Consider the following 144,179-nt stretch of genomic DNA (forward strand, 5'->3'; position numbering starts at 1 on the left):
AGGGTTGGAGAAGGTTTCAGAGATAGGAGGCTGCGAGGCCACAGAGGGAATTGAACAGGAGGGTGAGAATTTTTAAATCGAGGCATTGGATGGGCAGGGATCCAGTGTAGGTCAGCGCGTCTGCTCCTCCCGGATCCACATTCAGGTAAGTATGGAGGGGCCTTCCTGCTGGTTAGTGATATGTTGTGCAATGTGAGTTCAGCAGATGACGAGTAAAGCTCTGGAGTAATCGAAAATTGGAAGCAGGTCCTGCAATGTCCCTAATTCAATAAATTATTTCCCCATTTAAAGATGGCCGGTGTACACACCATCTGACAGCACAACCGCCTATCCCAATAGGCCATGATCATAATGAATGGCGGAGCAGGCTTGAAAGGCCGAATGGCCTACTCCTGTTCCTATTTTCGATATTTCTATGGGGGGGTGGCATAGTTCCAGCCCTCCAATATTGGGGGATTAGTAGGCTGGTTAGCACTTGGAAAAAAGGCACTGTGCAGATGAATTTATATGACTATAGCTCGTATTTTCTAATCAGTGTTTTGTTAATGCCCATGGGTTACCACAAACATTAAAATAATTGCAATAGGAAAATCTATGCTCACAGAAGGAAGCAGACCTCTTTGAACAAACGTGACAATTGCTCCAGACAGTTGTCTGAGAGTTTTTGTTCAAATACATGGCACATCTTTAAAGGCGCTACCCTGAGTTGGAAGGTCTGCTGTGGTAGGCGCTGTTGTAGTCGAGATCAGAGAGGACAAGTCATTGTCTTGGAGACGAGCACACTGTCTCAGATGACCCTTAGTCCACTCTTGCAATATGGCGTAGAAATGTGCCAAGCCTTTGCTTAGATACAAAAATAGACAGTGAAACTCTCGTCACAAGAACATTCACTTTCCAGCTGCTCTCCATCAAGTTGGTGCAGCTTTACACTATGGAGGCGAAAAACAAACTGAGGCTTTGTGGTTCTTTTTTCCCGAACATATGTGTTCACTTTTAATCTTTTCAAAGACAGTTTTTGGTAATAATGAAAAAAGCCAGAGTTGTAGTCATTTAAATTTCAATCTGTGATTTCCCAACTTCCTTTCTAAAGTATCGGCTGACCCAGTCACATTGGGGTGCCATTTCTCCGTGTGTTCCCTGCCTGTGGGTGGCTTTGGTGTTGTTACTGTTGGCCCGATTTCTGACAAAGACATAAATGCTTTTGTCCTTTCCATTTCTTTCAGTTCCTTTAATGTTTCCTCTTTGCTGGGTGTGGGGGATAAACCAACCTCTGGGAGTAGGACCGCTTCCTTCGTGCTGGCAGTTTTTTTGTTGATGACACTACTTGTACCTTCCTTATCTCTTGGTCTGTAGGTCAGCCCTCTGCCTGTTCGTTTAAGCTGGGTATCTCCACCATTAGTTGTCAATTCTGGCAAGACTGGTCCTATGGGAGGGGCTGGGCCTGGTGGGGAAATAAATAAATATTAGTGTATTTTCACAGGTATCTTGTTGGATTTCAGCCGACAAGTGGGAGAGCCCAGAACAGAGGGGCATCTCCTTAAAATTAGAGCCAAGTCATTCAGGAGAGATGCTGGAAAGCACTTCTTCAAACAAAGTGGTAGGGGAAATCTGGAACTCTCTCCCCAAAAAGCTGCTGATGCTGCGGGTAAATTGAAAATTTCAAAACTGAGATTGCTAGGTTTTTTTCACACAAGGGTATTAAGAGTTGCAGACCCAAAGCTGGTAGATGGAGTTAAGACACAGATCAGCGATGACCTAATAGAATGGCGGAACAGGCAGAAGGGGCTGAATGGCCTTCTCCTGTTGCTATGTCTGAGGGTGAGGGTGACTGAGGCAATGTACCCCAGTGTCTGAGGGTGAGTGTGAACTGTATCCCAGTGTCTGAGGGTGAGGCTGAGTGAGGCACTGTACCCCAGTGTCTGAGGGTGAGGGGATGGTTGGCACTGCAGTCCAGTGTCTGAGGGTGAGGGTGAGTGTGGCACTGTACTCCAGTGTCTGAGGGTGAGGGGATGGTTGGCACTGTAGTCCAGTGTCTGAGGGTGAGGGGATAGTTGGCACTGTACTCCAGTGTCTGAGGGTGAGGGCGACTGAGACACTGTACCCCAGTCAATGAGGGTGAGGGTGAGGTTGGCACTGTACCCGAGTGTCTGAGGTTGAGGGTGACTGAGGCACTGTGCCCCAGTCAAAGAGGGTGAGGTTGAGTTTGGCACTGTACTGCAGTGTCAGAGGGTGAGGGTGAGTGTGGCACTGTACCCCAGTGTCTGAGGGTGAGGGTGACTGTGGCACTGTACCCCAGTGTCTGCGGGTGAGGGTGAAGTTGGCACTGTATCCCAGTGTCTGAGGGTGAGGGTGACTGAGGCACTGTACCCCAGTCACTGATGGTGAGGGTGAGGTTGGCACTGTACCCTAGTGTCTGAGGGTGAGGGTGAGGTTGGCAATGTACCCCAGTGTCTGAGGGTGAGGGTGACTGAGGCACTGTACCCCAGTTTCTGAGGGTGAGGGTGAGGTTGGCACTATACCCCAGTGTCTGAGGGTGAGGGTGAGTGAGGCACTATACCCCAGTGTCTGAGGGCGAGGGTGAGTGAGGCACTGTACCCCAGTGTCTGAGGGTGAGGGTGAGTGAGGCACTGTACCCCAGTGTCTGAGGGTGAGGGTGAGTGAGGCACTATACCCCAGTGTCTGAGGGCGAGGGTGAGTGAGGCACTGTACCCCAGTGTCTGAGGGTGAGGGTGAGTGAGGCACTGTACCCCAGTGTCTGAGGGTGAGGGTAAGGGTGAGTGTGGCACTGTATCCCAGTGTCTGATGGTGAGGGTGAGGGTGATGTGGCACTGTACCCCAGTGTCTGAGGGTGAGGGTGAGAGTGATGTGGCTCTGTACCCCAGTGTCTGAGGGTGAGGTTGGCACTGTACCCCAGTGTCTTAGGGTGAGGGTGAGGTTGGCACTGTATCCCAGTGTCTGAGGGTGAGGGTGAGGGTGATGTGGCTCTGTACCCCAGTGTCTGAGGGTGAGGGTGAGGTTGGCACTGCACCCCAGTTTCTGAGGGTGAAGGTGAGGTGGGCACTGCACCCCAGTGTCTGAGTGTGAGGATGAGGGTGATGTGGCACTGTACCCCAGTGTCTGAGGGTGAGGGTGAGGATGGCACTGTACCCCAGTGTCTGAGGGTGAGGGTGACTGAGGCACTGCACCCCAGTTTCTGAGGGTGAGGGTGAGTGTGGCACTATACCCCAGTGTCTGAGGGTGAGGGCGAGTGAGGCACTGTACCCCAGTGTCTAAGGGTGAGGGTGAGTGAGGCACTGTACCCAAGTGTCTGAGGGTGAGGGTGACTGTGGCACTGTACCCCAGTGTCTGAGGGTGAGGGTGAGTGTGGCACTATACCCCAGTGTCTGAGGGTGAGTGTGAGTGAGGCACTGTACCCCAGTGTCTGAGGATGAGGGTGAGTGAGGCACTGTACCTCAGTGTCTGAGGGTGAGGGTGAGGCACTGTACCCCAGTGTCGGAAGGTGAGGGGAAGGTTGGCACTGTAGTCCAGTGTCTGAGGGTGAGGGGATGGTTGGCACTGTAGTCCAGTGTCTGAGGGTGAGGGTGAGTGTGGCACTGTACTCCAGTGTCTGAGGGTGAGGGGGTGGTTGGCACTGTAGTCCAGTGTCTCAGGGTGAGGGGATGGATGGCAATGTAGTCCAGTGTCTGAGGTTGAGGGGATGGTTGGCACTGTACTCCAGTGTCTGAGGGTGAGGGTGAGTGTGGCACTGTTCCTCAGTGTCTGAGGGTGAGGGTGAGGGTGACTGAGGCACTGTATCCCAGTGTCTGATGTTAAGGGTGACTGTGGCACTGTACCCAAGTGTCTGAAGGTGAGGGTGAGGGTGAGTGTGGCACCGTATCCCAGTGTCTGAGGGTGAGGGTGAGTGTGGCACTGTATCCCAGTGTCTGAAGGTGAGGGTGAGTGTGGCACTGTACCCCAGTGTCTGAGGGTGAGGGCTTGGTTGGCACTGTATCCCAGTGTCTGAGGGTGAGGGTGAGTGTTGCACTGTACCACAGTGTCTGAGTGTGAGGGGATGGTTGGCACTGTATCCCAGTGTCTGAGGGTGAGGGTGAGTGTGGCACTGTATCCCAGTGTCTGAGGGTGAGGGTGAGTGTGGCACTGTACCCCAGTGTCTGAGGGTGAGGGGATGGTTGGCACTGTATCCTAGTGTCTGAGGTTGAGGGTGACTGAGGCACTGTACCCCAGTCAAAGAGGGTGAAGTTGAGGTTGGCACTGTTCCTCAGTGTCTGAGGGTGAGGGTGAGTGAGGCACTGCATCCCAGTGTCTGAGGGTGAGGGTGAGTGAGGCACTGCATCCCAGTGTCTGAGGGTGAGGGTGAGGTTGGCACTGCATCCCAGTGACTGAGGGTGTGTGAGGTTGGCACTCCATCCCAGTGTCTGAGGGTGAGGGTGAGGTTGGCACTGCATCCCAGTGACTGAGGGTGAGGGTGAGGTTGGCACTCCATCCCAGTGTTTGAGAGTGAGGGCGGGTGTGGCACTGTATCCCTATCTCTGAGGGTGAGTGTGGCACTGTACACCAGTGTCTGAGGGTGAGGGTGAGGGTGAGTGTGGCACTGTATCCCAGTGTCTGAGGGTGAGGGTGAGTGTGGCACTGCATCCCAGTGTCTGATGGTGAGGGTGACTGTGGCACTGTACCCCAATCTCTGAGGGTGAGTGAGGCACTGTACCCCAGTGTCTGAGGGCGAGGGTGAGTGAGGCACTGTACCCCAGTGTCTGAGGGTGAGGGTGAGTGAGGCACTATACCCCAGTGTCTGAGGGCGAGGGTGAGTGAGGCACTATACCCCAGTGTCTGAGGGTGAGGGTGAGTGAGGCACTGTACCCCAGTGTCTGAGGGTGAGGGTGAGTGAGGCACTGTATCCCAGTGTCTGATGGTGAGGGTGAGGGTGATGTGGCACTGTACCCCAGTGTCTGAGGGTGAGGGTGAGAGTGATGTGGCTCTGTACCCCAGTGTCTGAGGGTGAGGGTGAGGTTGGCACTGTAGTGTCTGAGGGTGAGGGTGACTGAGGCACTGTACCCCAGTGTCAGGGTTGAGGGTGAGTGTGGCACTGTTTCCCCGAGGGTGAGGGTGAGGTTGGCACTGTATCCCAGTGTCTGAGGGTGAGGTTGGCATTGTCGTGTCTGAGGGTGAGTTTGGCACTGTAGTGTCTGAGGGTGAGGGTGACTGAGGCACTGTACCCCAGTGTCTGAGGTTGAGGGTGAGTGTGGCACTGTATCCCAGTGTCTGAGGTTGAGGGTGAGTTTGGCACTGTATCCTAATGTCTGAGGGTGTGGGTGAGGTTGGCACTGTACTCCAGTGTCTGAGGGTGAGGGTGAGGTTGGCACTGTAGTGTCTGAGGGTGAGGGTGACTGAGGCACTGTACCCCAGTGTCAGGGTTGAGGGTGAGTGTGAGGTTGGCACTGTATCCCAGTGTCTGAGGGTGAGGTTGGCATTGTCGTGTCTGAGGGTGAGTTTGGCACTGTAGTGTCTGAGGGTGAGGGTGACTGTGGCACTGTACCCCAGTGTCTGAGGTTGAGGGTGAGTGTGGCACTGTATCCCAGTGTCTGAGGTTGAGGGTGAGTTTGGCACTGTATCCCAATGTCTGAGGGTGTGGGTGAGGTTGGCACTGTAGTGTCTGAGGGTGAGGGTGAGGTTGGCACTGTAGTGTCTGAGGGTGAGGGTGAGTGAGGCACTGTACCCCTGTGTCTGAGGGTGAGGTTGGCACTGTAGTGTCTGAGGGTGAGGGTGAGTGAGGCACTGTACCCCTGTGTCTGAGGGTGAGGTTGGCACTGTAGTGTCTGAGGGTGAGGGTGACTGAGGCACTGTACCCCTGTGTCTGAGGGTGAGGTTGGCACTGTAGTGTCTGAGGGTGAGGGTGAGTGTGGCACAGTACCCCTGTGTCTGAGGGTGAGGGTGAGCTTGGCACTGTAGTGTCTGAGGGTGAAGGTGAGTGAGGCACTGTACCCCAGTGTCTGTGGGTGATGGTGAGGTTGGCACTGTAGTGTCTGAGGGTGAGGGTGAGTGTGGCACAGTACCCCTGTGTCTGAGGGTGAGGGTGAGGTTGGCACTGTACCCCTGTGTCTGAGGGTGAGGGTGCGGGGGAGGCTGGCACCGTAGCCTAGTACGTGTCACTAAAGTCCTGCTCGGGTATGCAATTGAAACCCGACCTAGGCCCGACCCGACCACATCTAACCCGAACTGGACCCGGGCCCCGAGTCCTTTTGTTTTGTTTCCCGCGCCCGACCTGACTCGACTACTGGAAATTAATGATGCTTACTCTTACTTCCTTTTCCCTCCCTGACCAAAAGGCAGCACTGCCACTGTGTCCGATCTGGCCCGTCCCGACCCGAGCCCGAATGCTGGACTCAGAAGAGTGACCCAACCCGACCCGAACCCGTAACATGTTGTCGGGTCCCGTCGTGCTCTGGTCGGGTAGCCTTACTCTACTGGTCGCTGCATTCAGGAGAGGAGGCATGAAAATTAAACTGAGAATATCTCCAGAAACAAACCCTTTGAAAAATGATTGATTGTGATTGTTTTCTGATGAAGTGGATTGAAGGTAAACTTGCATCTTGGGAGGGTGTCACAATGAAGGGAATAGTAGCAGAATGTACAGTATGATTGGCCCAGCCTGCACACTCCATTTAGAAATACATGACCTGCCTTGCAGACGTCTAAGTACATTTAAATTATTAAAGCTAGGTGGCATGGCAGGAAGTCAGGCATAAAGAGCAAATAAAGATTATTACAATTTCATGGCCATATTCCAACAATCTACCTCAAACTGAATAAACATGTGGATGGATGACTGTTTATGTCTATGGCTCCTTTAGATCTTGATAATTCTTGAGCAACCACGATAAAGGTGAATGAGGTTTCTGCCAAGGCTTCAAAGAATATTAAGGACGGGGTAAATAAAGAAGTGTTGACTAAGTGACACCAGGTTGAGTGATTAGAAAGGATTTGAAAAGTACTTTGGAAAGGAACGAGCTGCTTATAGTACACAGGTTTCTAAGTACCTAGACAACCAGATCAGGAACTGCACAGATAAGTACACTCAGTGTAATGAAAGTTTTACATTCTCATCCGCAACCGTGACCTGGGCTTTCCTCAGAGCAGGCGGCAAATATGACTTCCCTCTACTCTTGCTATTCAAACAAACACATGCCACCCGATTGGGCTGAAAGCCGCACTTGCCCTTTGACCTTGTTTATGATTTAATCCAAATGGCATGAGCTACTCTCCGCTATTTGCCACTGTTTATGTATTGTGGTATAATCAAGAAGTTAAACTCTTGGAGAATAAACCTCCTCTGGAAAATGACTGTTAATGCACTAATGTACGAGATACAGCATTGTACTCCTTCAGTGAAAATCCTCCTGCATCTCAACACTGATGGTGTGTGAACAGGGCAACTCAATCCCAATAGCATATATCATCTATCATTTATCTGGCCTGGATGTTCTCCCACAACTGTTAAGACAAAGGCTGAATGTCCCACCTGGAAACATGAAATGAACACGGTAAATGAATCAACAAGGAAACTGCACCCACTCTATTAGATTGGGAAAGGCTGTGGGCACAGGAACATAGGAACAAGAGTAGGCCATTCAGCCCCTCGAACCTGTTCCAGCATTCAATTAGATCATGGCTGATCTGTAACTTAACTCCATTTACCTGCCTCAGTTCCATATTCTTTGATACCCTTTTCTAACATAAATCCAATGATCTCTAACTCGAAAGCTTCAAGTTTGTAATTGATATATATTGTGAATCTGATCCAATGTGATAGCATCTCACAAATATAATGTCCGTTCCAGTATTCTCTCGGGTTGTAATCTCTGGATTACTCTCAGTGCCACGTGCTAGCGAGTATAGAAATAGGAGAATAGCACAGATGAATGCGTGGCTGAAGAGTTGGTGCATGAGGGAGGGTTTTAGATTCCTGGACCACTGGGACCATTTCTGGGGAAGGTGGGACCTGTACAAGCGGGACGGTCTACATCTGAACCAGAGGGGAACTAATATCCTTGCTGGTGGGTTTGCTGGTGCTGTTGGGAGGAGTTTAAACTAATTTGGCAGGGGGAGGGGATGCAGACTCCTAGCAGGAAAGCAAACAAGTCAGAGGGAATACAGCGGAAGTAAGTTTCAAGTGAGTAAGACCAGGATAGATGGCCTCTACTTTAATGCCAGGAGTATTACAGGTAAAACGGATGAGTTAAGGGCAAGGATTGACACGTGGAATTGTGATTATAGTAGCCATCACGGAGACATGGTTGAGGGAGGGGCAGGATTGGCAGCTCAATATCCCAGGATATAGAATCTTCAGGCGAGACAGAGGAAGGGGTAAAAGAGGAGGGGGAATTGCAATATTAGTTAAGGAGTCAGTTACTGCAGTAAGGAGAGATGATATCTTGGAGGGGGCAACAAATGAAGCTTTATGGGTAGAGTTTAGGAATAAAAAAGGGACAGCCACATTGCTAGGTGTTTATTATAGACCCCCAGATAGTCAGTGGGAAATTGAGGAGCAAATATGTGTGCAATTTGCAGAGGTGTGTAAAAATAATAAGAGTAATTATATTGGGTGATTTCAACTTTCCCAACATTAATTGGGGATAGTCATCGTGTTAAGGGCTTAGATGGAGCGGAGTTCTTAAAATGTATACAGGAGAACTTTTTAACTCAATATGGAGAGGATCCAACAAGGGAGGGTACAGTGCTGGGTCTAATTCTGGGGAATGAAGCCGGACAGGTGGTTGATGTGTTGGTGGAGGAGCATTTTGGTGATAGTGACCACAACATGGTACAATTTAAGCTTGTTATCGAGAAAGAAATAGACAAGTTGCAAAAAAAGATTTTGGATTGGGGGAAGAGCGAATTTTAGTAAAATAAGGTAGGATCTGACCAAGGTAGACTGGAAAGAGTTACTTGTCGGGAAATCTACAGAAGAGCAGTGGGGGGCATTCAAAAAGGAAATAGGGAGGGTACAGGCCCAACATGTTCCCTCTAGGGTAACAGGTAGGAGCAACAAGCCCAGAGAACCATGGATGACCAGAAACATTCTGGGTACGATGAGAAGGAAAAGAGAGGCTTTTAGCAAATACAAGGAGAGCAAATCAACGGAAGCATTAGTGGAGTACAGAAAGTGTAGGATGGAGCTTAAGAAAGCAATTAGGAGAGGAAAGCGGGGATATGAGAAAGCTCTGGCTGGTAAAAGTAGGGAAAATCCCAAGATATTCTATAATTATATCAATGGGAAGAGGATAACCAGGGAAAGAGTAGGACCCATTAGGGACCAAGGGGGAAATCTGTGGGTGGAGCCAGAGACCATTGGGGGTGTTGAACGAATACTTCACATCTGTCTTCACCCAAGAGAATGAGGATGTAGATATGGATCTCAGAGAGAGAGACTGTGGGATTCTTGAGCAAATTGTCATAGGGAGTGACAAGGTATTGGAGGTTTTGGTAGGCTTAAAAGTGGACAGATCTCCAGGTCCGGATGATTTGTATCCCAGGATGCTGTGGGAGGCGAGGGTGGAGATTGCAGGGGCTCTGACCTAAATTTTTAATTCCTCTCTGGCCACGGGGGAGGTGCCAGAGGACTGGAGAACAGCTAATGTGGTCCCACTATTTAAGAAAGGTTGTAGAGATATGGCAGGGAACTACAGACCAGTGAGTCTCACGTCAGTGGTAGGGAAACTATTGGAGAAAATTCTGAAGGAGAGAATCTACCTCCACTTGGAGAGGCAGAATTTGATTAGGAATAGTCAGCATGGCTTTGTCAGAGGGAGGTCATGCCTAACAAATTTGATTGAATTTTTTGAGCATGTGACCAGGTGTGCAGATGAGGGTAGTGCAGTTGATGTAGTTTACATGGATTTCAGCAAAGCCTTTGACAAGGTCCCACATGGGAGACTTATCAAGAAAGCAAATGCACATGGGATACAGGGTAACTTGATAAGGCGGATTCAAAATTGGCTTAGCTGTAGGAGACAGAGAGTGATGACAGACGGCTGTTTTAGTGACTGGAAGCCAGTGTCCAGTGGCGTACCACAGGGATCTGTGCTGGGTCCCCTATTGTTTGTCATTTATATAAACGACATAGATGACTATGTGGGGGGGTAGGATCAGTAAGTTCGCAGATGACACAAAGATTGGTGGTTAAGAGTGGTTAACAGTGAGGTGGAGTGTCTTAGGTTACAGGAAGATATAGACGGTATGGTCAAATGGCAGATGGAATTTAACCCTGAAAAGTGTGAGGTGATACACTTTGGAAGGGGTAATGTGACAGGGAAGTATTCAATGAATGGCCTGACACTGGGAAGTTCCAAGGAATAAAGGGACCTTGGTGTGTTTGTCCATAGATCTCTGAAGGCAGAAGAGCAGGTTAATAAGGTGGTGAAAAAGGCATATGGGACACTTGCCTTTATCAATCGAGGCATAGATTACAAAAGCAGGGAGGTCATGTTGGAGTTGTATAGAACTTTGGGAAGGCCACAGCTGGAGTACTGTGTGCCATTCTGGTCGCCACATTATAGGAAGGATGTGATTGCACTGGAGCGGGTGCAGAGGCGATTCACCAGGATGTTGCCTGGGATAGAACATTTAAGCTATGAAGAGAGGTTGGATAGGCTTGGGTTGTTTTCGCTGGAGCAGAGAAGACTGAGGGGAGACCTGATTGAGGTGTACAAGATTATGAGGGGCATGGACAGGATGGATAGGGAGCAGCTGTTCCCCTTAGTTGAAGGGTCAGTTACGAGGGGACACAAGTTTAAGGTGAGGGGCAGGAGGTTTAAGGGGGATTTGCGGAAGACCTTTTTTACCGAAGAGGGTGGTGACGGTCTGGAATGCACTGCCTGGGAGGGTGGTAGATGCGGGTTACCTCACATCCTTTAAAAAGTACCTGGATGCGCACTAGGCACGTCATAACATTCAAGGCTAAGGGCCAAGTGCTGGCAAATGGAATTAGGTAGACAGGTCAGGTGTTTTAATGCATCGGTACAAACTCGATGGGCTGAAGGGCCTCTTCTGCACTGTATTATACTGTGATCCTGAAACATTGCTCTCTGTAAAAACGAGACCAGTTCAAATTTGCATTGATTGGGAACTCCAATAATAAACAATGATTCCTGCCTGACACCAGGAATGACCATGGATAGACAGTTTGTTACCATTCTTTGCCTGTGTCGGCAATTGTCCGTACACAGACATCAGTGTCCGTGACTGGTAATTTCGGGGATGAGAAATTTCCCATTGGCTTCTTCAGACCAGCTTTTAAAAAAATTGCAAGTGTCAATTTCACAGCTGACAGGTGCTGAAAGTGAGAACAGCGCTTCTGAACTTTGGACAGATTCGGGGTTTTCTGGCAGGCTCCGATTTTTTTTAAAAGCTCGCCGGAAAACCTGAATCCGTCCGAAGTTCAGAAACTGCTGTTCCTGCTCAGAGAGAGAGAGAAGTGGAGGGAGAGAGAGAAGTGGAGGGAGAGAGAGAAGTGGAGGGAGAGAGAGGGGAGGGAGAGAGAGAGAGGGGAGGGGGGGAGGGAGACAGAGGGGGAGAGGGGAGGGAGGGAGAGAGAGAGGGAAAGAGGGGGGAGGGAGATAGAGAGGGGAGGGAGAGAGAGGGGTCAAAACTTCCCAGCCCCGCGGAGGTGGGTGCAGAGGTGAGGGGAGGGCGGGGAAAATCAGATAGTTGGCATTGGGTCGGCTCCTCGATGTTCTTCCACCTCCTGATGAGTTTCCAGTGAGACATTGCCATGGGAATCGGCAACCTGCTCTAAGGAGGCAGGCTGCCAATTAGACCCACTTAGGGGCCATTTTTGGAACCCACTGGCACTTTTTTTTATTCTTTCATGGGACATCTGTATCGCTGGCAAAGTCAGCATTTGTTGCCCATCCCTAATTGCCCTTGACAACTGAGTGCTTGCTAGGCCATTTCAGGGGGCAGTTAAGAGTCAACCACATTGCTGTGGGTTTGGAGTCACATGTAGGCCAGACCAGGTAAGGACGGCAGATTTCCTTCCCTAAAGGACATTTTCCCAGCACCAAACAGGCCCCTGGCTGAGTCTGGACCCTGGCTGCTACTTGGAGGCCCCCTCCCAGCGACAAATTTTCCTCTCCACACTGATGGCCCTAACAGCTGTGGGCCTCCTTTATTTTTAAATTCTCTGCAGGCATCCAAGAGTGCCTCCATTTTGATGTGCCCTCGAGCTCCCCTGTCTGCCTCACTAGTTCCCACCTCTCCCTTTATAGCTGCTGGCCGTCCATTGCTGCAGGCCCGCTGATTGAGTCACCCACTTCACTGTTCTGCCCGCCGTCCTTAATTAGATGCTGAACGCGGAGGCCACCTCCTATAAGATTGCACTGGGGGGCGGGCGTCAGATACCAGCAGTGTCGGGTTCTGGAAATGGTCTCGAGATCAGGTTCCCCGATGTCTGCTGGAAAATTCAACCCATTATGCCATTCAGTGTCAGAATAATCAGCTAATGGGCAAAAGACTAATGATGGGAGATCGGACTGACTATATAGTGTTAAGACTCTATTTAAGCCGGCAACAGGAGTTTAGAGAGCCAATTTTCCTGACCGTTGCTCATGAGGAATGTTCACTTCAGGAAAAAGAGGCAGTGATTTGTCTCACCGGGTCACTGTACTTTTTTGGTTCGTTTAAATTTCTTGACTTTTCCTTTGGGGAGCAGAGCTCCCACCTGCGCCATTGGAGCAATCCAAAAAGAGTTGGGGGGAGATGTTCCCTGCTCTCCCGTCTCATTTTCTGGATTGTCTGCTCACTGGGTGCCCCTTCCCAGGGTTTTCCAAAGCACCTTGAACCTGCTTTGACTGGACAGCCTGTGAAGGTCCCAAGGGCTAGGCCCAAGACTTCAGTCCAATTGAGTCTTCCTGGTTGTGCCTCAGTGTCCGGCCCATACTACCAACAGTCAGCCCTATGAGGGGATGGCTTGTGTCAGGGCTGCCCCCAAGCCCTGAAGAGCACCTGGAATAGGAAATCCTGATGCTCCTGGGTCTGGACAGGGGCTGTCCCAGTGCCTGGGTACTATATCCCAGTGGTTATAGTACCGGACTAGTAACCAAGTGGATAGGAGTTCATAATCCACCAGAGCTAGATGTGAAATTTCAATTTTTTTTGGATCTGGTAATTAGCAGCAGGAAATTACCATGAAGGTTACCAGATTATGGTGAAACTCCAACTGGTTCTCCAATGTCCTTTAAGACAAGAATGTCGTCACTTCCAGGGATGAGGAATGAATACTGCCTTGCTAGTAATGCCCACATCCAAATTTTAAGTGGTCCTATTGTTCCAGTCAGTTTGGTTTATTGTCCACTGGGGCACTGATATTCCAATGAATCCACCAAAGTTTATTTCAACCATTTCTCTGCTGGTGCCCACCTTTCTACAAAACAGTGGGAAGAGATTCTTCATTTGGGGTTGGGCTCCCGATGCCGGGACCAAATCTAGTCTGACCCCACACCATGTCAGGAATAGTCACCCGATACGATATCCCAAGGAATGGCCAATTAATAGCCAGAGAATGCGCTTGCCGTCCAATTAAGGGTGGCGGGTGGGCGCCAGACGCTGGAGGGCCTATAGGGAACCCCTCCACAGGGTGTCCTTTGGCTGCAGCTGTGCCATCTTTTGACATTGGCATCTGGGGTGGGGGTTGGGGGCAGCGGGGAGGGTTTTAAATGTTTCTCGATATCTGGCCCCGCAGTCTGCCACTGGAAGGCTGCCTCCTTCCACTGGCCGTGTTGCGGCTACCAACTGGAAACTTCCAGGAGACGGGCCTATTAATTGTTTTTACTGGCTACCTGGTGCTTGTGGGATGGTCGCCATTTTGCACCCGACCCCGGCCTGTTCGAAAATGGCCCAGAGGCGGGAAGACGCCAGCAAACCCGCACGCCACTGTCCCACGGTGATTTTTCTGCCTGCTCGCCTCTTGTCCTGCCTCCACAGCCATTGGCAAATCCAGCCCCTGGACTTATTCAGACTAGCTGTTTAAACTCATGTTTCATGATTGATTTACAGCAACATCTCCATTACAGAATCTTCATTAAAAATTGAACAATTATCTTACCTTTTCTCCTATATGTTGGCTTTGCATTTCCCGATTCATCAAGCACTATGGATTTCCGGACTGGCTGTAAATGGAAGTCTCCTGCGTTTAAATCAGAGATACTCGATGCACGGATAAGCAGGAGGATGATTCCCACTCCCAGAAGGATCTGCAAGACCAGGTTTTAATTGAGACCCTTCCCATTGCATTGATATTGAACACAATACACAATTTAAAATGGAGCTCGGAATTCAGGGTTTCACTGGAGGATGAGACTTTTCTCAATCCTACTACATCTGAACATGTAGTGTGGAATTTTATGCTGGTGGCGTGGGTCTCGACGTCGGGGGAAACCAACGCCCAGATCCCCATGTCGCCTCAGCGGACCCCCCCCCCCCCACCCCACTTCCCGATGCTTCCTACTTAGTGCCTGAATGAGGGATCCCCCCCACCCCACTCCCTGCAGCCGGGAAGCAGACCGCAGTTTCTCATGCTGTGCTTCCTGTACGATGACCGGTCTGCCCACCGCGTGGCTAATTGCGGCTGCGGCAGGAACAGGCCCTTGATTAGGGATTAATTACCCAGGTAAGGCCTCAATTGATGGCATGGTGGGTAGGTCGTTCACAGGCTTTCCTGCCCCGGACTAAATTTCAGCAGAAGCGGGATACTGGCAGGGACCCCCACCACCCCCTGGCCCCATCCCACAACCTCCAAACCTGCCGCGGGGGAGAGGGTAAAATCCATCCATTGTTTCTTTCTACGGTGTCAAGTATTTAAAGATGCTGTGAGTTAAATAGATTATGTCATTGGTGAGACAAATGAAGAACTGTCTGCTGGATTTTAGGATTTTAAATGAGATGAGCCTACTTGGCTAGTTTCACCTTCAGCCCACCAGTCAACACCTTACCATTCTGTGCTCACTTGTGCTGTAGAACATCTTGGACCTTCTGTTACACAGAAACTGCCGAGTATGTACAGCACAGAAACAGGCCATATGGCCAAACTGGTCCGTGCTTGTGTTTTTCCTCCACACAAGCCTCCTCCACCCTATATTTCATCTCACCTTATCAACGTATAAATAGCAGTAGTAGTCTGCAATGAGTTCAAACTACAAAATTGTATATAATTAACTCCTTGAAGAGATGATATCATGGAACCATTTCCCTGCTGCACTGAGGGATGTTCCTGAGGTTGGGGCAGAGCAAAGAATGATTTCTTCTGTATTGCTCACATGCCGTAGCTGACCTGGAAGTGCTCGCTACTGTAAGCCTTTTCTGAGCATGTACTTCCATCGCCATTGAGCATGAACTTTCACCCACCTATTTATTACTAAGAAAGAGGCAGCACAGGAGTAGTCCTGCTTTCCCAGTAAAAATAGAGGTTAGAAATTCAGCTACAACAACTTAGTCCCCACTATCTTCCCCGCATACCTGGGAGCACAGGTTCAGTGAATCGTCCATATAGTTCCAGGCCCAGTTATTTTCACAAAACCCAAATCTAATCAGTAATTGTGAAAAAAAAATTGGAGCAAGTGTATCATATTTACTGTGATTATCACTGATCAATAGTTACTAGAGGTGGGACATAAATGATTGATGGAAAACCTCTTATTACTCCTTGAACAATGAACTCCATCCTCCCCGACGTAACTGCCAGCCACATCATTCTCCTCCAATGGTGCTCCTCCATTGTTCAGCTCAGTCGGTCACCCTCACTTGATTCCATTCTCATCGTCCGTTCAGTGCCACAGCATCTCCAGCAGTAGCTTCTGTTGCCATCCCTGTACCTTAACCTTGGGAGTGCTCCGAGAAGCTGTATTTGGCCTATTCCTCTTTCTCATTTGCCTATCATCTGTTGGCAATATCATCTTCACCCATGGGAACATTCAGCTCTACCTCTTTACCATCTTTCATGACCCCTCCACCGTCTCCATACTGTGAGACTGCTTTTCTAATATCTAATCTTGAATAAACTGTGATTTCCTCCAATTAAACATTGGGAAGAGCAAGGCTACTGTCATTGGCCCCCACCACAAACTCCATATCCTCATCACAGACTTCATCCCCCACTTTGGCCTCTGTCTCAGGCTGACCAACATTGTCTGCAACCTCAGCATTGTGTTTGTCCTGTACTGAGCTTCTGACCCCTTTTCCTTTCTAGCACAAAGACTGCTTACTTCCACCTCTGTAACATTGCCCACCTCCACCCCTACCCTTCTGCCATTGAATCCCTCTCCCATCTCTTTGTCACCTCCAGACCTGATAATCTCAATGCTTTCCCAGCCAGTCTCCCATTCCACCGACCTTCTGAACAGCGACTCATCCTAAATTCTGTTGCATGTATCCCTGTCCTCGCTGGCTCCCAATCTGCCAATGCCTCAGATTTAAAATTCTCATCCTTGAGCTGAATTTTTTGGCACCCCGAGGTCAGGAACGGGGGCTGGGGGCATGAAAATACTGGCGCTGGCCGACGTTTCAGTTTCACGATTCCATTCCCAGCACCAGCAATAATCACCAGCGCCGGGGGGAGGACGGGATTCCAATCCCATTCACCTCCAGATTGAGGCCAATTAAATTACTTAAACAGCTCATTACGAGCTTGTTAGAGGGGGTGGTTTGAATTTTGAAGAGGGTGTACAGGTTGTAGGAGCTGTCAATTGCTGACCAGCTGAAGGGAGGTGGGTACAGAATGGGGAGCCAGTCATGGCCATCCCAGGGAATTATCCTGGGCCCATAAGAGGATCAGTGGGGCAAAGGGGGATGCGGCCTTTGGAAAGGAGGTGCCCTTGGCACTGTGCAGGTGGTGGGGAGAGTGGGCACTCAATATTTGGGTATTGAATAGGGTTGTCACACCCCTGGCATTGCAGGATCAGAAGAGTGGGGAGGCAGGGCTGCCATTCACAACAGGACAGCCAAAAGGAAGGCTGCAGCTGGCAATGGGAGCAACATTGTCAGATTTTGGGCCCAGTGGCGATGAGGGGCAACACTGTTGGCAGAAGGGGCAGAACCCCAAGCAGCAGAAGGGCATAGGAGAGGAAAGAGGGGTAGGAAGGACAGGGAGGCCACCCCCTCACCAAAGGATCTACTGCCAAAGAATCTCCAGGCAGATGGTCATCAGCATCTCTGCCCTTGTCGCTGAAGACCTCTCTCCTCACATCAATGGTTGCCAAGCCCTGCCAGTCGCTGTCAAAGTAACTGTGGCCTTGAACTTCTCCTCTTCTAGCTCCTTCCAAGGACCAGTTCCAGACTTCAGTGGCATCTTGCAAACGATAACACAACATTGCATTTTGCAGGTCACTGATGCCCACTTTGCCAGAGCTTTGACAGTACATTCATTTCATGACAGAAGTAGCCTCGCAGGCACAGAGGGCATTGGTTTCGCCTTCATCGTTGGACTTTCCCCCAGGTGTAGGGCATCATTGATTGCAGCTATGTGGTCATCAATGCATCCAGTGACCCCCAATCAGATTCAAAACGGGAAGGGCTTCCACTCCCTCAACGTTCAACTGGTCTGTGACCACAGCAAGAGCTTCCTCAATGTGTGTGCTCGCTTTCCTGGTAGCTGCCATGACTCCTTCATCCTCTGCCAATCTAGGCTGGTCAGATCTTCACTCCACCCCCCAAAGTGTGTGGATGGATCCTAGGGGACAAGGGATATCCCTTGAAGACATGGATACTCACCCCTTTATGGGAGCCCCAGACAGAGGTGCAGAGGCGATACAACCAATGCAACCTACTCCCTAGGACAACCATTGAACAGATCATTGGGCTTCTCAAGATGACATTCCAATGCCTGGACTGGTCAGGTGGTGCCCTCTAATACCCTCCTGCAAGGACCTCAGTCATTGTGGTGGTCTGCTGCATTCTATATAACATGGCCCTCCAGAGAGGTGTGAACCTTAAGGACTGTCATGCAGACCCCCACCTGCCAAGAATGAGGCATATTAATTTTGTCATATGAACATTGATTTTAAACTGTTGCTGGAGTGAAGAAATGACTTGTTGACGATCACCAGACACTGGGCTGGAAGGACATTTGCATACTAAGAGATGCTGCTTCTGGAGACAAATGGCTATTCCCTGCTCCAATTAACCCAAATGGATTTTGATCACCAGACATTAACGGTGTAAGGAAGCGCATTACAGGCCCTGCTAAGATGACACAATCCACAGAGCCAGGACTGGTTAAACCAGCTGGTCACATGACTAACTGGCTGGTCCAGGTTTTTTGAACTAGCCACAGGACAATTTGAATTCAGAAGGCTGTGTGCAACTGAAGCTGAAACAAGCAAGTCTCTCGCCTGGCTGTCTTTCTCTCTCTCGCTTTCTCCCAAGCCACCGGACCCACGGAAGACACGTAAACCTCAAGACAGAAAAGATTCCTACATCGGACCAAGTTGAAGCGTGAACTGGGCCCCAATGAATTGCAAGACTTACTGGCAACCAAAGACTCCACATTGAACTTAAAGGACTGTAACTACCAGGTATTGCCTCAACCTTTTCCCCTTTTACCTTCTACTTTTTCTGTCTCTATCTGTGTGTGTGTTTATCGTGTATGCATGCTAGCGTGGTCGCTTCGCATATTCGTAGTCGTTAACCGGATTAGAGTTTAAGATGAATAATCTTCAGCCTTTTTTGTTTAAATCTAAGGAAACCTGCTTGACTTCTTTGCCTTACAATTGGAGCAGTGAACAAGGATTCACTAAGGAGGAGCTAAAAACACGATGTTTCTAAAATTAAACCCGGTTACGATTAAACCAGGCAACGGCTGAGAGGGAACACCTAGACACCTTCTCACCCAGTTGTAACAAGGACGGTGAGGCCCTTGAAAGACACAGCTCATGGGGGGGAGAAGCAGGAGCAGGAGGTGAGAAAGGAGGAGGAAATGGAGGCAGAGGGAGATGACCCTTAACAGAGAGATGGCCGGGTGTGGCTCAGGGCGTGAATGGTTTGTGAGGATGCCATGAATGTCAGGGATCTCCTGAACCAGGAACGCTTCAACTCAGCCCGTCTGAAGGGCATGGCATGGAGGTGAGTGTGAGATATCTGTGCTAACACACGCCTGGAAAATGATTTACCACCAATGAAGGAAGCACATCCGCCCAAAGGCTTTACCTTGACTGTGGAAGGTCCTGTTAGTTCTTTCACCACCATTTGGCATCAATAAAAGGAGTGCCAGATGTCTGGCTTAAAGCATCATCATTTATAAGGTGAAAATAGAGGAAAACAGTAGACAGGGACAGTAAGGGCACACCCCAGTGACCCAATAGTGCTCTGTGCAACATAGTGGCCGCCTTCTGCCACCCAAAGGGAAGAGGACCCCTTCTCTCCCTCACGGTTCCAACATTAGATCAAGGTTCTGCCTCAATGAACCGAGGGGCAGCCCTGCCCCAGGTGCCAGGTCTTTGGCTGCCCTGTGACATCTCACTTCCCTCTGTTGCAGCAGAAGGTTTTGGTACAATCCTTAGATCTATGCCTCAGGACAACCAGCAGCCTCAGTGATGGCTGCCATAGGGAGTCTAAATCAGTCCCACGCTTCATCTGACCCTCCTCCATTCCCACCCACAATGGCTCCAACTGAACAGGAAACCTGTCTCCATATCAACTAAGGACTCACTGAATGTTAATCAATTTCCCACCAGAAGTGGATTTCTGACCTGTAAATAGACCCCGTTTCTGTTTTCTCCCTCCATGGCTAAAATTCAGCCCCTTGTGTTTGAATCCCTTCATGGCGTCAGTCTACTCCTACCTCTGTAACTTCCACAAGACCTATATCCCTCCCTCCGAACTCTCCATTACTCTGACTTTGCCTTCTTGTGGAAAGCTCCGCTTTTTTCACACCATTTCACTACCTTCACTCTCGATCCCATTTTCTGCAATTCCCTCCCTAAACCCCTCTAATACTCTAGTTACTGGGGTCCCAAGAGCAAGCTGGAACAACCTGCGCAAGGCAGAATTGATACTTTTTAACATCCTCCATACTCCTAAGAAGTCTTGTGGTAATCAAGGCCTTTTTGCTACTGACCTTCATCAGCAGTCAGTCAGATCTCGGGTGCCCAATTACACCCTGTTTCTCAGCTGGACCTGCCCCAGGAGATCCCCCATGGTGTGCAAATAGTTGGAGGAGATACAATGCATGCACCCGATTCTACTTTGGTACAACACACCTCAGAACACTCACAGGGAGCTGGATATTCAACCCAGAGGCAGGGAGGAGAGTTTGGAGGGGTTGGTGGGGGAAGCTGTTTTGAGGTCAAGAAGCCCAGAAGGTGGCCTGAGGTCCTGCTGAATTTAATGGCGGGACCTGATTACCATTTTTTGTCTCTGTTTCCCGGCCATAGCCAGCCAGTTTGAGAGGCTGCTGACTGTGGGGCGGTAGGCCATCAGCACCAGGCCAGAGCTGGGGAGCAAAGAGGAGGCAGGGAAGATCAGGGGAGGCTGGAGTAGGGATGAAGATCAGAGTCAGGGGCGTTCGGGCCTCCTAGATCCAGCATCCTTGTCTCCCTTTAGCCACTGGGTTTCCAGAGGCCTGGAAATCTCAGCTGACCAGGACTAAATTTAAAATGGTGGTTAAATATGAGACATGCAGCCTCATTATAATATTTAAAATGCCAACCCACCTTCTGCAAGCTGGTTGGCTGCTGCCTTCCCCCTGTCCTTCTATTAAAACTGGAAATAGGTGGTTTGGAGGTAGAGGCCTGCTACTTGACCCGAACCTGACGCGACCCGACGATATGTGTCGGGTGCGGGTCGGGTCAGGTCGGGTCGTTCTTCCGGCTCCGGCTTTCGGGCTCGGGTCGGGTCGGCCCGGGTCTGGGTCAGACACACAGCAAGTATTACATTTTGCTCTGCTGGGAAGTTGAGTTTAGTATGTGTCAAATGTTGAAAAGCCTACCTGAGCTGGGAGTCCGGGACGTCAAGGAGGGAAGCTCTGAGTCTGCACAGTGAGCAAGTGATCGTCTCTATGACATCATCGTGCTCATGCTGCAGCTTCCTGCAGATTTGGAATCGGACGGTAGGTAAAGTGAACATTCCGGTGGTTGGCTCGGGCTCGGGTTGGGTCAGGCGCGGGAAAAAATGGAGGGACTCGGGCCGGGTCGGGCTCAGGTCTGATGTGGTTCTGTCGGGTTCGGGTTGGTTTTTTTTTTCCTGACCTGAGCAGGCCTTTAATTGGAGGTAGGTTGGTGTTGGAATTCAGATTTTTAATATTTTAACACTGCATCCGACCCAACTTTGCATCTCTTTGGGGTTAAAATCCCCCCCAGTGCCTGGAAAAGAAAATCTACCTGTTCAACCTCAAGCACCAGCTCTATAGAAATAAAGTCCATGGTTTGAGGTGTGAAGCTGGCAGCAGTGACTCTGCACTGCTGAATGTGTAATAATAAATGACTTACTTAAACTGCTAAAGTTTAGAACATAACTGATGGTAATAAGGTTCTACTCACTCTTCCTGTGAAAGTATCTTTCCGTAGTTTTGCGTGAATTGCAGACGGACAAATAAAGCAGATGACACTCCCCATGGTGGTTCCCATTATTCCTAGCACAGTCTCCACTGAAAGACCAAACACATATACATACCATAATCAGGGGATGATGAGAAACTGACTGCAGTGAGAAGGGTAAAGGTTGCACGTCCTAGATCTTCCTTTTATTTGTAGTACAGATCAAGTTTTAAATATGTGCACTTACAGGTATTGTCAGAATACAGCCCATTACAAGAAGGTAAAGAGATATTCATTATTACGTGTTTGGACTTTACTGGGATCACAGAGCACAGAAGGCGGACATTCGGCCCATCGTGCCTGTGCTAGAACTTTGAAAGAGCTATCTAATCAGTCCCACTCCCCTGTTCTTTTCACATAGCCCTACAAATTACCCCCTTCACGTATGCAGCCAATTCCCTTTTGAAAGTTACTATTGAAACTGTTTGCATCACCCTTTCAGACAATGCATTCTAAATCATAACAACTTGTTGCATTTAAAAAATTCTCTTCATCTCCAAAGGGTCCTTTTGCCATATTTCCCTTATGCTCAGGATCATGAACCCCTTCCACTAATGAGCCTTCACTCCTTATCGACCCAAATATAACATTACACTTGCAATATCTGGTATTGTAGTGTTGCCATAGAGTTGCACAGAAGCCCTTGTCTCTGTACTTAGTTTACTAAATATGACTCAAGCTATCTCGTGATCTCCCTCGCTTTGGAAAGCAATACAGCACACATCAGGAGATCATGACTTAAGCTATAAACTAGAGAACAGGTTTTATTTAAAAAGAACAGTTAAGCAGTAATCATAGATAATATTGGAGATTATCATAATTTACAGAACCAACTGCACATTCTCGATACAACAAACATCGTGACCCTTTTTTATTCTCTCAGTAATACTTGACTTGGATCAATACCCATGACATAATTTATATATTGGATTTTATCTGACCCAGTGTCTCTTGCCCATCAGAGCATAGGAACAGAAGTAAGCCATTCAACATCACCCCCCACCCTCCACCCTGAGCCTGTCCCCCCATTAAATTAATTCATAGCTGATTAGTATCCTAACTCCATTGACTTGCCTTTTCTCCATATCCCTTGATCTCCTTACCCAACAAAGTCAATCGATCTCAGGGACACAAATTTCAATTCCCTCAGTATCCACAGCCTTTTGGGAGAGAGAGTTCCAGGTTTTCACCATGTTTTGTGGAAAAAGTGTTTCTTGATTACAATGGGTGATCTTTAAGGGAAAGATGCTTCAGGTACAGGCAAGGTACATTCCAACAAGGTAAGGGAATCAAAGCCAGGGCTCCTTGGATGACAAGGGCGATAGAGATTATGATGAAACAAAAAAAGAGGGTGTATGATGCATGTCAGGTGAATTCTTCAAGTGAGAACCAGAGAACATGAGAATAGAAAGACAATCAACATTTCAGGTCAGTGACCCTTCTTCAGAACTGACAATTATTAGAAATGTAAAAGATTTTAAGCAAGTAAAGCAGGGAGTGGAGCAAGAGATAATAAAGGAGGTGTTGATAGGACAAGGTCACAGAGAATAACTGACCAGAAGATCATGGAGCAAAGGCAAATGGTATGTTAGTGGTGTGCTGGAAGACAAAGCATTAGTACAGAGAGGGTGTGAATAGACTGTAAAGCACAAAGCACTCCAAGCACAAACATTAAAATTTAAAACAACAGAAACAATGGGTCGGCAAAGTAAGACAAAGTGAGACTTGGTAAATGGTTGCTTTTCAGACTGGAGGATGGTAGACAGTGGTGTTCCCGAAGGGTCAGTGCTAGGACCACTGCTTTCTTTGCTATATCTAAATGACTTGGATCTTGGAATACAGAGTAGAATTTCAAAATTGGCTGATGACACCACACTTGGAGGTTTGGCAAACAGTGAGAATGATATGAACGGCCTGCAACAGGGCATAATGGGCAGACAGGTGATAGATGGAATTTAATACAAACAAGTGTGAGGTGATGCTTTTTGGCAGAAGGAATAGGGAGAGGTAATATATGCTTAATGGCACAATTCTAAAGAGCGTGCAGGAACAAAAGATCTAGGGGATGCATGTGCCTAGATCTTTGAAGGTGGCAGGACATAATGAGAGAGTGTTAGCAAAGCATTTGGGATTTTGGGCTTCATAAATAGAGGCATTGAGTACAAAAGCAGGGAAGTTATGCTGAACATTATAAAGCTCTAGTTATATTATAGGCCTCAACTGGAGTATTGCCTCCAGTTCTGGTCACCACACTTTAGGAAGGATGTGAGGATCCTTGAGAGGATGCAGAGGAGATTTACCAGAATGGTTCCAGGGATGGGAGATTTTATTTATTTAGAGCTACAGCACTGAAACAGGCCCTTCAGCCCACCAAGTCTGTGCTGACCAACAACCACCCATTTATACTAATCCTACATTAATCCCATATTCCCTACCACCTATCCACACATTTACAATGGCCAATTTACCTATCAACTGCAAGTCTTTGGGAGGAAACCAGAGCACCCGGCAGAAACCTGGGAGAACTTGCAAACTCTGCAGAGGCAGTACCCAGAACTGAACCCGGGTTGCTGGAGCCGTGAGGCTGCGGTGCTAACCACTGCACCACTGTGCCGTTACAAGGTTAGGTTGGAAAAGCTGGTGTTGTTCTCCTTGGAGCAAAGGAGATTGAGGGGAGATTTGATAGAGGTGTACAAGATTCTGACAGGCTTAGATAAGTTAGACAAGGAAAAACTGTTCCCATTAACTAATGGTGCAAGGACTAGGGGACACAGATTGAAGGTTTTGGACAAGAAATGCCAGGGGACTAGGAGGAGTAACACTTTTATGCAGCAGGTGATAATGACCTGGAACTCGCTGTCCACTAGGGTGGTGGAGGCGGAGGCAATGATTTCAAAAGGAAATTGGGTGGCCACTTGAAAAAAATAAACTTGCAGGGCTACGGACATAGAGCAATGGGGAGAAAATCATTCGCATTGCGTCATGCAAGTATAAGTTGGTCAATTCCCTGGTCATTAAAGAATGCTGCGTGAGCTGCACAGTGAGGAGCTCATGCACTGCCTGCCCCGGGAATCAACATAAGTCTGAGTAAGCAGCACTGCACAAACGAATTTCTCTCTCCAGGGCTGCGGATGGGATCTGACCAAGGCTGTATACAACTGATGTATAGCTGCCTCCATTTTAGAATTCCAATCTTCTTGAGATAAAGGTCAACATTCCATAAGATATTTTATTTTGTTGTTGTACTGTGCACTAGTTTTTAGTAACTTGTGTGCATGGAAATCTAAATTCTTTTGCTCATCCACAGCTCCTAGACTCTCACCATGCAGAAAATATTCTGATTTGTCTTTTTTAGGTCCAATGTGGATGAGCTCACACTTTCCCATATTGAACTCCATCTGCCACAGTTTTGTCCAGTTTAGTCTGTCTCTGTCCCTTTTGTAACTTTCTGCTTTCATCCACACAAATTATTGTGCCTCTTAACTTAGTGTCTCTTGCAAACGTGGCATATGGAACTCTCGGTTCTTTCATCCAAGTCATTCATATGTACGATGAAAAGCTGAGAACAAACCCCTTATCCTTACTCTCTATCTCCTACCTCCCAATCAATAATAGATTCAAGTTATCATTCTGTTTGCTCTCTAATATTCTTTTGTGAGGAACCTTATCAATACTTCACATTCCCTTCAAAGTTCAACAGGGAACAAAGGAAATCAGTCTTTCCCTAATTGCATACAGCTATCAAACATCAACCAGATGTTAAACACCAGATACTTGCTGGCTTACCTCTTCTTCCCTTTGAGATTCAAAGCTGGAATATAGAAAAGCTAAAATTGCCTTCCACCTCAAAGTCACTGCTGTCTCCTGGTTCTGCTCTTACCTGACTCAACACAGGCAGTACATTACTGCAATAGCTTTTGTCACTCTGCCTGCATAACCACCTCAGCATCTCGGCATTCTGCTCAAGCCCAAGTTCAGCTTCCCATATTCATTCCATTACCAAAAGCCCTTTCTTCCACCTCCAATACGTCTGCCTTCGCCTTGATCAACTCCAGCCTTGACCTGGCCAGTGCCCATCTGGACCTTCCTTCCCCTCAACAACCTTACAAATTTCAACATATCCAGCATGCCTTAGCCTAAGTCCATGCTGCACTAAGCCCCACTTTCCTATAGCACCCTGTTCCCTCAAGATACACTAGCACTTTAGATCCAGTATCAATTTTTCAAAATTCCTGTCTCTGCCTTTAGATCTCCATGGTCTTACCCTCCCTGCCTCACTGTTGTTGGGACAAGGATTCCGGAAAATAACGTAGAAGCAAAGAGCTTGCCTTAGTAAGGAAAAACAAATAATTTAACTCTTGTATGGTTGGTTCCAGCTCACACACTACAGTAATACTTACCATCTGGTACCAAGACACCCACGGTCATGGTGCAGTACACTATCAACACTGTTGCTGTTACATGCTGATGAAGGGGCATATCTCCACTTACTGAGAAGGTGCCATCTTCTTTCTGTAAAATATGTAAAGAATATATCAGTGCTTACTGAACAGCTTTTTACTTTTGTTGCCAAAGTGTTTACAATTTTTCAAACACATTCAGAAAATGAAGAAAACACAATACGTACAACCTGAGACATGGAATAATTTTTCCTCAGCATACACAATAGGAAATTCTTCCCATTTTATATGTTAGATGCAATCTGAAGGTAAGCAGATTTTACCATAACAATTTAACAGCTTAAACTCGAGGGTTACTCTAATCAGTCATCTCTTCCCAACAGGACAATATGGTACCTTTTTAAATACATGGTTTTATTTAACAGAGACCTTATATGTTCCAATGATGTCAACCATTTTATATTTTCAGTATTTATTTGGTCTACTCAGTTGCCATTTCAACTGGATATTTCTCATTAATTCCAATCCATCAATCTAAATTTGATTCTCTGTATCTATGACCTTGCTCATGACTGTTTCTACTGTTTATCCTTTCATTGTTGATCATGCATCAAATATTTCACTTCATTTTTGAGCTCCAATATATATTGGGTAGAAGTTGTGTATTGAGTTCATGCACCTGACGTTCTCAATTGTCATCTTCACTACCTGGAGTACTTTGCTTTAAGTAAAGGTTGAAATCCACATTCCTATATTTTCATCCCTGGCTCGATCCATCTCACGCCAAAGTTGATTTGGAGTCAGCCCACATCGGCTAATCCTCATAGTTCAGACAAATAACACAGGCCGTGAAGCACCAATCAATAAAATGTCAGTTGGCCTAGCTGGAAGTGAGACATTTAAGTCAGTACTCATTCTCATTCAAGTCAGGTTTACCACACATGTTAGCCTAGGTTTAACAGAAAGAGAAAGCAGGTAATGCTGGAAATATGTAACAAACCACACCTATCTGTAATGATAAAAGCATGTAACTTTTTAGGTATAACCCTTTATCAGAATTCTTGAGCCGAATTTGGTTCTCTTGTTGGAGGCGGAATCATTGGCGTGAGAATCTCGCGGAGCTATCCGCCATGAAACGCGGCGCTGTATCACTATTTGCTGATTTTGTCAGAGGTGGGGAAGTATCATAGCTGCACTGATGCCCCGAAACGACGGCATCCTCATTTAAATGTTTTAAATACTGCTTTAAATAAATTTGAATCTCATTCACAGCAATACAACAAAGGATTCTCATTTTTGTGGTTGACATGCAGCACTCACGTGCCTTCAGTTTCTCGCCTTTCAAAAGCTGGCACTAACGAGGTGAGGGTCCTCGGTGCTGCCAAAGGGAAGGTAACCTCACCGGGGTTTTATTAGGGGAAGTGGGGTTTACAGTGGCCATTGCTGCTATGTTGAGTCTGCAAGAGGCTTGTGTGTGAATGGGGGGAACTCTGCAAGGGGCTTGTGTGTGAATGGGGGTAACTCTGCAAGGGACTTGTGTGTGAATGGGGGTAACTCTGCAAGGGGAGTGTGTGTGAATGGGGGGAACTCTGCAAGGGGCCTGTGTGTGAATGGGGGTAACTCTGCAAGGGGAGTGTGTGTGAATGGGGGGAACTCTGCAAGGGGCCTGTGTGTGAATGGGGGTAACTCTGCAAGGGGAGTGTGTGTGAATGGGGGGAACTCTGCAAGGGGAGTGTGTGTGAATGGGGGTAACTCTGCAAGGGGCGTGTGTGTGAATGGGGGGAACTCTGCAAGGGGAGTGTGTGTGAATGGGGGGAACTCTGCAAGGGGAGTGTGTGTGAATGGGGGGAACTCTGCAAGGGGCCTGTGTGTGAATGGGGGTAACTCTGCAAGGGGAGTGTGTGTGAATGGGGGTAACTCTGCAAGGGGCGTGTGTGTGAATGGGGGGAACTCTTCAAGGGGCTTGTGTTTGAACAGGGGTAACTCTGCAAGGGGCGTGTGTGTGAATGGGGGGAACTCTGCAAGGGGCCTGTGTGTGAATGGGGGTAACTCTGCAAGGGGCTTGTGTGTGAATGGGGGGAACTCTGCAAGGGGCTTGTGTGTGAATGGGGGTAATTCCGCAAGGGGCTTGTGTGTTTGAACAGGGGTAACTCTGCAAGGGCTTGTGTGTAAATAAGGGGGCAACTCTGCAAGGGGCCTGTGTGTGAACGGGGGTAACTCTGCAAGGGGCCTGTGTGTGAACGGGGGGAGCTCTGCAAGGGGCTTGTGTGTGAATGGGGGGAACTCTGCAAGGGGCTTGTGTGTGAACGGGGGTAACTCTGCAAGGGGCTTGTGTGTGAATGGGGATAACTCTGCAAGGGGCTTGTGTGTGAATGGGGGTAACTCTGCAAGGGGCCTGTGTGTGAACAGGGGTAACTCTGCAAGGGGCGTGTGTGTGAATGGGGGGAGCTCTGCAAGGGGCTTGTGTGTGAATGGGGGTAATTCTGCAAGGGGCCTGTGTGTGAACGGGGGTAACTCTGCAAGGGGCTTGTGTGTGAATGGGGGGAACTCTGCAAGGGGCTTGTGTGTGAACGGGGGTAACTCTGCAAGGGGCTTGTGTGTGAATGGGAATAACTCTGCAAGGGGCGTGTGTGTGAACGGGGGTAACTCTGCAAGGGGCGTGTGTGTGAATGGGGGTAACTCTGCAAGGGGCGTGTGTGTGAATGGGGGTAACTCTGCAAGGGGCCTGTGTGTGAATGGGGGGAACTCTGCAAGGGGCCTGTGTGTGAATGGGGGGAACTCTGCAAGGGGCTTGTGTGTGAACGGGGGTAACTCTGCAAGGGGCCTAAATGTGAATGGGGGGAGCTCTGCAAGGGGCTTGTGTGTGAATGGGGGGAACTCTGCAAGGGGCCTGTGTGTGAATAGGAGGAACTCTGCAAGTGTATAGGTTGTGTGTTTCGGGGGGGGCCATTAGAGGGTACCCTAAATGATGTTGTTATGGATGTGAAAGCTCACATTTTTTGAAAAGATATTAGACCAACAGTAATTGTAGCTCTGGAGACACATCAAGCATCTGGAGGAGAAAAAATTGAAAAACATTTTTGGCCAGACAGGTTCATTTTTGCTTTGGAAGGAAGCCAAAGGTCACAGGGGAATAAGCATGGGTCTGATTTACCCTGTTTTACTGGATCCCCTTGGTGTGTAGAAGTGCCTCCACCAGAGGCCGGCACAAGAGGCAGTTGCGGTTCAAGCAGAAGCACCAGCTGGCAAGGCCAAGAAGAGACCAAGTACGCCAGCGAGTCTAGAGGACTTGGATAACCTACCTGCAGATGTCAGAACGACACTGTCAGTGAAGGCTACAGCTGTCCAGAGAGGCCGTCACAGACCTATGTAGCCTTCTGAACGATGAATTGTGACCAATGGAATTTGGTGGTCACACTATGCCTGTGGCCCTCAAGATTATCGTGTCCCTAAACATTTATGCATCAGGATCATTCCAGGGATCCACCATGTGTGGGGTTTCTCAAGCCACAGCACACCATTGCATCAAGGAGGTGACCAATGCCCTGTTCAAGAGGGCCAGCGACTATGTACGCTACCAGACCGACCCTGAGAGGCAAGCTGAGAGGTCCATCAGATTTGAGGCCATAGCGGGATTTCCATAGGTGCAAGGTGTAGTAGATTGTATGCATGTGGCCATCAAGGCTTCCACAGACCAACCAGCCGCCTATCAACAGGAAGGGGTTCCATTCAATTAATGTGCAACTGTTTGTGACTGTCGAAAGCATTTTCTACAACTATGTGTCCGCACATAGTTACAAACAATGAAGGCTGATGACTGGCACTAAGGAACATTTAATTAAAGTAAACATGACATAGTTGTGTCACCCGTGAATACTCGTGTGTGTAGGTGTTTTTTGTTAATATGTTTGCAGGTGCTCCTGTGCAATGTAACCCTTGCCCTAGCAGCTGGACTAGAGGCAGGATGCTGATCAGGCTGCCCCTTGGCCTGCGGACTTTGCCAGTCAGCCTCTGGGTGCCTGAGGCCTGGAGGGCCCCAGCTGCCCGAAGGTTCCTGCAGTGGTGCAGGACTGTCCTCAGGCACCACAGCTGCTGGAGCTGGACTCACTGGCAGAGGGGCTGAGGAGCCAGTGTCCACACTTGAATCACCCTGAGGGGAGACCCCAGATGTGGAGTGCATCGTCTCCTCCCACTCAAGGCTCATTGGAATTTCCCTGCTCACCAGAGAAGGACTGGGAGCGGAAAAACTCTCCAGGCTCCTACTCCTTCTCTTGCCCTGCCACTGTTGATCTGAACTGATGGCCAAGGCGAGGGTTTGCAGGTCTGTGCGTATCTATGGAATGTAGCTCTCCAAAAGGGTCATCAACCTTGACATGGTAGCAATCATGGCATGGATGGACTCCCCCACCATGCGTTCAAGGCTAGGCATGGCCGCTGGCATCTCTGCTAGATGTTGCCCCACATCTCTTCTGCAACTCCAGCATGCCCTGTGCTGTTAACACCAGAGGATTGTCATCAGCCAGGGGCTCAGCATGGGCCTGGCCACCCACAGTCCTCCGACAGTCAGTGGCCTCGGCTGTCACAGCCTCAGCCAGCTGCTCGGGTGGGTGTGTGGTGCTCTCACCAAGGTGACCCTGATTCTAAAGCCAAGCAGATTCCCACTGAGGTGAATGTATCTGCGCTGGTGGAACGTGCAGGAAAGTTATGGGACAATGCATCCTCTGAGTACTCCTTGTCCTCAGAGGTTTAGTTTAGTTTAGAGATACAGCACTGAAACAGGCCCTTCGGCCCACCCAGTCTGTGCCGACCATCAACCACCCATTTATACTAATCCTACACTAATTCCATATTCCTACCACATCCCCATCTGTCCCTAAATTTTCCCTACCACCTACACATACTAGGGGCAATTGCTAATGGCCAATTTACCTATCAACCTGCAAGTCTTTGGCATGTGGGAGGAAACTGGAGCACCCGGAGGAAACCCACGCAGACACAGGGAGAACTTGCAAACTCCACACAGGCAGTACCCAGAATTGAACCCGGGTTGCTGGAGCTGTGAGGCTGCGGTGCTAACCACTGCGCCACTGTGCCGTCTCTTGGGGTCTGCAGTCACCTGCGAACAGAGAACTGCGAAGCAACATACAAGTGTTGGTTAGGCCACACATTTCCCATTAAGGACAGCATTGCAGAGCTCATTCAACATGATTATTGCATTTTTCTCTGATCGGCTATAATCACTCTCAAGCTGTGACCCTGAGCTCCATGTCTGAGATGGCGCATCCACCTTGGCTACCAGTTAATTCCAACGCCTCCCCTTCGGCCTGACTTAAAGGCTGCGGGTCGGGCACCTCGCCAATGGTCCTGGCTGCCTCCCTCGTGTTATGGGTCCTCTTCTCCTGAAATAGCAAGCATGCAGATATTGAAAATTGCAAATTTCACAACATCATGGAAATACTAACATGGATCCCTCGTCAACATCTGGGGGATGTTTCGTCTCTCACACTGACTCAAACTGTCATGGATTTCACTTGGGCTGCGGTATAAAAGAGGGAGACCTGTTTCACATATGCAGTCAGTCATCTGCCGTCAGTCTGCTATGACCTTCCTGTCTTTGGAATGGCTCTGGCACCCATGTGGCATACCATGTAGTGACAACCAGATCACACCAAGCAATTTTGGAACGTGCCACTTAATGCAGGAGGTCATTGACTCTCTTCCTACACTGGAGCCAGTTTCATCAGGTGACCCCACTGCTACTGACCTCCGTTGCAATCACCGCCCAGACTTGCTTGGTCAGGCGGGAGGACCTCTTGCCATCGCTGGGGAAAAGGGCCTCCCGCCTTTCCTTTGCAGCCTGGAGGAGAATCAGCAGGGGGGCATCACTGAACCATGGGGCCACCCTTGCTTTGACCTCTGTCATGGTCAGAATGATGCCTGGGGGACTGCTTGCTGAGTGACAGATTTATTGCAAACTGCTGAAGTATAGCTTTATTAAGCTGCTGCTCAATGCTCAGAGACTAAATGCAGGGCATTTGGTATCAGCACCTGCTCCAACATCAGGTGACGTTGTGAATGGTGTCTCGATTGCCGTCCCCACCACGTGATAGTGGGGGGAGGGGGGTCAGCTGCCGCCATGATGCAAAATGGCCGCCCGCTGCATAATCGCAGTGGCGCAGCTGCTGACCTCACAGGTGGGACTGCCGCCCATTTCGAACACCCGCCGCCTCATACAATCCAGCCCCTTGTTTTCTTATGTGGTAACAACAACAACTTGAATTTATATAGCGCCTTTTCCATAGTAAAACGTCCCAAGACGCAGGAGCGCTATCAAACAAAATTTGACACGGAGCCACATACAGAGATACGGGGTCAGGTGACCAATAGCTTGATCAAAGGGATATCTTTTAAGGAGTGTCTGAAAGGAGGAGAAAGAGGCAGCAAGGGAAGTAACCAATCATTTCTCTTCTCAGATGTTGATTGGCCTGATGTTTTCTTTATTTCTCTGCCTGGATTTAAAGTTGATTTAGAGTGTAATCCATATCCACAACCTCAGTATAAATGTGGTTAAGAAGCATTAACTAGCTGGTCATTCAACTGAACATTCCTCTTTCTTTCTTTTTACCCTCCTCTCTTGAAGATTGCTTTAGCGAGGGTACAGTTCCACAGATACAGATGCCCGGCAGCACCTTGCTGAAATGGCCATTCTTGCTATATAAGCCTGGGCTAGAGTACTTCCAGGTTATTTGGCTTTGGCTGGGGGCAGGGGTGTGGGGGGGTGGCATCAGAGCAAGTCTTATCTCTCCTCATCCAACATCTACGCACACACACCAGGAGCAAGAACCATTGCTTCCCTCGCCTTCTCTTGGCCAGGGACACTGAGGCCAATTGCATCATTTCCACTGCTGTCCAGAAACTGGGGTGCATCCTAATCTGTCTGGCTCAGATCCAGATTTAAAAAGTGCTTTTACTCACTGAGCAATCAGGCAAGTTTAGATAAAAACTTTGGATAAGTTGGTCTACTACAGGATGGCTTGAACAGTCTTATTGCAGGAAATTATCCTGGTGGATTGCTTTTCAGAGTGGTGTGATTGAAATTCTGACACACAGTTCTGATTTGGGGAGCCTTAGGGTTAAAATCAGGTCTCTAATTTTTTTCTGCATAAAGGCCATAGCCATTCACCTTTCGTTCAGTTCTCAATATCTTTAGTTCAGTTTCAATCAGGTCTAAAGGGAGACGTGGGCTTTGTGCAGCAGATAGGAATTTTCAGCTTGCACACATAAAAAGTCATAGAATTAGAGTTTGCAGCACAGAAGCAGACCCTTTGGCCCCATTCTGCATGAACCTCTTCCCACCCCACTTCATCTCACTCTATCAACATATTCTTTTCCTTTCACCCTCATGTACTTGGCTGACAAGTGGCAAGTGACATTCGCGCCACACAAGTGCCAGGCAATGACCATTCCAACAAGAGAGACTCTAACCATCTCCCCTTGATGTTCAATGGCATTACCATCGCTGAATCCCTCAAAATCAACATCATCACTGACCAGAAACTTAACTGGACCAGCCATGTAAATACTATGGCTACAAGAGCAGGTCAGAGGCTAGGAATCCTGCAGCAAGTAACTCACCTCCTGACTCCCCAGTACCTGTCCACCATCTACAAAGCACATGTCAGCACTTGCCTGGATGGGTGCAGCTCCAACAACACTCAAGAAGCTCGACACCATCCAGGAAAAGCAGTCCGCTTGACTGGCACCCCATCCACAACCTTAAACATTCACTCCCTCCACGACCGGTGCACAGTGTGTACCATCTACAAAATGCAGTACAGCAACTCACCAAGCCTCCTTCCACAGCACCTTCCAAATCCACAACTTCTACCACCTAGAAGAACAAGGGCAGCAGATGCATGGGAACACCTTCACCTGCAAGTTCCGCTCCAAGTCACACACCATCCTGACTTGGAACTATATCGCCGTTCCTTCACTGTCGCTGGGTCAAAATCCTGGAACTCCCTCCCTAACAGCACTGTGGGTGTACCTACACCAGATGAACTGCAGCGGTTCAAGAAGGCAGCTCACCACCACCTTTTCAGGGCAATTAGGGATGGGCAATAAAATGCTGGCCTAGCCAGCGACGCCCACATCCCATGAATTAATAAAAAATACTTATCTAGTTTCCCCTTAAATAAACCACAAGTCATATTGAAGATTTGACAAGCGACTGTTTCCTCAAAGTCTCGAGTCCTGATAGTAAGCCTAAACAACCTGAGAAGAGCATGTGAGTTTGGCTTGCATGCCCAGTGTGTACCCTGCCCAACTGTACTTCAATGGAGCTGGAAATTGAGCGGGGTTTAAATTGGGCTTTGGCCCTGAACCTGTCCTCTTCTCGCGGGCAGATTAGGTAAAAAATGGAACTTTACTGATTATCTGATTCAGTCAGCAATACATTCAAAAAATATTGTAATTTCTTGTGGGTTGATTTTATCTTGATTGTTTTACTGCTATTGTGTAACAATCATACTTGTAGCCTGAGCACAATGGTCTCACAATATGATATTTGCTGCCTTTTGGAGTTGAGAGGAGATATGTTCGGCATCCCACACGGTTTCCACTGCAATATCCCATAATGCTGCAGTATTGTTCATCAGAGAATCCACTTACAGCTGTAGTAAATGCTACTACTATATGCTAATAACTCAGAGTCGGGTCCTGACTCTGGCTTGAGAATATGGTCTGGAGTTTCCGCTAGGGGTGCAATCAGCAAATTGCAGTAAGAATGCACCCAATATTGTGGTGGTTCTGCCAAAGTGAAGTCACGCCTAAGCAAAATCTCCCATGAATCAGTGCGATTGAGCAACATAATTGAACATAATTGACTTGTTACTAGAACAAGGCCAATGGGCCTCAAGGTGCTAGAATAAAAAGTAATGGAAAGATAATTCCACTTCTGGTTGAGGTTGAAGACCACAAGGTAACGAACACTTTGTTCTCCGTTTAAACAAGTTGATGATTTCTGAAGCAGCAGAGCAGACCTATGGCTTCATTTGACTGCTGGTCACTACAGATCAGGTGATTAATGCTGGATTTGTGTGACCAAGGGTGCCTGTGCACCCGGGATACTGGGCGCAATATGATGAACACTCCCGGACCCGCATAATCAGTGTAAATGTGCCTTTCTGACCTGGTTGGGGGGGCGTGGGGGGGGGGGTGTGGGTAGGTGTGATCAGTTTTGTAATCAGCCAAAAACCCCAGGCCTACAACTTTAGCATTGGTGTAAAGCAGGGTTGTCCAACATATGGCCCATGGACCAGCATCCAGCCCTCCAAAGGTTTCCAACTGGCCCGCGGCTGTTCCTCATCCTCGCCAGGGCTCCGTGAGTGGAGATGGGAAATTTCCCTTTGTCTTCCTGCAGAGCGGCCTTTCTAAAATGATTGCGCTGTCAGTTTCACAGATAACAGCTGCTGAAGCAGGAACACACTTCCCAACATCGGACAGATTCAGGGTTTTCCAACTTTTTTGAAAGCCCACTGGAAACCCCTGAATCCGTCCAATGTTGGGAAGTGTGTTACTGCTTCAGCAGCTGAGCCATGAAACTCAGCACCATGTTTTTAAACAAATTGACCGAGCACAAAGCTGCTACGCTTAGCGCTCCCGCTCAGTACAATTGTCCGGGGGGTGGGGGGAAACAGAGAGAGACAGGGAACAGAGATAAAGGGGAAAACAAAGAGCGGGGGGCAGAGAGAGTGGGGGGGCAGAGAGGGGGGGGGACAGAGAGAGGGGGGACAAAGAGAGAGAGGGGGGAGGATGGACAGAGAGAGGGGGTGAAGGACGGACAGAGAGAGGGTGGAGGACAGAGAGAGAGGTGGAGACTGAGAGAGGGGGGAACAGACAGAGAGGGAGGGGAGGACTGAGAGAGGGGGCAATAAGTGGGGGGAGGACAGAGAGAGAAGGGGGACAGAGAGGGGGGAAGACCGAGAGAGAGGGGGACGGACAGAGAGAGAAGGGCAGACAGAGAGAGAGGGGGAGACCAAGAGGGGGGACAGACGGAGAGAGAGGGGCGGACAGACGGCGAGAGAGGGGCGGACAGACGGAGAGGGTGGGGCGGACAGACAGAGAGAGAGAGGCGGACAGAGGGAGAGGGGGAGACCGAGAGGGAAGGGGGACAGAGAGGGGGGGACAGAGAGAGTGGGGGGGGACAGAAGGAGTGGGGGGGACAGAGAGAGAGAGGGGGGAAAGAGAGAGAGAGGCGGGAAACACAGAGCGAGGATGACACAGAGAGGGGGGAACCAACACAGAAATGGAGGAACACAGGGAGAGAGAGAGAGACAGAGACTGAATTTGATCAGTGCGCCACAAACCGCGGTGGCACGCTTTGAAGTCGGCAGCCTCCAGGCGTAGATGTGACGCTGCTGCGCACCGCCCCCCCACCCCCCAATATTTTGCGCAGGGGCTCATTTAAATGGAGGTGGCTGAACAGCCACCCCTGGTGACATAGAGGAGGCAGTTGCTCCCTCCCTGGCAGAAGCACCCAGCACGGGTGCAGGTGCCATTTTTAAAGGGCTTCAAGCCCTTAGGAACAAAGTGAATTTTTAAAGGTGAATTTCTGTGAATCATCTTCAAAAAAGTAATTAAAAGCTGGCGGCCCTTTCCCAACTCCCCCCCACCCCCCATGTATTTTTATTGGCCTATATTTGGAAAATTTATTTTATTCCCAGCCCTTACTTTCCCCCCTAATCTCGTCACATTTGCCCTTCAAAGCCTTCCCACCATCCCCACAGCCAATAAAAAGTGTTTTTCCCACTCCCCCACCCCCCCACCACCTTACCGCCCTGCTAATTTCACACCTCCCCCCTCCCCACCAGTGTCTTGCCTTGAATTCCCAAACGGGACTTCTGGCCACTGGCCACAATATCAGCATGGGACGGCCGTCTGGTCCAGGTAAATTAATTAACAATTTTTCGAATAAGTTTGAGTTGGCAAATGAAGGCCCCGCTGCTTGGTGGCAGAGTTGGGGCTGGGGGTTGGGGGGGGGCCACACTGAGGCCTTGCCGCCACCGGTAAAATGCGGCGGGGGTCGTGGCAGGCCTCTTTTGGAAGTATTTTACGGGCCCCCCCACCATGACCCCCGACGTCAGGGGGCTGGTAAAATTCAGCCCAAAGAGTCATAGAGTTATACAGCACAGAAACAGGCCCTTCGGCCCATTGTGTCTGTGCCGGCCATCAAGCACTTAACTATTCTAATCCCATTTTCCAGCCCTTGACCCGTAGCCTTGTATGCTATGGCATTTCAAGTGCCATATTAGCGAGACCAAGGCGGATCTGCGAGGAGACAGGCACCGGCATGCGTGAGTCCCAGCAGCTTAAAAGAGGCTGCAAGAGGTCAGGGAAAGAGCAAGACCAAGGCGGACCTGCGTGGAGACCAATGAATTCTGATAGATGGACGTCTATCCAGAATACTCTGCATTGTTACAACAAGTGTGCGGGCAGAGATTGACTACTTATGCAAGCAAAAACAATGCCCGGTATGTCACTACAACAGTTGTCAATATAGTGACGTGAAAGTAAGTCAAAATGGTCTTCTCATTTAAAGCTTCTTCACAAAAATGCACTTTTTATTAGTAGGATAAATTTTTAATGCATTTATCTTTTGAAATTTGCTCACCGCGCCCCCCACCACCACCCCACCCCCGGGCCGAGCAAAAATTGCAATGCGGCCCTCCACCCGAAAAGATTGGACAACCCTGGTGTAAAGTGAAACCTCTTTGAACCAAACCACTATAGTATAGTTGCAGTGAACTGCTTTGTTGCTGCAAACTGGGGTTGAAAGCATTGGTAGAAAACTGAAGCCAATGGGAGGAATAATTGGCTGTGTTGTATAATGGATATCCAATCCTCTACTTTGTTTGCACACCCCCTCGGAGATGTTGAAAGTTGTGTTCTTATAATCCATCATCAACTTATACAATCCTACACCATATGCAATAAATACACTGAACTTACAGCACATAGACAGGCCATTCAGCCCAACTGTTCTGTGATGGTGCTTATCACAGAATCACAGCCATGCAGGAGGAGGCCATTCAGTCCATTATGTCCACACTGGCTCTCTGAAAGAGCAATTCCCTCTGTTCCATTCCCCTGCCTTCTCCCCATAACCCTGCACATTCTTCCTTTTTTATTTTTTTTTATTTAGAGATACAGCACTGAAACAGGCCCTTCGGCCCACCAAGTCTGTGCCGACCACCCATTTATACTAACCCTACAGGAATCCCATATTCCCTATCACCTACCTACACTAGGGGCAATTTACAATGGCCAATTTACCTATCACCTACAAGTCTTTGGCTGTGGGAGGAAACCGGATCACCCGGCGAAAACCCACGCGGTCACAGGGAGAACTTGCAAACTCCTCACAGGCAGTACCCAGAATCGAACCCGGGTCCCTGGAGCTGTGAGGCTGTGGTGCTAACCACTGTGCCACATCCAACTGTCTAATTCCCTTTTGAATGCTTCAATTGAACCTGCTTCCACCACGTTCTCAAGCAACGCATTCCAGACCTTAACCACTTGCTGCATGAAAAAGTTTTTCCTCATGCCACTTTTGCTTCTCTTACCAAATACTTTAAATTTGTGCCCTGTCATTCTTGATCCTTTCATGAGTGGGAACAGTTTCTCTCTATCTACTCTGTCCAGGCCCCTCATGATTTTGAATACCTCTATCAAATCACCTCTCAGCTTTCTCTTCTCTAAGGAAAACAGTCCTAACTTCTCCAATCTATCTTCATAACTGAAATTCCTCATCCCTGGAACCATTCTCCTGACTCTTTTCTGTACTCCCTCCAATTCCGTCACATCTTTCTTAAAGTGTGGCACTCAGAATTGAATGCAATACTCCAGCTGAGGCTGAACTAGTGTCTGATACAAGTTCAACATAACTCCTTTGCTCTTGTACTCTATGCCCCTATTAATAAAACTCAGGATACTGTTTGCTTTATTAACTGTGCTCTCAACCTGTCCTGCCACCTTCAATGGCGTATACACATATACACCCAGGTCCCTCTGCTCCTGCACTCACTTTAGAATTGTACCCTTTATTCTATATTGTCTCTCCATGTTCTTCCTACCAAAATGAATCACTTCACATTTCTCGGCATTGAACTTCATATGCCACCTGTCTGCCCATTCCACCAACTTGTCTATGTCCTTTTTGAAGTTCTACACTATCCTCCTCACAGTTCACAATGCTTCCAAGTTTCATATCATCTGCAAACTCTGAAATTGTGCCCTGTACAACCAAGGTCTAGGTCATTAATATATATCAGGAAAAGCAAGGGTCCCGACACTTATCCCTGGGGAACTCCACTACAAACCTTCCTTCAGCCCCAAAAATATCCAATAACCACTACTCTTTGTTTCCTGTCACTCAGCCAATTTCGTATCCATGTTGCTACCGTCCCTTTTATTCCATGAGCTACAAGTTGACTCACAAGTCTGTTGTGTGGCATTGTATCAAGTGCCTTTTGAAAGTCCATGTACACCACATTGCCCTCATCAACCCTCTCTGCTTATTGCGAGTTATATCATGTCACCCTATCAGCATAACCTTCTATTATTTTCTCCCTCATGTACTTATCTATCTTCCCTTTAAATGCATCGATGCTAATCGCTTCAACCACTCAATGTGGTAACAAGATCCACATTCTAACCATTCTCTGGATAATGAAATTTCTCCTGAATTCTTCATTGGATTTATTAATGATTATCTTATATTAAGGCCTCCTGGTTTTGGTCTCCCAAGTGGAAACATCTTCTCCCCGTCATAAATTTAAAGATCTCGATTAAAGAACCCTTCAGCCTTCTCCTTTCTTGTAGTTAGATGTTCAGCTGTTAATGGCAATCATTGTTCTTCTGATTGATCAATAAACTAACCTGTTGTTCGAAAAGGAGCGTATTAATGGCTTGTCGACAGGGTAAAATAATCAGCGGGAAGCTCGATGTGAGGGAGATTAAAAATATTGCACGTATACCATGTGTTACAAAACTTGGGGGTAAAGCAGCAAGGATGTCTCCTGGTACAGCTTCAGTAAGAGGCAAGTAGCCGCATAATCCAATCTGAAATGTTTTAAAAAAAGAAAACAACACATTATGAAAAGCTGGTCTCGGTGTGTTTTGTTTTTTGAATGTTTTCTAAAGTGTATACTCTGAGAATAAAGTTTAAGGAATAATTCACGGTATTATAATCTAAACATTTCAAATCCAAATGTATGGAAAATATCAATATTATTGGCTTTGTTGCTAGTTACTATCCCTGTGGCGTTGTGAGACAGCACCTCCCTAACCTGTGACCTCTGCTATCTAAGAAGGGAAAGGGCAGCAGGGAACACCAACACTTCAAGTTCCCCTTCAAATCAAACACCATCCTGACTTGAATACATATCGTCTTCCCTTCATTGTTGCTGACTGAGATGATTTGTTCATCTTCAGTCCCCTTAACTTGTTGAACTTACTATGCCTCTTAGCACCGTGCTAACAGATTGTTCCAGCATCTAAAAAACTTAGAGTAGATTTTTAGCATTGCCTTTAAAAAGTATAAGATGGATGAGGGGGGAGTTTTGACTCTGGGCAAAAGCATAAAACAGCCGATATCCAATCAGCCGATATCCTCAGATACTGAAGCAGTCTGTGCAGAAATGCAGCAAGACCTGGACAATATCCAGGCTTGGGCTGATAAGTGGCAAGTAACATTTGCACCACTCAAGTGCCAGGCAATGACCATCTCCAACAAGAGAGAATCTAACCATCTCCCCTTGACATTCAATGGCATTATCATCGCTGAATCCCCCACTATCGACATCTGAGGGGCTACCATTGACCAGAAACTGAACTGGAGTAGCCATATAAATACCGTGGCTACAAGAGCAGGTCAGAGGCTAGGAATCCTGCGGCGAGTAACTCACCTCCTGACTCCCCAAAGCCTGTCCACCATCTACAAGGCACAAGTCAAGAGTGTGATGGAATACTCTCCACTTGCCTGGATCGGTGCAGCTCCAACAACACTCAAGAAGCTCGACACCATCCAGGACAAAGCAGCCCGCTTGATTGGCACCCCATCCACAACATTCACTCCCTCCACCACCGACACACAGTGGGAGCAGTGTGTACCATCTACAAGATGCACTGCAGCAACGCACCAAGGCTCCTTAGACAGCACCTTCCAAACCTGCGACCTCTACCAACTAGAAGGACAAGGGCAGCAAATGCGTGGGAACACCACAACCTGCAAGTTCCCCTCCAAGTCACACACCATCCTGACTTGGAACTATATCACTGTTCCTTCATTGTCGCTGGGTCAAAATCCTGGAACTCCCTTCCTAACAGCACTGTGGGGGTGTACCTACCCCACACGGATTGCAGCGGTTCAGGAAGGCAGCTCACCACCACCTTCTCAAGGGCAATTAGGGATGGGCAATAAATGCTGGTCTGGCCAGTGACGCCCACATCCCATGAATGAATAAAACAAAAGCTGCCAGTTATACATCTCTGCCCATTGACTTCAATCGAAATGAAAATGAGGAGTGATGTATAACAGACGGCTGATCCGATATCGTCCATTTACATTGCCGCCCGAAGTCAAAATGATGATCCCCATCACCCCACAACCCCAGGGTCATAAACATACAGGAATGAGTTCCAAATTTACCTTTCACTAGCTTGATTCTGAGCCCTTTTGACTTACGCCCACGAGTTAATTTGAAATAATTTTCCTGTTTAGTACTTGCTTTTAACAGTGTAAATGCAATTTAAATTGAGAGTCAGAATCTGACCTAATATCAGCACATAGTGGAGTGGGAGTTCTTGGAGGCGGGGGTTCTGCTCTGCTTCATTCTGTATTCAGGCAGGACATATACTCTGAATTGAGACTCCACAATCACAGTGTCTGACACCTACAGTAAAGCTATAGTATAAATAAAGCCTAAGTAACTTACTAATGTATAAAAGGTGAAGGTGGTGATGGTCGCTTGTTTGCAGGCTATATTCATTCGCTCCACTGATTGCCCTCTGAGGTTGAAGTACATTGGAAGCACTAGTCTTGATACAGAACATTAAAGAGAAACCATAACGCAAATTCAGCTTCGACTTGAAGGTCAGTGACTGCCTCCAACAAGAAATATTTCCCACACATCTAATTCATCCTGTCAGCTGGATAATGAGTGACCCCAGCTGCCCTCATAGATGCCAGGAGCCTTATTAATTCTGGGGCCAGTTGTTTTCCTGCCCCTTCCTTGCCGCACAATTACTGAAAAATAGCATTGGTGAAGGTGGGTGAGGCGGGGGAGGTCAGTGGGAAAAGATGCTGGAATCCAATTGCAACACCGTTTGTACTGCCCCAGCTGAGATCAGGTAACTCAACACTCAGTGGTGAATCAAGCCAGCAGCCATCTTTGTTTCTATGGTTACCTGTGCACAGTTTTAATACGTTGAGTCAGCAGGCCACCTGATATAAGTTTTTACATTGCAAATAGCATTTAATTATAAAGCAGTCCAACTGCATTACATTCAGATGAACAACAATAGCAGCTTGCATTTATTTAGCAATGTAATAAAATATTCCAAGGCACTTCACAGGAGTGCTATTAAACAAAATTTACTGCTAAGCCACATAAGGAGATATTAAGACAGGTGATCAAAAGGTTGACCAAGAAGAGGTTTTAGGGAGCATCTTATAAGGAGGAGAGAGAGGTAGATATGGGTGATGGATTTGGAAGGGAATTCCAAAGCCTAGGGCCTTGACAGCTGAAGGCACGGCTACCAATGGTGGAGTGATTAAAATTAGAGACACTCAAGAGGCCAGAATTGGAGGAACACAGATACGTTGGTGGGGGAGGGGGTGGGTGGTTGTAGGAGATTACAGAGATAGGGAGGGACAAGGCCACAGAGGGATTTGAAAATAAGGGTGAGAATTTTAAAATCAAGTCATTAACAGACAAGAAGCCAATGTGTCAGTGAGCACAGGAGTGAGGATGAACAGGACTTGGCGTGACTCAGGATACAGGCAGCAATGTTCTGGATGAACCTTTTTCTTAAATTTTCCTGAAGCAGGGCTTTGTACACCAGGACGTGCTTTGTGCATGGATGGAATTTGGGCACCCGCCCACTCCACAGGCCCAGGATTTTCCTTCTATTTAAATGAACACTAACATTTCTATTGGAAAATTAACCCTTGCAGTATTATCACAAGGGCGGCACTTTTTTGAGTTTATCCATCTCCTTCATGTATCTGCAATCCCAATGACTAAAGCAATGCAGTTTGTGAGTGCCATATCTTTACATCACTTACGGGTGACAGCAGAATGAGGTGGCAAATATCGGCAGGCATGTAGCAATTCCAGACCACTGCCAGAGGCTGACGTTATCCAGCACCAGCTCACCAGACAGCACTGAGTTCAGGCAGTATACCAGCAGCTGAAGAAGACGAGAAAACCCCTGTGTGAATTCCTCATCTCTACCACACAAACTAAATCAAAGCATGTTAGGTCTGCATAAACACTCGTCTTGGTGTCGTGATAGCGAGCTGCTTCTATTTCCAAACCCTCTAGAACATATTGTCGAAGAAAAACAAAAACAATATAAAAGTTTGACCTTGGAGTGTAATTGCTACTATGTGCTGACTTCCATCAGGCGCCATCTCAAGTTCAGTTAACAATTTTCAGGCATCACACACATCAGAGCATTTATACCATTTATTTCCTCCCCTCTCCAATGTCTCCTTTTGTCATCTAAAGAACAGACTCTCACTGGAGTATGATGCATGGCGGGGAGACCAAAGACAAGAAATAACAAGTGCAGAACTGGAGGAAGAATATCCTTTTTATTAAAAGAGGGATCCTGACATTTACAGAGGTTCTGACATTAAGCTCAAGACGGACATTGAATTTGATTCCATTTAATTGAGAAAAGTTCTGTGACTCAGATCAAACCAATGTGTTAATATTTAATATTAAAGATAAAGTAAAAAGAGAAAATGGAAAATTTTAATCTCTTTAGATTTCAAAATTAATCATCTTTTTGATTTTTTAAAATTATGATTCAGCAAAATAGTATACGTTAATAGGTGATAACATGTTTTGTTTATTCACAAAATTACTTCACAGAAATGGCTGACAGATTTAATCTTTTTCCCTACTTCTTCTTTCATGCTGGATGTGTCTGGCTGGGTTCATTAAGGACCTGGAAATTGCCTGTGTTTTTTCAGCTTTGACCAGTGAGTACAACATGGGTCAATGCAATGAAGACTCTTCCTATAAACTCCAAAATCTAGCTGGAGAACTTTACTTTGTCCCTTCTGCACTGAGGTGGCAACTTAATTTCTGACATTGGATAGGATTGTTACATTTAACTACATGCTCCAAACTCCTCCCTACTGAAAATCTGATTGAAGTTGCCTAATTGATATTGACTGCCTCTCCCTCTGTCTGTTCTAATATGTGTCATGCTCTAAGATGGAAGAAACACAGTTCCCTGTTAGCTAAGTTACCGAATGTGAAACTGATCCACACCAGCTTCTATCCTTGATTTGATTTCAGTTGGACTGGTGGTAAGACACCTGGGAGTTGGAGAAGGGAAATAAAGTCCATGGTCCCAGCTTCAGATTATTGCCCAATGACCCCTGCTGGAAAGTGCATTTGTATGTGAACATCAAGTGAAGACAGAAGGTTTGATGTTCTACAAACAAGAGCATACTGCCAACATTAACCATGTAGGCACCTCACGGTGGAGCCTCCCCACTGTGGATTCTCCTTAGCAGATAAACTTACACATAAATGAATGGGTACCTGGACAAGATAGTGCAGGGTGGCCAGATGCTGTGGAACTGTACCCCAGCTAAGTCTTCAAGTGAGAACAAAGAATAAGTCTCTTTACCCATTCACCTGGATACAATGAAGTCCAGTAGAAACATTGTATTTTTTATCACATAACCTCTAAATAATGGTCAATGATATGTACACTGAGGTGATCCATTCACCCCTCTGATTAATAATCCCAGTATTCCAGTCTGTTTCACATTGTGCTCCTAGTACTCACCACAATCATTAACAACATGTAGAAGATGACAGAGATCAACGACTGCCAGGCTGAATCCGACACCTCTTTCTCCAGGCAAAGGGGAAGAACCACTACAGAGGTGATAGTAAGCAGCAATAGAGCACGTTGCCCGAGAGTACTCTGCCAGGAAAATACACAAGGACTTGTGAAAAAACACAAATGACTACAGGATGTCACTTTTCTATTTAATTCCTTGGCTAGTTTTAATTCATCCTGGGGGTCACCATTGACCAGAAACTGAACTGGACCAGCTACAAGAGCAGGTCAGAGGTTAGCAATTCTGGAGCGAGTAGCTCACCTCCTGACTCCTTAAAGCCTGTCCACCATCTTCAAGACACAAGTCAGAAATGTGATGGACTACTCTTCACTTGCCCAGATGGTGCAGCTCCAACAACACTCAAGACGCTCGACACCATCCAGGACAAACCAGCCCACTTGATTGGCACCCCATCCATCACTTATGAGTCTTCACTCCCTCCACCACTGGTGCACAGTGGCAGCAGTGTGTACCATCTACAAGATGCACTGCAACAACTTGCCAAGGCTCCTTCGACAGCACCTTCTAAATCTGTGGCCTCTACCACCTAGAAGGAAAAGGGCAACAGATGCATGGGAACACCACCACCTGCAAGTTCCCCTCCAAGCCACACACCATCCTGACTTGGAACTATATCACCATTCCTTCACTGTCACTGGGTCAAAATCCTGGAGCTCCCTTCTTAACAGCACAGTGGGTGCACCAACCCCAAATGGACTGCAGCAGTTCAAGAAGGCAGCTCACCACCACCTTCTCAAGGGCAATTAGGGATGGGCAATAAACGCTGGCCGAGCCAGCGATGCCCACATCCGAAGAAATTAATTTTTAAAAACTGTTCCTTCTCCTCCGACATTGCTCTCCAAGTTCAGAGTTTGGGCAGCTGATTTGCTACCTGTCCTTCACCAATCTTACATTGAACTGGCAACGTGAGCCAAAGTGGCCTGAGGTGCCTCAAGAGGCACACTTACCCTAGCTTTCTGCACAGCAGCACCTACTGCCCCTTTCTTTCTGTCCTTAGATTTCCTCCTCTCGTTTCCTCTGCTGAAAAATGGTTCACTCTGTGGATGCCATTTGGCCACCAATATCGCAGCTAAGAGGCCATTGCGAGCAGGTACTGCAGGCTGCTTAACCATGGGAGGCATCACAGTCAAGCCCAATCCTAACTTCCCCGAGTGTCCACACATATACACTTCTAACAGCTGTCGCTGGCTAGTGAATACAAGTGAGACATTACAGACATAATTTGATCATATCCTTGCCCAGGCTCCATATACTTGCAAAATAAAAAAAAGCAGAATATTGCAGATGCTGGAAATCGGAAATAAAAAACAGAAAGTTGCTGGAAAACATTCAGTAGGTCAGGCAGCCTCTGTGGTGAGAGAAATGGAGCTCACGTTTCAGGTCAATGTTTCAGTTCTGACGAAAGGCCTGAAACATTAACGTTCAGAAAGGATCAGAAGAATGTGCTGACAGGTTGCGGTGTAGTAACTAGAATGGGAGGAGACTCGTGTGGCAAAGATCAGTTGAGCTGAATGGCCTGTTTCTATCCTTTCCATGTAGTTCTATGTCTTTGTATGTAAAACCACACAGAATTAATATGAGATTCTGGGTCCTGCCATCCCTCCTACTATAACTGGCGGGATTAGGCCAAGTAAACACTGAGCTCAGTTTTTTGTTTGTTTATTTTCCAGACACTGTGGTGGAGATTTACTATGACTGAGGCAGGCTCCAGATTGCTGTCAAACTGTAGGAGGGATTAGTACTTTTATGGAGTTGACTACTGCTCGGGTTCATTGAGCTCGGCAGTTTCGATGAGACAAGTGCTCCTGCTGCTGTTCACTCATCCTTGCTAATATATGCTGCTGCAATTACAGACTACAGGCTGGTAGCACCAGTGTGCGCAGGGTCTGAATCAGCATCATACAATAAAAGGCTGTAACTAAATCGTGAAATGGGAATGAGTAGGAAGGGTTTTAAACATTAAAGGACCAAAAAGGGTGGAGGAGCACAACGTGGGTCTGTTGCTTATGAAGGAGAGGGAATTTGTGGCAGATTGCTGATTCCCGAGTAAACTGCATTCCAAATTCAACTTCACTGCCCGCCTTGCATCCCCAGCAGCTTCGGGCGTGTTTCCAAGCGATCCCAGAAATCATGGCTAATTTGACCTCATTAGGCCCAATGGAAGCCACACCTGCCAACTGCAGGCATGAGGTTCTGTGCCGGGCCTTCGGAAGACCCCAAGAGCCAAGACAGGAAAGGTTATTCTCAGAGTAGCTCGATTATCTCCTGGGAGGAAGAGTTTTTAAAATTTCAATTTTTGGCTCCCCCCATCAGAGAGCGCATTCCTCCATCTTACACCAAGTCCTTGGGGCAGGTGCATCTGCACTGCCTCTACAGATATTGGCTGCCTGCTTCAATTATTAGATCGATTATTGATCACAAAAACCTAAGCTGGCACTCCAGTGCAGTACTGAGGGAATGCTGCACTGTCAGAGGTGCTGTCTTTCCAGCGAGACATTAAACTGAGGCCCTGTCTTCCCACTCAGGTGGACATGACAGATCCCCTGGCACTGTTTGAAGAGCAGGGGAATCCTGTCCCATATTTATTGCTCAACTAACACCAGTAAAACAGTTTATCTGGTCATTTAACTCATTACTGATTGTGGGAGCTTGCTGTGTGCAAATTGGCTGCCGTGTTTTCTATATTACAACAGTGACTGCACTTCAAAAGTACTTCACTGGCTGTAAAGCACTTTGGGATATCATGAGGTTATGAAAGTTTCTATATAAATACAATTCTTTCTCTTCTAATTAGAAAGTACAAGAGAATGTAATAACTGTACGACAGATGTGGGGTGGATCCTGGCAAAAAGAATCAGCCAGATTTCCTAATACTGTCGTGTGTGTGTGTGTGTGTGTTTGTGTGTGTGAGATGTATGTGTGTTTTGTGTGTATGTGTGAGGTGTGTGTGTGCGCGTGTGTAGGTGTGTTTTGTGTGTGTGAATGTGTGTGTGTGTTTTGTGTGTGTATGTGTGTGTGTGTGTGAGGTGTGTGTGTGTGTATGTATGTGTGTTTTGTGCGTATGTGTGTTTTGTGTGTGTGTGAGGTGTGTGTGTGAGGTGTGTGTATGTGTGAGTGTGTGTGTGTGTTTGTGTGTGTTTGTATGTGTGTATGTGTGTGTGGTGTGTGTGTGTTTGTGTGTATGTGTGTGTATGTGTGTTTTTGTGTGTGTATGTGTGGTGTGTGTATGTGTGGTGTGTGTGTATGTGTGTTTTGTGTGTGTGTATGTGTGTTTTGTGTTGTGTGCGTGTGTATGTGTGTTGTGTGAGTGTGTGTGTGTGTTTTGTGTGTGTGTATGTGTGTTTTGTGTGTGTGTATGTGATGTGTGTGTGAGTGTGTGTGTATGTGTGTTGTGTATGTGTGTTTTGTGTGTGTGTGTGGTGTGTTGTGTGTATGTGTGTTGTGTGTATGTGTGTTGTGTGTGTGAGTGTGTGTGTGTGTGTGTATGTGTGTTTTGTGTGTGTGTATGTGTGTTTTGTGTTGTGTGTGTATGTGTGGTGTATGCGTGTGTGTGTGTGTGTGTGTGTGTGTGTGTGTGTGTGTGTGTGTGTGAGAGAGAGAGAGAGAGAGAGAGAGAGAGAGAGACAGCCTGCCAGCATTTCCTTTCAAGAATCACACATGAATAATTGACAGGGTACCAGAGGAGTCACTGGTGCCTGAACAGTCATACTGTGCTGAAGGTAGCAATTTGTTCAAGAGGGAGGGGCGGGGAGAGAATTGCAGGGAAACAAAACAGGGAAAAGAGAAAATCAAACTTTAAGCCAAGTGCATACTTTGCCTGTTTTATGAATCGTGTAATGAACTTACCGGGTATCCAGTTAACACCAGAAAAAGGTTGGCTCCCAGGTCTTCAAGTACAACAAAGAAAGCAATGCAGGTTCCCATCAATAACCCAATCATACTGTAAGCAGAAAAGGAGCACGCACTGTTTTTAAAATTCAATTGCAACTGAAGCAAATTTCTCATTCTGTGCCGATGATCAAGTAAAAAATATTTAATGACGATGTGAAAACTCTTCTCAATCTCTTACTTTATAGAATATCAATGTGCCAATGACTGATTAATGTCTGTGATCTTTTATTTGTGGTGGTGCTTCTTCCTCAGCCGTGGTTCAGTGGTAGTTCTCTTGTATCTGAGTCAGAAGGTTGTGGCTTCAAGTCACATAATCTAGGCTGACAGTCCAATGCAGTACTAAGGGAGTGCTGCACTGTCAAAGGTGCCATCTTTCAGATGAAACGTGAACCAGAGACCCTTTCTGACCTCTCAGGTGTACATAAAATATCCAATGGAACTATTTTGAAGAAGAGTAGGGGAGTTCTCCCATTGTCCTAGATAATATTTATCCCTAAACCAACATCAGTAAACTAGAAAATCTGGTCACATATCATATTGTTGTATTTGACATCTTGATGTGTACAAATTGGTTGCCTACATTTTATGAATGATTACACTTCAAAAGTACTTCATTGGGTGTGGGACACTGTGGAATGTCCAATGCAAGTTTTTCATCGTCTTCTTCCTCCTCCTCTCCATTTACCTGAACACTTTGACAACATGGTCTTACTTCTATTAAAACACCAGAGCATTTTGACATAATGGAAATGCTTCCATGTTAGACAAACTATGAACCTTTCACAGATAGTTGGGAATGAAACTGTTCGCAGTCCCAAAGCCAGTTTCCCAATAGAAATTGAAGTGAACATTATCAATTTAGTTGGGGATTAACAGATGATCTTTAAGACAAGTATGGGGGACAGGGGTTAGATCTTGACTTTGTGCAACAGTATTAAGCAGGTGATAGTGAGTTCGCAGCCCCCTGCACATCTCTCCGGACTTTGATTTCCATTGGCTTCAATGGGCAGCCGACTTACTATCAACTTCAGTGCTCTCCAAAAGGTAATGAGCAGAGGACACCTGTGAATAACTGAGGGAGAGAAAGTGCGGGCTAAAGGAAAAGTCATCTTGGCCAATCTGTGTGCATCGCTTAGCAGTTGCTTTCAACGTACTGGGACAGCCTGACAGCAACTTAGTCACCTTACCTCCCAATTATAAATAACGCAGGGAGACTAAGATAGGAAACAAAATGGGAACTCTCACCTTTAGAACAAGAAAGCTTCCGGCGTCAAGTTTACTGATGGCCACTTACCATATTTCAACCACTAATTTTCCAGGTATTCCATACGATATTTGAGCTAAAATAGAAATTTTAAATTTGGTCAATGATAATCCAAAATACCCAGATCTGGCATGTCTTCAAGAGAAGAGAGTTAAAGGAGTGAAAAGAGATGAAGTCCAGCAGATTTCTAAGTGTGTGCGACATTTTGAAAATCAAAGAGGCAAATGGTTTAAATAATGAACAAATTCCAAATAGTTCAAGTAATAGGACAAAGCTAATACTTGTTGTGTACATAACACCCACTAACATTAAAACACAGCAGCACTTTCACCATCCTTTATAGGGAGTGACCTTTCCAGCTTTGGTTTACGAGGTCCTGAAAAAGCTTGGATTGTTCTCCCTTACTGCAGAGAAGGAACACAGGAACAAGAGTTGGCCATTTAGCCCTTCAAGTCTATCCATCATTCGATAAGATCATGGCTAATCTGTGACCCTACTCCATATAGCCACCTTTGCCCCATATCTCTTAATACCTATGGTTAACAAAAATCTATCAATCTCAGATTTGAAATGAACAATTGACCTGGCACCAACTGCCATTTGCAGAAGCGAGTTCCAAAATTCTACCAACCTTTGTCTGTTGATGTGTTTCCTGATTTCAATCCTGAAAGATCTGGCTCTAATTTTTAGGCTATATCCTAGGGAGTCCTAGACTCCCCAACCAACAGAACTAGTTTCTCTCTATTCTTAGAAAGGGAGATCTGGTAAAGATATTCAAAATTATGAAAGGTTTTGATAGAATAAATAAGGAGAAACTGGCAAAAGAACCAAGGGGTGAAGAGGATAAATTTGTTAACACTGCAACTTGTTATGATCTGAACTGTGCTGTCTGAAAGGATGAGAGAAGCAGATTTAATAGGAAATTGGCTAAATACTTGAAAAGGAGAAATTTACATGGCTCTGGGGAAAGGGCAGGGCAGTAATACTAACTGGATAGTTATTTCAAAGATGGGCCAAATGGCCTCCTTCTGTGCTGCCTCATTCTATTGCAATTTTGAAAGAGAGAAGGACAGTACCTGAGGAGAGGAAACCATTTACACTGTTGTGAAAATGGGGGCCAGGAAGGGAAGTTGGTGGATGTTGTCCCAACTAACTGATATTGTGTGTAGTAAATCCTCTAAATTGGAAGCTGGAGCCTCTGTGGCATTAAAGCAACTAATGTTAAACATTCAAATTGTCTTGTCTAAAGTCTATGTTAAATCAATGAAAAATAGTGCCGTTACAGCACAAAATGATGCTTTCAGCAGAAGGTTAGTGCTGATGATGGAGCTCATTTAAAATGGGTGGCTGCACACAAAAGATTCAAACTACATAACTGACATCCTTTGGCTATTTATCATAATCTCTGCACAAGGCAACTTACTTCCTCCAGATTTTATAGCGAGAACTTACCAAGACCAAAGTACGTTTTGCGTTTAGCTACTATCGCTGCTTCAATCAGCATCAGACTGGAGCTGTAAGCCAACCAGGAGCAGCAGATCAGCAGGAGGGAGCCCAAGATAATGCCACACTATAAACAAATAGAAAAAGCATGAGAGCATTAAACATTCATTATAATACACTGTAATATGGAGACCACTCTCTCGCTCATGAGAATTGAAATTAACAATGAATGCTGAAGAAAGAAAGAACTTGCATTTATATAGCACCTTTCACAACCTCAGGATGTGATGCAAAGTGCTCGTTTGCTACACGTGCATAGTGCCTGTGTCGCCATCGCATGTGTCTAGATCGTTGGTTGCTGACTCATGGAATTCTCTGGCTCCTGCAACTCCTGTTGTTTAACTGGTACTGTTAATAAAATGTGGATACTCAACAAATACATGGCCTCACCTACTTTATAAAGAAGTAACTACACACAGGATATTCCCAAAGCACTTTTACAGCCAATTAAGTACTTTTTGAAGTGTAGTCACTGTTGTAATTTAGGAAACGTGGCAGCCAATTCACACATCACAAGATCCCTGAACAGCATTGTGATAATGACCGGATAATCTGTTTCTTTAGTGATGTAGATTGAAGGATAAATATTGGCCAGCTTCCATCCAGCACTTCCAATATGTCTTCCTTTCTTCTCAACCGAGAATTACCCCCACTGTGGTTGACAGGGCCCTTGACAATGTCCATCCCATTTCCCGCACGACTGCTCTCACCCCTTCTCCTCCCTTCCAGAACTGCAATACTGTTCCCCTTATCCTCACCTTCCTCCCCGCCAGCCTCCATATTCAACAGGTCATCCTTCACCATTTCTGTCACCTCCAGCATGATGCCACCACCAAACATATCTTCTCTTCCCCTCCCCTTTCAGCATTCTGAAGGGAGTGTTCCCCCTGATACCTTGGTCCACTCTTCAATCACCCCCAATACCCCCTCTCCTTTCCACGTCTCTTTTCCATGCAAGTGTAGGAGATGCCCTTTTACGTCCTCTCTTCTCACTGTCCAAGGCCCCAAACCCATTCCAGATGAAACAGTGATTTACAAGTACTTCTTTCAATTTAGTATACTGTATTCGATGCTCACAATGTGGTCTACTCTACCTCGGGGAGACCAAATGCAGACTGGGTGACTGCTTTGCAGAACACCTCTGTTTAGACCGCAAGCATGACCCTGAGCTTCCGGTCACCTGTCATGTTAATTCTGCACCCTGCTCGCACGCTCACCTCTCTGTCATCGGCCTAATGCAGTGTTCCAATGAAGCTCAACACAAGCTTGAGGAACAGCACCTCACCTTTCACTTAGGCCCTTTACAGCCTTCCAAACTCAACATTGAGTTCAACAATTTCAGACCATAATCTCTGCCCCCATTTTGCTTCCTTTTTCTTTGCAGGTTTCAGTTTTTCTCTTGTTTTGCTTTCGGGCGTCAGTTATTCATCATTCTGCCACTCACACCTCCTCTAGACACATCTTTTGTTTCTTTACTTGTCTCATTACCACTCCCTTTGGCCCTGCACCACCAACACTTTTGACATTTGATCTCTCCTGTCACTCTATCACTGACCTTCCCTTTTGTTCTTTTTCTGCTGTCCCCTGTTTTCACTTGCTTAAAACCTATTACATTTCTAACTTTTCCCAGTTCTGACGAAAGGTCACCGGCCTGAAACATTAACTCTGTTTCTCTCTCCACAGATGCTGCCAGACCTACTGGGTATTACCAGCATTTTCTGTGTTTATTTCGGATTTCCAGCATTCCACAGTATTTTGCTTTTGTACTGGGGATAATTCCCCTGCTGTTCTTTGAACTGATGCATGGGATCTTTTACATCCACCTGGGAGAGTGGACATTGCCTCGGTTTAACATCTTGTCCGAAAGATGTTAAAACAGAAAAAACAAAATATAACAAATGAATGCATTCCTGTGTATAAACTGCAGCATCTCCATAATCTCCCTTTTATTTCTTTTCCCTCGTCTCAGAGATACTTCACAAAGATACTACAAGAGGCCAGAATCAGAGGAACACAAATTATCAGAGGGTTGAAGATGGAGATGGTTGCAGTGATAGGGAGGGTGAGGCCATGAAGGGATTTGAACATGAAGATGACTATTTTAATTTGGGGGGTTTGGGGGACTGGAAGCCAATATAGGGCAGTGAGCATAGGGGTGATGTGAGTGGAATTTGGGGCAGAATTTTTGGGCTCCGCCGCGGGGTCGGGAACAGAGGTGGACGGTGCCCGGAAATACTGGAACTGGCTGGTGTGTTAGTTTCCTGGCCCCTTCCCGGAATTGACCATTTTGACCGAGGCAGGTTCGGGGCCCAGCAGAGCTGCCTGCTCCGACATGACAGACAGCCAAGGCCCGTTAAGAGCCTGGTTAAGGACTGGTAATGGAGGCCAACTGGGACTTTCCAGTTTCCTGACGTGACAGGGGGCAATTCAACTGCCTGGAGGTAGGCAACAGACAGCAGGCCAGGGTGCCAGGACTGCAGGCAGGTGAACAGGCCCTCCCTGCCTGCTTGGGTGCGGAGGTGGACAAAGGCCATCCTGTAGAGGGAATCCTTTACCCCACGCCCACAGTTTTTTAATTGATTTTCAAAAATGTTGGGAGCAACTCCATGTTGAAGCACCCTCTCAGTTACTTACCATTCATTGCAGCTAGGTGCTCCTGTCAAGCTGGAAGGTGTCCGATTGGCCCTGCAGCTTTGAGAGCCTGCCTGCCGTCTTTAATTGGACAGGGAAGCTATTGCCATGCCAATTAATGGGGCATCCCAGGCAAGATTCCAAAGGGTGACTGTTTTCCCCTCGGGGCGGGTTCGGGACTCTGATGGGCGAATTGAAGTCACAACATTCTAACTCAGAGGCACTGAGCCACAGCTAACAGTACTCTGATGGCACTGAGAGAAGCTTCTGTTTTGACAGACCTTCAGCACTGAGTGAATTGCTTCTTGTGATACGAAGGGCTACCTTTCCATCCCCCATGGTGCCCTCAGTGTGTTGGAGGCTGCAGTCGCTCATCAACTTCACACACAATTGATTTTGGGAAGCCAGTGTTTACCTCAATGTTTGCCTTGCTTCTAATTGCTGTACCAGAGATGTCCTTTCCTAGTTTTTACCTTACTATTTGTATTCATACAGCATTCCTTATTAAGTGTAAAACAAAAGTATAATTCTAATAAAACATAAGTCTAAAAATGTAAATAAAAATACATTTTTCAAACATGACTTCTGCCTTTTTGCCCTATAGCTCCTGCCTTCAATATTTATCGCTTTAATTACCACGATAATTTTTCCTTTAAATTTTCTCCTCTTCCCGCTCCTCCTGAAGCTGAGGCTTTCTTGATGGAACTCTGTAGGTGTTGGACACCCATTGACCTCAGTTTAAATCGAGCCCCACAGGCTGGGAAGTTACAGCTGAGTTAGCTAATATGGTTCCTCATACTTAGTCCTTCTGTGTATGATGGGGAAATCATCGAATGCTTGTACCAAATTAGGAGAGCTGATTATCGGTGATCCAAAGGTCAAGCTTTGCTAGGTTAGGTAATCTCTACAGGAATACCTTTTAATAACACTGCATAAAGAGGGGCTGGTCTGGCGTAAATAGAAAAATGATATATTTGATAATGAGTAGTGCGGAACTCAGATTGCAGTCATCCCATTGTATTTGGTAAGCAAGGCATGTATAAAAATCCTAGCATGATCAGAATTTGTTAGAACAGACCTAGGACCTAGGGCGAAGACCACATGGTTAAACTATTGTGACTCTGTTCTCTAATGCAGTAACTATAAACTATACTCCGTAACTTGCAATGCTGTTAATAAAAAGTCTTGAGGGACAATTTGTTGTGAGCTTGATTATCCAGTGTCTGAAACCATATAACTCCAACCTTTGGAGTTAACGGTCGGGATTTTCTCTGCCGGGGTAGGTCCCAATGTCAGGACTAAATGCAGGTCCCAAGCCCATGTGGGTGGGCTGCTGGACCACTTTGGCAATTTTCCTGGTGGCAGCATCTTAATTGGCTACTGCCGGGCCTGCCATTGAATTAAGCATGGCAGGCTGTTCATGCTGCTAGCCACATCAAAGGGCTGGCAGTGCTGCAGCCTGGGTAGCACCACTGAGAGAGGAAGGTGAGGGTGCCTCCATTTTGAGGTAGGCAGGCAGGCTCCGGCAATCGGAGAGGCAACCCTTCCAGTGTAAGCGCGGGACCGCGGGGACGACCTTTGATGCTGGGGGCCTACTTCCTTGGGCCATGGATGGCACCACGCACCCCTTGGGAAGCCCCTGGGAGGCCACTCACATGCAGCTGGTGGTCTGCCGCCAGCCTGGGAAATTGGCCCTTAATTGGACCTTTAATTTGCTAAATTGGATGCCCTCCTCCGGTCAGCGGGCAGCTGTGCCACTGCTGTTCCTGCTGCTGGAAAAGTGGCTCGGTGCCAGGACTGAGTTGGGCAGCCCTCCTGACGCAGCTCCCTGGCATTTTACCAGCCCTACCCTGCCTTCTAGTCCGTCACCTGGGGGCAGGTAAAATCTCACCCAACAGCTCTTTTGTGCCACACTTGGTGGAATATTCTCTTGGTGTCAAGGGCAGCTTATCCTACCTTGCCTCTACCATTCAGCTTGTGTCCAAGACTAAATCAAAACTGCAATGAGGACTGGAGTCAAATAACTATGGCAAAGCACAAACTAAGCATTGCCGAGAAGGTTATTTTGAGTAGATGTAATTTAATGGCATTATTGATGACTTCTTCCAGCACTAATGATTGGGAGGAGGCTGATACACTCTAAATTGGCCAGGTTACATTTGCCCAGCTTTTTGTGGCTAGGACATACCTGGGCAATTTCCCACATATTCAGGCAGGTGCCATGTCATAATTGCACTGGAACAGTTCGATTAAGGAAGTGGCCAGTTCTGTGTACAGAATGCTACAACCAGAATATAGTCAGGGCCTATCGACTCCTCTTGTGCCCGCTGGACTTAGCAACTTTCCAACGTGAAATGAAACAAAATGGCTGGACATTGGAATCTATGATGTTTACCTGTCCTTGCCTGATGTTCAGCAATGGTTGATGGAGGGTGATTCAGAATGGGAAGCCTAGCTAATTTCTCCCTAACCAAGTCAGGCAAGCTGAGACCATTTACAGTGCCCCTATCACCATCCTGACTGACCAGGAAAGTCAGCACAGACTAGTCATCAAAACTTCAATCGTCCTTTTCTCTATGATCCAGCTACCCACTGGATAGTCAGGGGGAATGGGGGGTCCCTTTATATTATTTCTTACCTAATTAGCTAGTTTGGCTTTTATTCCTTATTATCCCATGGCACTATTCAAAAAAGGGGAGGTTAATATTTCTCCTTCAAACGACACCACAAAAACAGAGTAATTAGTCATTTATGCCAAGGTTTGTGGGACCTTGCAATCTGGCAGCTGCATTCCCTACGTTACTACAGTGGCTACACTTCAAAAGTAATTTATTGGCTAAGAAGCACTTCGTGATGTCCTGAGTTTGTGAAAGGTGCTATATTAATGCAATTTCTTTCTTTAATCATGAATGGAAATCCTAGCAAATTTCTGCCTCTCATAGTAGACTAATCACTACTGCTTGCTTACCTCGCCTTCTATTGATTTCAGCCTCGGTCCCATCTTGCACTATGAACTTTGACCTTTAGGCTTCTCACTTTAAAAGAATCTGCTTGTGTAACAGCACTTGGAGCAGCAGACTCGCCCAAATCCAGATGCTCTGAAGGCAGCCCAGTTAGAGAATTATGGCACATGAGATCAATGTTTCGACATTATCATTATATCACCAGTTGAGTCAATTGTCTCAACTTGTTTGCTAAACCAATAAACTAGCTTTCAAGATAATTTAGTTTAGTTTTCTTTTAGTTTAGAGATACAGCATTGAAACAGGCCCTTCGGCCCACCGAGTCTGTGCCGACCATCAACCACCCATTTATACTAATCCTACACTAATTCCATATTCCTACCACATCCCCACCTGTCCCTATATTTCCCTATCACCTACCTATACTAGGGGCAATTGCTATTGGCCAATTTATCTATCAACCTGCAAGTCTTTGGCATGTGGGAGGAAACCGGAGCACCCGGAGGAAACCCACACAAACACAGGGAGAACTTGCAAACTCCACACAGGCAGTACCCAAAATTGAACCCGGGTCACTGGAGCTGTGAGGCTGCGGTGCTAACCACTGCGCCACTGTGCCACCCATTTACCTAACTATGGGACTCTTTCAGTGTATTCAGCAATAATGAAGAATTTACTCAATATTTTAACAGGTGGAGCAGAAAAATAACTTCAGTATGGTAGGACTGGTTAAACTGGTTGTGAGCTTAACATTTCAGCCTGATTCTTGAAAGTTAAATTCAATAGAAGGGCACTTAAAGCAGCAGTGTTATTTCTGAATGGATCTCTCTTGAGCAAGGTTATACATACACCACAAGCTTGGCTGTCATGCCACTGATTCCTGATCATTCTTAGGCTGAACCACACAGTCTAATCTCAGTTGCCTGATCAATCCTCAGCTAAGATTTAAACCCCACATCCATCACCAACAGCGATTGCCCATCCAACTCTTTGTCCACCTCGGCCCCAGCTTTTCCACCACCTTAGCCATGCTTTTGTCACCTCCAGGCATGCCTACTATAAACATCTCCTTGGTCTTTTCCATCCTGTCATAAACACAAACACATCCAAAACTCTGCTGCATGTATCATGCTGCACTACGTTCGGGTCATCCATGATCCTTGTTCTCATTCCTCAACATATCAAATATAAAATCCTTGCCCTCAATAATAAATCCCTCCATGGACTTCCCACCCCATCTCTCCACTCTCCTCTAATACTGTAACTGCTCCCAAATACTCTGTACTTTCGACACTAGCCTGAGACATTGACAGGGGTGGGGGTTGGAGATATTGGCAAGGGTGCAGAATTTGTGGTGCTCACTGACCCCTTCGACACAGTGAGGTGTAAATGTGACATGTGCAATTATTAATTTTAGAGTATGCTTGTGCCCACAGTGCCTAAAGGGAAAAAAGTGACAATTGTCAATGTGTTACCTTGCCTGCTTTTGTAAGGTCATTGAACTTTTTCTGACACTGGTAGATAGTCCTAGAGGTGGGAGAGATTCCAGACAGTGTCACTGCACCTTTCTCCACATCACATGTGAGAGACACATTTCTGAAGTTTATTCCCATGGGTATCTCTGCTGCATTTCATCCAAGAGTATCTTTAAAATCGTGTACTCTTCCTTTCTGCCTCCTTGAAATTCACTACTCCTTTCTTTGGACACCTCTGTCAGGTCCTTCATTTGAAGACATGATTGAAAAGTGCCACAAGATATGCATAAAACCCTGACCCAGTCCAGCTATCTCGCAAGCCAACTCACTGTTCCAAATACTTTCCTATTTCCCTGTTGCTCACCATTTTCTTCCTGCAATCTTCCACCACTCTTGATTTATTAAAGCTGCACCAATTTCCAGCCCTACAATGGTACCAGAAGGTTGCACTGCTGAAATACCAATGGATATTTTCACTATTCTAAATTACTTTGTGCATCAGATCACTTTTCAGTTCATAGAGAATGTGGAATTGTCCTTCGGAGTGCATGGGAAAATGAACCTGAATCACAATGGGCAGTTTATAAAAACTGAAGTAGAAGCCATTGCATCACAGACTACAGAATATATAGCAGCAATACTCTGTGTACCCCTCCTTATTTTGATCATTCATCTTCCTGCTGGCCCAACATGCACCCTTCGCTCCTTCAACTCTGGATTACTGTCCCTTTCCTGCTCCCTCCACTCCATCACCTAAGGCAGATTTTTCAGCCACAATGCCCTGATTCTTTCAACTTCTCTCTTCCAAAGTCACTCTGCCTCACTGCCTCTCTCCCTCCAACAAACTGCTTAAAACCTCTGTCCTTAGCTGTGCTTTCAATCCCCTCCCTCTAACCATCTTCTGTTCAGTATCCTCCCCTCGCCCCTATTTTTCTATATAAGGGGTGCTGTGGCCTTGTTCACATTATCAGCAAAGGTTCTTTTATCTACGTGCTAAAAGCTCAATCAATCCTAATAATGAATACCAGTTTTTCTAAATTGATGATTCCCCTTAGGGGAAACTCTTCAGTCTAGCTACAAAACCTGTGAATGGAAAGAAGCACTAGACTGATTTTTAAAAAATCATTACTATGGATGAGGTTGTCTGCACTTTACGGTGGTGATGGTCAAAAAGGGCTGTGTTATTTCATTAAGCAAAATTTCTGTTAGTGCCACAACATTGGTGTATTCATTGCTTCACTTGGTTATGTTCCTGACACACTTTCTTTGGAATTAAATCCCATGGAAAATATGAGACAGGAAGGTATGAGACCATTTCCTCCTCCCACTAGGGAGAGACGACCAATTTTAATTCTGTTAAAAATGGCACTTCCCTCATTTAAAATCACAGCCCTCTCTGCCTAACTGTCCAAGGAATGTCCTTTTTTCCGTCTTTAAAACCAATCTTTTAAAATTATGTATAAATTATGGAAGTATGTCATTTGCAGATCCCTTGGAGCTAGTGTCAGATGCCTTGCAGAAGTCAGTATGTCCCTGCTGTGTAGGTGCTGCTTTATTGGGCTGGATCTTGCTGGAGCAGGACTTCTCACAGTTGAGGGGGAGATGCACCTTGTGTGAAGCAGAAGGGGGAGAGGGGGAGAGGGAGAGGGCAGAAATCAGAAATTGGCGGCCCATCTCACTGCTTAATGTTGATTACAAGATTCTGTCCAAAGTCATAGCCAGTCGAGTCAAGTCTGCTCTGGAGTTGGTGATTCACCCCGATCAGACCTGTACTGTACCCGGCAGGAAGATCTCTGATAGTCTCGCGCTACTCAGGGATACGATCGCCTACGTACGGGACAGGAGGGTGGACACCTGCCTCATCAGCCTGGACCAGGAGAAGGCTTTTGACAGGATATCACACACCTACATGATGGACGTGCTTTCCAAAATGGGGTTTGGGGAGGGAATCTGCAATTGGATCCAACTGCTCTACACAAACATCAGTAGCGCAGTCTCAATCAACGGGTGGGAATCTGAAAGTTTCCCGATCAAATCTGGAGTCAGACAGGGCTGTCCTCTGTCCCCAGTCTTGTTTGTTTGCTGTATTGAACCCTTTGCTGAGTCTATTAGGAAGGATGCGAGCATAAGAGGGGACAATCCCAGGCAGCGGAGGTACTCAGGTCAAAACCTCCCTGTACATGGATGACGTCGCCGTCTTCTGCTCGGATCCGCTGTCCGTGCGCAGACTGATGAGCATCTGCGACCAGTTCGAACTGGCCTCGGGAGCCAAAGTTAACCACGGCAACAGCGAGGCCATGTTCTTTGGCAACTGGGCTGACCGATCCTTTGTCCCCTTCACCGTCAGGTCAGATTACCTGAAGGTGCTGGGGATATGGTTCGGAAGGGCTGGGGCGTGCACCAAAACATGGGAGGAGCGAGTAGCCAAGGTACGACAAAAGTTGGGCATGTGGGGGCAGCGATCTCTCTCCATTGTGGGTAAGAACCTGGTCATCAGGTGCGAGGCGCTCACGTTGTTGCTCTACGTGGCGCAGGTCTGGCCCATACCCCACTCCTGCGCCGTGGCAGTCACCCGAGCCATTTTCCGCTTCGTCTGGGGATCTAAAATGGACCGGTCCGGAGGGACACGATGTTCAAATCTCTGGACATGGGCGGGAAAAATGTACCCAACGTGGCCCTCATCCTGATGACCACCTTCGTGTGCGGCTGCATCAAGCTGTGTGTAGATCCCCAGTACGCAAACTCCAAGTGTCACTACATGCTGAGGTTCTATCTGTCCCCGGTGTTGCGAAGGATGGGCCTGGTCACATTGCCGCGGAACGCTCCATGCAGTTGGGCGGTGCCGTACCACCTATCCTTCGTGGAACAGTTTCTGCGGGAAAACACCTTTGACCACCGGTCCATCAGGCAGTGGTCTGCACGGAATGTCCTCAAGGCCCTACGGGAAAAGGAAACGGTGGATCCTGTCGGATGGTTCCCCGAGCAGACCGTCAAAGTCATTTGGCGGAATGCCTCATCACCAGAACTTTCAAACAAGCACCAAGACGTAGCTTGGCTGGTGGTGAGAAGGGCCCTCCCCGTCAGATCCTTCATGCACACCCGAAGTCTCGCCCCCTCCGCACAGTGCCCCCGCGTTGGCTGTGGTGGGGAAGAGACAGTCGCCCACCTCCTCCTGGAATGTGCCTTTGCAAAGCAGGTGTGGAAAGAGATGCAGTGGTTTTTGTCAAGGTTCATCCCAAGCAGCTCTGTAACACAGGAGTCTGTGCTCTACGGGCTGTTCCCAGGGACGCACACCGAGACAAACATCAACTGCTGCTGGAGGACTATCAATTCGGTGAAAGACGCCCTTTGGTCTGCCCGAAACTTGCTGGTCTTCCAGCGCAAAGAGTTGTCCACCACCGAATGTTGCAGACTGGCACATTCCAAGGTCCAGGACTACGTGCTGAGGGACGCACTAAAGCTTGGGGCAGCCGCAGCAAAGGCTCAATGGGGAAAGACCACAGTGTAAGGTTCCCCCACCAAGCTGGACTGAGGGGCTGGATCCATGGGAAACCCCTCGAACTGTATCGTTAATATTCTCAATTGCTGTAAATGTAAAACTGTAATTGACATGACAATTGTGAAACGGAAGGGTTGGGAAGAAACTCATGACAGTATTGAAGGAAACTGATCTCCCTTGCAATGTTTGTATTTTTTGGTGCTGTTTGGAAACTGTTTGGCAATGTAATTTTTACAGATGTTTATGAATAAAGTATATTTTGGAAATTAAAAAAAAAAATGGAGTGGAGTAAATCAACCATCAGGTTCTGGAGATTCGCAACTCGTGCCATACCTCTTAATCTCCTGAACTTACTGGCTGATTTTTCACATTAATAATTGTGTACGTTGGTAAAATGTCATTATTTTTTCAGCAAGATCCAGTCCAATATTGTCTTTATTCCTAGTTATCCAGGTGAAAAGGGCCATTGCTTGGATAAGACATAATTGTGAATTGGATAGCAAACAGCAGTACTCTGTGAGAAAATAAAATTCTTTTGAATCGAAATAACTTTTCTTAAATTCTTTTCAACTATTCTTCAGAATTAAAAAAAATTGTGTGAGTAGTAGGTGTGTTTTGAAAACTGGAAATCCTTTTCCAACACTATTCAACGGGAGAATTTTGGTGGGGTTCGCATAATGACAGAATGTGGCAATGGTGTAAATGACTATTTTTAACCATTTATGCTGTTTCTCCAGGGCTATCACCAATCTTCTGCTCAAATTCCAGCAGGCGATCAGGAAAACCCTCACAGACAGTCCAGTTGTCACTGTGGGAACTACTGTGTGAATGTAATGGGCAGCTCTTAAAGAGCTGCTGTGAGTGTGGGGAGCATATTTCAGTGCCTGAGGCTAGATAGTGCTGAGAAGACAGCATTGATAACTGGGCTGGTCAACTCATGGTGGACATAAAGAGAAAAGTAACTCTCTTGTGGTTATCACACCATCTGGTGTGACATTAAACCATACAAAGCAGGAATCAATTGCTTTTTCCTGGTAAAGGTTAGAGATTCCTGAAGGCCTCAGTGGGACTCAGGCAAGTTCTCTGCTGGCATGAGCTCTGCCAAGGCCTATGGAGGGCATAAACAGCAGAATTCCTGGAGAAGCCCACAAACTACCCCACCGTCACCCACTCCCCACCACCCCCACCCCCCCCCCCCCCTCCCCCCGCCCACTGACATGTCCTCTTTGATGTTTTGACAGAGGTTGCCTCCACACGCACCTCTCCCCCAATTCCCGCCCCCCCCCCCCCAGGGGGGCCAGTGTAATTGGAGCAGAATTCCAGTAGAACCTGGTGCTGCCTAAAATTCCTCCCAAAGTAGAAATTCAGCCTTCTCCAGACCCAGGAAATTTGGGGCCTTAACAAAAGTCCTTGCAGCCATAGTTTCTGTGAATACCCTTTGTCAGTCTTTTCATGCTACAGCTGACCCTGGTGCTCAAGTCTAGGTACTCATAGTGAATTTCATTTCCAAACTCTGGCTGGGGTGGAACCCAGGCTTATACTTGACATGTACAGTCAGAATTCAAATTAGCAATGCCATAACTCTGAGCCCACAAGACTTCCCTGAGGGTAAGATTATGGGATTCACTCATACCTTAATGTCATTAGCCTGGAGTATCAGCTATTGTAAGCAACTGCATGGGATTACAAAGTACAACAAAGTATTTACTGCAACGAACCAGGCCATTTGGTCCAACTGGTTTATGTCAGTGTTTATGCTCCCACCCTGTTTCATTTAACCTCATCAACATATTCTTCTATTCCTTTCTCCCTCATGTGCTTTTCTAGCTGCTCCTTAAATTCATCTATACTATTTATTTCAAATACTCCATGTGGTAGAGTTCCACATTCTAACCACTCTCTGCACAAAGAAGTTTCTCCTGAATTCCCTATTGGATTTATTAGTAACTACCTTATACTTATTGTCTCTAGTTCTAGTCGCACTCACAAGTGAAAACACCTTCTCTGCATCTACCCTATCGAAGCCTTTCATAATCTTAAAAGACCTCTATCAGTGTTCTCTTTGTAGAGAAAAGAGTCCCAACTTGTTCAATTTTTCCTGCTAGGTATAACCTCTCAGTTCTGATAAATATTTTATACACCTTCTCCAGCACATCTATAGGGTTTTAGAATAGGGAGACCAGAACTGTTCATCGTACTGTAAGTGTGGTTTAAGTGAGGTTCTATAAAATTTAACATAACCTACCCGTTTTTCAATTGCATCTCTCTAGAAATGGACCCCAGTAGTGATTTGTTTGCTTTTTAATGGCCTTATTAACCAAAATGTACTACCTCATGCTTAGCTATGTCGAAGTTAATTTGCCAATTACATGTCCATTCTACAAATTTATTAATGTCTTCCTGTATTTTGTTGCAGTCCTCCTCAATATTAACTCAATTCTCAATTTGGTGTCATCTGCAAATTAGCCAGGTCCCGAGTCCAAACCATTCAAGTAACTGGTGAACAACAGTGGTCCCAGCATTGAACCTAGTGGAATACCACTTCCCAACATTTGGCAAGGGATAAAATCCTTGGTACAGGACAAGTATCGTCCTCATACAAAATGCTGGACACCTGAAATAAAAACAGAAACTTGGTGCGAACATTCAGCAGGTCAGGTAGTCTCTGTCAAGAGAGGAAGGTAGGGTTAATATAACAGGTCAATGACCGTTTGAAAAATGCTGCCCAACCTGCTGGGTCCAGCATGCAACCCGACCATAATTAAAATAATTGCCAGTCCTAATGCTGGTAGTTACAAATCAGATGGCTGAAAACTTGTGAATTGCTCATGGTATGTCAATCTGAAATCACTGAACAACATCTTCCTTCAGCAAAATCATGACTTAATAGCCCAGAAATGATTGTCGGTAGAAAGCTTTAAAACTGACCAATGAAGCAGTAATATTAAGAGTGCAGTATAGCACTCATTTCCTGTTTCCGGGCACTAAGCAAATTGATAATCAGATAACAAAAACAACTTGCAGTATATAGCGCCTGTAGCCTGGTGAAACATCCCAAGAAGTTTCACAGGAGTGCTATCAAACAAAATTTGACACCGAACCACATTAAAAATATATTAGACCAAAAGCTTGGCCAAAGAAATAGTTTTAAGGATTACCTTTAAAGGAGGAAAGAGAGGCCGAGAGATTTAGGAAGGGAATTCGAGAGATTAGGGCCCAGGCAGCTGAAGGTACAGCCGCCAATAGTGGCACGATCCAAATCGGGGTTGCCCAAGAGGCCGGAATTAAAGGATTGCAGAGATCTTGGAGGGTTGTAGAACTAGGGATGAACAGAGCTGATTAATGCTGGTTGATGTGTTATCCTCGCCCAAATGAAGCAAGTATTACTGGAGAGGCCATGCTGAGAGTGATTTGCTAGATTATTCATTTAAAGGTGAATAGATTCAAAGATTTAACCTCCCTCAAATTGGAGGGGGGGGCGGGGTGGTGGGTTGGTGGTTTGGTGTTTAAATGAGGGCAGTGACTGACTCCGACTGATCCCACTGCTTTGTTGCCAGTTCCTGATCTTAATCTGCTCTTTTGAACAGGCTCGTGGGATACCCAGAGGAAGGCAGTAGGGTCCTTCTTTAAATAAGCAGATTGGGACCCGATTACAACTTAAAGTGGAGGGCTGAGTGGGAGCAGTGACGGCTTCCCCACCAGGTCAGACCAGCTGGGTAGCAGATCATAGGCCAGAAGAGGCCCAGGCGGTTAAGTGTTAAAATGTAATTTTAGGTTTCCTTGTGGGCCAGGGGGAGCAGGAACTCTCCTCCAAGCCCCAGAGGGAAACTTTAGGCCTCCCTTACTCTGCGACCTCTCCTCTGGTGTCCAGAGCCTCTCCCCCAAACCTACCTTCACCACTTGCCTGAGTCCCAGGCTGTGGCCTCATGCCGCTAAATTCCCACCCTGCCCGGGTAGTGTTTCAGGTAGGTCACAAAATCAGCCAAGCCTTCTCATCCCTGGACTCCCCATCTGCTTCAGGGGTTCGTGCAGAGCTTTAAAGTGGGGCCCAAAGCTTCTTCTCGCATTCCAGAGTGTTAGCTACCACAGGCTCTGCTTCCAGTAGGGCTGCCAGCTCTTCAGGATTGCCCTGGAGTCTCCAGGAATACAAGAATCCAGAATGTTGCTGTGAGCAATCCAGGGCAATAATCAAATGAAGAAACTTTTTGCTTTGCAATTGGTGTGGAAAGGCACGGCACTGCAAAAGTTGACATGTCAGGTGACCAGTGGTGGGAGTATGGAGGCAGGGCAGTTGGAGACAGGATGAAAACTCCAAGAATATGTCCAACCAGAGTTGGCAACCCTGGCTGGACAGAAAACTATTATAAAAGGTGAATCACCCCTGTTGTGATAATCAACAAGTTACCTTACATGTATACACTATGGGTTACTTGACACCTATCTTACCACACCATGTTACTTTGGATAAATATGATGCTGTAGACTAATAAACAAGTTACTTATTGTTCAAGTAAAAAAATTTGTATCACGTTTCACAGCCAACGAAATACTGCTGAAGTGGAGTCGATGTTATGGTGCATGGAAATTTGCCTACACAACAATAGCAATGAGGTGAATAGCCAAGTTTTGCTGGTATTGGTTGAGGGATAATGCTAAGACAAGGCACTTTCCCTGCTCTTCTTTGAAGAGTAGCATGGAATCATTTACATTCATCCGAGAGAACAAACAGGGCCTCAGTTTAATATCTCATCTGAAACACAGCACCTACCAACAGTGCAGCATTCCCTTAGTAAGGCACTGCAGTGTCAGCCTAGAAGATGAGCTCAAGTCCCGGAGTGCGGCCTGAAACCATTACTTCATTAGCTCAGAGGCAAGATTGCAACCAACTGAGCCAAGGCTGACATGTACCAAACGCAGGTAAAGTTCATTCATTCATCCTTCTGACATAAGTTATAGAAAATAGACCATGCAGTCCATCTAGCATACAGTGTCTTTGTGATCCAACTAGCCTCATTCTCACAGTTCTTCCACTCTCTTGATTCATTAAACATCCATAACAGTTTTCAACTGGAGGGGATTTTCACATTAACTTGGATATTACTGTTGTTGTGTGATAGTAGTCAGAAGTACATTGCTGGTTATTGAAGTTTCGGGGAGAATTGTTAGCAATTTGCTGATGTTTGATGTTCTCATATGAACTAAATGAACCTCTCTGATTATTTCAAGGCAGGCTTTTCTTATTGACTTAGCATTCATATGGAGTAGTACAGCATCAGAAAGTTGTGTTAATAAAATGGTCACTCCAGATTGATGGAAAATAAGTGAAGTGCCAAAAATCGAACTGCTCTGAACAATCTCCTGCATGACATACAGCATAACAGGTTCTCAAAAATCCACTTCTGAAATTGTTGCTACAACCACGTTTAACTAATGTACCATACCCCAGAAAAAATAAGCAGAAGAGGAAAGAAAGTGGGCTAAGATTGCGTTAAGTAAATATTGAAGCTGGTAAACTTTCAGTCAAGATGTGGACTGAATTTAAAGTCCCTGCCAACCAGAGAGGTGAACAGACATTGCTACGAGTTCTCCTTATGAAAGTTAATCACACTGTCGGGGCTTATTTGTATCAAGGTTTAATCTGAATAGTAATTACCTGTTGAAAGCAGAATGGCAGAGTCAGCAGAGATACTCCAATAAAGCTGTTCACAACAGTGATTGTTAAATGCAGCTCTTTCACATACATTCCCCTGCGATCCTTTAAACAGTCGCACCTTGAGAAATAGCCAGATAGAGAAGATTCTGCTGCTTAATGTAAGCTCACACTTGTACCTGCTCCAAAACATGACATCGCTCACAATTTAACATTGTTTCCTGGTTGATTAATTATTTGCATTGAACTCCTCCCCAATTCCTGTTGAATTATAAACAGCTGAGGAGAAAGAGGAATGTGCAGTGAATGGTTGGTTGACTTCTAGCTCACAACGTAACTGGAAATGAGGAATGCCATTCAGCTCATCTTAATTCAGCCATCCAGATTTTATGCATGGTAGCGTCCAATTGTTTCTTAAATGATCCCAGGCTTTTTGCCTTCACTGCCAGAAAGAATTTCATTTTTATAGCAACTTTCACAACCTCAGGACATCCCAAAATGCTTTACAGACAGGTAAATACTTTTGAAATGCATGGACTGTTGTAATGTAGGAAATGCAACAGTCAATTTGTGCAGAGCAAGCTCCCACAAACAGCAATGTGATAATGAGCAGATAATCTGTTTTTTAGTGATGCTGATTGTGGGATAACTATTAGCCAGGACACCTGGGAGAACTCCCCTGCTCTTCTTCAAAATAGCAGCATGGGATCTTTTACATCCACCTGAGAGAACAGACAGCGCTTTGATTTAATGCCTCATTCAAAAGGTGGCACTTCCAACAGATCTGCACTCCCTCAGTACTGCATTGGAATGTCAGACTAGATTACATGCTCAATCTTCTGACTCGGTGGTAAGAGTGCTATCCACTGAGCCATGGCTGACTGCCGAAGAGGGGAGGTAGAAGGGAAACAGGTGAAGGGCAGAGAGATTGGGAGGAGTAGATGGGGTAAGCACAGGAAAGTGGGTACTGGGAATGGTGTAAGGAGGGAGAAGGCAAAAGGAGGGATGAGGCTGAAGGGAAGGGAAGAGTGAGACGGGGGAAAGGGTACAGATGGAAGGGAGGAGGTGGAAGGGAGAAAGGAAAGGATAGAGTAAAGAAGAAGTGAAAAATAGTTGGGTGATGAATGGGGGGTGGGGGGGAAGGAGGGGTGTATTGGGGGCTATGACAGGGAAAGGAAGGGAAAAGGGGGGAAGATCATAAGTAACATCGCCTCATTCAGGTGGAGGAATCAACAGACTGCAAATTTTGCCTCAGTGTGTCAAAGACTTCCTCCTTGAACGTAATTATGATTTTACGATTGGCCGATGGGTGGTGGGGATAAGTGACATTCTGCTGAGTTGCTGTGTTGGTTGGAATTGTCCTTGTGCTTCCCGAGATCTCACAACAGCAAGCCTGATTAACAGCTCATCAGTCTGGGACTGTGAGTGCCATTTAAAGCAAGCTTGTTTAACCATTTCTAACATTTTCCATACCAAATTTCCAGTTTGTTTTTATAAATGTGCTCTCTGCTTCTTTGTCTTTTCAACCAACTTTGGGTTTTGATTAACAACCTTTTCTTGAATAACATTTTTACTCGTGAGTGGCATTTATTTCTGCATTAGGTTGCTCTGTCCATAATGTTATGCTCACAGTGTCAGTTAATAACTCTGGAATGTTGTGACCTGGAAATATTTTTAATTTACATATGTGACCTGCATTTTGTGGTTGTATTGACGACGAAACTGTTCGTGTTTGCCATCATTACTATGTGAAACTGACAGCAACTTCTGGCGTCCGCACATGCTTGCTAAACGTGAAAATCCAGAAGTTGCTGTCAGTGGTTTCTCATTCCTCCACAGGGTGTGCAATTGAAGCCCTTGTAGATGGAAATCAATTAGAAATCACTCACTTGATGTAAACTTCAATTTTTACACTATTATTTCCACTTGAAAAACCCTTGAAAAAGGTACAACTTTTTGAATGAGGTGTAACTGTGTTTTTAATGGTGTACTAAGCCATAATTACGAATGAACCATTTCTCTGACCCTGAAAAACTAATTTTATATTTATGGCATGTCATATTTCTCCATTATGATAAAAAAAATTCCAGAGATTTTTAAAATAATAGGAAGTTTTGTTTTAAGTTTGTTTATGATCTCAGCTCCTACCTTAATCCCATTTATACGTCCCAACCTTTATTTCGCTTCCTGCAAAATTATAAAGTGAATGATAAAATCTGCTTTTTACTTCCTGATGTGCTGTCTGTGAGAATTCTTCAATGTGATTGTCTGTTTAGCCTTCTTGATGTCCTTAATGTTATTGGATGTCAAAGATCCCCTGTAGCTGGCACCAGAATGAAATGAACGTCCGAAATGTTGAAATCGGTACCACAGAGATTGCTAGATCTTTCTGGGAAGCTTTCTTCAAGATCAGGGGTCAGTGCAGTCACTTCACACTCACCGCTGACCACAAATTCTGGGCCAATTTGTATTTATATGACATGGATGGGCATTGCTCTACAATATGAGTGTCATCGGCTAAAATATTTCAGCCTGATTTATTCTCTACTATTTTTCTGTAACCAAGGCTGTTTCCTCCTCAATTCTCATTCCTTCTCAAGTATTACTTCATTTTGTCGTACTGCTCCTTTGGTATTGACTGCCACCTGGCCATGTGGGAGCCTTCACGCTAAGGCTATTTAAACAGAGTCCTGCTACAGAGACATGAGCACAACAATTGAGGATAACACTCACAGCGCAGTACTGACAGAGTGCTGCACTGTCAGAGGTGCCACCCTTTGGAACAGATATTAAACCAAGGCCCTATCCGCCTTCTCAGGTGGATGCAAATGAACCCATTGCAATATTTGGCAGGGGAGATCTCCCTGGTGTTCAGGTCAATATTTATCCCTTAACCAACATCACTGAAAAACATTAACTGCTCATTATTACATTGCTGTTTGTGAGACCTTGCTATGTGCAAATTTTCTGCCATGTTTCCTATATTACAACTGTGACTAGACTTCAAAAGTACTTCATTGGTTTTAGAGAGCTTTGGAACATCCTGAGGTCATGAAAGGTGCTATATAAATGCGAACTTGTTCTTCCTTTAGTGTTCACATTCTCACACTTTCCAGCCAGTTTCTGGTACATAGCAAATAGCAGAAACCCTGTACTTTTTTTTTTAAGTTTGGCTTCCCTAGCTGTGGAGTGTTTTGGCTGAAATAAAAACAAGAAATGCTGGAACCACTCAGCAGGTCTGGCAGCATCTGTGGAAAGAGAAGCAGAGTTAACGTTTCGGGTCAGTGACCTTCTTCGGAGTGTTTTGGCTGATTGTGTGCCTTTTTGAAGATCAATTAATTCAGTCGAGACCAAAGGCTTGATTTTCAATCCGGGGTCCGGAACTCAACTCTCGGATCATTTCTGGGTCCTGACCCCACGTTGCATCTGCATTGTTGATACAGCGATATTTTGAAATGGAAAGCCACTAATTGGGTCGGAGGTGAGCTCGGTGCCCAATTAGTGATGCTGGATGCTGCATGGAGGCGGCAACCGACTCTAGATTGCGATGCACAAAGGCAGATGGCAGCCATGACAGAGCTTGCCATTACCTTGCAGAATGGAGCAGGCAGGAAATCAGAGGCCCAGCAGTGTCACAATGCAAACAAGCAGCCAAACAGAAAGTACTGGAAATGGCTTAAGGACAGAAAACAGCAAGTCATAGTAAATAGTTGTTTTCAGATTGGAGGGTGGTAGACAGTGATGTTTCCCAAAGGTCAGTGCTGGGATCACTGCTTTTTTTCCTATATATTAATGACTTGGATCTTGGAATACAGAGTAGAATCTCAAAATTTGTCAATGACATCAAACTTGGAGGAATGGCAAATAGTGAGGATGATATGAACCGCCTGCAACAGGACATAGATAGGCTAGCAGAATGGGCAGAGAGGTGGCAGATGGTATTTAACACTGACAAGTGTGAGGTGATGCATTTTGGCCGAAGGAATAGGGAGAGGCAATATATGATTAATGGCACAGTCCTAAAGAGTGTGCAGGAACAGAGGGACCTGGGAGTGTATGTGCATCGACCTTTGAAGGTGGCAGGACATATTGAGAGAGTGCTTAGTAAAGCATATGGGATCTTGGGCTTCATAAATAGAGGCATTGAGTACAAAAGCAGGGAAGTCATGCTGAACCTTTATAAAGATCTGGTTAGGCCCCAACTGGAGTATTGTGTCCAGTTCTGGTCACCACACTTCAGGAAGGATGTGAGGGTCCTTAACAGGGTACCGAGGAGATTTACCAGAATGGTGCCAGGGATGGGTGATTTTAGATACAAGGTTAGGTTGGAAAAGGTTGGGTTTGTTCTCCTTAGAACAAAGGAGGTTGAGGGAAATTTAATAGAAGTGTACAAAATTTTGGGAGACTTAGACAAGGAAAAACTGTTCCCATTAACAAATGGTACAAGGACTAGGGAACACAGATTGAAGATTTTGGGCAAAAGATGCCAGGGGAATGTGAGGAAGCACTTTTTTATACAGCGGGTGGTAATGACCTGGAACTCGTTGCCCACAAGGATGGTGGAAGCGGAGACAATCAATGACATCAAGAGGAAGTTGGGTGGCCACCTGAGAGAAATAGACTTGCAGGTCTATGGGGATTGAGCGGGGGAGTGGGACTGACTGTATAGCTCCATGGAGAGCTGGCATGGACTTGATGGGCCAAATGGCCTTCCTCTGTGCCATAAATACTCAGCAGGCCTGGTAGCATCTGTGGAGAGAGAAACAGAGTTAACGTTTCAAGTCTGTTACACTTCATCAGAACTGGCAAAAGTTAGAAATGTAATCGGCTTTGAGCAAGTGAAAGGGGGAGGGGGAAGAACAAAAGGAGAGGTCTGTAATAGGGCGGAGGGCAGGAGAAATTAAATGACAGGGTTGCCACGGAATCAAGGCAAAGGGAGTGCTAATAATTGTAGTAAAAGATGGTGCGGGCATTGGTGAGAGGAGAGAAACGATGCTGTGGTATCTGTCAGGCTTAGATGGTCTGCTAGCACTTCTCATCTAAACTCACGAATGGCCAGTTAGATGAGTTAGTGGAGGATGTCTAGTATCTGTGGGCCCACACCTCAACCAGGCTTCCTTGGCAAGAAAAATCAGATAAAATGTATAATTCGGAAGCCTGACTCTGCATACAATGTGAAGTGAGTTGGTTCTATTTACAGCAATAGCTTTTTCACCAAATCCCACGGTAATTCAGCAAAGTTAATGGCCCTGTAACCAGGGACTTGCTTACCCTGACAGAGCAGTCCCAGGGGGATATTTATCACCACAGACTTCTAATCCATTAGGAACAGTCAAAGCACGAGGAATTGACAACCTTGGTGATGAATGAGACTCCTGCTTTAAAGTTAGTCTCCAGAGATCTGTCCCATTGCAGCCAGCTTCCATTCATCTGCAGGTAATGCAGGTAATGGACTGGAGCTTTTTTGTAACTCTGCAGTAGAGGGAAGGGATTTTCTTTGAATTTTTGCAGCTACTGTTGCGAAGTCTGTGCAGTAAATTTATCTCCAACTTCACTGTAGTAAATTATCGCTTAATGTTGACTCTGTGCAAACCACACTTCAGAACGGTTTATTGGCAAAATGAGGTTCTTTTGGGCCTCCTTATCTCGAGAGACAATGGATACACGCCTGGAGGTGGTCAGTGGTTTGTGAAGCAGCGCCTGGAGTGGCTATAAAGGCCAATTCTAGAGTGACAGGCTCTTCCACAGGTGCTGCAGAGAAATTTGTTTGTCGGGGCTGTTACGCAGTTGGCTCTCCCCTTGCGCCTCTGTCTTTTTTCCTGCCAACTACTAAGTCTCTTCGACTCGCCACATTTTAGCCCTGTCTTTATGGCTGCCCACCAGCTTAATGAGGTACGCCTGGAGGATAAACCACATACCACTCCAGTGATTTTATACTTTCCTTCACTTCATTCAAATGATCTTCAGAAAGCTTAATGTAAAGGAAGAAAGACTTGCAGGTTATCCAGCACCTTATCATGTCTCACAATGCATCACATACAATGAAATACCTTTTGCAATTCAGCAATTGTTATGGAGACAAGCATGGCAGCACAATGCGCACAGCAAGATTCCACATAAAGCAATGAGATGAATGACCAACTGTTACGACCAGCTGAGAAAGGTGTCTACGGGTCCCTCTCAGCCTTACCGTAACAGGGACTTAATTTAAACACATCGTGCTTTTAGCTCCCCCTTGGTCAATCCTTGTTCACCGCTTTCCAATTATAAGGCAAAGAAACCAGCACAAACAGGCTTTTTTAGGTTTAAAGAAGAAAAGTTGAAACTTATTAAACTTAAACTTAAACTCTAATTCAGTCAACACCTACGGATACACAACATGCCCATGCTAGCATACATACACGATGCACACATGCAAATAGAGACAGAAAAGAGCAGAAGAAAAATAAAGTGGAGAAGTTTGAGGCAATATCTGAAGAGTTTTTGTTACAGTTCTTCGAGCTCACTGTAGAGTCCTTGATTGTAGATAGATCTTGCTTTTCGTTGGGGCCCAGTATTCTTCTTAAACCTTGTTCGTTGTAGGAGGCTTTTCTTTCTTGGGGTTCATGTGTCTTCAGTGAATTCAGAGGCTTGAGAGAAAGAGATGGGAGCAGGCAGACAGGAGAGGCTGTGGTGAGCCAGCAGGAGAGATCTTCTCAGTCCAGGACCATTCTGCTTTCTGCCTAAACTGTTAGTACAAATTCAAAAAACTCAGGTTGCCCAGTAGGTTAGTCATGTGACTAGCTGGTTTGACCATGTCCGTTTGTGTATTCAGCCATCTTAGCAGTCAACCTGGAATGCGAGCTCCCCCACCTTCAACGTCTGGTGATCAAAAGTCCATTGTAGGTTGAATGTGTCAGGGAATGGCTGCTTTGTCCTTCCAAATACTGTTTGTTAATATGCAAATGTCTTTTCCAGCCATGGCTGATCTGTTTAACAAGTCCTTTCTTCACTCCAGTAACAGTTTAAAATCAATGTTCATGACAACATTAATGTGCCTCATTCTTGGCAGGTGGGGGCCGAACATGACACCAACTAATTAATTTTGGTGGGTTTGTTTGAGGAATATTGGCCAGGACACAAGGATAACTCCACATTCTCTTTGGAATAGTGCCAATGGCACTTTAATGCCCCCTTGAACTGGCAGGCAGGATCTCTGATTAACATCTAAAGTATGATATCTCTGACAAGATAGCACTCGTTAAGTATTGCACTGAAATCTTAACCTACCTGATGTGCTCAAGTTCTGGGGTAGATCTTGGCTCTGTGTGTTAGTGTGAAATGGGTGATAACGAGTCAGCAGGCCATTTTTATTTCTTTTGAAGTCAACCTACCTCACCCCCTCACCCCCAGCATGGAGCATGAACCTACAACCTAGCGACCATGGCAGGGCCTTGTGGGCAGTTGGCATCACATCAGAAAAGCATAGGTCCCCGTGCTGGAACATTTTACTCCATAGTTTTCTGCTTTTATGTGGGCATGTGCACTGCATGTATGTGTGTATGTGCATGCATATGTGTATGTGAGTGTGCATATGCATTAGCATGTGTGTGCACGCATTTGCGTGTGTATGCATGTTTGTGTGTGTGTGTGTATACATGATGCATTTATATGTATGTGTGAAGTGCAAGTGTGTGTGTGTATTGCGCATGTAGGTGAGTGCAACTGTGCATATGCAAGTGTGTGTGTATGCATGTTGTTAGGTGAGGAGGGGGTCTCAGGCTCCCCTCTTGCCCTTCTTCTTATTTGACCGCAACAGAGTTTATTCGTTTTAAACAGTGGTTGTGTTTACCACCTCACTGAGTGTTTTACCTTTTTCCTTTACTGTGATTATGAAAGAACCAATCAGACCGGTTTTCTTGAGTTTATACTTAACACTCTAACCCTGATTTAAAAAGAATTTTTAAAATGCTACAGATTCACACACATATTCACACAAGAATCACACACATACAAATAGATTACAAAGTGGAAAGTAGGGTTTTTGGTTGGATTAAAGTCCAGAATAAATAAAAATTAAATACACAGTTTGAGGTTGGATGATTTGGTAATTGTTCAGCTGGAGTTGTATTCTTTGAAGTCCTTGGTTGGTCAATGTGCACTTTGTGGCTGGCCCACTTTGCTCAGGGTTTTCTTGAAGGCAGAATTATAATTGGCTCTCTTCCCGTGGTCTCTGGCTGTAGCAGTCTGTAGGCTTGGACCGTCAACAGTCATAGATGGTTTTCAAACCTGATATTTTCTGAGAGAGAGAGTGAGAGAGAGAAAGGGAAGTATGCAGCTTTCTCTGCTGCTGCACACTCAGTTACTGCTTGTCTTCTGTGAGTGTAACAAAACTCCCAGTTTTTCAGAGATGGACAGATGGTCACATGGTTCTCTCAATCCCCTTTGTTTTAATGAGGTGCAAAGTCTAAAATCCAAAATCACTCTTAGGTGGGGTTGTCAATGTTCATCCCACTGGAGGGATGTCTTCACTTATGAATGCCGCAAGATAACTTTGACTGTCCCGTTATCGAGGATGATCTGCATAATCTACTCAGTTAGCCAAAGCATTGTTCTGGCTGGGCTCCTTGTTAGACTTTTGTCTCCAGTTCAATCTCCTGGTATTTCAGATGCAAATTGCAGTGGCCATCTTGGCTGCTAGTTTTTAAAAAATTAACTGTAGGATTTTTTCCATTAAAAGTCTAATGTAAATTTCCAACTGATGAAATTAATATATTTCTCATTTGGCATATGGGGTTTCCTTGACAGTGTGTGTTCGTGCATGTATTAGTCATGCCCTCTAGCACTGTGCTCATATGCAAGTTAAAGACCTGGTTTGCATGACTGAGCTTTCTGTCAGACAATTGTACAAAGGAGAACTTGGCTCAGCTCGAAGGGTTTTTTGGCAGTTCAGATTACAAGCAGAAGAGAAATTGACCATTACACATAAAATCCAGACTGGAATCTAGCCCAATTGAATCAGCAAAGTTTGGGTGGCTTTGACTTCTTGGCACAGTGCCATATTCTAACATTGTATCCTTCCTCAACACTGTCGACACAAGAGTCTGGGTAAATATTTAGAAGAGAAGGAAATAGCGTTTTTTTAAAGTTCACTGTCTGGGTTAGGAGGAATGTTGCAGCACACCTGCAGCTGTAGGCTGTGTATTTCCATTGGTATATATCCCAAGTCCAGAATTCAAACGGATGTATCACTGCCAAGATGTAAACTAAGATTAGAGGCCAATTTGCATGCAACCTCCTAAATGATGCATTCCTTGCTGTCTAGATGGCACAACGGACAAAAATACTACGGGGGGTTAAATTCCGTAGGGCTTCTGCACCAACACTTTGGCAGAATTTCAGCAGAAGTCCACTTACTGGGGCAGCACAGTGGCGCAGTGGTTAGCACCGCAGCCTCATAGCTCCAGCGACCCGGGTTCGATTCTGGGTACTGTCTGTGTGGAGCTTGCAAGTTCTCCCTGTGACTGTGTGGGTTTCTGTCAGGTGCTCCGGTTTCCTCCCACAGCCAAAGAATTACAGGTTGAAAGGTAAATTGGCCATTGTAAATTTCCCCTAGGGTAGAAGAATGGTAGGGAATATGGGATTAATGTAGGTTTAGTATAAATGGGTGGTTGTTGGTCGGCACAGACTCAGTGGGCCGAAGGGCCTGTTTCAGTGCTGTATCTCTCTATGACTCTATTACCTGCATGTGTGTAGGAACAGATGAACAGCAAAATACCATTCTGCCCCTCAGGCCTGTTCCACCATTCAGTTGGATCATGGCTGATTTGTATTTTAACTTCATTTACCTCCTTTGATTCTGTATTATTTAATACACTTACCTAACAAAAATCTATCCATCTCCCCATCTAACTGACCCCAGCCTCAACAGGAGAGAATTCCTGATTTTCACTAACCTTTGTGTGGAGAAAGTACTTTCTGCCATCACCTGTGACCAGCCTAGCTCTAATTTTAGGCTATGCCCCCTTCCTCTGGACTCTGCCACAGAAGAAATAGTTTTTCTCTATCTAATCTAGCAAAAAATAGAGCGTCCAGCAAACTTCCACAGTAGCTATAGCAACAGAATGGGAGAAGGCCCAAGCAAATTTATCTCCACTGGCTCTGAATTTGCTTGACTTTATCAGCATTTGTATGGCCACAGAATGGTGTTTGTAATTGTGGCTCAGTTGTAGTTCTCTTGCATCGTGCGTTCAAGTCCCACTCTAGGATGTAGCCTAGGCTGACACTGCAGTGCAGTAGTGAGGGAGTGCTGCACTGTTGGTGATGCTGTATCTGGAAGAAATGTTAAACTGAGGCCCTGTTTGCCTGTTTAGGTGGATGTAAACGGTCCCACAGCACTATGCAAAGAAGAGAAGTGCTGGCCAACATTTATCCCTCAATCGACACCTCCAAAAACAGGTATTTCACTGCTGTTTGTGGGATCTTGCTGTGTGCAAATTGGCTGCTGCGCTTCCTACATTACAACAGTTACTACACTTCACAAGTACTTCATTGTTTGTAAAGAGCTTTGGGATGTCCTGAAGTTATGAAAGGCACTATGTAAATGTTTTTGCTTTCTTTAACATTCACATAACTCACACTTCCCAGCAGTGTCTGGAACGCAGCTAATAGCAGAACCTCTGTATGATAACTTTTTATTTTACCTTTCCTAGTCATGGGGTGTTCATTGTAGCCAAGTCCCTACTCTTTCCTTATTGAAAATCAAATCACTACATATCAGGAATCAAACCAGGAACCTTATGGACCACCTTAGTTTCCACGTAAGCTATTAGGATAGCTTTTATAAGGCAAATTCCCAGGTCATCTTGCATCATGAGCCACCTGTAAAAGCTTTGAGACATCCTGAGAAATAGACACTAAATAGATGCAAGTTCTTTCACTGAGGCCTGAAAATTGTAGAGTTTCCCCCTTCTTTCCCATAGTTTCTGCATCTCTGTTTCCTGTCAGGTCTGGGCCTTCTGACAGTTTCCATGCCAATATGGTGGAAAGCTCATAATAATATATGGAAATCACTGGTAATGGGTTAGAATGTTCAAATTCTGTGATTGGCATTGGCAGTGCACCAAGGGTGGGTCAGGACAAATAAAAGAGGCTATGTTAGCTGGTACTGGTGAAGAGCTTTACTTCAGAACCTGAAGGCTGGAGAAGCTTTACAAAGTGATTACAAGAAAGTGTTTGGAGCAGAAGCTTTTGCCATGGACCCGGGCATAACTAATCTTGCTTCTGCCAGCCTGAGGACTGGTGAGACGACAGGGAAATCCCTCAGATAATGAAGCAGTCCGTGCCCACATGCAGCAAGATCTGGAAAGGATCCAGCCTTGGCTTTATAAGTGCCAAGTGCCGCATAAGAACCAGTAAATGTCCATCTACCTCAAGAGAGAGCCTAACCACTTGACATTCAATGGTATTGCCGTTGTAAAATCCCTCATTATCAACATGCTGGGAGTCACCATGGACTAAAAACTAAACTGGACCAGACACATAAATGTCGATGGGCAATAAATGCTGGCCTTGCTAGCAATGCCCATATCTCAAGAATGAATTTTTAAAAAATGGTTTAACCATCACCAAGTAAGATGTTCTGAATCCAGTTATGGATTGACAATGGACATTCTCTCTTTGCTATCATAATAGAACAGATGGAGGATCAATATAGGATGGAGAAAAGGAAAGTGATGCAGTGGTTGAGGCGGATGTAATCCATGAGAGATTACACCCCTCCCAAATGAATGTACAGAGTATGTGGATCTTAGAAAGAGCTCAGGGAGGAGCTCTGTGTGAAGAATGTGCTACACCAATGAGGCAATAAGAGTGGAAGGGCCATCTTCAGCATACAGACCAGAAACCAAGATTATCTTCCCAGATGGCTCTCCCTAGATTCAAACACTGCAACCAATTTGTCCAGTGCAAAGTCCTACAAACAGCAAATGAATAATCTGATAAATTGCTGCTAATGAAAGAAATAATAGCCGGAGAACTCCATAATCTATGTCGAGTATTGCCATCCACCTGAGCAAGTTGGCACAACCATCATTGAACACCACATGCTCAAGACAGCACCTTCAGCAACACAGCACTCGCTCCGCTTCAGTCAAATGCTCAAGTCCTGAATTGGGGCTGGAATGCACTTAGAGGCAAGTGTGCTATCAACTGAACCAAGTTGACACATCGAATGAGTTACTGAGCCAGATTGTTCAATAACCAAGTTCCATCTCTGCTCTGTACTGATTGAACTGATCATAGCTGCAGAAGCAATTATGGTGCTATAATTTTCCTCCGTATATACTACATCAACTGCTTTCCCTTCATCTATCCAGAGGGTCACTTCTTCAATAAAATCTATTTCATTCGTCAAAAGCAACTTGCCTTTAACAACAATGTACTGGCTGTCCATGATTGGCTGACTAATTTGATATTGAATTATGGGACAGAACTTTGGGATGCGCCACCCAACCAGTGAGGCCTTGCACACAACTGTTAGTTCCTTATGACCTCGGGAGGTTAAGCTGGTTCAAGCCCCAAAGGACTCAAGGCGTGGGTGGTGATGGGGGTGCAAGGGAGGGTAGTACTTGGGCAGCAAAGAGCAGCAGCAAAGGCAAAAATTTGGGCAAGTAGGCGAGAATAGGCTGTCCGAAAAGGTTTCCTGTAGCATTGTCAAGAGTTGTACCAGAGACAAGGAAATAGCTACATCAGGAGTACAAAAAACAGCCTTGGAATTAACCACGAGCCCCAGGCATCTGACTCATGAATCTTCAGCAGAACAATCTTTAGTAGGTACACTTCCAACAGGAGCTGGGCAGTTTTATGGTTAAATTAGAATTTTGTCCCTCAAATTACTTACATTGGAAATTGGACCTGTTAACTATGGGTAAGCTAGCAGGCACAAAAAACAAAATGGGGGACAGAAACATTTTTGACATAGTTGACAAGTATTGTTCACTGTTCGTGAAGGTTTGGTCATAATCATTGTCATTTTTCACTGGACTTTCTTGTACCCACCTTCCTGTTATTTGCACATTTGAGTGGGAGGCTGCCTAGCTGCTGAGTTGTGATTTTTCACTGTTTTATGAATATGAATTTTGAGCCAATCAGGTTACAAAATATGCGTATGTGATGTATACTTTGTATAATAAGTAGGCTGTGCTGTGACACATAGAGGTCAATTCTTCTGACTTTTGCACCTGGGGAACACCCATTGCCAGGGCACACAGATCAGGGAAAACTGGGCGGGGACCATTTTCACTGGGATTTCTATATGTCTATAATAGGCCCATTGTGGGATGGAATGTTTCTGGCCTCTCACCTCTTTCTGCTGTCATTGCAACTGATGGGCACCCAGACACAGGCACCTACGAAGTTGGCAGTGCGCTGGCAGCAGAAACCCTCTCCTTCAGACTGCAAATTCTGATGGACCTCAGTAGAAAGACAAACCCAGAGGTAAGTTTGGAATTACTTCATACTTACCTAGCCGATCCTGGTCTTCGGCTGTTGCCCTGACAACAGCAGCCAGGGCAGGCCAGCAGCTGTACTCGGATTTCCTCTTTCATTGGCTGGCACCAGACTCTAGGCAGGCCTGTGGTGGGATGGGAAATTCCAGCACACCTGGCCTGAACAGGTACAGTGCACTTTGGGAGCGATATTCCTTTTCAGCCCCCTGTGGGTGATGGTGGGGGTGGATTTGGGTTTGGGGGAGAGGGGAGATGTGATGTGCAGCTGAAGTGTGGCACACAAAATAGCCCTGGATTCCCACAGCGGCTCTTCCTGGTTGCCACTGTAATCTCCAAGGGAAACACTGTAACTGGCTGAAAGTGGCCACTTACACAGTTTCCCTGGAAGAGTTACCTCAGAAGTTCAAGACTATTTTTTTTTTGGCAGATGCATTGAAAGAAGTAGCCAGCTCCGTTTCAACTTTAGAAAATAGTCGAGAAGATGTTTCCACTTATGGCAGAGATCAAAACTAGGGGCCATAAATATAAGATAGTCATTAATAAATCTAAAGAAAGAGAGATGAAAGAAAGTCTTGCATTTATATACTGCTTTTTGTGACCACCTGATGTCTCAAAGCACTTTATAGCCAGTGAAGTACTTTTGAAGTGTAATCACTATTGTAATGAAGGAAACACTGCAGCCAATTTTACACAGCAAGATCCCACAAACAGCAATGTGATAATGATCAGATAATCTGTTCTTGTGATGTTGATTGAGGGATAAATATTGGCAAGATGGCACCTCTGGCAGTGCAGCAATCCCTTAGTACTGCACTGCAGTGGCAGCCGAGATTTTTATGTGCAGATCCTGGAGTGGGACTTGAAACAGGAATTCAGGAGAAACATCTTTACCCAGAGAGTGGTTGGAATGTGGAACTCGCTACCACAGGGAGAGGTTGAGGTAACTAACATGGATGTATCTAAGGCAAAGCTAGATAAACACATGAGGGGAAAAGGAAGAGAAGGATATGCAGGTATGGTGAGATGAAGTAAGGTGGGAGGAGACTCATGTGGACCAGCTGGGCAAAATGGCCTGTTTCTGAGCTGTAAAAACAATGTCATTCTATGTAAGATAATGGAACAAGAAAGAATCTGTGCTTATCCACACTATAAATCCAAACCGAAGTCAACTGAGACTCATCACTCCCAGTGCAGTGACTGAGACGTTCATCCAACCACAGTGCTTGTTGTTTTGACATTTCTTTTTATAGTGAATGGTGTTCCAAACATATTTCTTGTACTCAGATTGTGGTAAAGCACCCTGGCGCCTCAAACATGGTCTTTATTGTAAATATATATGTGCGTGTGTATCCTTTAAATGTTTAATGTTGTGCCAAGCAAACATGCGCTACAATGGGCAATCCGTCTTTTCAATATCAGTGCCAACCCCTAAATGTGATTCATAACTTGTAAACTGTGCCAGTGGCACCGGATATCATTAGGATTGCTACTGCTGTAGGTTTGGACCAGACGATGTAGCTTTGAAGTGAGCTTCTAGGAGATATTTCTAATGTTAAACTGGCCATTAAATGTTTGCTTTTTATTTACTTTTCCTCGGCGATTTTTCTCCTGCCCACTCTTCCCTCCACTCTGCTGCTGAAGACGTTTGTTCTTTACTTGAGGACAGTTCCTCAGGTGCCAAGTGTCCTCTTTTGCTTTGCAAAAGTTAGGGAGTCAGTGACAAGAATCGTCAATTTAAAATTGTCGCTACGAAAGTGGGGAAACAGATCTTTATTCAGGAGGTTGTGAGGACGTGGAATGATTTGCTGCAGGGGGATTGGCCGAGGCAGAGATCTCTTTTAAGAGGAATATTAGATCAGTATTTGAAGCAGATGCAGATCCATGAGCAGAGAGCAGGGGCTGTGGAATTAATTTTGGCCTTGAAATTCTGCGGCAGTCCTCCCAGGGTCCTGGCATTAGGTTTGGCGGGAGACTGGCAATGCTCCTGGAGAAACATTTTCAACTGTTTCTGGCATTTCTCTGGGGGTCTTCCAGTGTCCTGCCGAAGGGATGTCCAGAATTCTGGTCAAATAATATGAAACCGTGGCAGTCAGGATTTTAAAGGGGCAGTGTCTCCACATAGAACTGCTTGGACAACCTTCTCTCACCTTTTTCCTAACAACAACAACTTGCATTTTATATTGTGCCTTTAACATGGTTACGCATTTCAAGGTGTAATCAGGCAAAAAGAATTGACACCAAGCCAAAGAAGGAGCCATTAGGACAGCAATCCTGGTCAGAGAGGTAGCATCTTAAAGCAGAAAAGAAACAAACAAGGAAAGGCTTGCATTTATATAGAGTCTTTCACTACCTCAGGGCGTCCCAAAGCACTTTACAGCTAGTGAAGTACTTTTGAAGTGTAATGTCAGAGGGGAGAGAGATAGCGAGTTGGAGACATTTAACAGCGGATATTCCAGAGCTCAATGCCCAGGCAGCTGAAGGCATAGATACCAATGCTGGGACGAAGAAAGTCAAATGCACAATGTGATGACATAAATTACACTAACTGAGTCACTCACAAGTGCTGCCATTATTGATTATAATGACTGACCAATCTTCTGGCTCCACTCATAAGAAGATAAGAACATAAGAAATAGGAGCAACATTAGGCCATTCAGCCCCTCAAGCCTGCTCCACCATTCAGTAAGATCATGGCTGATCTGATCTTGGCCTCAACTCCACTTTCCTGCCTGTTTCCCATAACCCTTGACTCCCCTATAGTTCAAAAATCTATTTACCTCAGCCTTGAATATATTCATGACCCAGCCTCCACTGCTCTCTGGGATAGAGAATTCCAAAGATTCACAAATCACTGAGAGAAGAAATTCCTCCTCATCTCCGTCTTAAATGGGCAACCCTTTATTCTGAAACTATGCACCCTAGTCCTAGATTCCCTCCTGAGGGAAAATATCCTCTCAGCACCTACCTTGTCAAGCCCACTCCATCTCAAACAAAAAACAATTGCACATTCTGCATCATGAAGACAATACCCCTTTAAACAGAATGGTTTGATGCCACAAATTTGGAGTGTGTAGTAATGACAGAACTACATGATGGAATATAACTACTGACACTGTTTATAGTTGTCAAAGCTGTCTGAGATAACTGAAATGAAGTCAGTTCTGCAACTATCCTATACACAACACATGGTGCTCATCATATAGACATCCCTCATTCTTTTACAAAGACATGTAGCAACACAAATAACAGTGAATTTTAATCGCCCCCACCACCCAGTGAAACCAGGATGCAAAGAGGGACTAATATAGAGGAAGAGCCCAGCACCCACCCAACCACCTCCCCCTCCCCCACCCCACCCCCCCCAACCAACCCCTTGGGGTTGGCACCCCACTCACACTTGCTACTAGTTTAACTGCCATGTTTTGGGCAACATGTGAGACCCTTGCAACAGGCAGGTGAGGGCTTCACAAATATGCCACGGTTGGGATTCTATGACAAAACAGGACCCTGACACAATCTTAAGCCACATCACACGACCCATGACCAGTGCCAAAGTAGTCAGGGAAAGTTAGTGGCAGACAGGAGCAGGCCGAGAAAAGGGCTCAAAACATTTAAACGATTTTTTTACAGTTTCATTGTGGGCCAGAAGGAAGTGCTCCTCCAGACTCCACATAGAAGCTTTTTGTCTCCCCCACACTCATGCTCACCCACCACAGCCCCAACCAGACCACAGTGACCTATGGACTCCACCCCTCAAACCCAAACTCAAATGCACTAAAATGGCTGTTGGAGACCATCCGGCAGGTTCCTGCAGAGGTCTCCTGCTGCCTACAACCCCACTCCACCTGTCAACCATACATGCTGGGAGACTCATCCAGGTGATGGAAATGAGGCCTGGGTTTTAAAATGGTCAAACCTTACTCCAGTGTTGCTAGGCAACCTTGACACTCACCCTGCTATGCACCCACATTAACTTGCTCCAACTTCTGAATTGGCCCAGACGCACCTCAGGCTATATTTCGAGGCACAACACCTGAACTCATGTGCCTTAAATATAAAGTATACCTCCACCTTTTATGGGCCTTGTTCCCCTGTAGACAGGGAGGTAGATTTTCCCTTACGGTGGCAGCAGATGCTGGGAGGTTGAGTTATGGCCACTGGTAATACCCACCTTCCCTCCCTACCCAGAACCCATTGAATTTCCCTTCCGATTACATAAAGGAAAATCGGGTGGGATATATAATGGGCAGGCAGTCAGCTGCCTCTTCATTTCCGACACCAATGAAAGGAAAGATTTACTCCTTACCTCAATGAGGGCTACCAAAAGAGGAAACAAACATGCAAATGGTTTGAATTATTGTTAGGAGATATAGAATGAACTTGGATTTTTGATTTGTCTGATATAATCCTGAGACTCAACCATATGAAGCCTCTCCTCTCTGGTTAATGGGCCAGGGCACATCTTGCTACCTGCCCAATCCAGGGTAGGGTTGTCAAATGTCTGGTTTTGCATTGCAGTCCTTTTTATCTTTTAGTGGAGCGTTCCGGAATTTTAAAAAAAATACATACTGGATACATAAAATCCGCTTTAATTCTTTAGGCTCATGATGTGGTTGGCAGCATCTGTAGAGAGAAAAGTAGAGTTAACGTTTCAGGTCAGTGACCTTTCAAGCTGCAGGACTGTTGGAAATGCCTCACTTTTCCCTTTTTGTTGGGTGTCACTAATATTCCAATAATCAAACTACTTCTTGCATTCCAGTGGAATTAATGTCGGGATATCGAGATTTGTTTCAGCATCGTGATATGTGAACTCACAGAGAGTTGAACAGCTGATTCAAGAAACCCTGGAATTTGCCTGGAGTTGCTGGAATTCTGAGTATGGAAAGGAAAATATTTGAAATGTGCACATTCAACTCCTGGTGCCAACATGATGTTCCAGCATCCAATGTCACTGCACCTTGGACTGTGTGTGGCTGGATTCAACTGATGGTACAAATATCATAAATCGTGGATCCTCTATTTATACAGCCAGTCAAAGATTAAACAGCAGTAAACCCCCACTAGGTTTACAGGTTCCTGGCAAACACATATGAAGGAATCGAGGTTAGTATTTTATTATTAACATGTGAGCTGTAACTAAAACCAGATCAAAATTCTTCCAGTGCATCAAGATTCCACTCTGTCTTTGAATTGTGATTCGAATTTTTGGGACATAGCAACAACAACACCTGGCATTTATATAACGCCTTTAACATAGTCTTACGGACAGAATTGAGAGAGAACTGAAACCCCAGTTCTTTTCCCTTTATTGTCCGTAATCAGTGTATTTTTGAAAAAGATGTGTGTGTTTCTTAACTCCTGAGCATATGGCCAATTTGAATAACCAGCAGCACACTTTTCCTGGGTTTAAATAAAGAGGATTATCTTTATTCACTCGTTCAACCTGAAAGTCTAAGGCTCCATCACTCACTCACCACTCACACACACACAGACACACCCGATAAAAGGATAGTTCACTTTTACAAATTGCAAACAAAAGAATAGTTTGTAAGTCACGTGATTTGACTCGTCTTGGGGAAATGGCATGCCCCAGTGAAGAAGGCGTTTTCACTCCTGAAGTGTTGTTCAGTGGAGTCAATAGCCAGAGTCAAATATCGAAGTCGTTGCAGAATTCTTTTGAAGAGGTGGATTTTCGGCAGGTCATGGAGTTAGTTGTAAGTCGTCTCATCACTAGGAGGTTGGTTTACTGTACTGGTGGACTTGAAGAGGAACAGGCTCACAGACCGTAAGATGTTACAGTCTCCAGTTCCTTTAAGGCATGACAGTACTGCTTTGTCTGCTTGCTGCTTTTTTTTTATTCATTCATGGGATGTGGGCATCACTGGCTATGACAGCATTTATTGCCCATCCCTAATTGCCCTTGAGAAGGTGGTGGTGAGCTGCCTTCTTGAACCGCTGCAGTCCATGTGGGGTAGGTACACCCACAGTGCTGTTAGGAAGGGAGTTCCAGGATTTTGACCCAGCGACAGTGAAAGAACGGCGACATAGTTCCAAGTCAGGATGGTGAGTGACTTGGAGGGGAACTTGCAGGTGGTGGTGTTTCCCATGTATTTGCTGCCCTCGTCCTTCTAGTTGGTAGAGGTCGCGGGTTTGGAAGGTGCTGTTGAAGGAGCCTTGGTGCATTGCTGCAGTGCATCTTGTAGATGGTACACACTGCTGCTACTGTGCGTCGGTGATGGAGGGAGTGAATGTTTGTAGATGGGGTGCCAATCAAGCGGGCTGCTTTGTCCTGGATGGTGTCGAGCTTCTTGAGTGTTGTTGGAGCTGCACCCATCCAGGCAAGTGGAGAGTATTCCATCACACTCCTGACTTGTGCCTTGTAGATGGTGGACAGGCTTTGGGGAGTCAGGAGGTGAGTTACTCACCTCAGGATTCCGAGCCTCTGACCTGCTCTTGTAGCCACGGTATTTATTTGGCTACTCCAGTTCAGTTTCTGGTCAATGGTAGCCCTTGGCATGTTGATAGTGGGGGATTCAGCGATGGTAATGACGTTGAATGTCAAGGGGAGATGGTTAGATTCTCTCTTGTTGGAGATGGTCATTGCCTGGCATTTGTGTGGTGCGAATGTTACTTTCCACTTAACAGCCCAAGCCTGGATATTGTCCAGGTCTTGCTGTATTTCTGCACGGACTGCTTCAGTATCTGAGGAATCACGAATGGTGCTTAACAATGTGCAATCATCGGCGAACATCCCCACTTCTGACCTTATGATTGAAGTAAGGTCATTGATGAAGCAGCTGAAGATGGTTGGGCCGAGGACACTACCCTGAGGAACTCCTGCATTCATGTCCTGGAGCTCAGATGATTGACCTCCAGCAACCACAACCATCTTCCTTTGCGCTCGGTATGACTCCAGCCAGCGGAGGGTTTTCCCCTGATTCCCATTGACCTCAGTTTTGCTAGGGCTCCTTGATGCCATACTCGGTCTAATGCTGCCTTGATGTCAAGGGCAGTCACCCTCACCTCTTCAGTTCAGCTCTTTTGTCTATGTTTGAACCAAGGCTGTAATGAGGTCAGGAGCTGAGTGGCCCTGGCGGAACCCAAACTAAGCATCACTGAACAGGTTATTGCTAAGCAAGTGCCACTTGATGGCACTGTTGATGACACCTTCCATCACTTTACCGATGATTGAGAGTAGGCTGATGGGGCGGTAATTGGTCGGGTTGGACTTGTCCTGTTTTTTGTGTACAGGACATACCTGGGCAATTTTCCACATTGTCAGGTAGATGCCAGTGTTGTAGCTGTACTGGAACAGCTTGGCTAGGGGTGCGGCAACTTCTGGAGCACAGGTCTTCAGTACTATTGCCGGAATATTGTCAGGGCCCATAGCTTTTGCAGTATCCAGTGCCTTCAGTCGTTTCTTGATATCACGCGGAGTGAATCGAATTGGCTGAAGTCTGGCATCTGTGATGCTGGGGACTTCAGGAGGAGGCCGAGATGGATCATCAACTCGGCATTTCTGGCTGAAGATTGTTGCAAATGCTTCAGCCTTATCTTTCGCACTGATGTGCTGGGCTCCCCCATCATTGAGGATGGGGATATTTGTGGAGCCACCTCTTCCAGTTAGTTGTTTAATTGTCCACCACCATTCACGGCTGGATGTGGCAGGACTGCAGAGCTTAGATCTGATCCGTTGGTTATGGGATCGCTTAGCTCTGTCTATCGCATGCTGCTTACGCAGCTTGGCATGCAAGTAGTCCTGGGTTGTAGCCTCACCAGGTTGACACCTCATTTTGAGGTATGCCTGTGCTGCTCCTGCCATGCCCTCCTGCACTCTTCATTGAATCAGGGTTGGTCTCCTGGCTTGATAGTAATGGTAGAGCGGGGGATATGCTGGGCCATGAGGTTACAGATTGTGGTTGAGTACAATTCTGCTGCTGCTGATGGCCCACAGCGCCTCATGGATGCCCAGTTTTGCATTGCTAGATCTGTTCGAAATCTATCCCATTTAGCATGGTGATAGTGCCACACAACACGATGGACGGTATCCTCAATGTGAAGGCGGGACTTCATCTCCACAAGTACTGTGCGGTGGTCACTCCTACCAATACTGTCATGGACAGAAGCATCTGCGGCAGGCAGGTTGGTGAGGACGAGGTCAAGTATGTTTTTCCCTCGTGTTGGTTCCCCCACCACATCCCGCAGACCCAGTCTAGCAGCTATGTCCTTTAGGACTCGGCCAGCTCGGTTAGTAGTGGTGCTACAGAGCCACTCTTGGTGATGGACATTGAAGTCCCCCACCCAGAGTACATTTTGTGCCCTTTCCACCCTCAGTGCCTCCTCCACATGGTGGTCAACATGGAGGAGTACTGAGTCATCAGCTGAGGGAGGGCGGTAGGTGGTAATCAGTAGGAGGTTACCTTGCCCGTTTGACCTGATGCCATGAGACTTCATGGGGTCCGGAGTCAATGTTGAGGACTCCCAGGGCAACTCCCTCCCTACTGTATACCACTGTGCCACCACCTCTGGTGGGTCTGTCCTGCTGGTGGGACAGGACATACCCGGGGATGGTGATGGCAGTGTCTGGGACATTGTCTGTAAGGTATGATTCCGTGAATATGACTATGTCAGGCTGTTGCTTGACTAGTCTGTGGGACAGCTCTCCCAACTTTGGCACAAGCCCCCAGATGTTAGTAAGGAGGACTTTGCAGGGTCGACAGGGCTGGGTTTGCCATTGTCGTTTCCGGTGCTTAGGTCGATGTCGGTTGGTCCGTCCTGTGTCATTCCTTTTTATAGACTTTGTAGCGGTTAGATACAACTGAGTGGCTTGCTAGGCCATTTCAGAGGGCATGTAAGAGTTAACCACATTGATGTGGGTCTGGAGTCACATGTAGGCCAGACCAGGTAAGGACAGCAGATTTCCTTCCCTAAAGGACATTAGTGAACCAGATGGATTTTTACAACAATCGACAATGGTTTCATGGCCATCATTAGACTAGCTTTTAATTCCAGATTTATTAATTAAATTCAAATTCCACCTTCTGCTGTGGTGGGATTCGAACCCATGTCCCCAGAGAAATACCCTGGGTCTCTGGGTTACTAGTCCAGTGATAATACCACTACACCACCGCCTACCCTTACAAAGAGCCCAACATGGCTGCTCCACCATGTGACTTCTCACAATTCCTTTTCCAAATATGGTGGGGGTCTAGGTTGATTAGCCCCGTCCTGGTTTATTGTTGTAAGACATTCATCCTGAAGACAGTTAAGACAATCACCTTCTTTGTTTCAGGAGAAAACCTTTCAAATCAGGAATGTCTTCTGATGGTTTCAGGATGGGCGTTGATGACACCTCTTTGTCTGGAAAGTATCCTTTTGTCCTTTTGAGACAGTGAGTCAGTGTTTGAATACCAGGTCAAGTCAGCTGATCTTCAGCGGCCATCTTTGCAGCCCATGTCCACTTTTAACGTCCATTGTGGTTCATTTGAAACAAAAAGGAAAATTCAGTTCTAGAAGATGCTCTGTTGAATATAGTCCATGTTCAAAGTTATGAAAAGGACATGCCTTTACTGGACATGACAATAGTAACCAGGGTGCTTCACAGAAACACAAGCTCGGTCGAACAGGTAGGTTTTTAAGGAGCAACTTAAAGGAGGGTGGAGAGGTGGAGAGGTTTAGGGAGGGTATTCCAGAGTTTGAAGCCCAGGCAGCTGAAGCGATGGCTGCCAATGGTGGAGCGATGGCTATCGGGGATGCTCAAGAGGCTAGAATTGGAGGAGTGCAGAGATCTCGGAGGGCTGCTGGGCCAGAGGAGGTTAGACAACTAGAAATAGAAACCCATAAAACACTAGCTCATATCTGACATTTTATGAAAAATGTGTTTCTAAAACTGATCGGCTTAAATGAAGACTCCAATCAAATTAGTTTTCACTGTAATGGAATATGAACATCTTCCAGTCAGACATTTGTGCAATGTACAGCAGTTGTTTTATTAAGAAATGCAAGGGGGTCCAATTGGCCTGTGGTGCAGGATTGATTACAGCCATAACCAGCAGATGGTGCAATAAGACTGTCTGTATCTACTCACATACACCATTGCAGATGGAACAAGGTAACTTGAGAAGGTGATTTTTACACATAAAAGCTGCAACTGATGCTAAACTCCCAGTTCTCTGTCGTTGGCTGCAGTTAATAATCTGAACAGATTGATTTACTTCATTCCTACAGCAGGCTTGAACTTGTTTTATTTATTTATTCACTGCCATCATTTAGGCCTCGGTTCTGCTCGCCAGCAGCTCAAGGACGGAACTGGGCAGACAGGTGAACTGGAGAGTCGTGCCACTGGGAGGCAGGTAATAGTGTCACTCGACCTCAAACTGGTGCTGCACAGTACAGGAGCCTGTCACATCTCGTGGTGGTTCCCAAGATACATTCAGACAGTGCTTTGGCTCATTTTGATCACATCCTTCCAGAACGTCATTGTGCCATCTCCCATCACTGCATCTATTTCAATGAAAAGAAAAATTGCAGCTTTCGCAACTTCAGAATGTCCCAACATGCTTTACAGCCAATTAAGTACTTTTTTGGGAAGTCACTGTTGTAAAGTAGGAAATGTGGCAACCAATTTGTACACAGCAAGGTCCCAAAAACAGCATGTGATAACTATTGGATAATATGTTTGGGCATTGTTAGTTAAGGGATAAATATTGGCCAGAACACTGGGAACAACTCCCCTGCTCTTCTTCAAGATAGTCCCATGGGACCTTTTACAGCTACCTGAGAGGACACTTGGGGCCTTGATTTAACATTTCATTCAAAAGACAGTGCAGCACTCCACTGGAGCGTCAGCCTGGATTAGGTGTTCAAGTTCTTGGACCCTTAACTTTCTGACCCAACGGTAAGAGTGCTGCCCACTGAGCCACAGCTGAAAGTACTAACTGAATCCAAAGGCCTGCCCTCAACCGCTCTTCCCATGCAATTGTATCTCAAAGTTTATATCACAAAATACATTGATGTCTGTTCTAAACTTGTTTTTCAAAGCACTTTTAGAACATTACAGGCCCTTCGGCCCTCGATGTTGCGCCGACCTGTGAAACCATCTGACCTACACTATTCCATTTTCATCCATGTGTCTATCCAATGTCCACTTAAATGCCCTTAAAGTTGGCGAATCTACTACTGCTGCAGGCAGGGCGTTCCACGCCCTTACTACTCTCTGAGTAAAGAAACTAACCTGTGCCTGCCTGTCTGCTGCCTTTGTATACCCATGTGAGGTTTATACTTTCTGTCCCTTGAAGCATCTTATTTACCCTGTAACATCCCTGCTGAGATGTTTCGAAAGCTGAAGAGCTTCAGCTTCTATAGTAATTCCCCATGGCTCATCTCTCTAGATAGGGATCAGCTTTAGCGACTTATCTATAGACCTTGGAAGCTTCTCCTTCCCTTCTGTCACAGTGACTGTACCTACCTCAGACATAGCCACAGCACATAGTCTGACCAGTGTGCTGTACAGCTTCAGGGTGAATTCTGGGAACTTGGGCTTAACTCATTTTGCAATACAACCCAGAATCCTACTTCTTGCCACCTTACATTTGTTGGCCTTGATGAGTGATGAATAAACTAATAACCTGAGGCTTCTTCACTTGGACAAATTCTATCCTACCCATTGAATGTCTCCTATTTTTACTTCCAATATGCAGTACCTTGCATTGGCCCATACTGAAATAGCTCAGGTCTGTGCCCAATTCTGATGAAGCATCAACACTTAGAACAGTTTTCTCTTTACAGATGCTGATGCACCAGCTGTTTATTGTATCATGCTTGGCTCAGTGGCAGCACTCTCACCTGGGTCAGAGGCTATCAGTTGAAGACCCACTCCAGAGACGTAACTCCATAATCAATGTGCACATTCCCAGTGTTGTACTGTTTTCCAGTGCTGATTCAGATAAGATATTAAACTGAGGTCTCACGTGCCCTTTCTGGTGTAGGTTAAAGTATTATATGAAGACAAAAAGGGGAGTAGTGCTGTTGTCCTGGCCAACATTTATCCCTCATGAAGTACTTTACCAAACGCCTTGCATTGTTATGTAGCTCCACACCACCCATTTTATCTGCTCATAGCTCTTTATGAGGTTACTCAGGAGCACGTACCACTAAAGCTGTGTTGCATGCCATTTGATAATTAAGTGATTAGGTGTATATGGATGACTTCCCAAAATTTCTTATTGTGTGTTTCAGCCTTGTTTAAACCATTAAATAGTTTAGACATATCATCACTGGACTACGAATCACAAGAAATCACAGTCATCAAACAACTTCTGTTTAATCCACTGAACGCTAGTCTAAAAGTTAGTTACTAGTGTCACAAAAACGTGCTAAGTTGACGGATTTTTTTAATCCACTGGCTGGAAATCTGAATAGTAAACAGGTAGAGATGAACCCTCAAACTTTGCAAGCTTCGAACTCTGTCTGCTGACTGTGCTTACTTACTTAAGCCTGAGGAGGGAGCTAAGAGAAAGAACTTTCCGAAAAGAACAGACAGAAACCTCCTTCAGCTACACAGTTTAGAGAGCTTTACTGGAAAGAACAGTGATCTCCCTTGAAGGAATTCAGTCACATTGCTGCCCCGGAGAACCACTGAAACGGCGTCCACTTCTTCAAACCGAAAGCCTCTAGATTACCGAATCCAGCCTGAAGCCAGCCGAGTCACAAACCTCCACAGACTGTATACCCTTTTTATTTCTCTGGACTCTAATTCAACCAATCTACCTTTCTCCACTCTGTAACCTATTTGTGTGTGTGTGAAAATTTGGAGCGTATTTTTATTATTTTTACTTAGACCGGTTTAAGTACAATAAAAACAGCCAAAAGACTTGCAGGTTGATCGGTAAATTGGCCATTATAAATTGCCCCTAGTATAGGTAGGTGGTAGGGGAATATAGGGACAGGTGAGGATGTGGTAGGAATATGGGATTAGTGTAGGATTAGTATAAATGAGTGGTTAATAGTCGGCACAGACTCGGTGGGCCGAAGGGCCTGTTTCAGTGCTGTATCTCTAAATCTAAAATCTAAAAGTTAACTGCATTTTAAACTCAAGAAAACCTGTCTGATTGGCTCTTGTTATGATCACAGCACGTAAACAAGTTAAACATTCACTGAATTAGCAAGTATATCCGTTTAAAAAGGAAATAAATCTGTTGTGGAGAGGGAAAAAAGTGAAGACCTACAACCCCTCCTCACCTGATTGTAACACTAGCAACATTTCACTGTTATTATTTCAAGTGAAACAACTTATAGAAGTGTCTTCTTTATTGCGCTTACCCATTCAAGCCTCTAAGAGTACAGCAGACAGAAAGCACCCAAATGGGCAGAGTGGCAACAGGAGACTCTTCTGAAACTGGTGAAGTGAAGCAAAATAAGGGCCTGTGTAGTGCTTTGGAGGAGATTGCTAGTAATGTTATGTCACTGAGCTTTCTTTGGGCTTAAACTGTCGAGAAATCTAGTTCATGTGCCTGACCAGACATTGGAACACAATTCAGTAACAATGGGCACTTTTCAGTGTAAAGTTGGGGTCTCTTGGAGAGTGGCAGACAAATAGAGATCATGTCCCTGTTTACCCTCTGCTTGCTGCTGCTCCAGATAAAGCTGCATTGAGGGTTGGGCCCCGTTTAAAGGATGACTAAAACTGATTGTTATCTGCTTCTTGTGCAGCCTCAAGTGCAGACCTGATAGAGGTTCAGGAAACTGCGGTTGTCCGTTGCTACGGATTTCTGCTTCATTTTAGAGAGTGGCATTAATGGTGGGTGCACTCCATGCATGCTAATCAATGGCACTAGTTCAGTGTAAAGGTCAAGCTCAAGTGTCAATCGTCATCCCTCATATTGTAAGTGTCAGTAATGACGCTTTGCATTACATGCCCAATTCTATGCATTGCTTCAAGGTATCCAGCACTGAGGAAACCACCCAGTTTATATAGTGAGATAGATTCCATAACAGGCAGGGAAACAACAAGGAAAACAATTGTACATGAGCAGTTGTGTTGAATTCATGACTTTATTTCTGGTCCCACGCCTTCCCCTAGTGGCGGTTGAAGGCCAATGAGCACAAAACTACTGCACTGGCCTGTATGAACCAGTTGAAACACTCAACAACATGGCAACCAGAAAGCATATAGCCAGCCATGTTTCTATCGCTATTGTGGGGAGCAGGGGTCAGCACAGCCTCCAGAGGCTGTTTTGGTAGGACTCAGACACTCTGGCGAAAGTAGAGGTGCCTTACTCACTTGACAGTGCTTTTTGTCAATAGAATGGGAGCCTTTTCCTGCTGTAACTGGTCTGATCTGATTTCGCCAGTTGTAGGTTAGCTTCCTATGCCCAATCTTGGCTTTGCCTTGGACCAGTCAGTGTGGAGTGCTACATTTGGCCTTTAGACTATTGGGCAGATCATCCCAGACATCTATCAATCCTGGAGTGATCAATTTGGGCATCTTTGGTTTTCAGAGATGGGGGAGAATGACCAGAGGTCACACTTCTGTTCACCACCCAATGGCCTCTGCTGGAGGTGCATGTGCGTGACTGCCAGGTAAGGGCAGGATGGTACTTGGCCATGTTAGACTCTGCAAGTGAGTGGACTACCAGAGGGAAGGGGGGGGGGAAACTAGAGAGAGGGAAAAAAATATCTGCCGCGTTTCTCCTTGGCTCTCCTACAGTAACTCCAGGTTAACAATCTAACACTGAGACCTACATTATTCAGCCTTGAACTGATGCATTCCCTAGATGACATGTCTCAACAGGACAGGAACCAATGTGTTTCACAGAGTACTTAATAATTCATGTCTGTCCTTACCTATGTTATAATATTAACATTCAATCCTCCTCTAATGTATTTATCCAGCCTCTTTGTTTAAAAAAAGTGGATCATCAACATCTTAATCAACGGCCCTTGTTCTCAAATTCTGTAGGTCGACACAATGGAGCATTAATGTGTTTCCTCATCTTATTGCCCAATTTTTACTTACATTTTCAACTTGACCAAATTCAGATTTAGTTTTTCTCCGGTTCTATTTCCTCTCATCTTCTCCCAAAGGTATTTGCTCCCTGACTGAGCTATAGTCTCATAAACAACAATCACCCTCCAGTGTCACAAACTGTTTCCAATTTTTGTTGTACAGGTCTTGACATTAAGTGATGGCAGGCACCTTGACTGCTGTATTCACTCCTCATTGACACACAAGAGGGGGAGCTTTGATGAGGGATGATGACGTAAAATGGGTGACAGTGATGCAGTCGTCCGTTAGACATCTCTTCATTTCCATTGACTTCAGTATTATATCCTCCAGAGCATTGCTAACAGAAGCAGGATTGTTCCTCCCTGCTTCACAGAAATCCTTCAGACTGATGGCATCTGCGGCTTGCCATCAATATGCGGATGAGGTCTGAGGCCCAATTTCGGGTGAGCCTCGGGCCTTCACCTATTTCAGTACCGAAAACAGGCTGAACCAAATCTTCATCACCACTTCCTGGCCTCAACTGGCAGTGGCTGAAATACAAATGAATTCAGTGAGCTGAATTTTCATTCCATGATCAGGACCCTGCGCCGGGACCATCCCCAGATTCCGAGCCCGCTCAACGCCAAACGGTATTTTGAAAGAGGCGGCCAATTAGTGGCCAACTGGCACATTCGCCGTCCAATTAGGGGCTGGATGGGTTGAGGAGGAGGGATGTAGACATGGCAGTCTTGATTTAAAACCAGGGATATGAACCCCAGCATCCTGGGCGATGGCAGAAACTGGATTGCTTAGAGCAGCAACACGGCATACATCTGTTGAAGGGTGGCCCCGTGATTTGTTGACATCTCCCTGGAGGTGCAGTTAGAGGCAGTGGCAGCCCGGAGGAGTGTCCTATCTCTGGAGGAGGCCAGCCGGTCAGTCAACGCAGGCATGGGTAGAGGTGGCCCAGGAGGTGAGCAGCCCCAGTGTGGTCAGCAGGATGTGGATGCAGTGCAGGAAGTGTTTCAATGATCTTCTGAGGTCTGGTGAAGTGGGTGCACTGCTACACCCAGATGGCAGGCCTCCAGTTTTGGATTTACCAGCACACACATGAGCAGAGCAGCCTGAGGGCACATAGTGCTCAGCAGCAGTGAGGATGTGTGTGCTCGGATGCACTCCTGAGCCGTGGGCAACACTCAGGTCGCAAGCACTTGTGGAGGTGGTAATCCTGGAGCCATGGACATCACATGTGAGTGAGCGGCAGTGAGCGGTGATAGAGAGCACCATGGTCTTAACTCTCTCACACTTAACTTTCCTGGATAAAAAGAGCACATAACAGGTGGGAAAGGAGTTGGTCCATTGGTGGACTGGCAGATATCACTAAACTGATGACCATGGAGGAGGAGGCCTCTGAAATTGCCAGGGTGGCAGCTCAGCAGGAAGTCAGCGAGGGTGGAATGAGGGTCCGTCCAAGAGAGAGGATGAAAACACATTACCATTTCCATGGGAAGGGGATGGAGCCCGTCCTCGTTGGTGTAGTCGATGCCAATGCAGAAACTGTTATAAGCTGCTGCAGCACTGCATATGCAGTTGCTAACACAGGAGAGCTTTCCTAACCAATGTCTTATGTCTCCCACAGGGCCAGTTGTGCAGGAGCAGCCTCAGCATATCACTGTGTCATCAAAGGCAACTTCAGAGGAGGAGGATGTATCCGAGGCAGCGCCATCACAGCAGTTAAATGCACCCTCCACCAGCGCAGAGACACTCACCTGAATGGGGCGTCACATGCGTTTAGAACGGGTGGCACAAAATGACCAGCACATGTGCACAGAAGGAGGTGATGGAGGCAGAGGCAGCTGTGGGCAGCCCCTCGCAGGATGGGGGGGTGGGGGCAGGGGGGTGGGAGGTGGTGGTGGTTGTGGGGGGGGGAGGTGCGGTGCAGCTCGAGCCATGCTCAATTGGACAGAGTTGCAGTGCCTCAGGGGTCACATATACAAGGCAGGTCTTTCTGGAACAGCAGCAGGAGATTTGTGCCCAAATGTCAGAGTTCCCTGGGGCAGTGCAGAGGCTTGGGCAGAGAATGGAGGATCCATTTATGTGATGTGTCCAACAATATCTCAGGCATATGAGCACATGAGCTCTTCTATTGAAGATTGGCCTAATTTGTGGAGAGCCATACATGGAATCCCACTTAGTGGATGCAAGAGCATCGCACTGCCATGCACAGAAGGCATGTCACATTCTGAAGCACTGACCTGCCAGTTGCACTGATGGCACAAAGATTCAGGGATCGGCGACCTGATGCCCCCCAGCTGCTGGTCCCCTTGGCCATGTATGCATGCCATGAAAGAGGTAGGGGCAGGCAGGGATGATGTTGAGGGGGCCAGCTCATGGGGCATTTTCATCATCGTCGTCCCCTTGTCCCCCCTGACAGAGACACCATGTATACAGCAAGCGCCAGCGACCGAGGCTACCCCCACTTGTACCGCAACGCCAAGGACGGGGACCACATGCATCTCAGCTGCATGCAGACACAGCAAGCAGCTTCCAATTTCTGCCTCAGCCACAGGGGGAGATCCCTGTAGAAGCAGCTGCATGTGGAAGTTTCACTTTGTGCTTCACCTGGGTGACTTTTGTAATGCTTCAGTTCACTGATTATCCCTCAGTGTTATGAGATGGTTCATGGTAGCACAGGATTTGTGCGATCCCATTGTTTTGATGGCATTAAGACACCAGCATGACGAAGTGTTTGTGTGACACAAAGGTGGGTGGTTGGGGACACTGTGTGACCGGTGCTGACATGTCTTCCAGGAATTCACCAATGTCCTTTAGGGAAGGAAATCTGCTGTCCTTACCTGGTCTTGTCTACATGTGACACCAGACCCACAGCAATGTGGTTGGCTCTTACATGCCCTTTGAAGTGGCCTAGCAAGCCATTCAGTTGTATCTAACGGTTATGAAGTCAATAAAAAGGAATGAAACCGGACGGACCATCCGGCATCGACCTAGACATCGGAAACGCCAATGGCAAACCCAGCCCTGTCGACCCTGCAAAGTCCTCCTTACTAACATCTGGGGGCTTGTGCCAAATTTGGGAGAGCTGTCCCACAGACTAGTCAAGCAACAGTCAGTTATACTTATGGAATCATACCTAACAGACAATGTCCCAGACTCTGCCATCACCATCCCCGGGTATGTCCTGTCCCACCGGCAGGACAGACCCAGCAGAGGTGGCGGCACAGTGGTATACAGTAGGGAGGGAGTTGCCCTGGGAGTCCTCAACATTGACTCTGGACCCCATGAAGTCTCATGGCATCAGGTCAAACATGGACAAGGAAACCTCCTACTGATTACCACCTACCGCCCTCCCTCAGCTGATGAGTCAGTACTCCTCCATGTTGAAACTGGGCATCCATGAGGTGCTGTGGGCCATCAGCAGCAGCAGAATTGTACTCAACCACAATCTGTAACCTCGTGGCCCAGCATATCCTCCACTCTACCATTACAATCAAGCCAGGAGACCAACCCTGGTTCAATGAAGAGTGCAGGAGGGCATGCCAGGAGCAGCACCAGGCATACCTCAAACAACCTGGTGAAGCCAAACTGCGTAAGGAGCATGCAGTAGACAGAAATAAGCGATCCCATAACCAACGGATCAGATCTAAGCTCTGCAGTCCTGCCACATCCAGCCGTGAATGGTGGTGGACAATTAAACAACTAACTGGAGGAGGTGGCTCTACAAATATCCCCATCCTCAATGATGGGGGAGCCCAGCACATCAGTGCGAAAGATAAGGCTGAAGCATTTGCAACAATCTTCAGCCAGAATTGCCGAGTTGATGATCCATCTTGGCCTCCTACTGAAGTCCCCAGCATCACAGATGACAAATTTCAGACAATTCGATTCACTCCGTGTGATATTAAGAAACGACTGAAGGCACTGGATACTGCAAGGGCTATGGGCCCTGACAATATTCCAGCAATAGTACTGAAGACCTGTGCTCCAGAACTTGCCACGCCCCTAGCCAAGCTGTTCCAGTACAGCTACAACACTGGCATCTACCCTGCAATATGGAAAATTGCCCAGGTATGTCCTGTACACAAAAAGCAGGACAAGTCCAACCCGGCCAATTACCGCCCCATTAGTCTACTCTCAATCATCAGTAAAGTGAGGGAAGTTGTCAACAACAGTGCCATCAAGCGGTACTTGCTTTAGCAATAACCTGCTCAGTGATGCTCAGTTTGGGTTCCGCCAGGGCCACTCACCTCCTGACCTCATTACAGCCTTGGTTCAAACATGGACAAAAGAGCTGAACTGAAGAGGTGAGGTGAGAGTGACTGCCCTTGACATCATGGCATCAAGGAGCCCTAGCAAAACTGAGGTCAATGGGAATCAGGGGGAAACCCTCCGCTGGTTGGAGTCATACCTTGCACAAAGGAAGATGGTTGTGGTTGTTGGAGGTCAATCATCTGAGCTCCAGGACATCACTGCAGGAGTTCCTCAGGGTAGTGTCCTAGGCCCAACCACCTTCAGCTGCTGCATCAATGACCTTCCTTCAATCATAAGGTCAGAAGTGGGGATATTCGCTGATGATTGCGCAATGTTCAGCACCATTCGCGATTCCTCAAATACTGAAGCAGTCCATGTAGAAATGCAGCAAGACCTGGACAATATCCAGGCTTGGGCTGATAAGTGGCAAGTAACATTCGCGCCACACAAGTGCCAGGCAATGACCATCTCCAACAAGAGAGAATCTAACCACTAAAATAAAAGCAAAATACTGCGGATGCTAGAAATCTGAAATAAAAACAAGAAATGCTGGAAATACTCAGCAGGACTGGCAGCATCTGTGGAGAGAGAAGCAGAGTTAACGTTTCAGGTCAGTGACCCTTCTTCAGAACTAGCAAATATTGGAAATGTAAAAGGCTATAAGCAAGTAAAGCGGGGGTGGGGCAAGAAATAACAGAGGAGAAGGTGTAAATAGGACAAGGTCACAGAATAGCTGACCAGAAGGTCATGGAGCAAAGGCAAACAATATGTTAATGGTGTGTTGAAAGACAAAGCATTCGTACAGATAGGGTGTTAACGGACTGAAAATTGAACAGCTGCAAGGACAAACATGAAAAAAAACAGTGGATAAGCAAACTGAACAAACTAAGATGAAATAAAATAAAATAAACAAAAAAAATTTGAAAAAGGAAAAAGAAAAAAATAATTAAAAATAAAAGTAAAATGGGGCAGCCCGTCATGCTCTGAAATTATTGAACTCAATGTTCAGAGAATCTAACCATCTCCCCTTGACATTCAATGGCATTACCATCGCTGAATCCCCCACTATCAACATCCTAGGGGCTACCATTGACCAGAAACTGAACTGGAGTAGCCATATAAATACCGTGGCTACAAGAGCAGGTCAGAGGCTGGGAATCCTGAGGTGAGTAACTCACCTCCAGACTCCCCAAAGCCTGTCCACCATCTACATAGCACAAGTCAGGAGTGTGATGGAATACGCTCCACTTGCCTGGATGGTTGCAGCTCCACAACACTCAAGATGCTCAACATCATCCAGGACATAGCAGCCCATCTACAAACATTCACTCCCTCCACCACCGACGCACAGTGGCAGCAGTGTGTACCATCTACAAAATGCACTGCAGCAATGCACCAAGTCTCCTTAGACAGCACCTTCCAAATCCACGACCTCTACCAACTAGGAGGACAAGGGCAGCAAATGCATGGGAACACCACCACCTGCAAGTTCCCCTCCAAGTCACACACCATCCTGACTTGGAACTATATCGCCATTCCTTCACTGTCGCTGGGTCAAAATCCTGGAACTCCCTTCCTAACAGCACAGTGGGTGTACCTACCCCACATGGACTGCAGCGGTTCAAGAAGGCAGCTCACCACCACCTTCTCAAGGGCAATTAGGGATGGGCAATAAATGCTGGCCTGGCCAGCGTCGCCCACATCCTATGAATGAATTTTTAAAAAATTGTGGGGAGACAGCAGATGTTCTGTGAGGCACGCCTTTTGGATGTAGCCACTCCTTGTGGGAGAGGTGTGGTACCAAGCCAAAGGCAGTCCAGGATGTGCCATCCTCATGGGAATTGTGTCTGGATCAGTGCGGCCCAAGCTTCCCTTCCATCCTGGTCAATGGCGTGATTCCTCAGTGGGACCTCTGGAAGGCCTTGCAGCAAAGGTTCACTGTACTCCACCATGTTTTCCTCCTCCAAAAATGTTTGCTGTTCTTCCACATCTTCCTCTTCAAGGTCCACACCTCTCTGGAGGACCATGTTATGCAGAGCGCAGCAAACCACCACCATGTGAAAAACTCTTGAGGGACTGTATTGGAGGGGACCCCAAACAACCCCCCCCAACCCCCCACCCCCGTTGACGGGTCAAGGCACTGGAACTGCAACTTCATCAGTCCGATGGCGTGCTCTATGATGGCCTTGTGCGGAGATGGCAGCAGTTGGAACATTTCTGTGCCTCCATTGTAGGGTTACACACAGGTGCCAGCAGCCATTTCTTCAATAGGATAGCCCTTGTCTCCTAGCAGCCATCCAGGTAGTTGCTCTGGTGGCATGAACAGCTGCGGCATCTGTGATTGCCACAGGATGAAGGCGTCATGGCAACAGCCAGGAAACAATGCATACGCCTGAAGAAAATGCTTGTGGTTGGCACACGCCAGCTGTACGTTAAGAGAATGGAATCCCTTCCTATTGATAAATGGCCCTGGCTGTAATGCTGGCGCTTTGATGGCCACATCGGGGCAGGTGATAACCCCCTGCACCTGGGGGAATCCTGCCAAGTAGGCAAAGCCCACGGCCCTCTGGGCCCAAGTGGCTGCATCAGTCTGGCAGTTGGTGTACTCTGATGCCCTTTCACACAGAGAATCCATCACCTGATTGATGCAATGGCAGGTGACCATTTGTGAAATGTCACACAAATCCGCTGCCTTTGAAACGACCCAGAGGCAAAGAGGTTCAGTGACTTTCATTGCTACTATGAAGTGTACCAACACGACCAGCTAGGCCCGAGGTGGTCCTCCATGAGGGCACACAAATCAGCAGCCACCTCCCTCGATAGATGCAGCCTCTGGAAGCACTGCTGCTCCGACATGTCCAGGAAGCTGAGTTTTTGGAGGTCCACCCTATGATGTGTAGCACCTTCATACCCTCACTGCCCCTTGGGCATCACCTCTGTGTCCCTCTACACCAAGGTTCATTAACTGCCTTAATTGACAGCCTGCCACTTTTGGGTGGGTTGCCGCAACCCCCGGAACAATGCCTCCACCAAAATCGCTGAGAAGTGGCAGGAAATTGGCATGCCACTTGACACCGCGATTTTCCTGGCACACCTGTCCCCAAACATGCCTCTACCTCGGAATGAAAATTTTTGTTGGGCAAGTTAAAAACGCATGGTGTGTGGTGGAGGCTTATGGAATAGAGCATAGTATTTGGAGCATTGCTGACACAACCCAGACTCTTCTGAGAGTGAAAGAAAACACTTGTTAAGCTCCTGAGCTCCAAGATGCCTAATTTTCAACAGGCAGCAGCTGGTATGCTGGATAACAGTAGCTAATGGCTCCAAGCAAGGAAGGAGACAGGATCCACTGGAGAAATTGTGGTGTAATTTTTAGGTAGTGTCTGTGAATTCATTTGAGTAGTTACACTGCAGTATTCACATCCATAGGGAACAGTCAGAAGGCAGTTACAAACCGCAGAGCTTCTAAAATGGGCATTGGGCCTACACCACAGGCTTTTTGCTTTTAATTTTAGTTCAGATTTCAGGCTCCAGACTCCCAGCACTGTCACTGTATTTGCCTACCCTAGGATTTATATGGTCTGGAATAACGAGTTTCTCTATTTAGTCATACAGATAAATATAAGTATCACACAAAGAATTACACTCTGGATAATCCAGACCTCCTTACTCATGGCTATAATTAACTGGAATATCCTGTAACCAAAGTTAACCAGTTCTACCAGAAGAAGTTTTAGTATTTCCTCTGACTGCAGTAGCTAGTTTTTCAATGTGTTATAAAGAATATATGCACCATATGAGCTAATTAGATGTTTATTCTTGCTTTGCTTTATGTCCTTTTTTTAGCTCAAATCAGAGCCATGGTGAAACATCATGGACAATTCTTCGATTTTTTTAGGGAAAATTAAAGCCAGTGGAGAAATGTTTACCTTCCTCGTATTTCTCACTGCCCTCTCCATTAAATATGTTTCGGTTATTATTGTTCAATACCCACCAGTTCAGACAGTGTGTTGTAGGATTGCTAAATTTGAATGGACGTTTTCCTGGAGGTTTCATTACATGACCACCTGCCTCCAATTATCCTGGCCCAACACTCGTGCCATTGGCTACCTGACATGTCCATCCCCATGATGCACTGCCTCCTCATGGCCAATCAGAAAGCAAATAGACTCTTCATTTCCCGATTAGATGATTCTTGACTCTCTGTCAAACAGTATTTTGGTATAACTGATAAAAAAATGTGTTCAAAGAACATTTTTTTACAAACTAAAACAGCCAGCATTTTATTCTGGTGACAGGGGTCGTGACATCCGGAAAAAGTGACACCGAGATCCCCGAGCCGCCTCTTCTCTGGAAGGCCTGCCGAATTTAGTGCCAATCAGGTACTCAAGTGGATAGCGTCGGGCCTTCCTCAGAAAATCAAGGACCCCGTTGTCAGAATTTCCACCCTTGGAGAACTGCCAGCCAGTCAGAGGCTGGTGGTTGCTGCTGGAGGAGCACCTACTGGAGACTGAAGAGCTGAAACCAGGCTACAGGTAGATCAGGGCGGGAGGGACCACACGGGATGGGGGTCACGAGGGAGGGATTGTAGGGGGGGTCAGTAGCAAGGGCAGGTGGGTGGCTCTCAGCATGCACATCCTCCCTTCCTGATGCCGGGTCCCTTGTTCAGGCCTTAAGTGCCTTTTAACGAGGGACCACGCCCCCAACCCCGAAGCTGGGAAGCAGCCCGCATGGCTGCGGCAGGAAGAGGTCCTTAATTAGGGTTAATTGCCCAGTTAAGGGCTTCAACTGGCAGTGGGTGGGAAGGCCGTTCACATGCCTTTCCGCCCCAGACTAAATTTTGGCAGAGATGATGTTGGTGCTGGGAACCGCCCCTGTGCCACCATCCCACCCGATTTTATGCTCTCCCCGCCTCCAAACCCACAGTAGGGGGAGCATAAAATTCCCCCCAGTATATTTTATTGCCCCTTTTTCCACCCTGGATCGCTCTCAGCAGAGTCTTGGAAATCAGTTTTTCATTCCTGGAGCAATCCTGATGGGTTGACAACCCTATTGTGTGACCATTATTCTGTTTCCCTGCTACCACTTATGGCATAAATGACGTAACTAGGAACTGTTGGTTCTTCTGTGAGACTCAACCACCTTATGACTTTTTCATAGCTGAAATGTAAATGTCATCAGAGAGAGACTAATCCAGGAGTTGGCAGTCCGCAACATGAATTATTTGTAAATTCGTTATGTACCTCGATCAGATCGCTCGTTGATCTTCTATACTCAAGGGGACATAATCCAGTTCATCTTAGTTCCCTTTTTATTGTTGGAAAGGGACACATTGAGATTCTGATCAAGTGGTCGTGCTCCATAAACTAAATAGTGCTCTGTTTAACTAATGATGTGAACTCCAAATGGCAGGTGGCTGTTTGGTATTTCATATCCCAGAATATAATATCACTGTAAATACCAAAGGAGCAATTATTGGAGTGTTGGATGTATAAATTTAAGCTGATGTCAAGACCTAGTAATAGCAAAAACGAGGAGCTGTTCATTATTGCTGTTAATCTTTAATCTTCTTTATGGAGCTTTCTCAAAACTGACCATCATTTCTTCACATATAAATGTCCCTCTCAAACTGTGGTTGGGTTCCTGCCTTCTTATGATTTGCAATTTACATAGAACATATAGAACATCAGTACAGGCCCTTCGGCCCACGATGTTGTGCCGAACCTTTAACCTCCTCTAAGATCAAACTACCTACATACCCTTCATACTACTATCACACAAGACCAACTCAGAAATCTGATGATACATTAAACCACGGCAAAATAGGCCTAAGGGGCGGGATTTTTGTTTGTTTGAGAGGGTGGGATCAGGGGCGGGCAGTCGCTTACACCCGTCCCTCAGGTTGGCATGCTGGTTACCCAACGCAAAACCACCACGCACCCAAATTTAAATGGTTCAGCCGAGAGCCAGAGGAGACAACCTGCCCAACATCACTAAATAGCCACTAAAGCCACTTAAAGAGCTTGTTGTCAGCTCCTTAAGGGCCAGCCTTGAATTTTCGTTCAGAGGCACCGGATCCATGCAGGGTCTGACCCACGGCAGGGAGAAGGAGGCACAAACAAAGGGGGGAGCCAGTCATAATGGCAGCACAGTGCCAAGAGGTTCCATGAAAGAGGGAAGTCTCAGGAAAGACCCTCATCCACAGGGAACCAGATGTACAGAGTCAGAAGAATTATCTGTCAAATCTCCTTACTCTTGACAAGGGCATTTTGTGAGGTGAAGGCAGCTTTGTGGGGTGGGTTGGGGGGGGCGGAGTTGGATGGGTCCCTCTGATTACAGGCCTCATGGGTTCATGAAAAGTGGTGGGGGGGCGAATAGAAAGGTCATAACCTGAAATGGGACCAAGCTACTCTGAGATAGGATCGACTAGCAATGAGAAGCAGCATCTGCAGGAGCAGAGGCAGACCAGTCGGCAAGAGGGGCACAGGGGTCAGTAACAAGGGGCAGGACGGTAACGAAGGCAAGACCCTCGGCAGTGGGTCTATCGCCAGTGGAGAAGCTACGTGGTGTTACGGACAGGTGAGAGATTATCGGGGTGGTTCCCCCTTTTTCACCTCTCGACTGACTGAAGATAGCATTTTTTTTAAAAGGTGTTTTTTTTTTACACCTGAGTACTTTAATTGTCAACAACAGACAAATTACAAGTTTTCATGCAAGTCTAAAAGAAAGATAAATGTTTATTATACAGCACCTGAAACATACGCAACGCCCACTCTCACACTCATACAGATACACACACACTCAAGAAAGGGTAGAGTTTTTTTTCTTCATTCATGGAATGTGGGCATCGCTGGCTAGGACAGCATTTATTGCCCATCCCTAATTGCCCTTGAGAAGGTGGTGGTGAGCTGCCTTCTTGAACTGCTGTAGTCCATGTGGGGTAGGTAACTCAAAGCGCTATTAGGAAGGGAGTTCCAGGATTTTGACTCAGCAGCAGTGAAGGAACGACGATATAGTTCCAAGTCAGGATGGTGTGTGACTTGGAGGGGAACTTGCAGGTGGTGGTGTTCCCATGCATTTGCTGCCCTCGTCCTTCTAGGTGGTAGAGGTCTGGGGTTTTGAAGGTGCTGTCTGAGGAGCCTTGGAGCATTGCTGCAGTGCATCTTGTAGATGGTACACACTGCTGCCACTGTGCGTTGGTGGTGGAGGGAGTGAATGTTTGTGGATGGGGTGCCAATCAAGCGGGCTGCTTTGTCCTGGATGATGTCAAGCTTCTTGAGTGTTGTTGGAGCTGCACCCATCCAGGCAAGTGGAGAGTATTCCATCACACTCCTGACTTGTGCCTTGTAGATGGTGGACAGGCTTTGGGGAGTCAGGAGGTGAGTTACTCACCTCAGGATTCCTAGCCTCTGACCTGCTCTTGTAGCCACAGTATTTATATGGCTACTCGAGTTCAGTTTCTGGTCAATGGTAACCCCTAGGATGTTGATAGTGGGGGATTCAGCAATGGTGATGCCATTGACTGTCAAGGGGAGATGGTTAGATTCTCTCTTGTTGGAGATGGTCATTGCCTGGCACTTGTGTGGCACGAACGTTACTTGCCACTTATCAGCCCAAGCCTGGATATTGTCCAAGTCTTGCTGCATTTCTACATGGACTGCTTCAGTATCTGAGGAATCACGAAAGTTGCTGAACATCGTGCAATCATCAGCGAACCTCCCCATTGCTGACCTTGTGATTGAAGGAAGGTCATTGATGAAGCAGCAGAAGATGGTTGGGCCTAGGACACTACCCTGAGGAACTCCTGCAGTGATGTCCTGGAGCCAAGATGATTGACCTCCAACAACCACAACCATCTTCCTTTGTGCTAGGTATGACTCCAACCAGCAGAGAGTTTTCCCCCTGATTTCCATTGACTTTAGTTTTGCTAAGGTTCCTTGATGCCATACTCGGGCAAATGCTGCCTTGATGTCAAGGGCAGTCACTCTCACCTCACCTCTTGAGTTTAGCTCCTTTATCCATGTTTGAACCAAGGCTGTAATGAGGTCAGGAGCTGAGTGGCCCTGGCGGAACCCATACTAAGCGTCACTGAGCAGGTTATTGCTAAGCAAGTGCTGCTTGATGGCACTGTTGATGACACCTTCCATCACTTTATTGATGATTGAGAGTAGACTGATGGGGCAGTATTTGGCGGGGTTGGACTTGTCCTGCTTTGTGTACAGGACATACCTGGGCAATTTTCCACTTTGCCAGGTAGATGCCATTTGTAGCTGTACTGGAACAGCTTGGCTAGGGGCGCAGCAAGTTCTGGAGCACAGGTCTTCAGTACTGTAAGATAACATGCAGTAGGTCTCATGATTTTAAAGAGCCTTCTGTTAAACTTGTTTTTCCCCAGTTTCAAGGCTGGAAATTATGCAGGCCTGTAATCTTTTCCCTTGTTCACTGAAGAAAGACTTGGGAGGATTGGGAAGAGGAATGCGCTGCTGCTGACTGCTTTTGGTATATTCCAGCCAAAGACCAATGGTGAAGGCCTGGTATGATTTCTCAGGTAGGGAGTTCAAGGCCCAATGGCCAGTGCTTACCTGTAGTTCAAAGCTGGTAATCTTAGTAAGGGTCCCTTCTCTTCAATGGCATAGATGGATCTCCTTTGTCCTCCCATAACGTACCTTTGTTAAAGCTCCTTATCAGAAACCTAGTTTCTGTCATGTGACCATAGTTTCCCTTTCCTTTGTCTGCATAAATTGTTTCTGATGGTGAGGTCATTGTTAGATAATGGAGTCCGGGTATCATTCATCCTCATCTCACCTTGATAAAGTAAGGCTTTTCACACCCATTTTTTGGATTTTGAGTTTGAATCAAAAAGTCTGCAACATAATTGTTAACTCAATCAGTTGGAGAGAAGCAGCCATTTCCACAGAAAAGGTCATTTGCATTTTAATGGTTTGTCAGGGATGTGTCCAGAAAGGTTGTTTGTATTTTAATGGCTTCACCAAGACTTAACCAAACATGAAAATTAGCTCAGGGTTCTATATGTATTGGAAGGAAAGGAAAGGGTTGCCTGACCTCTTACTCCATTTTGTTTATAAGGAAAGTGTCCATTTCAGGTTTACTTCATAATTTAATTTTATAGTTCATAAGTTCAGCTTACGTGGGTGTGTCACTGGACATGTCGGAGCAGTAGTGCTGCAGAAGGCTGCACCTGTCCAGGCAGATGGTTGCTGACTTGAGTGCCCTCATTGAGGGTCGTCCAAGGGCTCGTGGCAGTCGTCACCATGATGAAATGAAGAAACACAAGTCTGTCTTAGTGCAACAACATGGCCTGTGCTTTATCAAAGTATAATGTGATATTATTCATAAGAGGCACTTCCAAATGACCCACGAAGTGACATGACCAACATGGTGACCTGTGCTCACCGCCACTCCGACGAGATTCTCCCTCTGTGGCTGAGGATGCGGTGGAGGCTGTTTGCTCACTAGTGCCTGTTTGAGCTAGAGATGCCCTTGGCGCTCAGTCTCGTCGTGGAGGTGCCGGGGTGGCACCTTCAAAGGCTGCTGCACTGGCTTCACTGCAGGGGCAGCCTCTGTGACATGGCATATCTCTATAGATGTTTCGTTCATCAGAGGGGCGATGGAGATGGATGATGATGACAGACCCATGTGAGGGGTAGCCCTCTCATCCCCATCTGTCGTTACATCAGCCCTTTGATGGCACCCTTGATCGCTAGAGGAAAACACCAGCTGGCGTGCAGCTGGCATCCACTTCATGCTTCTTTGTGCCATTTATGCCACTGACTAGTTAATGCTACAGACTGCAGTAGGCATTCTGTGCATGTCAGTGCGCTACTCCTGCATCCACTCTGAGTGATGCCGCATATGGCTCTCCAAGAGGTTAGCCACCGTCTTAATGGAGGAGCTCATGTGTTCAAAGCCCTGAGACACGTTGCGGTGCTCTTTAAATGAATGGACTCCTCCATTCTCAGCCCATGACTCTGCAGTGCCTCAGGTAACTCGGACATGTGGGCACACATCTCACGCTGATTCTTCAGGTAGGGCCGCCTGTTTCGTGACGCCCGTGGCTCTGCATCTCCGCCCTGCTGAGCAGGACTGCCCCTGTCCTCCATCCTCCAAGGGGGACTAGTCACAGCTGACTATGCCTCTCCCGTATCCTGCAGCTCTGATGTGTGATGTGCTTCTTCCTGTGCCACCCTCTCTAATAATACATGAAGACCCACTGAGCTGTGAGTATCTGTGCTGCTGGAGGGTCCACAGGAAAGATGTGATGGTGCAGGCTACGAGGTGTCACTTCCTCTGACTCCTCAGGAACTTGGCACTGTGTGGGCTCCTGCCCTTCTGCAGCTGGCCCTGTGAGACACCTTAGAGAAGATGTTGATGAGAGGGCGGGACTGTCAATAGATGCTCACACTGCTTAAAACAATGAGATGACATCTCATGCTTTGATAGCTCATTGCGTTGGGAGCATTGCCATGCAGCCCATGAACCTAGAGATGTTGAGATGTTTTCATGTTCTCTACAGTGTATCCCCAATTCGCTGTCCCCGGTGTCCTTGTGACTTGACACTCTGGCCAGGTCAAGGTCCAGCTCCTCAAAGTGCATCAGCAGCGCTATATGTGGCAGCCCACCTTCCAGGCGTGCACACTCATTCTCCCTGATGTTCAACTCCCGCTTGACCTGCAAGGTGAAGAAAGATGCAGTTAGGACAATGTCTCTCTCCCTCACCACTCACAGCTTTTCAGTCGCATAAGATATTGCAGTAGGCACTCCAGCCACCTGTCACTAGGGTTCTTCAGGATCATCAAGGCTGCTGAGCATTCATCTCTCCTATAGTCAGGAAACTTCAGGATTCCCCTCTCTTTTGCACTTTGATTGCTGACCAAGAGGCATACCATTTGGGTCTATACTATCTGGGTCTATACCATCTGGGTGTATGCCATCCGGGTCTAGCTTTGGACTCATTTGAAAAAGCCAGTGAAATGTTTCCAGCACTGCACCCAGATCCTCCTCACCACTCCTCTGCTACTGACCTCGTGTGCCACCGCCAGTCATGCTCTCTGGTGAGACTTGCAGGCTTTCTGTTGCCACTGGCAGGGAACAGGATGTTTTTTCTCAGTGACCATCTCCAGCAGCACCTCCAGTGAGGCATCTGTAAAACATGGGGCTGCCCTGGCACAAGGGGTTGCCCTGGCACGGGGCCCTCCCTTTTCACTTCTCACTGCTCCTTCTACTATTCTTTGGATGAATGGCAACCTCAGCAATGGCTGCCACTTGCCCTTTAAATCAGGCCTTCTTCTGCCTATATTCTGCCTCCTTCCCACATCTGCCGCCACTCATTGGGCAGCGAGCGCGACTCTAGGCCAATTAGCTGCTTTACATATTGACATTGCAATACGAGTGTGTTGCTGACATGGTGCGGGGTCAAGACCCGGAAGTGACTGCGACGTCAGGATCCCGGCCCTTTATGATTTTACTTGTTCCATTTTACTTTCGCTATACATGCATTCCACCTCATCCATTTGAAAGAGTCTCAGCTGAGGGCTAGAAATCAGTCAGTATGTGTTTTAAAAGCCTTGCTATTGCCAGAAAGCTCAGGACTGAAAGACAATGGCTGAGAAATTGAATTTTGTGCTGGCCTCCCACCTCCTGGAATGCATATCCATCTTGGGCCTCAGGCTTCTATAAAGCTAGCAGTATGTGGACACCAATGCAGCTAACCAGTCGGGGGCCTTCTCAAGGTTGAGCCAGTTTGCAGGTAAATCCTGAGGGTCAGTGGAGGGGCAGGAGGTGAATGGGAAGAAGATAGTGACTCACATATTGCTATGGAGCCAGGAGAAGGTGTTGGCATGTGCTTGTCACCCTCCCACTCACCATCGCCTACCTGCTCCTCGTGGCTCCACATTGAGGTAAGAACAAGCTAAGTAAGTGTTCTTTAGTGGCCTCCAGCGGTCATCTTAAGGGCCCATCCTGGGATAGGAATGTTCTATGGGGGGGGGGGGGGGAGGGGGGGGAGGCACTTTCATGAGGATGGTAGTGACTCATACTGGGGTAGGGGTATTCCTAAGTGGATAGTAGCCCTCAGATACCCAACAAAGTGACCATTTTTTAGGTGTCACCAGAGTAATCAACAACCATGTCCAATACTGTCCCCAGTTATCGTCCACATGAGTGAGGGCTACCAGGCACCAATTAGGATTGGGACTCTAGTTGATATTCCACCCCTCGCCTTCCTAGCTGAGAGACCCTGTGAGAGAGGGAGATATTTCTGATCCCTACCCCAACCCAAAGTGTGCTGCCCCCTACCCAAAGCCCACACCAACAAAATTCCAAGGAAGGCACTGTTGGCAACATGGGCACTCCTGTATGAAAGGTAATTACACCATTCCTGCACTCTCAGCCGGGAACCACACTCGAAGAGAGTGTGGGCTGGATCCAGGGTGGGGATGAGGGAGGGTGTGACACTGTAGCATAGATTCTCCAGCATGAGCTTCCTCTGATGTCACTGGTCATCAGGAGTAGGATTCTCCAGGAATTAAAGATTCATCTCCATGGTGCTGCTACCATTAACGCATGAGAAAATCACAGGGACATTAAAAAAAAATTTTTTTGTTTTCTTCATATTGGAGATGGTGGAACAGTAAGGAATAATCCAATTGGATAACAAAGAATAAAAGAAAAATACTGCAGATGCTGGAAATCTGAAATAAAAACAAGAAATGCTGGAAATACTCAGCAGGTCTGGCAGCATCTGTGGAGAGAGAAGCAGAGTTAACATTTCAGGTCAGTGACCCTTCTTCAGAACTAGCAGATATTAGAAATGTCAAAGGTTTTAAGCAAATAAAGTGGGGATGGGGCAAGAAATAACAAAGGAGAAGGTGTAGATAGGACAAGGTCACAGAGAATAACCGACCAGAAGGTCATGGAGCAAAGGGAAGCAATATGTTAATGGTGTGTTGAAAGACAAAGCATTAGTACAGGTAGGGTGTTAACAGACTGAAAACTTAACAGCCACAAATACAAACATGAAAAAAACAGTGGGTAGGCAAACTAAATAAACTAAGATAAAATCAAATAAACACAAAAAAAAGTAAAAAGAAAAAAGAACTAAAAATAAATGTAAAATGGGGATCCTGTCATGCTCTGAAAAAAGAGTCTGTTCCTTTTCCAATTGGCTGTAGGTAAGCAGTGTGCCTGGAAGATGGACCAATGGTGGGAGTGTGGGGACAGGGTAGTTCACAGCAGGCAGTCATGTGATGAAATCTCCAGGAATACACCTAACCAGAGATGGCAACCCTTGGCAGAGGTGGGGAATTGGTGATTTTACTCCATAAAACAGTCAACAAAAAAGATGTTTAATTTGGTGCTTTAAAAATAGGGATTTGTTTTGCGTTTACCACATAATGGAACATCTGAGTTTACCAAAATTCGTTGCTGTGGTATGCACAGGTCACATGTTCCCCAATCTCTCATCCACTGCGTGTTTATGAAGTGAGGGTAGTTGTTATGCTTTTAATCCCTCCACAGGACTTTCCACATTGTCAACATGTTGGTAAATCTAGAGCGAAAACTTGCCAAAACTCCCTCAGCTTGACTATTCAGTCACAGAACTTAGGACTTCATTCAGGCTTCCTGTATTTTTACTGGCTAAACCTTTCTCCAGGGAGAGTCCAGTACATTCAGCAAATATTTGTCAACATTTATGGGAAACCAGCTTGCACTAAAGCCAACTGGCCTTAAAAAAGAAACTCTTTTTAAAAATGAGAATGTAAGTCTTGAAAGTAGGGTGTCAGAGACTATCAGCATCAGAATTGATTTAAATTTTAAGAAAAGGAGTTACATTTCATAGTGCCTTTCATGTCCGCAGGATGTTCCAAAGCGCTTTGCGGGCAATGAAGTACTTTTTGAAGAGTACTCACTGTTGTAGGAAACACTGCAGCCAATTTGCACACAGCAAGATCCCACAAAGAGCAATAATGAGCAGATTTTTGGTATTAGTTGACAGATAAGTATTGGCTAGGCAGATCATTTTATTTGCTAAAAACTTTCTCAATGTTTTCACACTAATGATTAGGGAAGTTGGAAATAATTTGAATCAGGTTATTAATTTAGCAAATGCCCTAATGTAATAAGAACAAATAATCTGTGAGGGGAAGAAATTGGCAGATATTAATGAGCTTACCTATCGTGTTCTGTTGGATCAGGATCCCCTCCCTTGCCCTCTCTTGCTGGGATTGAGTTCTGCTGGAATATGGCTCGATGAGCATAGGCAGCTTGGTGCTGCACACCCCATTGGTCAGCCTACACAGTGAGCCTATTTGACCATGGAGAGGGCCTCTTCTCTCAGCTCAATGCTCACGTGCACAACTTTCCGTGAGGCTAAAGCGGTGGTCTGCAACCTATGGCTCTGGAGCCACATGTGGCTCTTTAATATCTCATTTGCGGCTACCAACCTTTTCCGGTTAGATCGCATTAACATGAAAAAAGCATAAAGAAATTATGCCAAGAAAAGTAAGAGCTGTATTTTTATTGTGGCGATAAAAAGCTGATCATTATGCTGCACATTAAGGTTTCAAATGATTATTTTAATGAAAAACTTCACCATGCTGTAAATAAACCTGTTTGAGTGGTGTAGCTACACCTGGTGTTGTTGGCATCCTTTCATTTACAAAAGATGATGGACACACAGCAAACAATCCATTTACATGAGATGTCTTCTTTTGCTGCACCTTTGCTGATGGCTCTGAAGGCCAATCCTTGAGAGGCAGGTTCTGCCACAAGTGCTGCACATGTGAAGTTCCAATTGATGCTGTGAGTTGTTCTGGAACATAGAACATAGAACAGTACAGCACAGTACAGGCCCTTCGGCCCACGATGTTGTGCCGAACCTTTAACCTACTCTAAGATCAAACTACCTCCATACACTTCATTCTACTATCATCCATGTACCTATCCAAGAGTCGCTTAAATGTTCCTAATGTATCTGCTTCTACTACCACCGCTGGCAGTGCATTCCACGCACCCACCACTCTCTGTGTAAAGAACCTACCTCTGACATCTCCCCGAAACCTTCCTCCAATCACCTTAAAATTATGCCCCCTGGTGATAGCCCTTTCCGCCCTGGGAAAAAGTCTCTGACTATCCACTCTATCTATGCCTCTCATCATCTTGTACACCTCTATCAAGTCACCTCTCATCCTTCTTCGCTCCAATGAGAAAAGCCCTAGCTTTCTTCGTAAGACATGCCCTCCAGTCCAGGCAGCATCCTGGTAAATCTCCTCTGCACCCTCTCTAAAGCTTCCACATCCTTCTTATAATGAGGCGACCAGAACTGAACACAATATTCCAAGTGTGGTCTAACCAGGGCTTTATAGAGCTGCAGCATAACCTCGCGGCTCTTAAACTCAATGCCCCTGTTAATGAAAGCCAACACACCATACGCCTTCTTAACAACCCTATCAACTTGGGTGGCAACTTTGAGCGATCTATGGACATGGATCCCAAGATCCCTCTGTTCCTCCACACTACCAAGAATCCTGTCTTTAAGCCTGTATTCTGCATTCAAATTCGACCTTCCAAAATGAATCACTTCACACTTTTCCAGGTTGAACTCCATCTGCCACTTCTCAGCCCAGCTCTGCATCCTGTCAATGTCCTGTTGCAACCTACAACAGCCTTCCACACTATCCACAACTCCAGCAACCTTTGTGTCATCGGCAAACTTACTAACCCAGCCTTCCACTTCCTCATCCAAGTCATTTATAAATTTCACAAAGAGCAGAGGTCCCAGAACAGATCCCTGCGGAACACCACTGGTCACCGAGCTCCAGGCTGAATACTTTCCATCTACTACCACCCTCTGTCTTCTATTTTGTATCCAGACAGCCAACTTTCCCTGCATCCCATGCCTCCTTACTTTCTGAATGAGCCTACCATGGGGAACCTTATCAAATGCCTTGCTAAAATCCATATACACCACATCCACTGCGCTTCCTTCATCAATGTGTTTTGTCACATCTTCAAAGAATTCAATAAGGCTTGTGAGGCATGACCTGCCCCTCACAAAGCCATGCTGACTGTTTCTAATCAAACCATGATTTTCCAAATAATCATAAATCCTGTCTCTCAGAATCCTCTCCAATAATTTGCCCACTACCGACGTAAGACTGACTGGTCTATAATTCCCAGGGTTATCCCTATTCCCTTTCTTGAACAAGGGAATAACATTTGCCACCCTCCAATCATCTGGTACTACTCCAGTGGACAGTGAGGACGCAAAGATCATCGCCAAAGGCGGGGCAATCTCTTCCCTCGCTTCCCGTAATATCCTTGGGTATATCCCGTCTGGCCCCGGGGACTTATCTGTCCTCATGTCTTTCAAAATTTCCAGCACATCCTCCCTCTTAACATCAACAAGATTGACCTTGGTGCCTGTTGCCAAGCTGCTGTAGCAACTGGTCATCGTGGTAGTGCACACCAGTCCACAGAATGTGTCGCTATTTCCCTCTTTCGCCAACTAGTGACGCCCAGGTGCAATAGTCAATGTTTAGGGTTTTCACCTTAGTTATAGATAATGCCTTTGTTTGGAGGAGCAGCTTTTATGGTTGTGACCATTATTGTTTCTAGTATAGCTCAGATGACAAATTAATCTGCATGTGCTATTAGTAGCTATTTTATATCATGAGAATCAATAGCCAAATATTTGTCTTAATTCTAAGCATCTTAACTTATAGTTTGTTTTAGACATGACTTTACTGATAAAATTATAGTTTAAAAAACTGTCAAAAAAGCAATATTTCAGAGTTGGGTTTATTTTAATTCTGATTTTTTTCCTATTCGTTTGGCACTGGGAAAACTGCCTGTGTTTTTTTTAATCTGCTGCCTTACTCAGGAGGACTGAAACTAATTGTAGTGACCATCACAATCTAACCTCCAACAAGACCATTGCTGACAATTATTGACCAAGTTCATACACAGGACAGGCCTTGGCCATGGGGTGGGGGATTGTCATCAAAATAATCCATTGCTTTGAGATGCCCAGAGGATATGAAAGGCGCTATACAAATGCAATTCTTTTTTAATTCACTTCCAGTCAAGTTGCTGGAAAACAATCGAGGGCAGATTATAATGAGAAACTTTTTATGTTGTCTGATGCAACATAAATTAGATGCATGGAGTCCAGGTTGTTAAAGATCTCAAACAAGTTTATTAAACAGCTAACTCATGATATACAGTGTAGAGATATCTATTTACAGGACTTGCCTCTTGGTGGTACAGTTATGTATTGACTCTGGCTCTGAGTCACATGACTGTGTCCCGGTACTTGGCTCATTAGCATATTAAGATCTTAAAGGGACCTCACTCTTAAAGGCAATCACACAGCATCCCCCTTCTTTCCAAAGATAAGTCTCATATGCTAAAAGCAAAAACATATAAAATTAGATATCAAAATTATTCACATGTGGATAGAGATTATGAAGTTTACAGCTATAAAGGCTCAATAGTCCATATATCGTCTCAGTGGTTTTACAACTCTTCCTCAGGGAATTCGTGTCTCATCTGTTGCTGTTCTTTTTGAAGCTTGTCCCTCTCTGCATTCAATTTCTGTTGCTCTGCCTTCAGCCTGCTAACATACTGTGTTGCTTTTCTCAAGATGACCATCTTTGAGGCCTTGTCATTTTTGGAACGTTCCGGCATCTCATCTCAAAGAGCCAAATAGACCTTGCTTCAACTCATTCCTCCTCTGCCACTTCAGGACATTGCATGTCCTTCGTCTCTTCTCATCCTCCGCATCTGAAGGCTTGGGGCTCGAGGTCGAGAACTTGTTGGAAACACTTGTCCGTTCTGGCTTGTTATGTTGCTGGTGGTTCTCTAGAGAGAAGTGAAGGCATGGCATAGTTGTTCTGTTGCTGGGTTTCCAGACTGCACCTTTTGATGCTGGTCAGAGTCTGCGAGTGGGTTCTGGTCCTTGGAGATTTCCATTTGGCAATGCTGTTGTGGTTAGTTATGATGTTGAGGTCCTTACACACTGGTAGTCCTGCCACTGCTGGTCCACTCGTGTCTACTAGGTAGAACATCTGTGGCTTCCATGCCAACTTGCCGCATCTACATTGCATTGTTAATATGCTGCTGCAAGGTCTGGGTGACCCGTTCTATGCAGATAACTTGACAGTTGTCAGTTGTATCATTAATTTTCAACGAGTCAGGTACATACCTTTGAGGATTCGGACAGGTAGGATATTTGCACCAGCGCCAGTGTCAATCTTGACCTTGAGTGTATGTTTGTCAGCTTTCTTTGGGAAAATTATATTATATAATTACAGATTATATTGAAAGCCCAGCGTTAAATATATTATTCTAGTATGATAACTAGGAGACATCAATAGAGAATTTGATAGATATGGAAGTAAGCAGGAATAAAGTGAAGAGCTCTGATGGAATATATCCCTGAATGTGCAACAAGTGTTTTGTGTGTCAGCTGTGATTCAGAGGATAACACCTCTACCTCAGAGCTAGAGGTTGCAGGTTCAAATCCCACTTGAGGAAATTTGAGTACCTAGTCTAGGCTATCACACCCATGGAGTGCTGCACTGTGAAAGGTGCTGCCTTTCAGATGCAATGTTAAAGTGAGGCGCATCTGCCCACTCAGGTGAACATAAAAGATCTCATAATGCCGTTTTGAAGAGGAGCAGTCCAATTGTCCCCAGTGTCCTGGCTGATATTCACTCTTCAGTCAATATTACAAAAAAAGTTATTTGTTCATTGTCACACTGCCGTTTATGGAAGCTTGCAGTGTAAAAAAAAGTTCTGAGCTTCCTACATTACAAGAGTGACTACACTTCAAAAGTACTTCATTGGCTCCAATGAAATTTTGAGCAGACTGAAGCCATTGTTTTCGGTCCCCACTCCAAACTCTGCTTTCTAGCTACTGACTCCATTCCTCTCCCTGGCAACAATCTGAGATTAAACCAGTCTGTTTGCAACCTTGGTGTCACATTTGACCTTTAGATGAGCTTCTGACCTCATATTTATGCCATCACTAAGAGTGCCTATTTCCATCTGTGTAACACTGCACAACTGCGTCCCTGTCTCATCTGATCTGCTGCTGAAACCCTCATTCATGTCTTCGTTACCTCTAGACTTGATTATTCCAATGCACTCCTGGTTGGTTTCCCACATTCTACTCTCCATAAACTTGAAGTTATCCAAAACTCTACTGCCCATGTTTTAACTCACCCAAGTCCCGTTCCCCTATCACTCCTGTGCTCGCTGACCTACACTGGCTTCTGGTCAAGCAACATCTTGATTTTAAAATTTTCATCCTTGTTTCCAAACCCCTCCATGTTCTCTCCCCTCCCATCTCTGTAAGGTCCTCCAGCCCCACAACCCTCCGAGATATCTGTGCTCCTCTAATTCTGGCCTTTTGACCATCCCTCTGATATTAATTGCTCCACCATTGGTGGCCATGCCTTCAGTTGCCTAGGCCCTAAGATCTGAAATACCCTCCCTACCTCACTTTCCTCCTTTCAAGCACACCTTAAAACCTACCTCTATAACCCAGCTTTTGGTCATCTGACCTAATATCTCCTTTTGTGGCTCTGTGTCATATTTTGTTTTATAATGCTCCTGTGAAGGGCCTTGAGATGTTATATTACATTCACGGTGCTATATAAATATAAGTTATTGTTGTTGGGGGCTGTAAAGCACATTGGAACTTCCTGAGGTTGTGAAAGGTGCTACAGAAATGCAAGTCTTTCTTTTTATTTAAGGAGCTGAAAAAGCAGTTTAGAGTTAGAGGGAAAGGCGCTGACTAAAAGTTTCTTTTTGTCTGTGGAAGAGGGAGCTAAAACCAGACAGATTCAAATAAAGTGAACCTGACTTCAATCATGAAGAAAAGGCAGAGGTGTGAATCGAATAGAGATGTGTTAAGTTGCCATTGATAATGGGCAAGATAGTGGAGCCTATTATCAAAAAAACAATTCAGGGTAATCTCATTGTTAAGGTAGTAACTGAGGGCCCAATGTGGGTTCATTGAATGAAGGTCACAAACAAGTTTGTCACTAGCTTTTTAGAATGTGATCAGTTTAGTGGTTGAAGGTAAATGTGGGTCAATATTCTATATCTTGCCTTTCTGAAGGCTTTTGACAAGATGTTTCACAAAGGGCTTCTAGAGAAGGTGAAGACTCAATGAAATCAATGGTGAAGTGGCAAATTGGATAGAAAATTGTCTTCACAAGAGAAAGCAGAGAATTGTTGTGAATGAGCTGCAATAACCATTCGAGTCCCAAAAGGATATGCCCCGGAACCCAGCTATTCATAATATTTGCAAGTGACTTTGACGAAACAAAAGTTCTGTGACGAAACTGTCCAACTTTGCTAAAAATAACAAATCATTGTGAGAAAGTAGAACAGGTAGGGGAAAGAGATGTCATTTAAAGAAATGTTATATTACATATTCAAGGTCAGGTCAGTGCTAAAATTAACTATATCTGACCTGCTTTGTGCAGAATCTTTCAGCCAAATTATGGAGTTCAGTGTGAATTTCGAACCAACTTGGGGGCTGGATTCATGCTGATGCCAATTTAAACAAAATTGAGGAGGCTCCAATAATATACCTTCATCTGTTTGAGCCTCCTAGCAGTCTAGGTCATGGGAGAGAGAGACACCAAAAAGACTTCCCTGCATTATCCACCCCTTTTTATATCAGGTGTCTTCTAGGTCTGGTGGAGACTGACTGGGTTTGGGGAGATTGGAATGTCCCATCGTGTGTGTGCTGAATGTCATGGCACATATGCAAAGTAGGGTCGCCAACTCTGGTTGGACGTGTCCCTGGAGGTTTTATCACATGAGCTCCCATCTTCCACTACCTCGCCCAGTCAAACTGCCCTTTTCCCCAGTTTAATATATTTTCTATTTTATGAATGAAAGTGTACAAAGAAAATAACAGGATACAATTTTTATAATGCCCCTATTATCTTTCTCCTGGGTTGCTTGCAGCAAATATAACCTTTAATTCCTGGCCACTCCAGGACAATCCTGGAGGGTTGGCAACGTTAATGCAAAGGTCCTAACACCTGTTTTAGGCATGGGCTTTGTCCACCAATTGGAGGCTGTTTAGCACCTGAAAAATAGGTTACGTGTGACCTAATTTCTCGTACCTTTGGAGATAGGTGCCATTTTTTATGGTCTGCTGGGTGCCCATCATTTTCAAAAGCCCATCATTATGTGAGTCTCCAAACCAAGCTACCAAGCAATTCACTTGAGCAAAGTGTTTACTTGTCTGATATGGAGTGTACACCCGACTTATCTAAACTCAGAGTGTTTAAGGAAACCCAAGTGTGTGTAGTGGTACTGCTGGGTTTCATTATCCTCGAGTTTAGCTATGGCAAAGAGACTGAGAGTTGATGCTGAGCCTAGTTCTGTGCATTTGCACAGTTGATTCATCATGGAGGCCCACAAAGGTACAGAAACTGCATCAGTACAGTGGAGGAAAAGCTATCTCTAGTTATATTGCCTATTCAAGGTCAGATCTAAACTTAACTGTAATCTGACCTCCTTTATGCAGGAACTGTCACCCAAGTCATGGAGTGAAATGAGGAGACAGTTGTCTCAATGGCTGATCATAAGTTGGTGTCAGCTGCCATTGGCTGCATCATTGCAGCTTATTAGCTCAGAGCTTGTTCAGTTAAGCCATTACCATGGAGCTTTATATGGAGTTGATTGAGAAGAATCGCTGATGACCCATTAACGAGCCAGGCCTAGACAATCATTAACAGTGCTCTGAAGTTCCACCGTGACAAGCTCAGATACTGGATTAATGTGTCTGCTACAAAGCCTTGACTTGCTTTCATTCTTCCATCACCATCTTGGAGCCACCTCAACTCCAAAGAAACCCTGATTACAGATAAGTAGTGAATGCTGTTCAGCATTGATAAATACAAGGCATTGGATACGAGTGCTATGCAAATATCAGCAATCTCGGTCAGGAAAGCCATCAGCCCATCTAGCTCATTCTTCAAAATAAGATTCTATCATCAAAACATCCAAGGTGAATCTTGAATCATTAAATGGATTTTTGCCTTGGTTTGGACCGCAGAACAATCACTCTCAAAAATTGAAGACATTAATCACTCTTTTTGTGAAGAAATGCTCCTTGGCATCAGCGCTGAACATACCTGTTAACATTTGTATCTATGTCCCCTTGTCTTGCAGCCATGGTTTAACTTGCAATATAGTGTCCTGGATTAAACTTTATTATTCTACTTAGTTATAGTGCAGTGACAATTTTTGAAGTGAGTAAAGTTTATGTCGTGATGAAGATTTATGTCCTTAGGGTACGGTTCCCACCAGGACATGTTTTTTTTTTACACTATTTGTTGTATTTTCCAGCACTTTGATGTGGACTGTTTTAGGCTCTCCTACTGTAGCTGTGGAGATTGTCGAATCCCCAGAAAGACAGAGCAAACGGGCATTTTTTGGTGTTTGTTTCATTTCTTCCAGGGTTTTGCTGATCTTCCACCAAAATTATGTCGATCAGCAGAAACACTTGGAAAAAATGTTAGACAAAATATTTTATGAAATAACCTCCTTCAGCCCCGCAACCATCTGAGATCTCTGCACTGCACATCCCGGACTTTCTACACTGCACCACCACCCTCCTCTGCCTGGCTGAACTTGTTCTCACATTGAACAACTTCTCCTTCAACTGCACTCACTTCCTTCAAGTAAAAGGTGTTGCTATGGGCACCCGCATGGGTCCTAGTTATGTCTGTTTTTTTGTGGGATATGTCAAACATTCCTTGTTCCAGTCCTACTCAGGCCCCCTCCCCCAACTCTTTTTCCGGTACATTGATGACTGTATCAGTGCCATTTCCTGCTCCCGCCCCGAACTAGAAAACTTTATCAACTTTGCTTCTAATTTCCACCCTTCTCTCACCTTTACATGGTCCATCTCTGACATTTTCCTTCCCTCGCTCGACTTCTCTATCTCCATCTCTGGGGATAGGCTGTCTACTAATATTCATTATAAGCCCACCGACTCTCACAGCTACCTCGACTACACTTCTTCACACTCTGCCTCCTGTAAGGACTCCATTCCATTCGCCCAGTTTCTCCGTCTCCGACACATCTGCTTTGATGATGCTACTTTCCATGACAGCGCTTCTGATATGTCTTCCTTTTTTCTCAACCGAGGATTCCCCCCTACTGTGGTTGACAGGGCCCTCAACTGTGTCCGGCCCATTTTCTGCACCTGTACCCTCACCCCTTCCCCTCCCTCCCAGAACCACGACAGAGTTCCCCTTGTCCTCACTTTCCACCCCATCAGCCTCCATATCCAAAGGATCATCCTCCGCAATTTCCGCCACCTCCAAACGTATCTTCCCCTCCCTTCCCCTGTCAGCATTCCGAAGGGATCGATCCCTCCGCGACACCCTGGTCCACTCCTCCATTACCCCCACTACCTCGTCCCCTTCCCACGGCACCTTCCCCTGCAATCGCAGGAGGTGTAATAACTGCCCATTTACCTTCTCTGTCCTCACTATCCCAGGCCCCAAACACTCCTTTCAGGTGTAGCAGCGATTTACTTGTACTTCTTTCAATGTAGTATACTGTATTTGCCGCTCACAATGTGGTCTCCTCTACATTGGGGAGACCAAACGCAGACTGGGTGACCGCAAGCAGGACCCTGAGCTTCCAGTTGCTTGTCATTTCAACACTCCCCACTGCTCTCATGCTCACATCTTTGTCCTGGGATTGCTGCAGTGCTCCAGTGAACATCAACGCAAGCTCGAGGAACAGCATCTCATTTACTGATTAGGCACACTACAGCCTGCCAGACTGAACATTGAGTTCAATAATTTCAGAGCATGACGGGACCCCCATTTTACTTTTATTTTCAGTTATTTTTTTCTTTTTCCTTTTTTATTTATATATTTTTGTGTGTTTATTTTATTTTATTTCATCTTAGTTTGTTCAGTTTGCTTCCCCATTGTTATTTTTCATGTTTGTACTTGCAGCTGTTCAGTTTGCAGTCCGTTAACACCCTATCAGTACTAATGCTTTGTCTTTCAGCACACCATTAACATATTGTTTGCCTTTGCTCCATGACCTTCTGGTCAGCTATTCTGTGACCGTGTCCTATCTACACCTTCTTCTTTGTTATCTCTTGCCCCATCCCCACTTTATTTGCTTAAAACCTTTCACATTTCCAATATTTGCCAGTTCTGAAGAAGGGTCACTGACCTGAAATGTTAACTCTGCTTCTCTCTCCACAGATGCTGCCAGACCTGCTGAGTATTTCCAGCATTTCTTGTTTTTATTTCTTCACTGCACCGTTGGTGACTGTAACTTCAGCTTTCTCGGCTCTAAGACTTACAATTCCCTCCCTAAACCTCTCTACCTTTCTCTTCTCCTTTAAGATGCTCCATAAACCCTACCTCCATATCCAAACTTATGGGTACCTGCCCCTTATGTGGCTTGGTGTTAAATTCTGTTTGGTAAAACTCCTATGAAGCACCTTTGGAGGATGTTTTACTACGGTCAAGATGCTAGATAAACACAAGTTGTTTTTATTTATGATTTTATAATGTACAAAGGGACAGTGGTGCAGTGATTAGCACCGCAGCCTCACAGCTCCAGCAACCCGGGTTCAGTTCTAGGTACTGCCTATGCGGAGTTTGTAAATTCTCCCTGTGACCGCTTGGGTTTCCACCGGGTACTCTGGTTTCCTCCCACAGCCAAAGACTTGCAGGTTGATAGGTAAATTGGCCATTGTAAATTGCCCCCAATGTAGGTAGGTGGTAGGAGAATGGTGGGGATGTGGAGGGAATATGGAATTAATGTAGGATTAGTATAAATGGGTGGCTGTTGGTCGGCACAGACTTGGTGGGCCGAAGGGCCTGTTTCAGTGCTCTATGACTCAAGTGCATGAAGAATGCTCCTCTGATGACTCAATGTATTTGTCCATGAGCAGCTGAGCTATGATGGTCAGTTAGCTATAGCCACCACAGGGGCCTCCAGCAGTAATCCTAGAGGCTACCTTTTCACAACTAGAAGCCAATTACTTCAACCCTGCCAGCCCACAACCACTACCAGCCAGCTGCGGGGCAGGGGAAGGGTGCGGAATCGGGCAGGGTGGGAGGGAGTGTTGGTTGCCCAGCATTGGCAGTGGGAAGAGAAGAGGCATTGGGAAGGCTGCCAGGGGTGGAAGATGTAGTGGTAGAATCTACATTAGGGGCCAACAGGGACAAGGGGACCAGGAGCAAGAAAGGCAGCACCAGCAAGTGAGGTAGTGGCAAATGATCAGTATTTGGAAGCACGAGATGTGGCAAGTGTAGCGTGCTTGGGAGGAAAAAGATGGCTTTGGACCTGTAGTTCCCAAAGCTCTCCATCACTGGCATTTACCTCATGTCAGAGAATAGCAGTGTGGTTCTCCCTAGTGTCCTGGCCAATATTTATCCTTCAATCAACATCAGAGAAACAGATTATCTGATCATTATCACTTTGATGTTTGTGGGAGTTCGCTGTGCGTTGGTTGCTGCAAGTTGGTTACTGCATTTCCGATATTACAACAAAGTCAGAAAAAACTTCAGTGGTCATAAAGTGCTTTGGGACATGAAATATATCAATGCAAGTCTTTCTTTATGTCATTTCTGTTGTAGACTAACTGAGGAAGATTGATACAACTCCATTATCATCATATCATCCGACTACCAGAATGGTAAAAGCCGAACTAGACGAACCATGGTCTTTTTCTCATCAAGCAATTTCTATATTGCTAGGATAACAGTGCAGCTAAAGAGCTGCGGACAGTGGGAGTGACGTAAAAACCAGGGCATGAGGAGAGCATGTGGTGCAGTCAGCTTTTACGGTAATTACTTTAATACATAAGCTTCTGAAGCAGCCTTTCATTCGGAGTCTCAATGAAGGCTTTCTGCAAATGCACTGCATCATAGTACATTACACACCGTGTGAGAACTGAGTGAGAAGTTAAACCATGCAGGCAAGCTTTCCAATGGTTATTTTATTAGTATCAGAACTCAGAGGTTACAACTATTGGGAAAGGTTGAACAGGCTGAGGTTCTTTTCTCGAGAAAAGAGAAAGCTAAGATGTGACCTGATGGGGGTCTTTAAAATTAGGAAGGGGCTCAATAAGGTAGATGTAGAAAAGATGTTTCCACTTGTGAAGGAGTCCAAAACTAGGGATGAAAAATATATGATAGTCTCCAATAAATCTACTCTTTTGCTGACCTACATTGGCTCCCAGTCAAGCAAAGTCTTGATTTTAAAATTCTCGAATAATAATTCCCATCCTTGTTTTCAGGTCTCTCCATGGCCTATCTCTGTAATCTCTTCCAGCCCCACAACTCTCCAAGATATCTGCATTCCTCTAATTCTGGCTTTGTGTGCATCCCTGATTTTAATCGCACCACCATTGGGGGGTCACACCTTCACCTGCCTGGACACTAAGCTCTGGAATTCCCTCCCTAAACCTCTCTATTTCTACCTCACTTTCCTCCTTTAAGGTACCCCTTAAAACTTCCCTCTTTTACCAAGCTTTTTGTCATCTGACCTAATATCTCCTTATATGACTCGGCGACGTATTTTGTTTTACAATGCTTGTGTGAAGCACCTTGGCATGTTTCATTACATTAAAGGCACTATATAAATATAAGTTGCTTGTTGTTAAGAAATTCAGGACAAACTATTTACTCAGAGAGTGATGATAATGTGGGACTCGCTATCACATGGAGTGGTTGAAGCGAATAACACAGATGTATTGAAAAGGAAGCCAGATCAGTACATGAAGGAGAAGGGATTAGAAGGATATGTTAATAGGGTTTGATGGAGTAAATAGAATGGCGGGAGGCTCATATGGAGTCTCATATTGGGCCAAATGGCTGGTTTCGGTGCTGTAAATTCTATGTGATACACTGACCATTACGGAACTGGGCCTTAGAGGTCCTCAGTGTTGTAGTTAATCTGAACTCAGACAACAATAAGAGTGATGCAATTGTCAACAATACGAATTTGCAAAGGGAGGAGGAAAATCAGTTCTCATTCCCACTTCTCATTATTATCCCATTACGGAGTGTGTACAGCTGGTTGTGGCGGACACTGCAGATGTTTTTTTTTTGTTACATTGCTGGCCAGTTACAGATAATTCTCCTGGCCTCACATGTGTGCAGCTGTTTCAGTATTGCTGTTAATACCATGAAATTTTCTCCAGAATGTAAATATGGCAAACTCTTAGAGCAACAAGAGTGGATCCACATTCCAGAACAGCTTCAATTAGAAGTGATCCCACAGTATAAAGGAAAGAAATGCAGAAGATAATGCCCTTGTGCAAGTTTGCTCGCTATCAATCAATATCCCAGAAATTCAAAATCATTTACTGTTCCAATTTCTATATTTCAGTCTATATCTACTTCACGGTAAAGATTATAGAGGCAAAAGTCTGCAGTCCTTCCGACCCATTCGTACTGTACGTTAACCCCAAACAAGGTTACCTGCATCAGACAGCAGTGTGGCCAGTTTCCTCATTCCTGGCCTGAGATCCACCAGGTTGCTCATGTACTGAGAGAAAAATACACAAACCTCCACAGCAGGGGAGGACGCCATAGCTGAATGCATCCCAACACAGGCTAGGATGTCAACCTTTGGATTTTTGGCCCATACATTATGCAGGTGGTTACACAATCTGATGCTTCCAATGTGATGTGGTTCTCCAAGGCAGTGCCGGTTTGTGGAATCATCCTTTATATCTGAATTTTTCCAAGTCACAGAATATGAGCAAAGCTGCACTTGTATCTAATTGATGATCTCCTTATGTTAAAAAAGACTTGCAATTTTTAAATACCTTATCATATCTACCACAAAACATCTCAAAATATTTCCTGTACAATGGATTACTCTGAAAAGCAATGGTCGTTGTTATAATGCCAAATATGGCAGCCATCGTACACAAGGCAAGATCCCTCAAACAATTAAGCCGTTTCTAGTTGTGGGAGGAAAGTTGGCCAGAATACTGAGAGAACTGTTTACTTACCCTCAAGTTCAATGTGGGAATCTTTAATATTCACTGGAACTGCCAAAGGGCCTCATTTTAATATCTCATCCAAAAGCCAGCACCTCTGACAATATAGCACTTTCTCAGCACTGCCCTGGAGTGTCAGCCTAGATTAAGTGCCCAATTCTTGAGTGGGGCTTCAACCCACAACCTCTACTTTAGAGACAAATGTATAACCCAAGCTGAAACTTTAAAGTGACTAATCCCTGTTTGATGAGTTCATCTTTCATTCATTGAATCAATCACCTGCACCCACTGATTGTGCAGGTGTTCACATCTCACTTCCTTTTAACACTGCCAGTGGTTTATTTTTGTGCATTACATAACATTTCTCCCATCTTTCCTGTCTTTTATTAATGTTTTTATCTTCCTTTATTTATCATTAATCTCATATTTCTTTTCCTACCCTTCATTAGCATTAATAAGCATTAAAGTGAGATCTGATTATGCTGTATCCTAACTCACACCAAGTCCCATTCACCTATCACCCAGTGCTCTCTGACATACATTGCCTCAAGGTCCGGTAACGTCTTGATTTTAAAATTCTTATCCTTGTTTTCAAATCCCTCCATGGCCCTGCCCCTCCCTATCTCTGTAAACTCCTCCAGCCCTACAACCCTCCAAGACATCTGCATTCCTCTAGTTCTGGCCTCTGGCACGTCCCTGATTTTTATCATACTACAATTGCAGGCCACGATTATTTGATAACATTCCTGTGAAGCTCCATGGTACGTTTTATTACATTGAAGGTGCTATATAAATACAAGTTGTTGTTGTTGTTGTTCTACCTTCATCTGTCTAGGCCCTAAACCTTTTCACCTCGCTACCTCTCTCTGTCCTCCTTGATAGCTACCTCTTTCACCAAGCTTTTGGTCACCTGCCCTAATATCTCCTTATGTAGCTCGGTGTCAAATTAACTTTGATAATGCTCCTGTGACGCGCCTTGGAATGTGTTGACTACATTAAAGGCACTATATAAAGACAAGGAGCCGTTTAATGCACTTTTTGGTGTGGTACTGAGTCACATGGTCCAGGAAGATCCCTGATTTCTGCTGAGTCACTGATCCGAGCTGGCACAGCAACAGATGCCTTAACTCAGCATCCCTGGGCTGGGGAGGAGGAGTGAAACGAGGTCAGAGTGAGAAGAAATTGAAAAAGAAGATGAAGACTTGCATTTATATAGCACCTTTCACAACCACAGGACATCCCAAAGTACTTTACAGCTAATGAAGTACTTTTGAAGTGTAGTTGCTGATGTAAGAAATGCGGCAGGCAATTTGCACACAGCAAGATTCCACAAACAGCAATGTGATAATCTTTTTTTAGTGTTGTTGGTTCATGACAACTGGGAGAGCAGCCCTGCTCTTCTTCGAAAAAGCACCCATGGGATCTTTTATGTTCACCTGAGAAGGCAGATGGAGCCTCAGTTTAATGTCTCATTCAAAATTGGAGGCAAAAATGAGGCTCCGTCAGAAAGAAGAGATTGTGCATTGTTAAAATGGTCACAAACCTTTAGGAAAGACAATACAGATAGTCACTCCTGTTTCTTATAGCTTGCAAGCATGGTGCATTGCACAAAGGGAAACCTGCAAACTGTTTAGATATTCGAGATTGGCACACTGTTATCTTGAAGAATAACACTGTTATTGATGGAAAGTCATGGCCCTGGGCACTCAGCTCTGTGGAGCCATCTCCCCACAGACAGAAGATTGGCAGAAAGAAGCCAGCAGCCCGTCCGGGCAGCATGCACTGGAGACCAACAGTCCAGCTGGAGAATCCTTTCCCTCACCAGTACAGCCAGCTGTTCCCAGCTGCAAGCGGTGATGTGATTGGCACATCAGTTGCAAAATTTCCTGTCCGTTGTCAAGTGCCTTGGAAGTCTTTGCCTCCAGGTTGCACTGGGAAAGCAGTTTGACAGTATTCCAAGTGTAACTTTTTGTAGTTATTGTACCTCTTGCATCCACTCCCCCAGGGCCACACACAGCACTCAGACAGATAAAGCACACTTTGCTGACATTTGAGTTTCAAACCTTTCTTCATTTCGAGCGTGCCTGCCTCCAGCCCAATCATTCCCACAGCTCCTAAATCACTATGCAATGATGATATGCAGGAACAACATGTCGCTGTGATATTGTGCAGATGTTGCTCTGCACTGCACCAGCCCAGAGCACTATTCACTATCACTTGGTCACTGGTCAGCTCCCCAGATCCCAGCGGTTATGATGTTTATGGAATCTATTACGGGTAATGCATTTAAGGGGAAGCTAACTAAGATAGATGAGGGGGAAAGGTTTAGACAGATAGTTTGATAGGATTTGATGGAATGTGTGAAAGGAGGCATGTATGGAGCATAAATATGGCCTGGACCAGATGGGCCAAATGGCCTGTTTCTATGCTGTAAATTCTGTTTAATGTATTGCGTTTTCTGTAGTAATTTTTTTTTTAAACCCACTTTTTTTTTTACTTTGCTGCAGCTGCTTTTGGAGGGATTGCCTTCCGTTTGTGAAACTGCCGTCACTGTACTTGCAGGGTGCTTTTAGCAACAGCTTGTTTATTATTTCCATAGATCTCCTCGTGTACAGCAAGAGTTCTCAGTGCTCTTTCTGGACACAGGGCAGGAGAGAGAAGGGAAGAGAGGAACTCAGAGGGGACAACAGCACAAGGCAAAGGGAAGGAACTTTTGCAGGCTTTAGAACAGAGGGCTGGTGGAAGGTCCAAAGAGCAGGAGTGGCTATCAATGCTGGTGCAGAGAGAGCGAGGAATGAGAAGTCGGTCAATGTCAAACGATTGGAGGGTATCTGAAGTGATATGTAGCTGGAATGGATCGGGCTGGTAGGGAGGGTTGAGACCACAAGAAATGAGAAGGTTAGGATGAGCATGCTCAAGCCAATTCTCTGGCGCACAAGGAAGTGGGCAGCCAGGAAAGGAAGGGGATTTGGGCCTTACTGTGTCATAGAACCATGAGCCACAATGTTCTGGCTTTATCAGTTGTGGAATCAGGAAAAGCCAGTCAGAAGCGTATTTGCAATATCCAGCCCCAAGGTGATAATGGTGTGGATTCAGATTTCCGCACAAATGGAGAGAAATGGAAGCAGAGACTGCCAATGTTTCAGAGTGAAAAAGAATTATCTTGAGAGCAGATCAGAGTTGGAAGAGGAAGTTGAGATCAAGATTGAATTGCGCTTCAAAATTCTATACCTCTTGGCTTAACCCAAGGGGGCCACCAGGGATATTTGAGGCTGGAGGAAAACGTTCGTGGGAGCTAATAAAGGTGCTTTGGCTTTGTCAACATTAGACTATGAGGAAATATTGTCTTCTCAGATCTTAATGTCAGATAGGAAGTTGAATTGAATGGTAATAACCCAGGGCTAGGTGAAGGATGTGGAAAAATAGAGCCCAATGTCAGAATACATGGACTCAATGGGCCAAATGGCCTCCTTCTGTGCTGTTATGACACTCTGACATGTGAAAGATGACCACCATGCTTCCAGATGATGTCTCTGAGGGATGGCATGTAAATGGTCAAGAGAAAAGGGCCAAGAACGGAGGCTGGGGTATTCAAGAAGTGACCCTACATGCTCAGGAAGAGAAATGCTTGGAAGAGATGGAGGCTGAGAAAATTCTGAGCAGCAGCTAAGAGCAGTCTGTCATTCTAGGCTGCATTTGAACCCAGGGTCAGAGGTAAAATGGTAGTCTGCAATCCATTGAGCCACCCAGGGCAGATAAACCCTCCTTCACTATTAATGTTTGACTCTTAATGATCAGAACTAAGGGACCAACATTTGAAATTTGCCAATCCAAAGGCACAATTCCCAAATCTAAATTACATTCCAAATTACCTTTTTTTTTTAACTTCTAGCAACTCAAGTAAAGGTGGGGTCAGCTGTGGCATAGTTAGCAGCACACTCACCTGTAGCTTATAAGGTTCAGGCTTCAGGTCCCATGCTAGGGCTTAAACACAACAATCAAAGCTGACTCTCCAGTGCAGTACTGAGTGGGTATTGCACTATTGAAGATGTCGTCTTTCAGATGAGATATTAAATCAAGGTGGATGATAAAGATCCCATGGTCCCATTTGAAGAAAAGCAGGGGTTATCTCAGTGTGCTGGCTAATATTTATCCCATAATCAACATTGCAAAAACAGATTATCTGGTCATTATCACATTGCTGTTTGTGGGAGTTTGCTGTGTGCGACTTGGCTGTCATGTTTTCTACATTACAACAGTAACTACACTTTTAAAGTACTTCATTGGCTGTAAAGCACTTTGAAACATCTAGTGGTTGTGAAAAGCATTATATAAATGCAAGTCTTGTGGGGTTTTTTTATTTCAAATAAGCTCTTTCCCTTGGTTTGTTTTTAGTTTCCCTTGAACAACTGGTAATTTATCCTGTTCCTGTACTGTGAAAACAATACAACCTTCTCAAGGGCAATTAGGGATGGCAATAAGTGCTGGCTTAGTCAGTGACGCCCACATCCCAGGAACGAATAAAAAGAATTTAACAAGTCTGCTATTTCCTTATTATCCATTATAGTATCACCTGCATCTGTCTTTAGTAGGTTGTTACGATCGGTGAGGAACAGGTCTAAGGCTCCCCTCTTGCCCCTTTCCTGGTTTGGCTGTAACATGGTATAACTTTTAAAACACAGTGTTCTTAGCTTCACCTCAGTGAGTCCTTGCTCACTGCTCGCTAATTGTAATTGTAAATGAACCAATCAGACAGGCTTCCTTAAGTTTAAACAAGAAAGGTGTAAGTTTATTAACCTTAATACTCTAACTCAGTTAAAATTACTACAAAATATGCGACACAACCATGCTAGCATGCACATGAGATAAACACACACAAATAGATACAAGAGGAAGAGAAAGAATAAAGGGGGAGGGGATTTGGAGTAGTAACTGAAATTCAGTTACTGTTTTTAGTTTGGATGTAAAGTCCTTGATTGAAGTTAAGTCTTGCAGTTCTCGTTGGGGCCAAGTGCACACTTTCAAACTTGTTCCGCTGGTACCACAAGGCAGAAGAAGTCCTCTTAAGCTGCTTCCATGGGTCCCTGGAACTTTGCTGTAGAGAGAGACAGAGAGAGGAGGGTGCTTTCTACTTGAAGTTCAATTGCAGTCTGCTCCAAACCTTTTTGTGAGGCACAATTCAATCAATTCCCAGATTGGCCAACAGGTTAGTCATGTGACCAGCTCTTTGTTTGAAACAGCATCGCCTGCATGGGTTGCTGATTCTTCAAAGCTTAATAGACACACTCGGTGGGAGGAGGGGGGAGGAGGGGGAACAGGGTGGCGTGTTGGATCTTACACAGACAATGGTTCTCAATGTCTTTTGATCATCACTATTGACAAAACCCATCTCGCTAATTGAATCAGGGAGCACACCTATTGTCTCTCTATGCATCTGTCTCTCATGATGCAAATAAGTAGCCATGTTTTCAGCCATTCAGCTCTGTGGTCTTTTTAAACAAGTTATGTTCGATGTCCAGTAAATAGTGTTCCATATGAGGAAATTAATATATTTCCATTTGGCAGGTGTTGTTTCCGTCACAAAGTCTACATTCCCCATTCCCATTTTCTCTTAATATAATTATAAAACTTTTACTGTGAGCTCTTTTTGTTCATATTTTCTTTTTACACTTCAATACATTATTGCTTTTTATAGCTCTCCCCGTCCACTAGATTTCCCTATTTCTTTGCATTTGTGTAAGCATTTTCTTTTGATACTGTCGCTTTCCGCATTTGTTGACTATGGTCGTTGCTTAACTGAACAAATGAAGTCTTTTCCTTTTAGAGGTATGTGATAGTTTTGTATTGTACCAAAAGCATTCCACTCTTTGTTTGTAGGTATTTGTATTAACAGCTCAGCCCAGTTTATTGGCGTCAATTAAATTATAATCGCTTCATAGTTGCCATGCTTCTAGTTACGATCTTTATTAACAACTCTTGCTTCTCCCTCTCAAAACATCAAAGATCAATAAAGGGCCACTAATCGCAAGATAATCCCTTTCAGCCAGAGTGGTGACAGGTTATTTGACCATGGGAGGGCATCACAGGCACGTTACAGGAAGACTTCCCAGCATCAAGGGACAAACATCAGCAACTGAAATTGTAATTGGGTTGCCCGCTTGCACCACCTCACCTATCCAGGGGCACTAAGCCAAATGTAGCATGCCAACCATCACCTAGATCTGATCAGCTAGCTCAGCGCAGACCTTGAACTGAACCAGTAACCTTCTGATTGATATGAATAGATAGGTAGAACTTGCATTTATATAGCACCTTTCATGACCTCAGGATGTCCCAAAGTGCTTTACAGCCAATGAAGTACTTTTGAAGTGTAGTCAGAGAAATGTAGCATGGTTTAGTGTAAAGCACATGGAGTTCACCCAGTAAGCCATAGAGCACATGCATACTAAATGGAAAGGTATTTCTTCAGGTAGATACTTTGGTTGTGAAGACTTATGTTTATATGGGTCAAGAAATACATTATTTTCAATATTTAATGATTTTTAATTGATTTGCATAGTTTCATGATAGATATTTTTTCTATTTCAGCATCCAAGCAGTCATTTTACTTAACAGTAGATTTATGTTTTCTGATCCCACTTTCTGTCTGTCCTTGTATGTTTCAAAATGCAATATGCAAGTTCATTAATATCGATGAAAAATTGTCTTTTAAACCTTTTACTCTTCTGGGAACAAAAGTTCTTGCCCACAGTGAGATTATTAAGAGTATTGTTTTGTGCGTTCTCATGTATATTATTGGTAATGTCACTCAATCTCTTCACCGCCTGGAATTTGATCTCTGCTGAACAGTGTTTGTAGTTCAGTAATGTTGTGATGGGTTGGCATTGGCACAGGCACTGGAAGGCAAAGAGGCATTAAGCAGGGAATTTAAAGAGGAGTAACTTTGGTGCAGAGGTAGATGGGCAGAATGTGTAAGAGTGGCTCAGGCTCATGTCCTTCCTTTTTGGTTTCAATCACTGTTCAGATTTTTTCTGGTATCCTACTTTTGTGGTCGGATATCACAGGAAATGCATGTAGAGTCTTTGCTTTGTGTTGATTCCAGTGTAAAAATATTCTGACTGTGCCAAGATTTCTGGGAAGAAGAACAAAGAAAGTCAATATATGTGTACACCGCACACAATAATTCATTCCAGGTTGGAATTTCTCCCCTCCTCCTGCCTAACTTCCTATAGGGGGATGTAGGAATGCACAGCCTATTTGGTTGATCACACCATCCAATAATGAGCTGTTGTGTTCTGCTAATAACTGTTGAATGGAGGTCTGGTACTAACCCCTTCCAGCTATACAGTTATAGTTGTCAGAATGGCACCCAGTGTTCATGATTTCCAGTACTTACTTTCCTTTAGTAATCACTCGCATACTCCAGTAAAGATTTATCACAAATAAAGTGAAGTGCTTGCAATTTTTTCTTTCTGTAGAACATGTCAACTTGGTCTCCTGTAGGCTCACTTGGTAAATATGAAACCAACCCATATAGGTGAGGAAGTTCTTTGCTGAGTTACTTGATATCAGCCATGGTGATAATACAGGCTCTATAATTGCACTAATGCTCCATGGATGGAGAGGGCAAAATTCAACTGGGGTTCCTGCTGCTGGTTACAATCTGTGACTGGGGCTGAATGTTTTTGGTCCCGTGGAGGTGGGTTAGGAGGCAGGACTGAGAGTAAAACCAGAAAAGAGCGCGCGGGTCAGCTACCTTATGCATTCCCATCTCCGAGCGACCTTGGCCGTAGGTGGGGTGAGTGTGGCAGTTGCTACCCGCCCGGCAGATGTGGGTAACCAGTTAGGCCCATTATTGTGCCAATTGGGGGAGAAATGGCACTGCCGGGATCTTCCTGATGGCAGCTGAGCCCTCCGCTGAGGCTAGAGCGTGGCAGGTAACTGGAGGCAGCCCTCCCGGCGGCAGGTCAGGGAACCATTGATGCCTCCTCTTCATCAGCCCATTACAGACCCACTCACATGCAATGGTCACAGCCGTGGCCATAGACCATCCTGCGGAGGAGCTCCCCCTCCCAACGGATGGCCTTACAGCAGTGACCATAACCCTGCAGAGAGCAACTCCTGTCTATCTCAGCAGCCCCCACCTCTTCTAGTGGGACTGCTGGCCAGGTATTGCTGCAGGCCCTCCCATTGGGCATCCCGCTTCAATGGTCTACTTGCTGTCCTTAAATGGTTGGGGCTTCCAGAGGCTGCTTCTTAATTGGCCGCCTCTGGGAAGATCGCGAGTGACGTCCCGCCACAGCCACTTCCAATTTCCCAACCCAGAACTGAGGCTGACATTGGGATTGTGACCCAACTGGGAAAATCCAGTCTCTGCTATCTGGTGTTAGTTGTGGGTGTTAGTAGAACTCTTAACCTCTAAGTTCAGAAAAGATGTCGGTTCAGGTTCTGCTCCCCAGACTTGAGCACATAAGCTAGGCCGACACTTCAGTGCTGTTCTGAGGCAGTGCTGCTTTGTTAGAGGTGCTGTATTTTGGATCAGGTGTTAAATCAAGGCCTGTTCTGCCCTCTCAGATGAACACTCAGATCCCATGGCGCTATTTCGAAGACGAGCAGAGGAGTTCTGCCCAGTGTCTTGGCCAATATTTATCCCTCAACCAATATCACTAAAACAGATTTATCTCATTACTATTTATGGGATCTTGCTGTGTGCAAGTTGGCTGCCACATTTCCTACATTACTACAGCAACTACACTTCAAGAATACTTCATTGGCTTTGGAATGTCTGGGGGTGAGAAAGACACTATATAAATGCAAGTCATTCTTCCTTTCTCTGTATATTGTTGATTTTGGACAGGAGTGGACTTGGCCTGATACCTCCCCCCATGGCTCCCAAAACTCACCACCTAGGTTCACCCATGAATAACTGGCACTTGGACAAGGTGCCAGAGGGCAGCTAATGGCTGTACTCCTCCAAGAACCAGGTAGTTGGTGGAGGGACATGGGGGGGGTGGGTTTGGGGGTTGGGGACAAATGCACTGCAGCTCTCTAAAGTCTTTCATCATTTTGTATTTGCCATTGAACAGGTTGACTTAAGTGGCTTTCAATCTGATCTGACAATATCTTTAATTTCTTCACTTTTTCCTACAGTTGAGTCATGATTAAACATAGAGTTTCAAAGTTTGCCAAGAAATATTTAACTTGGACCATGATTTATTTGACAGTCTCCCTATAAACAATGACCAATGTGTGTGAGTCTCTTCCTTTAATCAATCACACTGCAATGGGACTAAGTACAATTACACAAAACATGGGATGTTAGTGCACAAGTCACGACAGAAATATTTCAGCAAACAAATACAATTCATTGAGAAGGATTTCAGGCTTTGATCAGGATTACACATGCGTGGATCACTCAATTCTGCAAAGGGAGTGAATGGGAAGTGAGTTCGTACATTGGAATTCTGGGTTCAGATCAGAGCTATACCAACAACCTAAATAAAAAGATTGCTTGTTTGGTACTGAGCCTTTCTGTCACTGCATCTTGTTGATGGTGTGTGTCTGACACGTTCATAATATTCTAATTGGATGCAGTCAAAGGGAATATAGTCAGATTGCACATTTGTTTGAAATTAAAGTACTATATGAGAAAGGTGCTGCTGGTCAAACATTGCTGCCAGTCCAACCCTGAGCATTGTAAGAACCAATGAATGTCTCTTAAATTGCTACTGTTAATGGATTAGAGGTATTCAAGGGTTGATTTAAGGGGCAGTAGAACTTAAGCCATACCAGACTGTTGTGTTACTCGCAAACTCTCTCCTGCTCGAATTCGCCAATAATTGGTCCTTTCACTCACAGAATGGTTTCTCCTCCAAATCTACAACCGTCCAAGAACTTGGCACTCCTCCAACTCTGGCCTCTTTTTGCACCTCCAACTTCGTTCACCCCACCAGTGACGGCCGTGCCATCAGCTGCCTAGACACTAACCTCTGGAATTCCCTCCCTAAAACTCTCTGCTCCATTTTAGCTCCCACTTCAACCAATTTCCAATGAGCAGGAGTTAGGGGTGTGGCAGTGTTAAAAATCTCTCTTTTGTGCAGTCTGTGAAACAGGTTAGTCCAGTTTTCAGTTTTCTGTCCTATCCCTGCCACTATCCTGAAGGCATCGACTCTGGCTGGGGCGGGGTGGATGGTGAGGGAGTTTCACAGGCATCTCTGGTACCTCATGCAAGTTCCAATTCCTCCTGCCTGAGTGTTCACTGTGGATGTGAACAGGAATGTTTGGCCATGCCGAAAGCCTTATCCTGTCCTCATCCGACTTCCACATACAAGCACAATACTGCTAACTGGATGGTTATTGGAACCAGGGACTTTGGCTGATTTCTTTTTCCCTCCCATTCTCTTGTGCACGGAAACTGAGCCCAATTGTTCTGGTTCAAATGCGGCCTTTGTACTCCAGGGCTTAATAAGAACATGTGAAATAGGAGCAGGAGTAGGCCATTCAGCCATATGAGCCCGCTCCACCATTCAATGAGATCATGGCTGATCTTCTACTTCAGCACCATCTTCCTGCACTATCCCTGTAACCCTTGATGTTTTTAATATGTAGAAAAGGGACGGAAGTGAAGGAGGGCGGGCCAAGGCGAAGAATCAGCCATGGTACCTGCTGGAATGTGTGTGGATGCTAGCGTGTGTGCACATCCATATTAATCATAATCCAGTGAATCCTGCTGTTCCTGAGCAGTTGTCCGATGAGGTTAGGGATTGAGCTCAGCTCTGATGCCACCCGCAGTCGAATAGCCAGCCAATGGACAGGAGTCTGGTGACAGTGGGTCTGCACCCTACTGTGTGCCAGCAAAGGAAGGACAACAAGATAGAAATTGAATGGGAAAGTAGTAAATACAGGAACAGAATGCATCTTCAGGGAGGCAGTTAATAACAGTTATTTCTTGGAATAATTGAGTCAGGATCAAAAATAAATACTGGAGAATTGAAACACTTAAGAGAAATGAGCTGCATTGTAATAATTAGAACCAGCTTTAGTGAGCAGGTGGGATTAATCCACTGCTACCCCTTAAACCACACCAAAACTCAATGAATGATTTGTCATCTTGCTAATAAATAATCCTTTTGTCTCGGGCTAGGTAATTTGCTTCTTTTGCCACAGTGATGATTCAGTTACACTGTGAGCAAGAATTACTTTTAACATTTCCAATGAGATCGGCCTTACTTGTTGCCAAGAATGCAGCCACATTGGAATTTATTGGAACTCGAATGCTCGACAAATGTTGTCGTGATTGGCTGCTTCCGTGTTTTAGTTAGGTTTCTTATGACCAGGCTTCTCTGCCCCTCCTCCACCCTCTTCTCCTCACCTCCCCCCACACCCATCCCCCACACAAACTCTGCTTCTCCACCTTCACATAACACCCCAAGCCCACATACAAACCCCTTCCCCACCCACCACAAACCCCTTCCCCAACCCCAGGCACACCTTACATACCCTCCTCCACACCCCACTCATCCCCATCCCCTAGACACAGCCTTGCCCCCTCCATTCCCTATACACAGTGGCGCAGTGGTTAGCACCACAGCCTCACAGCTCCAGGGACCCGGGTTCAATTCTGGGTACTGCCTGTGTGGAGTTTGCAAGTTCTCCCTGTGACCGCGTGGGTTTACGCCGGGTGCTCCAGTTTCCTCCCACCGCCAAAGACTTGCAGGTGATAGGTAAGTTGGCCATTGTAAATTGCCCCTAGTGTAGGTAGGTGGTAGGGAATATGGGATTACTGTAGGGTTAGTATAAATGGGTGGTTCTTGGTCGGCACAGATTCGGTGGGCCGAGGGCCTGTTTCAGTGCTGTATCTCTAAATAAATAAATAAATAAAGCCCCCCTACCTACACCCCACACACAGTCTCCCCTCCCCACCCCCACACATTTCTCAGGATGGGAATTAAAATCCATGGATCTTTGAATCTCCGCTTCCGTCCAAATGTTTTTCTTTTGTTCAGTTCCCACAAACCCAATAAACAGGTGGAAGAGTTTAGCAGGAACCTCAAACCAACATTTGAAAACACAAAGGAGTCTCCGTTTTGGTGTTTTTGTTTCCCCCACCAAAAATATTTGACCATTTTTGAAATGTTTGCACCGCAAAATCCAGGGTAAAGTCGTCCATCCGAACGATCTGATGACTGAGGGAATTCTTCGACTCCTCAGAAAGGGGTCGTTAAAAATAAACATGAAAGGAAAGGATTTTGCAATTTTCCTATCAAATCTCAATGCTTGACTGTTTCATAGTATCCTGCTATCATGAGTGACAAAATGGCTTAACATAAAAGCAAATGATCACATTGTCAACTGTGGCTTAGCTGTTATCACTCTTGTCTCCAAGTCAGAAGGTGGTAGGTTTAAGTCCCACTCCAGGACATGAATGCAAAAAGCAAGGTTAAAACTATTCCAGTGTTGGAGGTGTCTCTTAAAAGCACCATTAAAGTGAGGCTAGTCTTCTTTGGCAGGTATTTTTTAATTCCTTCATGAGATGTGGGTGTCACTGGCGAGACCAGCATTTATTGCCCATCCCTAATTGCCCTTGAGAATGTGGTGATGGGCTGCCTTCTTGAACCGCTGCAGTCCATGTGGGGTAGGTACACCCAGGTGCTGTTAGGAAGGGAGTTCCAGGATTTTGACCCAGCGACAGTGAAGGAACCGCGATATATTTCCAAATCAGGATGGTGTGTGGCTTGGAGGGGAATTTGCAGGTGGTGGTGTTCCCATGCATCTGCTGCCCTTGTCCTTCTAGGTGGTGGAGGTCGCGGGTTTGGAAGGTGCTGTTTAAGGAGCTTTGGTGAGTTGATGCAGCGCATCTTGTAGATGGTACACACTGCTGCCACTGTGCATCGGTGGTGGAGGGAGTGAATGTTTTGCATGGGGTGCCAATCAAGCGGGCTGCTTTGTCCTGGATGGTGTTGAGCTTCTTGAGTGTTATTAGAGCTGCACCCATCCAGGCAAGTGGAGAGTATTCCATCACACTCCTGACTTGTGCCTTGTAGATGGTGGACAGGCTTTGGGAGTCAGTATGTGGGTTACTCACCGCAGGATTCCTAGCCTCTGACCTGCTCTTGTAGCCACGGTATTTACATATGGCTACTCCAGTTGAGTTTCTGGTCAATAGTAACCCCCAGGATGTTGATAGTGTGGGATTCAGCAATGGTAATGCCATTGAATGACAAGGGGATATGGTTAGATTCTCTCTTGTTGGAGATGATCATTGCCTGGCACTTATGTGGCACGGATTATCTTGCCACTTATCAGCCCAAGCCTGGATATTGTCCAGGTCTTGCTGCGTTTCTACATGGACTGCTTCAGTATCTGAGGAATTGCGAATGGTGCTGAACATTGTGCAATCATCAGCGAACATCCCCACTTCTGACCTCATGACTGAAGGAAGGTCATTGATGAAGCAGCTGAAGATGGTTGGGCCTATGACACTACCCTGAGGAGCTCCTGCAGTCATGTCCTGGAGCTGAGATGATTGACCTCCAACATCCACAACCATTTTCCTTTGCGCTAGGTATGATTCCAACCAGCGGAGAGGTTTCCCCCTGATTCCCATTGGCTCCAGAAGAGCAGGCACTGTACACCTATGTGCATTTTCCAGCAGGGGTCAGTGGATAGTGATCGGGAACCCTGCCTGATTTTTTCGTGCTCTCCTCTCCTTTCCCCAGGACACACAGGCCAGTTGCAACACCACTGCTGCCACCTTGGCTGTGCTCAGCTAACTCCAGAGAACCTGACCATTAGACTTGGGACATTCTGGCCTGTGGAACTGAATGCCACGCTGGGTGGTGCATTCACGCACTGAACCATTCATGAAATTGCTCGCTGCAAACCCTAGATGCAGCCTATTGTCTTGATCAATCGTGAAATAGCAGCATGCCAATAGTTTTATGTTTCTGTTATCAGAAGGCAAAGAAATAACAAGTCAACAGTATTAATAGCTAGACCACTGTACACATTTGTTTGATGACATACACTGAGACTGTTACAAAACTGGAGCAGATTTATTTATTGCTACCTTTACTCTTCGAAGTTAGCTGAAATCTGGAACATCCTCCCCAAAAGGCTGTGGATGCTGGGTCAATTGGACCTTTCAAGGCAGAGATTGATAGGTTGATAGATAAGGGATATGAAGCAAAGGCAGGTCAATGAGGTATAGATCAGCCATGATTTAACTGAATAGCAGAACAAGCTCGAGGGGTTGACTGTCCTACTGCTGTTCCTATGTCCCTGACTTAACCAGGTTTCTTTGTAAACTGCATGCTTTACAAGTGTTCAGTATGTACACATGTGGTGTACTGATTCCTCATTATCATTAGGGAGAGCCGAAGGGTCATGAGGCGCTCACTCATTCCACAGGGGGAGTCACGATGATGCCAGAAAAGCTCGTTCTTGCTGGCATAGGCCACCCCATGATGGTATCATTCCTCTTCTGGATAGCTCTTCCAGAAAAAGGTGTTCCCACCACCTTGTTCCTTGAGTTGTTCTTCTCTTGCCTGCCGTGTCTCACTCAGGGCAGTGATATTGATGTCATAACGCCTGAGTTCCCGAACTATGATAGCTGTATGATGTTTAGGTCTGTCATGGTTGGGATTGTCCATGAGAATCCTCAAAAAGCCTGTTGCCACTCACTGCCTAGTCTTACACATGAAGAATAGCTGGTTGGGTAGGTTATGTGAGGGCTGCCAGAACATGTGGAATCCTGAGTCAATAGGCCCAAAATTCAGGAACTAGAGCAGGTGGAGGGCAGTTCATTAGCCAGCAGGTAGGGGGCTGAAATTTGGGCTGGAGCTTAGTTCCACCAGGATTTTAATCTATGTAACCTGCCCAGTAAGGCAGGTTGGGAGGTGTTGGGTGGTCGGTGAGTCCTCTGACTGTTATCTACCACGTCAAGGGGCAGTGTCTGGGGTCTCCACAGGCTACCCTGAAAATTCTGCCAAATTACACCCCGATGGGAAATCTCGCCAGCTGTGAGCTGGCATGTGTTCTGTTGATGCGGCCTTGGGAAGGCCCCAGAAGCTGCCAGGACTGAGGTAACTGATCCTGGATAAGACTGACTACCTTTTCCAATTAGCCCCTTTAATCTTGACAGGATAAGGAGACCAAATTTCCTTTACTTCTTCAGACCTTCCATGGCCTGTTATTCTCCCCTAGCATGGAGTTGCCCAATTTTCCACACTGCTGTCAGGGGTGACTCATCTGATGTGCCCTTTACAGGCATTGGGCCCTCCCACGTATGATAATGACCCAATCCCTAATATGTGTGATGGAATCTTTGTCCTTGACCATGGCGCCACAGGAATTCTGATTAACCACC

General features: G+C 45.9%; 1 protein-coding gene across 3 annotated transcripts; it reads right to left on the minus strand.

Moving 5' to 3' along the window:
* Positions 1-994: 994 nt before the first annotated feature.
* On the minus strand, positions 995-68,212 carry LOC137383658 (putative sodium-coupled neutral amino acid transporter 10). Of its 3 annotated transcripts, XM_068056812.1 has the most exons (12): positions 68,029-68,212; positions 51,757-51,874; positions 50,335-50,380; positions 48,996-49,089; positions 45,071-45,211; positions 43,326-43,450; positions 41,974-42,076; positions 39,917-40,099; positions 25,979-26,090; positions 21,522-21,628; positions 14,099-14,246; positions 995-1,441 (listed from the first exon to the last, which is right to left on the minus strand). In XM_068056812.1, the coding sequence occupies exons 1-12, from the start codon at positions 68,116-68,118 to the stop codon at positions 1,047-1,049; spliced, it is 1,662 nt and encodes a 553-aa protein (XP_067912913.1). In that variant the 5' UTR covers positions 68,119-68,212; the 3' UTR covers positions 995-1,046. The 3 variants fall into 3 exon arrangements, with proteins under 3 accessions (XP_067912913.1, XP_067912914.1, XP_067912916.1); XM_068056813.1 differs by lacking the exon at positions 68,029-68,212 and having other exon boundaries at positions 50,286-50,380; positions 51,757-51,788; XM_068056815.1 differs by lacking the exon at positions 995-1,441 and having other exon boundaries at positions 14,110-14,246; positions 40,015-40,099.
* Positions 68,213-144,179: the final 75,967 nt, after the last annotated feature.

This window comes from Heterodontus francisci, chromosome 24, assembly GCF_036365525.1.
Source record: "Heterodontus francisci isolate sHetFra1 chromosome 24, sHetFra1.hap1, whole genome shotgun sequence".
Taxonomy (NCBI): Eukaryota; Metazoa; Chordata; class Chondrichthyes; order Heterodontiformes; family Heterodontidae; genus Heterodontus; species Heterodontus francisci.

Bases quoted from the DNA above. Each gene is read 5' to 3' on its own strand.
- LOC137383658 (XM_068056812.1), bottom strand. From the start codon at position 68,118: ATGTATGTGAAAGAGCTGCATTTAACAATCACTGTTGTGAACAGCTTT. The intron at 51,875-68,028 runs GTAATTACTATT...ATTTGTTTATAG, and splicing joins TGCCATTCTGCTTTCAACAG to TGTGGCATTATCTTGGGCTC. The intron at 45,212-48,995 runs GTAAGTTCATTA...TTTTCCTGGCAG, and splicing joins TGGTGTTAACTGGATACCCG to AGTACTCTCGGGCAACGTGC.